This window comes from Macaca nemestrina, chromosome 4 (assembly GCF_043159975.1).
Source record: "Macaca nemestrina isolate mMacNem1 chromosome 4, mMacNem.hap1, whole genome shotgun sequence".
NCBI lineage: Eukaryota > Metazoa > Chordata > Mammalia > Primates > Cercopithecidae > Macaca > Macaca nemestrina.
The window spans coordinates 142,262,437-142,387,106 of record NC_092128.1 but is presented as its reverse complement, the minus strand read 5'-3'; the positions used below and the strand labels follow the sequence as shown (position 1 = coordinate 142,387,106).

General features: G+C 44.7%; 1 protein-coding gene, 3 non-coding genes and 2 pseudogenes across 4 annotated transcripts; all 6 read right to left on the bottom strand.

Annotated features, from left to right (window-relative positions):
* Positions 1-4,942: 4,942 nt before the first annotated feature.
* Positions 4,943-12,186, bottom strand: LOC139362939 (putative uncharacterized protein FLJ92257; annotated as a pseudogene).
* A 105-nt stretch (positions 12,187-12,291) lies between these two features.
* Positions 12,292-79,575, bottom strand: LOC105466310 (general transcription factor II-I-like; annotated as a pseudogene).
* On the bottom strand, positions 38,288-38,392 carry LOC112423966 (U6 spliceosomal RNA). The gene has a single exon (XR_003014577.2). It is a non-coding gene; the product is annotated as a U6 spliceosomal RNA (small nuclear RNA).
* A 16,062-nt stretch (positions 79,576-95,637) lies between the features above and the next one.
* On the bottom strand, positions 95,638-109,923 carry LOC105466308 (uncharacterized). The gene is made up of 9 exons (XM_071094153.1): positions 109,910-109,923; positions 109,060-109,473; positions 103,468-108,199; positions 101,624-101,748; positions 101,443-101,525; positions 99,832-100,586; positions 97,696-98,208; positions 96,854-96,927; positions 95,638-96,593 (listed from the first exon to the last, which is right to left on the bottom strand). Exons 1-3 carry the CDS (start codon positions 109,921-109,923, stop codon positions 108,124-108,126), a joined length of 504 nt encoding a protein of 167 aa, XP_070950254.1. The 3' UTR covers positions 95,638-96,593; positions 96,854-96,927; positions 97,696-98,208; positions 99,832-100,586; positions 101,443-101,525; positions 101,624-101,748; positions 103,468-108,123.
* LOC112423968 (small nucleolar RNA SNORA15) lies at positions 99,644-99,778 on the bottom strand. Its single transcript, XR_003014578.2, has one exon. It is a non-coding gene; the product is annotated as a small nucleolar RNA SNORA15 (small nucleolar RNA).
* Positions 104,358-104,491, bottom strand: LOC112423969 (small nucleolar RNA SNORA22). Its single transcript, XR_003014579.1, has one exon. It is a non-coding gene; the product is annotated as a small nucleolar RNA SNORA22 (small nucleolar RNA).
* Positions 109,924-124,670: the final 14,747 nt, after the last annotated feature.

Sequence of the window (124,670 nt, the reverse complement as noted above, 5' to 3'; positions counted from 1 at the left end):
TATCCTTAACCACCTCTGTCGTCGCAGCGGGGTTAGCAGGAGGGGCCCTACAACACTCCATGATAGAAAACGACAAGCTGTTACAACAATTCTCTGTTGCTATGGAAGACTCCGCCTATTCCCTAGCCTCCCTTCAGCGGCAGCTCACCTCCCTAGCACAGGTCACCCTTCAAAACCGCAGAGCCTTAGACTTACTCACGGCTGAGAAAGGAGGTACCTGTATGTTCCTCAAAGAAGAATGCTGTTTCTATATAAATAAGTCAGGGTTAGTTGAGGAAAGAGTCCAACGCCTACACGAACTAAGCTTAGAAATGAAAAAGCAACAATTCACTACAGCCGCTAACAATTGGTGGAGCTCTTCAATGTTTTCCCTTCTGGCACCCCTTTTAGGCCCCCTAATGTCTTTACTACTTCTATTCACTATAGGCCCCTGTGTGGTAAATAAAATTTTACAATTTGTCAGAGAAAGGTTTGATACCATCCAACTAATGGTCCTCCGTAGCCATCACCAGCCTCTCCTGCACCCAGAAAGTGAGGCTATATTATAAGACTCTGGAAATCCAAGATTGGACATCCAGTTACTTATAAGAAGGGGGAAATGAAAGGACACAAAGATAGACGTGTACCCGCCCCCCACCCGCTACACCCTTGTTCTGCTCTCTAATCTTTGCACATACCAGAGATTTCGTAAGTTCTGTGAGTACCTGGTTTTCTGCACGTACCAGAGATTTTGTTTTGCACATACCAGAGATTTTGTAAGTTCTGAGGGAAGGTCACAAGACGTGTTTAAGTAAGATAAACTCTTGCTGCCATAAACCTGCTCTCCCGCCTCAAAGTTTGAACCAAAATATCAGAAATGGCAGGAACCAATCATAGTTAGCGAAATCGCCTTGTTCAAACACTAGCCAATCATATATCTGATTTGTATAATAACTCTATGCCCACTTTTCTTAGACTATATAACATTGTTCAGAGCTGAGTGGGGGAGCTCTCCTGCCCGTCTCGTTTCACGAGCGAGGGAGAGTTCCAGGTTCGAACCTGTAATAAAGATCCTTGCTGCTTAGCTTTGACTCTGGACTCTGGTGGTCTTCGGGGAATAAACGGTCTGGGCATAACAATGCTAGGATTGGTTTGTTTAAGAGACATGGTCTTGCTCTGTCACCCAGGCTGGAGTGCAGTGGGACAATCATAGCCCACTGCAGGCTCAACCTCCCAGGTTCAATGGATCCTGTCATCTCAGCCTCCCAAGTAGCTGGGACTATAGGCACGAGCCCCACCATGCCTGGCTAATTTTTTTATTGTCATTAGAGATGACAGTCTTGCTATGTTGCCTAGGTGGGTCTCAAACTCCTGGACTCAAGTGATCCTCCCATCCTGGCCTAAAAAAGCACTGGAATTACAGGTGTGGGCCACCACATCTGGCCAAGATTGTGGGTTTAAAAAATGCTTTACTTTTAATTTTTGTGAGTGCATAGTACGTGTATATATGCATGCGGTGCACGAGATGTTTTGACACAGGCACATAATGTGTAATCATCACATCAGGGTGAATGGGATGCCCATCACCTCAAGCATTTGTCCTTTCTTTGTTTTACAAACAATCCAATTATGGTTTTTTTTTTTCTTTTCTTTCCTTTTTTTTTTTTTTTTTGAGACAAAGTTCAGCTCTGTCACCCGGGCTGGAGTGCAATCTTGGCTCACTGCAACCTCTGCCCGCTGGGTTCAAGCAATTCCCTTGCCTCAGCCTCTCGAGTAGCTGGGACTACAGGCGTGCGCCACCACGGCCTGCTAGTTTTTGTATTTTTAGTAGAGATGGGGTTTCTCCATGTTGGTCAGGATGGTCTTGAACTCCTGACCTCAGGTGATCAGCCCCCCTCGGCCTCCCAAAGTGCTGGGATTACAGGCCACCACGCCTGGCCTCTTTTAGCTATTTTTAAATATACAATAAATTATTGTTTACTATAGTCGTGCTGTTGTACTACCAACTACTACATCTTATTCATTCTAACTGTAGTTTTGTACCCATTAATCATTGCTGTGCACCCCCTCCAGCCCACTACCCTTCCCAGCCTCTGGTAACCATCATTCTACTCTCTATCTTCATGAGTTCAATTGTTTTAATTCTTAGCACCCACAAATGACTGAGAATATGCAAAATTTGTCTTTCTGTGTCTGGTTTAGTTAACATAATGATCTCCAGTTATACCTATGTTGTTGCAAATAACAGGATTCTATTCTTTCTCATGGCTGAATAATATTCCACTGTGTATATATACCACATTTTTTCTATCCATTCACCTGTTGATGGACACTTAAATAGATTCCAAATCTTGGCTATTGTGAATAGTGTTGCAATAAATAAAGAAATGCAGATATTTCTTCAATATACTGATTTTCTTTCTTTTGGGTATATATCCAGCAGTAAGATTACTGGATCATAAAGTAGCTCTATTTTTAGTTTTTTGAGGACCCTCCAAACTGTTCTCCATAGTGGTTGTACTAATTTACATTCCCATCAAGAGGGTACCAGGGCTCCCTTTTCCCTACGTCGTCAATAGCATTTGGTATTGCCTGTCTTTTGGATATAAGCCATTTTAACTGGGGTAGGATGATAGCTCTTTGTAGTTTTGATTTGCGTTTCTCTGATGATCAATGATGTTGAGCACCTTTTTATATAGCCATTTGCCATTTGTATGTCTTCTTTTGAGGAATATCTATTCTGATCTTTTGCCCATTTTAACATCAGATTATTATATTTTTTCCCATTTTTTTTTTCCACCTGAGCTCCTTTTGTACTCTAGTTATTAATCCCCTGTCAGATGGATTCAGGATTGGGTTTTGACTTTTACACTCAATTCTAAATCATTAAATGCCGTCAAGTGGAGAAGTGACATAATATTCATATTGGAAGATCACTTTGTGTATCGGCTATCTATTGCTGTGTAAGAAACCACCTCAAGCTTAATGGTATAAAGTTGCAATGATGCTTATTTGTCTTCTCACAATATTGGAGGCTGACTAGACTCACCTAGGCAGTTCTGCCTCTGTATGTCTTACGTGGTTGCCTTCAAACAGTATGCAGTTGGAATAGTCTCAAAGGTTTCCTTGCTCAAATATCTCCTGGTTAATTTGGGCTCTTAGCTAGGGCCTCAGCTGGGGCTATCCGGTGGAACACCCACACAATCACCTCTGTACATGGCCTGGGCTTTCTCACAAAATGGTGAAAGGGTTCTAAGTGCACCCATCCCAGGAAGGAGAGCCAAGTGGAAACAGTGTCATCTTTTATGACCTAACTTTGGCAGATCATGAGCACCACTTCCACTGTATTCTGCTTATAGAAGCAGGGGACTAAATTCACATTCAAGGGAAGATAAACTAGATTTTTGTTTTTTTTGAGACAGAGTCTTGCTGTGTCACCTAGGCTGGAGTGCAGTGGCCCAATCTCAGCTCACTGCAACCTCCACCACCCGGGTTCAAGTGATTCTGCTGCCTCAGCCTCCTGAGTAGCTGGGACTACAGGCACAAGCCACCACGGCCAGCTAACTTTTGTATGTTTAGTAGAGACGGGATTTCACCATGTTGGCCAGGATGGTCTCAATCTCCTGACCTCGTGATCCACCCACCTCAGCCTCCCAAAGTGCTGGGATTACAGGCATGAGCCACTGCACCCGGCCCGAAACCAGATTCTATCTCTTGACAAGTATAAAAACAATTTGCAGACAACTATTCATAACAGTGAAGAGATGGAATCAATGTATGTTTCCTTCCATCACTGGAAAAAAGAATAAAGAAAATGTGGCGGCTGGGCACAGCGGCTCACGCCTATAATCTGTAATCCCAGCACCTTGGTAGGCTGTGGTGGGCGAATCACCTGAAGTCAGGAGTTTGAGACCAGCCTGGCAAATGTGGTTAAACCCCAGTCTCTACTAAAAATACAAAAATTTGCCAGGCATGGTGGTATTCACCTGTAATCCCAGTTACTTCAGGAGGCTGAGGCAGGAGAATCACTTGAACTTGGGAGGCAGAGGTTGCAGTGAGCTGAGATTACACCACTGCATTCCAGCCTGGGTGACAGAGTGAGACTCTGTCTCAAAAAAAAAAAAAAAAAAAAAGTTCAACACATAGAAAATGCTTGATATAATCATCAAAGTGAATCAGAGGATAAAAGAACTACAATAAAGCAACTGAAGAAAATAATTATGGAAATTAGAGACAGTAGTCTAACACTGGGTTGTTGATGGGTGACCCTGAGTTAGACAACCTAAAAAAATGAAACAGGGCTGGGCACAGTGGCTCATGCCTATAATCCCAGTGCTTTCAGAGGCTGAGGTGGGAGGACAGCTTGAGGCCAGGAGTTTGAGACAATCCTAGGCAACATAGTAAGACCTCATCTTTACAAATGTAACAAAAATTAGCCAGGTGTGGTGGTGCACGCCTGTAGTCCCAGCTACTCGGGAGGCTGAGGCAGGAAGATCCTTTGAGCCCAGGAGTTTGAGGCTGCAGTGAGGTATGATAATACCACTGTGTTCTAGAGCCTGGGTGATAGAGCAAGGCCCTGTCTTGAAAGAAAGAAGAAACACAGGAATGGAGGAAGGAGGAAGGGAGGGTGGGGGGAGTGAGGGAAGGAAGGAAGAAAGGAAGGAAGGAAGGAAAGAAGGAAGGAAGGAAGGAAGGAAGGGAGGGATGGAGAGGGGGAGGGGTTGCAGTGAGCTGAGATCGCACCACTGCACTCCAGCCTGGGCAACAGAGCAAGACTCTGTCAAAAAAAGAAAAAAAAAAAAAACAGTCATCCAAGTATAAACATATTAAACAGAAACTATCAAACATGCACCAAATCCAAAAATACAGCAGTTGTGGGTAAAAACACAAACTGCAGATTGAAAAGACTCATAATACTTTTATTATTTTTAAAATAATTTTAATGAATGTTGAATAAAAATATATCACTTTTACATAGGCATTTATCTGAAGTTCAGAAATTCTCCCACCTTACTTTAGGTTCTTCAGCTTCTGTTGTAGCAAGCAAAATAAAAGTTTTATATATATATATAACTTTAGTTTATATATATATATAAACTAAAACACAATATAAAATGCGTAAATTTATTTTTTTTGAGAAGGAGTCTCACTCTGTCGCCAGGGTGGAGTTTTTGTATTTTTGTATTTTTAGTAGAGACAGCGTTTCACCATGTTGGCCAAAATTGTCTCGATCTCTGGACCTTGTGATCTGCCTGCCTCAGCCTCCCAAAATGCTGAGGATTACAGGTGTGAGTTATTTTCAGTCCATTAATCTATCTACTTATCTAGCTACCTATTTGCACAAAAAGAGGTATGCGTTAATTATCACCTTTGCTTTTGTTTTTGTTTTGAGACAGAGTCTCTCTTTGTTGCCCAGGCTAGAGTGGAATGGTGCCATCTTGGGTCACTCACTGCAACCTCTGCCTCCCAGGCTCAAGCGATTCTCATGCCTCATCTCTTAGGTAGTTAAGATTACAGGCATCAACACACTCGGCTAATTTTTGTATTTTTAGTAGAGATGGGTTTCACCATGTTGGCCAGGTTGATCTTGAACTCCCGAATTCAAGTGCTCTGCCTGCCTCGGCTTCCCAAAGTGCTAAAATTACAGGCATGAGCTATTTTGCACCTGGCCATATCACCTAACGTTAAGAGTTATTTCTTGGTGGTTGAAAATTTCATGATTTGTTACTTGCTTCTTTGTACTTTTCTCTCTCTTCTCTCTCTCTGTCTCTCTCCCTCCCTCTTTCTGACAGGTTCTCACTCTGTTGCCCAGCCTGCAGTCTCAAACTCCTGGGTTCTAGCGATCTAGCTATCTCAGCCTCCCGAGTTGCTGGGACTACAGGTGCACATTACCATAACTGGTTTTTAATTTTTTATAGAGATGGGATCTTGCTATGTTGTTCATGCAGGTCTCATACTCCTGGCCTTGAGCAATCCTCCTGCCCTGCCTTCACAAAGTGCTGGGATTACAGGTGTGAGCTATAGCACCTGGCCTGTTTTGTACTTTTCTATAGGACTTAGATTTTATATAGTAATTACAAATAATTTTAACAAAAGCAGTAGTCATTCTAAACTTTTAAAAATTAAGCAGTGATTAAGAGCTACAGAAAGTAGTATTAATTCAGTGCCTATTATATACTAGATATCTTGCATTTAGTGAATCACCTGACCCACATATCAAGGCAGGAATTATAACCTTTATTTTCCAGGAGAGAAAACTGAGGCTTACAAGCATTTGTTAATTCTAGAGTTACACTGCTGCAGTTACACTGCCCCACCCAGCAGCCTGCCCACTGCTGGCTTTATCAAATTCAACCCCCCACTTCCACCCCTACATCTGTGCGTAAGAATGTTCACACACACACACACATTTCTGCAATATTCCATCTGACTAGGTCAGGAATTTGTCATGACAAACCAACTGCAATACCTATTTCCTGACCAAAGCTGTTATTCAGTATCTCTACGATTTGAGAAATAGTTTGATTTCATGTTGACTAGGGTCACACTGAGGTCTTAAGAGAAGTAGTAATTACAAAGCATCCTAATCTAAGTGAAAGGATGTGATGTTCAGATATATCCAGCCCTTTGAGATGCTCTGCTGGAAGGTGGTTGAGGTGCAAAGTACTATTGTATTGACTCATGGTCATCTTGGTTCATGGTCATTAATAATGATACTTTGTACTTCTTTCGTGTTTGTGCTAAGGGTGGTTTCAAAACCTGGAAGAAGCTTATCAATTTCTAGGTATTCAAATATCTTTCACAATATATATGTGTGTGTGTGTGTGTATGTGTATTCTATGAAAATATACACGTATATTCACATATGAATATATACACGCATATTCACATATGTATACACATATATTCACATATGAATATATATACACACATATAAATATTTACAGTATACAGTAAATATATACAATATATAATCAAAAAGTAAATTCTTTTTTTTTTTTTTGAGACAAAGTCTTGCTCAGTCGCCCAGGCTGGAGTGCAGTGGCGTGATCTCGGCTCACTGCAAGCTCCGCCTCCTGGGTTCACACCATTCTCCTGCCTCAGCCTCCCAAGTAGCTGGGACTACAGGCGCCCACCACCACACCCAGCTAATTTTTTGCATTTTTAGTAGAGACGGGGTTCCACTGTGTTAGCCAGGATGGTCTCGATTTCCTGACCTTGTGATCCACCTGCCTCAGCCTCCCAAAGTGCTGGGATTACAGGCGTGAGCCACCGCACCCAGTCAATTCTTTTTTTTTTTTTTTTGAGATGGAGTCTCCCTGTGTCGCCCAGGCTGGAGTGCAGTGGCTCGATCTCAGCTCACCTCCATCTCAGCCCCCCTGGGTTCAAGCAATTCTCCTGCCTCAGTCTCCTGAGTAGCTGGGATTACAGGCGCCTGACACCACACCTGGTTAATTTTTCTATTTTTAGTAGTGACGGGATTTCACCATTTTGGCCAGGCTGGTCTTGAACTCCTGACCTCATGATAGACCCATGTCATCCTCCCAAAGTGCTGGGATTACAGGCATGAGCCACCGTGCCTGGCATAAAGTGAATTCTTAATGATCATTGAAAAGAAAATGGCAGGCCAGATGTGATGGCTCCCACCTGTAATCCCAGCACTGTGGGAGGCTGAGGTGGAAGGATTGCTTGAGCCCAGGAGTTTGAAACCAGTCTGGGAAATATCGTGAGAACCCCCTCTCTATAACAAATATAAAAATTACCTGGGCATGGTGGCTCATACCTGGGGTCCCAGCTACTCAGGAGGCTGATGTGACAGGATCACTTAAGCCAAGAAAGCAGAGTTTGCAGTGAGCTGAGATCACACCACTGCACTCCATCCTAAATGACAAAGCAGTAACTTGCCTCAAAAAAAAAAAAAAAAAAAATTGGTATCCAAGAAAAATGTAAAATCTCTCTCTACAAATGTATATAGTCATAGTATATTAATCAAAAAGTAAATTCTTAATAGTTCATGACAAGCAAATGGCAGGCCAGGCATGATGGCTCATGCTTATAATCTCAGCACTTTGGGAGGCCCAGGCAAAAGGACTGCTTGTGTTCAAAAGTTTCGGACCAGCCTGGGCAACACAGTGAGAACCAACCTCTCAGAAAAAATAAGAAATTAACCAGGCATATTGGAATGAACCTGTAGTCTCAGCTACTCAAAATGCTGAGCTGGGAGGATCACTTGAGGCCAAGAGGCCAAGTCTGCAGTGAGCCATAATCACATGACTACACTCCAGCCTGGGTGACAGAGCAAGACCCTAAGGAAAAAAAAAAACTGTAAAAAATATAAAAAAAGAAGACATGAAGTGAGAAGCTACCATGTCCAGGGCAAAGACAAAGGGCCCAAGCAGAGGCCCATTGCCTCCTCATCCCCAGTAGACAAGAAAAACCATGGGACACTAAATAAAACAGAAATCATTGTGAAACCACACAGGCAGAATTTACTATCGATTTGTCAGAAATCCACTCTCAAGGTTAAAAGAAGAGATGGCTTTTGCTAAGGCACTCTGCTGTGAAGTGAACAAATGAGAGTCCAGGGAAGCTTTAGGCTCCTTGATGCTGTTGACCATCAAAGACTTAAAGCTGGATCTGCAAGAGCCAACTGTGAGGCAAGAGCAAAACCAGAAGAGGCCACCATGAGGCAGAAGATGGGCCTTGAGTGGTCACTGTGAGGCAGAAGATGGGCCAGACGAGGCCATTGTGAGGCAGGAGCTGGTGTAAGAGAGACTACCATGAGACAAGACCTGGGTCTTGGGAGGTAGATTTGAGGCAGGAGATGGGCCTGGTGAGGCCACCGTGAGAAAGGAGCTGGGCCTAGAGACGCCAGTGCAAGGCAGAAGCTGGGCCAGTTGAGGCTGCCGGAAGTCAGATAGGAACATGGCCGGGGAAGGCCACCATGAGGCAAGAGCTAGGCCTGGAAAGCCCACTGTGAGGCAGGAGTAAAGCCTGGAGAGGCCATTGTCAGGCAGGAGCTGGGCCTGTTCAGGCAGCCACGAGGTTGACAATAGGTCTGGAGAGCTTGATTTGAGAAAGTTTTGGGCCTATAAAGGCCACCAGGAGCTGGGCAGTAGCTGAGTCCAAAGACGTTGTTGTGAGGCAGGAGTTGGGCCTATAGAAAGAGCCGTGAGGAAGAGCTGGGCCTGGAGAGGATGGCAGGAGGCAGCAACTGGGCCTAAAGAGGAAGTTCTGGGCCTGGAGAGGCTGCCAAAAGGGAAAAACTGGGCCTGGAAAGGCCATTGTAAGGAATGAGCTGGGCCCAAAGAGGCCATTGAAAGGCAGAAGCTGGGCTTGTCAAAGTTGCCAAAAGGCAGGAGTTTTGGACTAGTGAGGCTACAGTGAGGCAAGAGCTGGGCGTGGAGAGTCCACTGTGAGGCAGAGGTTGGGCCTGTACAGGCCTTCAGAAGGCAGGAGCTGGGCCTGGAGAGGCCGACTTCAGGTCAAGTTCTGGGCCTGAAGAGGCCACCAAAAGTCAAAAGCAGGGCCTGGGAAGGCCACCGAGAGGCATGAGCTGGGCCTGGACAGGCTGACAGGAGAAAGTTTTGCACCTGGAGAGGCCACCAAAAGGCAGGAGCTGGGCCTGGAAAAACCAACTGGAGGATGATTTGAGTCTTCAGAGGCCGCCAGGAGGCAGGAGCTGGGCCAGAAGAGGCCAACTTGAGGACGATTTGGACCTGCAGAGGTTGCTGGGAGGAAGAGCTAGGCCTGGAGAGGCTGACTGGGGGAAGTTCTGGGCCTGGAGTGGATGCCAAAAAGCAAAAGCTAGGCCTGGAAAGGCCACTGTGAGGCATGAGCGTGGCCTACAAAGGCCATTGGGAGGCAGCAGTTAGGCCTGTAGAGGCTGCGAAAAGGCAGGAATCTGGCTGCAGGAGGCCACGGTGAGGCAAGAGGTGGGCCTGGAAGGTGCACTGTGAGGCAGAGGCCAACAACAGGCAAAAGCTGGGCCTGGAGAGATGACGAGAGGAATGAGCTGAGCCTAAACAGGCCAGTATGAGAAAGGACCTTGGCCTAGAGAGGCCAGTATGAGGCAGGAGCTGGGCCTGGATAGGTTGCCAGAGGCATCGACTGGGCATAAACAAGCCTCTGTGAGGGAGGAGCTAGGCCTGTTGAGGCTGCTGGGAGGCAGGTGGAAACTTGGCCCACGGAAGCCACTATGAGGCAAGAGTTGGGCCTGGAGAGGGTGCTAGGAGGCAAGAGCGGGGCCTGCAGAGGCTGTTCTCAAGCCAGAGTTGGGTCTGTACAGGCCACTGCGAGGCAGAAGGTGGGCCTAAAGAGCTTGACTTGAGGAAGTTTTGGGCCTACAAAGGCTGGCAGGAGCTGGGCAGGAGCTGAGCCATAAAAGGTTGTTGTGAAGCAGGAGTTGGGCTTGTAGATACAGCCAGGAGGAAGAGCTAGGCCTGGAGAGGACGCCAGGAGGCAGCAACTGGGCCTGGAGAGGCCGACTTGAGGAAGTTTTGGACCTGTAGATGATGTCCCGGGACAGGAGCTGGGCCTGGAGAGGCCACTGTGAGGCATGAGCTGGGCGTAGAGAGGCCAGTGTGTGGCAGGACCTGGGCCTGTCCAGGCTGCCAGGAAATAGGTGGAAACCTGGCCAGGGAAGGTTGCCATGAGACAAAAGTTGGGCCTGGAAAAACCCTCGTGAGGTATTAGCTTGGCCTGAAGAGCCACTGGGTGGCTGGAGCTGGGTGTGTAGAGGCTGCTGAAAGGCAGGGGCTTGGCTTGGTGGGGCCACGGTGAGGCAGATGCTGGGCCTGGAGAATCTGCTGTGAGGCAGATATTGGGCCTGTAGAGGCTGACAGGAGGCAGGAGCTGGGCCTGGAGAGGCTGCCAGGACACAGAAGTTGGGCCTGAAGAGGCTGCCAAGAGGCATGAGCTGGGCCTAAAGGGGCCAGTGTGAGACAAGAGATCAGCCTGGAGAGGCCACTGTGAGGCATGAACTGGGCTTAATGATGCCACTGTGAGGTAGGAGCTGGGCCTGTTGAGGCTGCTGGGAGGCAGGCAGGAACTTGGCCGGGGACGACCTCCGTGAAGCAAGAGCTGGGCCTGGAGAGGCCATTGTCACACAGGAGCTGGGCCTATCCAGGCCACCAGGAGGCAGAATTTTGTGCGGGTGAGCTTGATGTGAGGAAGTTTTGGGCCTACAGAGACCTCCAGGAGCCGGGCAGGAGCTGAGCTGAAAGAAGTTGTGAGGCAGGAGGTGGGCCTGGAGATCCAGCTGGGAGGAAGAGCTGGGCCTCAAGAGGCTCACTTGTGGAAGTTCTGGGCCTAGAGAGGCTGCCAAAAGGCAAAAGCTGGGCCAGAATGGCCACCGTGAGGCATGAGCTTGGCCTAGAGAGGCCACTGGGAGGCAGGAGCTACGCCTGTAGAAGCTGCCGAAAGGCAGGAGCTTGGCCTGGGGGGCTGTGGTGAGGCAGATGCTGGGCCTGGAGAGTCTGCTGTGAGGCAGAGGTTGGACCTGTAGAGGCCGATGGGAGGCAGGAGTTTGGGCTGGAATGGCAGACTTGAGAAAATTCTTGGTCTGGAGAAGCCACTGGGATGCAGGTGCTGGGCCTGGCGAGGCCACCGAGAAGCAAGAGCTGTGCCTAAAGAGGTCAGTGTTAGGCAGGAGCTATGCCTGAAGAGGGGACTTGAGGAAGTTTTGGGCCTGGACAGCCTGTTGGGCGCAGGAGCTGGGCCTAAGGATGCTGCCATGAGGCATGAGCTGGGCATAATGAGGTTAGTGTGAGGCAGGACCTGGGCCTGTAGAGGCTGCCAGGAGGCAGGTAGAAACTTGTTCGGGGAAGACCTCTGTGAGGCAAAAGCTGGGCCTGGAGAGTCCACTGGGAGGCAAGAGCTGGGCCTGGAGAGGCCATTGTCACACAGGAGCTGGGCCTGTCCAGGCCATTGGGAGGCAGAAGTGGGTCTGGAGAACTTGACTTGAGGCAGTTTTGGGCCTACAAAGGCCACCAGGAGCTGGGCAGGAGCTGAGCCAAAAGAGGTTGTTGTGAGGCAGGAGTTGGGCCTCCAGACACAGCCAGGAGAAAGAGTTTGGCCTGTAGAGGCCACCTAGAGGCAGCAGCTGGGCCTGGAGAGGCTGACGGAAGGCAGGAGCTGGGCCTTGAGGGGCCGACTTGTGAACATTTTGGGCCTGTATAGGCCGCCCAGAGGCAGGAGCTGGGGGGACTAAAGAGGCTGTTGTACAGCAGGAGCTAGGCCCGTACAGGCCGCCAGGAGACAGAAGGTGGGTCTCAAAAGGCCACTGTAAAACAGGAGCTGAGTTTTGGAAGGTGGCTGTGAAGCAAAAGCTGGCCCTTGGGAGGCTGATGAGAGGCAGTAGCTGGGCCTGGTGAGGTCGACTTGAGAAAGTTCTGGGCCTGGAGAGAAGGCTGGGAGGCAGGAGCTGGGCCTCAAGAGGCCGTTGTAATGATGGAGCTGGGCCTGTGGAGGCTGTCATGAGGTAGGGTATGGGCCTAAATAGGCCATTGTGAGCCATGAGCTTGACCCGTAGAGGCCGACTGGAGAAAGTTCTGGACCTGGAGAGGCTGCCAGGAGGCAGGAGCTGAGCCAAAAGATTCAAGCACATTACATTTATTAGGCACTTTTTTCCATTATTACATTGTAATATATAATGAAATAATTATAGAACTCACCATAATATAGAATCAGTGGGCATGTTAAGCTTGTTTTCCTGCAACAAGATGGTCCCATCTGAGCTTGACGGGAGAAAGTGACAGATCATCAGGTATTAGATTCTCACAGGGACAGTGCAACCCAGATCTCTCGCATGCATGGTTCACATAGGATGCATGCTCCTATGAGAATCTAATGCTGCTGCTGATCTGAGAGAAGGCGGAGCTCAGGTGGGAATATGAGCGATGGGGAGTGGCTGTAAATACAGATGCAGCTTCCCTTACTCGACACCACTCACCTCCTGCTGTGTGGCTCCTTATAGCTCCATGGCTCAGGGGTTGGGGACCCCTGCTGATGTACATCCAAAAGGACCGTTCCCACAACAGTCTTCATAGCGGTCAAGTGCAGTAACCACTTAGCTCCCAAGGCATGTGCCTCAGCTGGCATTTCATCACAATCAACAGTAAGTGGTAGCTTGAGTCACTGTGAGGTCACTTTCTGGAAATCACCAGCATCCCATTTTCCACTGGCAAGGAGCTCAGTATAGTCCCTTGGATAACCAAACTCATGTCCAAATCCCATCTATGTGAGTCTATCTCCAGGGACCCTTCTTAGCATATCAGTGTCTAATCAGGAGATGTAAACCACTCAAAAATTTAAAGTGTGTAAAATTTAATACAGAGAATTATTCATTATAACAGGGGAACAACATAATGAGAGACTGGCTAGCACAAAGTAAAGAGAACTCTAGAGAATGTAGGACTAGCCCTGGTCAGGCATGGTGGCTCATGCCTGAAATTCCAGCAATTTAAGAAGCCAACACAGGAGGACTGCTTGAGGCCAGAAGCTAGAGGCTGGCCTGGACAACACAGTGAGACCCTGTCTCTATTCAAAAAAAGAATAAAATTAGCTGGGAGTGGTGGTGCACACTTGTAGTCCCAGCTCCTCAGGAAGCTGAAGCAAAAGGATAGTTTGATCCTGGGAGGTCAAGGCTGCAGTAAGTCATGATTATGACACTAGAGTCAAGCCTGGGGGACAGAGCAAGACCCTGCCTCAAACAAAACCACCACCATAACAACCATTTACAGACAGAAAAGAAATAGAGCTAATAAGCTAAGGAAAGATGTTGAAATGTGACAAAGTAATATGAGGTCTTTTATCTATTTAAAATAATCAAACAAAAAATAACTTACTAAATTATAATACCCTGTGCTGGCAAAGGTGCAGTGAAATGGACTCCTTCTTATACTATGAGGGGTGTTTAAATTGTACCTAAGCCTTCCAGGGTAAAGCTTGGCAATTTTTTAAAATAATAGAGACAGGGTCTTACTTTACTGCCTCCTCCAACTCTTGGCCTCAAGCAATCCTCCTGCCTTAGCCTCCCAAAATGCTGGGATTATAGCCAGGAGGCACCCAAAACCTTGTCAATTTATTTTTTTTTAATTAATTAATTAATTTATTTATTTATTTTTGAGACAGAGTCTCGCTCTGTCACCCAGGCTGGAGTGCAGTGGCCGGATCTCAGCTCACTGCAAGCTCCGCCTCCCGGGTTCACGCCATTCTCCTGCCTCAGCCTCCCGAGTAGCTGGGACTACAGGCGCCTGCCACCTCGCCCGGCTAAGTTTTTGTATTTTTAGTAGAGACGGGGTTTCACTGTGTTACCCAGGATGGTCTCGATCTCCTGACCTCGTGATCCGCCCGTCTCGGCCTCCCAAAGTGCTGGGATTACAGGCTTGAGCCACCGCGCCCGGCCTAACCTTGTCAATTTATATCAAGGGCAATGAGAATGTCCATTCACCATGACTCACAGTAGTCTCACTTCTGGAAATACCTTGGGAGACAATTCAATCTAAACAAAAGGTCATCTGCATAAACACGGTGAAATTCTGGGAGTAATGGAAGACAGAGTGGTTAAGTGAAATAAGAAACAGTTATAAGAAATTATATTATGGTATTTATAGGCACCTAGTAAAAGGTCAGTTCATGTTAGCTGCTACTTTTTTGTTGTTTTGAGACAGGGTCTCACTCTGTCACCCAGGCAGGAGTGCAGAGGCCTGATCATGACTCACTACAGTCTCAACCTCCCTGGGCTCAAGTGATCCTCCCACAGCTGCTTCCCAAGTAGCTGAGACTACAGGAACATGCCACCACACTAGGCTAATTCATGTATTTTTCTGTAGGGATGGTGATTCCTTTGGTTTCCAAATCCTGTCTGAAACTCTTGGCCTCAAGCCACCCTCCTACCTCAGCCTCCCAAAGTGTTGTGATTACCGGTGTGAGCCACCACACCTGTCCAGCTGCTACTTTTATTATTATTATTCCACTCAATTAAAAATAATTTTCATTAAAATTATCATTTTCAAGGTTATGGAACAATATGTGCCCTACAGCATAATTGTAAAAATATATACAGTCATCCCTCAGTATACAGAGAGGATTAGTTCCAGCTCCCCATCTCTGCATATACCAAAATCCATGCATACTCACGTTTCACTTTCAGCCCTCTGGAACCCACATATAGGAAAAGTCCAAGTATTAGTTGGGCATAGTAGCAAGCATCTATAGTCTCAGCCACTTGGGAGGCTGAGGTGCGAGGATCGCTTGAGCCTGCGAGGTTGAGGTTACGGTCAGCTGTGATGGCACCACTACACTCCAGCCTGGACAATGGAGCAAGACCCTGTCTCAGAAACAAAACAAAACAAAACAAAAAACAAAAAATGGGTTAGAAATTGTAGTGAGGTCTATTGGGCAAAATTCCATATAAGCAAAGTATAAATTAATGAAGCAAATGGTGATAAATTAGTATGACTGACTTTCTGGAGTTTCTGACAATAAAGGTAAGAAAAATGCAAAACACAGAGACAGAGGGTAAAAAAAGAAATTAGGGAAGCATTCTACATGTTTAATAAAATGACACTGGCCATGTTCATGCAGCAGCAGTATGTCATGATATGACATACCTTGGAGAGAAGTTAACAGATGAGGAAGTTGATAAAAATGATGAGAGAGAGGCCGGGCGCGGTGGCTCAAGCCTGTAATCCCAGCACTTTGGGAGGCCGAGACGGGTGGATCACGAGGTCAGGAGATCGAGACCATCCTGGCTAACACGGTGAAACTCCGTCTCTATTAAAAAATACAAAAAACTAGCCAGGTGAGGTGGCGGGCGCCTGTAGTCCCAGCTACTCAGGAGGCTGAGGCAGGAGAATGGCGTGAACCTGGGAGGCGGAGCTTGCAGTGAGCTGAGATCCGGCCACTGCACTCCAGCCTGGGCAACAGAGCGAGACTCCACCTTAAAAAAAAAAAAAAAAAAAAAAAGATCAGAGAAGCAAATTACTGATAGTGATAGTTAAGTAAACCATGAAGAATTTCCACAACTGATGTCAGCAAAGTGGAAATATTGTACAGTGTGTGTTGAAGTTCCTGTACAACATTGTTTATTTGCCTTTTGTTTGTAAGAAATGAAGAAATGTATCTACTAAAAGTTCTTCTTGCTGTCAAAAGAATATGTGTGAATAAGTCATTTGAACTTATTCTTCTGTTTTTCTACTTTGATCTTTCTGCCATCATCCCACAGCCTTACTATAGAAATTTCTTATTTTTTTAGAAATTTGAACAAGTGCTTGTTGTGGTGGCTCATACCTCTAGGATGGGAGGCAGGGGTGGAAGGGTCACTCGAGGCCAGGAGTTTGACACCAGCCTGGCCAACAAAGTGAGACCCCATGTCTACAAAACAATTCAAAAATTAGCCAGGTATCATCATGTATACCTACAGTCCCAGCTACTCAGGAGGCTGAGGCAGGAGGAGGAGCCTTAGCCCAGGAGTTCAAGGCTGCAGTGAGCTGTGATTGCACCACTGTACTCCAGCCTGGGTGACAGACTGAGACCCCATCTCCCAAAACAAAAAAGAAAGAAAGAAAATAGATCAAGTAGCAAGTTGTATGTGGCTTACTCTGAATATTTCTTTTTTTTTTTTTTTTTTTTTTTGAGACAGAGTCTCGCTCTGTCGCCCAGGCTGGAGTGCAGTGGCCAGATCTCAGCTCACTGCAAGCTCTGCCTCCTGGGTTTACGCCATTCTCCTGCCTCAGCCTCCGGAGTAGCTGGGACTACAGGCGCCCGCCACCTCGCCTGGCTAGTTTTTTTGTATTTTTTTAGTAGAGACGGGGTTTCACCATGTTAGCCAGGATGGTCTTGATCTCCTGACCTCGTGATCCGCCCGTCTCGGCCTCCCAAAGTGCTGGGATTACAGGCTTGAGCCACCGCGCCCGGCCTACTCTGAATATTTCCAACTAGAAGTTCTTAATCTTTCTGGGTCTAGCATCCCTCTACATTTTTTAACTTTGTTGAAGATCTCTAAGACTTTTTCTTTATATAAATAATTATATTAAAATTAGAAAATAAGAGAAAAATTTAAAAATATTATTCATTACATATTAATAATAGAACCATTACCTGTTGATAGAAGTAATACAAGACAAAATTTTAAAAATATTTGGCGGGGCGCAGTGGCTCACTCCTGTAACCCTAGCACTTTAGGAGGCTGAGGTGGGCGGATCACAAAGTCAAGAGATCAAGATCATCCTGGCCAACATGGTGAAACCCCACCTCTACTAAAAATACAAAAATGAGCTGGGCATGGTGGCACACACCTGTAATCCCAGCTACTCGGGAGGCTGAGGCAAGAGAATCGCTTCAACTCAGGAGGCGGAGGTTGTGGTGAGCTGAGATTGCACCACTGCACTCCAGCCTTCTGACAGAGCGAGACTCCGTCTCAAAAAAAAATAATAAATTTATTATTTATTACATATTAATAATAAAACCATTACATGTTGATATAATTTTTGTTTGTTTTTTGAGACGGAGTCTCATTCTTTCGTCCAGGCTGGAGTGAAGTAGCGTGATCTCAGCTCACCGTAACCTCCATTCCCCAGGTTCAAGCAATTCTCCTGCCTCAGCCTCCCGAGTAGCTGGGATTACAGGTGCCCACCACGCCTGGCTAAGTTTTGTATTTTTTTTAGTAGAGACAGGGTTTCATCATGTTGGCCAGGCTGGTCTCGAACTCCTGACCTCAGGTGATCCACTCACCTGGCTCTCCCAAAGTGCTGGGATTACAGGCATGAGCCACCATGTCCAACCCGATTAATATATTTTTTAAAACACTGATTAGTCTGGCAACGACACTGGGCAGGGGTCTCCTCATTCCCAGTGACACAAGCCCCACTGTACGGCTCCAGGGTTGCAAGGGCTGGAGAGCCAAAAGGCTCTGACTTGAGATTTTATTATTTTATCTGTATTTCTATTTGTGTTGTGAGACAGCTCCTGCTCTGTAACCCAGACTGGAATGCAGTTGTGCACTTATAGCTCACTGCAGCCTCGACCTCCTGGGCTCAAGCCATCTTCCTGCCTCAGCTCCCCAGTAGCTGGTACTACAGTTGAGTGCCACCATACCTGGCTATTTTTAAAATTTTTTGTAGAGTGAAGGGTCTTGCTATGTTGCCCAAGCTGGTCTCAAACTCCTGACACCTCAAGAGATCTGCCCACCTCAGCCTCCTGAGTAGCTGGGACTATAAGTACACATCACCATACCTAGCTACATTTATTTTATTTTATTAAATATTGAAAAATATTTTTGGCCAGGCGCGGTGGCTCACGCCTGTAATCCTAGCACCTTGGGAGGCCGAGGTGGGCAGATCACCCGAGGTGGGCAGATCACCTGAGGTCGGCAGTTCGAGACCAGCCTGACCAACATGGAGAAACCCCATCTCTACTAAAAATACCAAATTAGCCGGGCATGGTGGTGCATGCCTGTAATCCCAGCTACCCAGGAAGGCTGAGGCAGCAGGAGAATCGCTTGAACCCAGGAGGCAGAGGTTGCGGTGAGCTGAGACGGTGCCACCGCACTACCGCACTCCAGCCTGGGCAACAAGAGTGAAACTCCGTCTCAAAAAAAAAAAAAAAAAAAAAAAAATTTTTGTAGAGAGGAGGTCTTGCTATGTTGCCCAGGCTGGTCTTGAATTCCTTTTAAGATACTCCCATCTCTGCTTCCCAAACAACTGTGACTACAGGCATGAGCCACTGTACTGAGCCTGAAGATATTTCTTTAATCTAGCATCCAATACTTGATAGGATTGAGAAAGGCAGTAGTGTTTTTAAAAATTACTTAATAATTCAGTAAGAATCTATCTCAACCTTGACCTCTGCCTTCTCTCACACTCCACATCCAGTCTGTCAGGAAATCCTGTTGTGTCTTCAACATGTATTGAAGATCTCCACCCAGCAACCCCCTGGCCTCCTCCCCTGCTTCTCTCCTCTGACCATCTCGTACCACCACTATGACCCTGGTCAGGACCACTATCATCTCCCGCCTGGATGTTGCCGCAGCTTGGCCCCCATGCTTCTACCCAAATCTTCCCACAGTCTTTCTCAACTCAGCAGCCAGAGAATGCTTTTAAATCGGGAGAGAGATCATGTCGCCTCTCTGCTCATAACCCTCCCACAGTTCCCATCTCAGTCAGAGTAAAAGCCAAAGCCCCAGCAATAACCTCCCAGGGCTTACACGATCTGTGCTGATCCCAGCCCAGCAACTCCCTGGCCTCCTGCCCTAATTCTCTCCCTCTCTCCTTCTGCTCCACTGACCTCCTTCCAGAGCCTCAGACACACCTCAGACACTTTATTCCGTTGTTTCTGCCTACAATCCTCTTCCCTCAGCACCTCGGCCAGCTCCTTCCCCTCCTTCAAATCTTGGCTTAATTTTCACTTAGGAGGCCACCCCTGACCATTTTATTTAACATTGCCATCTGTCCTCATGCCCACCATGCTAATTTCTTCCTTCCTTCTTTCTTTCCTTCCCTTCCCTCCCCTCACCTCCCTCCCTCCCCCCACCTCTCTTCCTTCTTTTTTTTTTTTTTTTGAGATGGAGTCTCGCTCTGTCACCCAGGCTGGAGTGCAGTGGCCGGATCTCAGCTCACTGCAAGCTCCGCCTCCCGGGTTCATGCCATTCTCCTGCCTCAGCCTCCCAAGTAGCTGGGACTACAGGCGTCCGCCACATCACCCGGCTAGTTTTTTGTATTTTTTAGTAGAGACGGGGTTTCACCATGTTAGCCAGGATGGTCTCGATCTCCTGACCTCGTGATCCACCCGTCTCGGCCTCCCAAAGTGCTGGGATTACAGGCTTGAGCCACCGCGCCCGGCCTCTTTTTTTTTTTTTGTGTCAAGATCTCACTCTGTCACCAAGGCTGGAGTGCAGTAGCACAGTCACAGCTCACTGCCACCTCAAATTCCCAGGCTCAAGCGATCCTCCCATCTCAGCCTCCCTAGTAGCTGGGACTACAGACAGTGCATGCCATCATGCCTAATTAATTTTTTTAGAATTTTATTTTATTTTGAGACGAAGTTTCACTCTTCTTGCCCAGGCTGAAGTGCAATGGTGCAATCCCGGCTCACTGCAACCTTCACCTCCCAGATTCAAGTAATCCTCCTGCCTCAACCTCCCAAGTAGCTGGGATTACAGGCACGTGCCACCACGCCCGGCTAAGTTTTGTATTTTTAGTAGAGATGGCGTTTCACAATGTTGGCCAGGCTGGTTTCAAACGCCTGACCTCAGGTGATCCAGCCTTCCAAAGTGCTGGGATTATAGGCATAAGCCACCATGCCTGGCCATTTTTTTTATTTTTTGTAGACACAAGGTCTCACTATGTTGCACAGGCTGGTCTTGAATTCCTGGTCTCAAGTGATCTTCCTGCCTAAAATTCCTAAAGTGCTGCGATTGCCAGCATGAGCCACCATGCCTGGTTTCATGTTCATTTCTTCTTGCTGTTGCAACAGAGTTTGCAGTTTCCTAAATTTAGTGGCTTAAAACACTACAAATCTACCATCTTACAATTCTGGGGGCCAGAAGCCCAAACTAGGTTTATTAAGGCTAAAGTCAAGGTGTCAGCAGGGCTACATTCCTTTTGAAGGCTCTAAAGTGTACCCTTGGCTTTTCCAGCTTCTAGAAGCCATCCCCATTCCTTGGATCATGGCCCCTGACTCCATCTTCAAAGTCAGAAGTGAAGCATCTTCAAATCTCCCTCTCTGACCTCTGCTTCCATCAACCACATCTCCTGCTCCAGTTCTGACTCTCCTACCCTCATTTTTTTTTTTTTTTTTTTTGAGACAGAGTCTTGCTCTATCTCCCAGGCTGGAGTGCAGTGGCCGGATCTCAGCTCACTGCAAGCTCTGCCTCCCGGATTTATGCCATTCTCCTGCCTCAGCCTACCGAGTAGCTGGGAAGACGCCCACCACCTCGCCCGGCTAGTTTTTGTATTTTTCAGTAGAGATGGGGTTTCACCGTGTTAGCCAGGATGGTCTTGATCTCCTGACCTCGTGATCCGCCCGTCTTGGCCTCCCAAAGTGCTGGGATTACAGGCTTGAGCCACTGCGCCCAGCCCCTCTTTCTTTTATAAAGACCCTTGTGATTGCTGGGCATGGTGGCTCTCACCCATAATACTAACACTCTGGGAGGTCAAGGCAGGGGGAACACCTGAGGCCCAAAGTTTGAAACTAGCCTGAACAACATAGTGGGACCCCACCTCTAGAAAAAAATGAAAACAAATGTTAGCTGGATGTGGTGTGTGCCTGTAGTCCCAGCTACTTAAGAAGCTGAGGTGAGACGATCACTTTAGCCCAGGAGTTTCAGATCAGCCTGGGCGACATAACTAAATTTCATCTCTACAAAAATGAGCTGGGCATGGGTGACATGCATGTGTAGTCCCAGCTACTTGGGAAGCTGAAGTGGGAGGATCCCTTGAGCTCAGGAGGTCAAAGCTATAGTGAGCTATGATCACATCACTGCACTCCAGCCTGGATGACACGGGGAGATTCTGTCTCAAAAAAAGAAAAGAAAAGAAAAATATATTTGGTCTCTGTCCCTGGTTCCTGGTACAGAGCTTCTAAAGCTTTTATAAAGACCTCAGTGATAGAGGTGATAGGAGCATCTTTTGTTTTAATATGTGGTCTTGGTCCCAGGTTTCTAACACAAGAGCCTCTAAGAACTCTGGGATCTCCAGCATGATAAGAATGCATTTGGGGATGTTGTTGAGATGAATGGGTGGCTGCAAGCTCCTAGATCTCTTCAGGAGGAGGGCTGACTGCCAGAGGAAGCAACCAGATGATTAGAGGCTTGGAACTTTCAGCCTCACCCGCTTAACTCCAGGAGGCAAATGGGGCTGGGGATCGACTTAATCACCAATGGCCAAGGATTTTATCAATCATGCTTACATAATAAAGCCTCCATAAACACCCTGAACAACAGGATTTGCAGAGCTTCCAGGGTTGCTGAACACAGGAGATGCTGGGAGGGTAGCATGTTCAACAGAGTGCATGGGAGCTCTGTGCCCCTCCAAACTTACCTTGCCCTGGACATCTTTCTTTTCTTTTTTTTGAGAGGGTCTGGCTCTTTTGTCCAGGCTAGAGTGCAGTGGCACAATCTCAGCTCACTACAACCTAAGCCTCCCCAGTCCCCAGCTCAAGGCATCCTCTCACCTCAGCTTCCCTGTAGCTGGAACTATAGGTGCACAACACCACACCTGGCTATTTTTTTTTTTTTTTTTTTTTTGTAGAGACAGGTTTTCATCATATTGCCCAGGGTGGTCTCAAACTCCTGAGGTTAAGTGATCTTCCCACCTCAGCCTCCCAAAGTGCTGGGATTACAGGCATAAGCCACCACATCCAGCATGTACATCTCTTTCACTGGCTGTTTCTGAGATGTATCCTTTACAATGAACCAGTAATAGGAAATGAACTGGCCCAATGTGGTGGCTCACATCTGTAATCCCAGCACTTTAAGAGGCTGAGGTGGGAGGATCGCTTGAGCCCAGGAATTTGTGGCCAGACTGGGCAACATAACAAGACCACACTTCTACGAAAAATAAAAGAAATTAATTAGCCAGATGTAGTGGTGCAGACGTGTAGTCTCAGCTAATAGGGAGGCTGAGGTGGGAGGACCACTTGAGCCCAGGCAGTCGAGGCTGCAGTGAGCTATGACTGCACCACTGCACACCAGCCTGGGTGATAAAATGAGACCCTGTCTCTCAGAAAAAAATAAACTGTTTTTCTGAGTTCTGTAAACTGTTCTAGCAAATTATTAAACCCAAGAAGGCGGTCATGGGAACCCCTGATTTATAACAGATTGGTCAAAAGTACAGGTGACAACCTAGGACTTGCCACTGGCATCTGAAACGAGGGTGGTCTCGTGGGACTGAGCCCCTCATCTGGGGGGTCTGTGCCAACTCCAGGTAGTGTCAGAATAAAATTGTGGGATACCCAGTTAATATCCAGAGCATTGGAGAATTTGGTGTAGAAACTCCACACACACATTCAGTCAGAAGTGTGTGAGGAGAGACAAACACAGGCTTTTCTTTCACCTGTCTACCTGCTTAACTGCATAGGAGAGGCAACACGTGGTGCTCATGAACAAAGCAAGCATTAAAGTCAGACCAGACCCGACATTTGACTCAGTCTTAATATCCAGGCGAGCTTGGGCAAATCACTCATTATCCCTAAGTCTTCATCACTTCATTCATAAAATGGGGATAACTGTGGCACCTGCCTGTGATTTTATGAGAACTAATGAAATACTATGCTTGGTGTTAGTGTGATCATTATACCTATTCCAAACTATCTGACAAGGACAGTGATGCATGATAACATCAACAAATTAGAAATTGTAATGAGGGCTGGGCGCGGTGGCTCACGCCTGTAATCCCAGCACTTTGGGAGGCCGAGGTGGGCGGATCACAAGGTCAGGAGATCGAGACCACAGTGAAACCCCGTCTCTACTAAATATACAAAAATTAGCTGGGCGCGGTGGCGGGCACCTGTAGTCCCAGCTACTCAGGAGGCTGAGGCAGGAAAATGGCGTGAACCCGGGAGGTGGAGCTTGCAGTGCAGCCGAGATCGTGCCACTGCGCTCCAGCCTGGGCGACAGAGCGAGACTCTGTCCCCCCCCCAAAAAAAAGAAAGAAATTGTAATGAGTTCTCTCAGGCAAAATTCCATACAAGCAAATTACTGTCTCTCCAAAGCATTCCCATCATACTTAATTCACCATTCCCTGAACAAAATGTGCCATCTTCATTGTCCAGGTCTTTACAGTGTTGGTTTCCCTGCCTGGGCAGCTCCCTCCATCCCATCCCAGCCCATTCCCCATCCCTCCACCTCCCCCTTCCCTCTCCACTCTCATACAACTCTTCCTCATCTTTCAGGACCCGGCTTCAATGTCACCTTAATTGGAAGCTTCTGTCACCCTCCAGAAGAGCTTCCCATTGCACTTGATGCATGCACTGTTATTTGATCATTTCTGAGTCATAGTCCAAGTCTTTTTGTACCTGAATAACATGTTGCCCAGTCAGTCTCTCTTCCTGGATTCTGAAGTCTTTCATGGTAGATCCGGCTAGAAGTGACAAAAAGACATTCTTTTGAAAAAGAGGGATGACACAGACAGACACAAGTTCTTAAATGTTTTAAATGGTACGTGAAATTTTAACAAAATTCAAAGGCTTGTGGGGAACACTTAGGAGGAAAAGTTACTAGGAATGTTATAAAGGGTTAATTTATATTTGATTGTACTTTATTTTATTTTATTTTTTGAGACAGTCTCATTCTGTCACCTAGGCTGGAGTGCAGTGGTACAATCAGGGCTCACTGCAGTCTCAACCTCCTGGTCTCAAGTAATCTCACTTAATCTTTATTTGGTTTAAGAAACTCAGTCTTGGTTGAGCATGGTGGCTTATGCCTATAATCTCAGCATTTTGGGAGGCTGAGAGGGGTATATTACTTGAGTCAAGCAGTTTGAGATCAGCCTGGGCAACATATTAAGACCCTGTCTCTACCAAAAAAACAGAGTGAATTTATGGAAGACAATTTTTCCACAGACTGGGGGTGGAGGGAATTATTTCAGGATGATTCAAGTGTATTACATATATTGTGCACGTTATTTCTATTATTATTACATTGTAATATATAATGAAATAATTATACAACTCACTATAACATAGAATCAGTGGCATCTCTGAGCTTGTTTTCCTGCATCAAGACTGTCCATGTGTGGTGACGGGAGACAGTGACAGATCATCAGCCATTAGATTCTCATAAAGAGTGTGCAACCTAGATCCCTCACATGCAAAGTTCACAACAGGGTTCGTGCTTCTATGAGAATCTAATGCTCCTACTGATCTGACAGGACATGGAGCTCAGGTGGTCATGTGAGTGATGGGAGGGGCTATAAATACAGATGTAGTTTCCCCTCACTCACTTGCTGCTCACCTCTGGCTCTGTAGCCCTGTGGTTGGAGACCCCTGCTTGAGTGCATTCAAAGGGATCCATCCCATGCCATTCTTCAGAGTCATCTTTACTGCCATCATGGTCAAATGTAGCACCCCTAAGCTCACACGGCATATGCCTCAGGTGGCATTTCATCACAATCAACAGTAAGTGGTAGCTTGAGTCATTGTGAGGTCAGTTCCTGGAAATCACCAGCATCCCATGTCCTACTGGCAAGGAGCTCAGCACTGCTCCGTGGATAACCAAACCCATGCCCAAATCCCATCTGTGTGGGTCTATCTCCTGGTATCCTTCCTAGCATCAATTCTGTATTTGTAGGAGTCCAATCAGGAGACATAAACCACTCAAAAGTTTAAACTAGAATGGGCACGGTGGCTCAAACCTGTAATCCTAGCACTTTGGGAGGCCAAGGTGGGTGGATCGCTTTGAGCTTAGGAGTTTGAGACCAAACTGGGAAACAGGACGAAACTCTGTCTCTACAAAAAACACAAAAATTAGGCGGGTGTGGTGGTACATACCTGTAATCCCAGCTACTTGGGAGGCTGAGGCAGAAGAATTGCTTTAGCCTGGCAAGTGAAGGTTGAAGTGAGCAGAGATTGTGCCACTGCACTCCAGCCTGGGCGACAGAGTAAAATCCGGTATGAAAAAATAAAAGAAAAAATATGTATGTAAATTTAATATAAAAAGTATTAAATTTTGGCTGGGCGCAGTGGCTCACGCCTATAATCCCACGACTTTGGGAGGCCGAGGCAGGCAGATCACCTGAGGTCAGGAGTTAGAGACTTGACCAACATGGAGAAACCCCGTCTCTACGAAAAATACAAAATTAGCTGGGTGTGGTGGAGCATGCCTGTGATTCCAGCTACTTGGGAGGCTGAGGCAGGAGAATTGCTTGAACCTCGGAGGCGGAGGTTGCGGTGAGCCGAGATTGTGCCACTGCACTCCAGCCTGGGCAACAAGAGCAAAACTGCATCTCAAAAAAAAAAAAAAAAAAAAAAGGTATTAATTTTAACAGAGGATCAGCATAATGAGGGACACTCTAGCACAAAGTAAACACAAAGTAAATATAGAACTAGCAGAGGCCAGGCATAGTGGCTCAAGCCTGTAATCCCAGCAATTTGGGAAGCCTAGGCAAGAGGATCACTTGAGGCCAGGAGTTGGAGACCAGCCTGTGCAACATAGTGAGACCCTGTGTCTACCAAAAAAAGAAAAAAATTAGCCAGGTGTGGTCGTGGTGCACACCTGTAGTTCCAGCTACTTGGAGTCTGGGGTGGGAGGACCCCTTGAGCCTGGGAAGTCTAGGCTACAGTGAGCCAAGATCATGCCATTGCACTTCTGGGCAATAGTGAGACCCTGCCTTAGAAAGAAAAAAAAAAGAAAAGAAAGTGCTAATCCCCCTACGGGAATCTCCTCTTCTCCTGCCTTCTCTGGAACCTCACTTGTCAGTTCTTCCTCCCACTTCCCCGTATCATTAACCTATCCCCCGCTTTTAGCTCCTTCCCACCATCATTTAAACTAATCAAACTTCTTATATTTTAAAAAACTTTCCCTAAACTCACTGTTTCCCCTGCTTCAGGTCTCCAGTACACCCACTGAGCCATCTGCTTTCCCTGATGCCTTCTCTACACAGCAGCCTGGACCACATCTCTAATCCATGAATCTCATTATGTTACTCTTCCCCCATTTACATCACTCCTCCTTGCCTCAGGGATTAAGTCCAAACTCCTTAACAGCCCCTGCTCTGCCCTGCATTCCAAGGCAGACTCACTGCTCTTGCCCCTCTCCATTTTACCTGCTGTGGAGTCCAACTGAGCCTCATCTGCCCCCTGAATGCCCACTCTCACTCCTCTGGGAGGCTCTGAAGTGGGTGATGCCCTTTGCTTAGAATACGCTTCCCCTTAAACCTCTACTCTCTTCCTGGGTAGCTTCGGCTCCTCTGTCACTTCTCTGCTTTGGCATCATCTCCTCCTAGAAGCCTTCCTTGACTCCCCAGATTCTCAGGAGTATGGGAGGTGAGGTGCTCCTCCCATATATGAATGGAGATTAGGGAGTATGTGTTATTCATGTTTAATTCACCAGTGCTTAGCTCAGTACCTGGCACAAAATAGTCACTGTGGTGGCCAAGGTAACGACAGCCCTCCCACCCCCCAGCAATAGCTCATGTCCTATGTTACACTGCACAAATACATAGGAAGGGGAATTAAGAGTGCAGATGGAATTAATGTTGCTAATCAGCTGACCTTAAAACAAGATTATCTGGCAGTATCTGGGTGAGCCCATGTAATTACAAGTGTTCCTTAAATGTGGAAAAGGGAGGCAGAAGGTTAAGAACCAGAGATAGTGGGCACAATGGCTCATGCCTGTATTACCAATACTTTGGGAGGCCAAGACAGGAAAATCCCTTGAGTCCAGGAGTTCAAGGCCAGCCCTGACAACATAGTGAGGCCTCATCTCTACAAAAAACCCCAAAATTCCCCAAGTGTCATGGTGCTTACCTGTAGTCCCAGCTACTGGGAAGGATGAAGTGGGAGGGTCACTTGAGACTGGGAGTTTGAGGCTACAATGAGCCATGATAGGACAACTGAACTCCATCCTGAGTGACAGAGCAAGGTCCTGCTTCTAAAGAAAAAAAGGACATTGGAATTAGGGTCCCCTCCATCCTAAGGTGCCTACAAGGCATCTCTCTCTGCAAACGAGTAAACGTCATCCTCCAACTCCTCACAGAGTGGAGCAGCAGGAAAACTCCCTCACCTCATTTCTGTGTGGCTTGGGAGGCCTGACAGCCCAATAACCAGCTCCTTGCTGATGAAGCAATTGGGAAATGGCTCGAGTTGAGTTAAGGAGAATTTGGATCCTTCTTTTGGTTTTCAATAGGCAGGGTAGGGGCCAGGCATGGTGGCTCATACGTGTAATCCTTGCACTTTGGGAGGCCACGGTGAGAGGATCGCTTGAGGCCAGGAGCTCAAGACCAGCCTGGACAACACAGCAAGACCCGGGTGGCATGCACCTGTAGTCCCCACTACTTGGTAGAATGAGGTAGGAGGGTTGATCACTTGATCCCAGGAGTTTCAGGCTTCAGTGAGCCATAATGGCTTACCACTGCACTCCATAATGCACTGTTTCATAATGGGCACCACTGCACTCCAGCCTGGGTGACAGAGCCAGACGATGTCTCAAAAAGTGACAAAAAAAAAAAAAAAAAAAAAAAAGAGAGAGAGAGAGACTATAGGCAGCCACTGCCACATCTGGCTAATTTTTAAATATTCTGTAGAGACGAGGTCTTGCTAGGTTGCCCAGGCTGGTCTAAAACTCCTGGCATCAGGCCAGGCGCAGTGGCTCATGCCTGCAATCCCAGCACTTTGGGAGGCCAAGGCAGGCAAATCACCTGAGGTCAGGAGTTCAAGATCAGCCTGGCCAACACGGCGAAACCCCGTCTCTACTAAAAATACAAAAATTGGCCAGGCAGTAGTGGCATGTGCCTGTAATCCCAGGTACTCAGGAGGCTGAGGCAGGAGAATCACTTGAACCCAGGAGGCAGAGGTTGCAGTGAGCCAAGATCGTGCCACTGCATGCACTCTACCCTGAGTGCCAAAGCGAGACTCTGTCTCAAAACAAACAAATACAAACAAACAAACAAACAAAAAACCTCCTGGCATCAAGAGATCTTCCTGTCTCAGCCTCCCAATGCCCTGGGTTTATATATTTTTTTCAGTATAATTGAAGACACTTGTTCTTATATGGCTTTAAGAGATAAAGAAAAAAAAAAAAACAGATAATAACAAATGTTGGTGAAGGCCGGGCATGGTAGCTCAGCCTGTAATTCCAGAACTTTGGGAGGCTGAGGTGGGCAGATCACTTGAGGCCAGGAGTAAGAGACCAGCCTGAGCAACATGGTAAAACTCCATCACTACAAAAACATATAAAAATTAGCCAAGCATGGTGGCATGCACCTGTAATTTTCAGCTACTCAGAAGGCTGAGATGAGAAAATCACTTGTGCCTGGGAGATCAAGGTTGCAGTGAACTGTGATGGCATCACTGTGCTGCAGCCGGAGAGACAGAACAAGCCCCTGTCTAGAAAAAAACAAAAATGTCAGTGAAGATGTGGAGGAACTGGAACTCACATACATTACTGGTGGGAACATAAAATCATGTAACCACTTTGGGTATTTCTTTTCGTGTCATTTTAATTGGATTTTTTAAAAAAATCAAGATAAGGTCTCACTATCTTGCCCAGGCTGATCTTGAACTTGTGGGCTCAAGTAATCCTCCCAGCTGAGCCTCCTGAGTAGCTGGGACTACGGGTGTGAGCCATTGCACCCAACTGGTGTAGCCACTTTAGAAAACAAACTGTCAGTTCCTCAAAAGGCTAAATATACAGTCATCATATAATACCACAATTTCACTCCTAGGCATATATCCCAGAGAAATAAAAATATATGTCCACACAAAAACTTGTACAGCAATCTTCACAGCACCATTATTCATAATGGCTAATACACGGAAACAACCCAAATGTCCACCAACTGATGAACAGATAAACAAAATGCAGTGTGTCTCTACCACGGAGTATTATTCAGTCATAGAAGGAATGAAATATTGATACACACTATGACATAAAGGAACTTTGAAAACACTGCTAAGAGGGAAAAAAGCCACAAAAGATCACACATTGTACAATTCTATTTGTCCAGATTAGGAAATTCTACAGCGACAAAAAATGAATCAATGGTTGCCTAAGGCTGGGGGCCAAGGCAGGTGGGGGGAGTAGGAGGTACTGGCTAAGGGGTACAGATTTCTCTATAGGGTAATGAAAGGTTCTAAAAGTGACTGTGGTGATCGATGCACAGCTCTGGGAATACTCTAAAACCTACTGAATTGCAGATTTCAATAAATAAATAAATGGAAGAGTATGTGAATCATATTTTAATAAAGCTATTATTTAAAAAATAAGTGGCTGGGCACAGGTGGTCATACCTGCCTGTAATCCCAGCACTTTGGGAGGCTGAGGCAGGAGTTTGAGTCTAGTCTGAGAAACCTAGCAAGATCCCATCTCTATGATAAAAAATAAAAAAATTAGCTGGGCATGGTGGCACACGTCTGTAGTCCCAGCTACTTGGGAGACTGAGGATTGCTTAAGCCCAGGAGTTTGAGGCTACAGTGAACCATGATCATGTCACTGTACTGCAGCCTGGGCGACAAAGCAAGACCCTGTCTCTAAAAAGGAAAGAAAAGAAATACAAGTTTTTTTGTTTTGTTTTGTTTTGTTTTGTTTTTTGAGATGGAGTCTCGCTCTGTCGCCCAGGCTGGAGTGCAGTGGACAATTTCGACTCACTGCAAGATCCACCTCCTGGGTTCATGCCATTCTCCTGCCTCAGCCTCCCAAGCAGCTGGGACTACAAGTGCCGGCCACCATGCTCGACTAATTTTTTGTATTTTTAGTAGAGACGGGGTTTCACCGTGTTAGCCAGGATGGTCTCGATCTCCTGACCTTGTGATCCACCCGCCTTGGCCTCCCAAAGTGCTGGGATTACAGGTGTGAGCCACCGCGCCCAGCAGAAATACAAGGTTTTATCACTTTGTGAGTATAGTCAAGTTTGAGGAGAAATAGACAAGAATAAAAGAGCACTGAATAATGAGAGTAAGTGGCTGGTTAGGCCCAGTTGCTAGCTAAGTTGCTTCTGAAAAATTCATTAGTAAAGTTACAGCTCTAGGGACAGTCATGCAGTCAAAGAATGAATGCTAAATTCATTACAAATGCCGATGGTCTTTCTTTACATGCCTTCTAATGAAAAACTCCTAAGTGCCTAAATAGCAAGTCTGCAATGATAGCAGCTGTTTATTAAAGACTACAAAAAAGAAATGGAGGCTGGGCATGGTGGCTCATGCCTGTAATCCCTGCACTTTGGGAGGCTGAGGCAGGCAGATCACCTGAGGTCAGGAGTTCAAGACCAGCCTGGCCAACATGGTGAAACCCCATCTCTACTAAAAATACAAAAATTAGATGGGTGTGGTGGCGGGCGCCTTAATCTCAGCTACTCAGGAGGCTGAGGCCTGAGAATTGCTTGAACCCAGAAGGCGGAGGTTGCAGTGAGGCAAAATCGCGCCATTGCACTCCAGCCTGGGCGACAAAAGCAAGACACTGTCTTTTTATTTTTTAAAGCATCTTTTTCAAGAATGACATAGTGTTTCATGATAAAGAAGCCTTAATTTTGCATTTGTTCAAGTATTGATTCGATTTAGCAAATATGACAACAGACTTGGATAAAGTGCAAACAACACAATTTCATTTTCTCCTTAATCAAAACTGATTAGGTAGTCTAATATCAATTCTGATCTTATTAAAAACTGATAAGATAAAAAAATTAGGGAATGATGGAGCCAATAAGATGTTACAACCTGTTCCAAGGAGAATTCCAAAACCCACACATATCTGAGACCATTAAGTATGATGAAATATATTTGATTACTATATTTAAAAATAAACTGATTATATAGCCAATAACAATTGGGCAGGGGTCTCCTCATCCACAGCCACACAATGCGGCTCTGCGGTTGCAAGGCCTGCATAGCCTAGAAGGGACTGCTCTGACTTAAAATTTCACTTCATTCATATTTGTATTTTGAGACAGGGTCCTGCTCTGTCACCCAGGCTGGAGTGCAGTGGTATAATCATAGATCACTACAGCTTTGACCAACTAGGCTCAAGAGATCATCCTGCCTCAGCTGCACCAGTACCTGGGAATACAGGCAAGTATCACCATATCAGGCTTTTAAAAAAAAATTTTTATAGAGAGAGAAGTCTTGCTATGAGCTGGCCTCAAACTCCTAGCCTCAAGAGATCTGCCCACCTCAGCCTCCTGAGTAACTGGGGCCATAGGTACACACTACCATGCCCAGCTATATTTATTTTATTTTATTAAATTTCTTTTTTCATTTTTGTAGAGAGGAGGTCTTGCTATGTTGCAAGGCTGTTCTCGAACTCATGGCCTTGAAACATACGCCCATCTCTGCCTCTCAAACTGTTGGAACTGTAAGTGTGAGCCACTGCACCTGGCCTGACTTGAGATTTCTTTAATCTAGCATCCTTTACTTGGTAGGATTGGGAAAGGCAGCAGTGTTTTTTAAAATTACTTAATAATTCAATTAGAACCAAACTCAACCTTGACTCCTGCCTTCTCTCACAGCTCACATCCAGTCTGTCAGGAAATCCTATTGACTGACTTCATCTTCCACCTGAATATTGCCACACTTTAGACCCCCTGCTTCTACCCAAATCTTCCCACAGTCTTTCTCAACTCAGCAGCCAGGGAGGTGCTTTTAAATCAGGAAAAAGATCACGTTGCTTCTCTGCTGAGAACCGCCCCACCCCACCCCCGACCCCCACGGTTCCCATTTCGGTCAGAGTAAAAGCCAAAGCCCCAGCAATAGCCTCGAGTGCTTACACGATCTGTACTGATCCCAGCCCAGCAACTCCCTGGCTCCTCCCCTACTTCTCTCTCTGTATCTCTTTGCCCCTCTGGCCTCCTTCCAGAGCCTCAGACACACCAGGGAGTTTCCTCCTAATGCCTTTATCCTGTTGACTCAGCCTACAGTGCTCTTCTCTCAGCACCTTGGCCAGCTCCATCGCCTGCTTCAAACTTTTGCTCAATTTTCACTTATGAGGCCAACCCTGACCATTCTACTTAACATTGCCATCTGTCCCCATTCCCACCATGCTCCTTTCTTTCTTTTTCTTTTTCTTTCTCTTTCTCCTTCCTTTCCTTTCCTTTCCTTCTTTCTTTCTTTTCTGACAGGGTCTTGCTCTATTGCCCAGGTTGAAGTACAGTGGTGCAATCCCAGCTCACAGCAACCTCAACCCCTTAGGCTTAAACAATCCTCCAGGCTCAGTTACCCTAGGAGCTGAGACTACAGGTGCATGGCACAACACCTGGCAAATTTTTTTTTTTTTTTTTTTTTTTGAGACAGTCTTACTCTATCGCCTAGGCTAGAGTGCAATGGCGTGATCTTGGCTCACTGCAACCTCTGCCTCCTGGATTCAAGTGATTCTCTGCCTCAGCCTCCCGAGTAGCTGGGATTACAGGTGCCCACTACCACACCCGGCTTATTTTTGTATTTTTAGTAGAGACGCGGTTTCACCATCTTTGCTAGGCTGGTCTTGAACTCCTGACCTCGTGATCCACCCCACCTTGGCCTCCCAAAGTGCTGGCATTACAGGCGTGAACCACCGCACCTGGCCTTTTCTTTAAAATTTTTGTAGACATGAGGTCTCACTATGTTGCCCAGGCTGGTCTTAAGCTCCTGGGCTTGAGCAGTCTTCCCACCTCAGCCTCCCAAAGTTCTGGGATTACAGGTATGAGCAACCGCCCCTGGCTTCATGTTCATTTCTTCTTGCGCTGCAACAAACTACCCTATGTTTAGTGGCTTAAAACCCCACAAATCTACCATCTTACAGTTCTGGGGGCCAGAAGCCCAACTAGGTCTATTAAAGCTAAAGACAAGGTGTCAGAGGGGCTGCCTTTTCCAGTTTCTAGAAGCCACCCCCATTCTTTGACTCACCTTAAAGATGGCCCCTGACTCCATCTATAAAGCCAGAAGTGCGGCATCTTCAAATCTCCCTCTCTGACCTCTTTTTCCATCACCACATCTTCTTCTCTAATTCTGACTCTCCTACCTCCTTTCTCTTATAAAGATCCTTGTGATTGGTGGGCATGCTGGCTCCCACCTGTAATCCCAACACTTTGGGAGACCAAAGATGAAGGAATGCTTGAGACCAAGAGTTCAAGATCAGCCTGGGCAACACAGCAAGACCTTGTCTTTACAAAATTAAAATTAAAATCAGCTGGGCATGGTGATGCATGCCTGTAGTCCCAGCTACTGGAGAGGCTAAGGTGGGAGGATTGCTTTAGCCTAGGAGGTCAAGGCTGCAGTGAGCTATGATCACAGCACTGCACTCCAGCCTGGGTGGGAGAGTGAGACTCTGTCTCAAATATAAGAAAAGAAATATATATTTGGTTTTTGCCCCGGTTCCTGGCACAAAGTTTCTAAAGCTCTTATAAAGTCCTTAGTGATATAGGTAATAGGAGCATCTTCTGTTTTAATTTTTGGTCTTAGTCCCAGGTTCCTGACACAAGGGCCTCTAAGTTCTTTCAGATCGCAGCATGGTAAGAAAGTATGTGGGATGCTGTTGAAATGCCTGGGTGGCTGGAAGCTCCTAGACTGCTTCAGAAGGGCTGGTTGCCAGAGGAATCAACCACATTTTTTTTTTTAAACGGAGTTTGGCTCTCGTAGCCCAGGCTGGAGTGTAATGGGACAATCTCGGTTCACTACAACCTCCACCTCTGGGCTTCAAGTGATTCTCCTGCCTCAGCCTCCTGAGTAGCTGGGATTACAGGCATGTGCCACCATGCCTAGCTAATTTTTGTATTTTTAGTAGAGACGGGATTTCTTCATGTTGGTCAGGCTGGTCTTAAACTCCTGACTTCAGGTGATCTGCCCACCTTGGCCTCCCAAAGTGCTGGGATTACAGGCATGAGCCACCGTGCCTGACCCCAACCACATTTTTTGAGGCTTGGAAATTTCAGTCTCACCCACTGAGCTCCAGGAGGCAAAAGGGGCTGGAGATTGACTTAACCACTAACGGCCAATGATTTTATCAATCATGCCTCCATAAAAACCCTAAACAACAGGATTTGGAGAGCTTCCGTGTTGTTGCACATGAGGAGGTGCTGGCAGGGTAGTGTGCCCAAGAGAGGGCATGGAAGCTCTGTGACCCTCCCCACTTGCCTTGCCCTGTGCATCTCTTTCATTGGCTGTTTCTGAGATGTAGCCTTTACATTGAACCAGTAATAGAAAATAAACTGGCCAGATGTGGTGTCTCATGCCTGTAATCCCAGCACTTTTGGAGGCAGAGGTGGGGGAATCACTTGAGCCCAGGAATTTGAGAACAGCCTGGGCAATGTAACAAGACTCTATCTATACAAAAAAATAAAATAAATTAGCCAGATGTGGTGGGAAACTTGTAATTCCAGCTACTTGAGAGGCTGAAGCAGGAGAATCACTTGAGCCCTGGAGGTTGAGGTATCAATGAGCTATGATTGCACCACTGCACTCGAGCCTGGGCAATAGAGCGAGACCCTGTCTCTTAAAAAAAAAGAAAAGAAAAGAAAAGAAAAACTGTTTTTCTAAGCTCTGTGAGTTGTTCTAGCAAATAATTCAACCTAAGAAGAAGGTCATGGGAACCCCTGATTTCTAACTGGTTGGTCAAAATACAGGTGACAACCTAGGACTTGCAACTGGCATCTGAAGTGAGGGTGGTCTCGTGGGACTGAGCTCCTAATCTGTGGGGTCTGCACTAACTCCAGGTAGTGTCAGAATGGAATTGTGGGATACGCAGTTGGTATCCAGAGAGTTGGAGAATTGGTGTAGAAGCTCTGCACACACATTTGGTCAGAAGTGTGTGAGTAGAAACATGGATTTTTCTCTCACCTGTCTACCTGCTTAACTGCATAGGAGAGACAATGCACGGTGCTCATGGAAAAAGCAAGCATTAAAGTCAAACAAGACCCAATATTTGACTCAGTCTTAATATCCAGGTGAGCTTGGGCAAATCACTTATTATCCCCAAGTCTTCATCATTTTGTGTGTAAAATGGGGATAACTGTGGCACCTACCTGTGATTTTGCGAGAACTAATGAAATACTATGCTTGATGTTATTGTGATTATTATACCTACTCCAAACTATCTGACAAGGACAGTGATGCATGATAACATCAACAGATTAGAAATTGTAATGAGTTCTCTCAGGCAAAATTCCATACAAGCAAATTACTGTCTCTCCAAAGCATTCCCACCATACTTAATTCACCATTCCCTGAACAAAAATGTGCCATCTTCATTGTCCAGGTCTTTACAGTGCTGGTTTCCCTGCCTGGGCAGCTCCCTCCATCCCATCCCAGCCCATTCCCCATCCCTCCACCTCCCCCTTCCCTCTCCACTCTCATACAACTCTTCCTCATCTTTCAGGACCTGGCTTCAATGTCACCTTAACTGGAAGCTTCTCTCACCCTCCGGAAGAGCTTCCCATTGCATTTGATGCATGTACTGTTATTTGACCATTTTTGAGTAATAGTCCAAGTCTTTTTGTACCTGAATAAGATGTTGCCCAATCAGTCTCTCTTCCTGGATTCTGAAGTCTTTCATGGTAGATTCAGCTGGAAGTGACAAAAAGACATTCTTTTTTTTTTTTTTTTTAAAGAGGGATGACACAGACAGACATCAGTACTTAAAAGTTTTAAATCGTATGTGAAAAGCAAACAAAATTCAAGGGCTTCTAGGAAAAACGTAGGAGGGATGGTGTCACTGGGAATATGATAAAGGGTTAATTTTTAGTTTATTTTGTTTTTTGAGAAAGGGTCTTGCTCTGTCGCCTCGGCTGTACTGCAGTGGTGCAATCACAGCTCACTGCAGCCTTAACCTCCTGGGCTTGAGCAGTCTTCCCATCTAATTTTTATTTTATTTAAGAAACGCAGTCTTACTCTGTTACCAAAGCTGGAGTGCAGTGGTGTGATCATAGCTTACAAATACAGCCTCAACCTCCTAGGGTCAAGAGATCTTCTAGTCTCAGCCTCCCCTGTAGCTGGGACTACAGGTGTGCACTACAATGTCAAGCTCATTTTTTTTTTTTTTAATTTTTAGTAGAGACAAAGTGTCGTTATGTTGACCAGGATGGTGGTAATCTCCTACCCTCAAGCAGTTCTCCCACCTCAGCCTTCCAGAGTGCTGCGATTACAGGTGTGAGCTGCCACACCTGGCTGAGGGGGGGTTAATTTTTAATTATATAAAGAGCTCAAAGCAAATATTAGAAGGAGCCTAAATGCCTATAGCAGTTGACTTATAAATTGTGATACATCCATATAATAAAATACTATGCAACCATGAAAAGGATTTAAAGCAATAGCTATTGGCATAGATATTCACAAAATATGAAAATGTGAAGTGACGTCCAATTAGCCTATATGTATCTTGAAGAATATGGCCCATTTTCACAATAGCAATTATTTCCTGAGATAAAATTGTGGGTCTAAAGAGTAAAGGAAATTTTTCACTTCTTTATTTAAAAGTATTTACTATTTTTATAATTTAATGAGATTAAACAAATAGATCATCAAATTAGCAAAATACACATTAACTCTATAAATAAATGGAAAAGACACAGACAGCCCAGGCATGGTGGCTCACACTTACAATACCAAGCACTTTGGGAGAGGGTGGTGGGAGGATTGTTTGAGGCCAGGAGTTCCAGACCAGCCTGGGAAACATAGCAAGACGTTGTCTCCACTAAAAATAAAAAATAAAAATAGCCAGACATGGTGGCATGTGCCTATAGTCCCAGCTACTGAGGTGGAAGGATCACTTGAGTCCAGGAGGTCAAGGCTGTGGTGAGTTGAGACTCTGCCTGGGCCACTACACTCAAGCCTGGAAGACACAGTGAGACTTAGTCTCAAAAAAAAAAAAAAAAAAAGACAATAAAGAAATAAAGCTAATAAGCTAACAAAAGAAAAGATATTAAAATGTGACAAACAGGACGGGCATGGTGGCTCATGCCTGTAATCCCAGCACTTTGGGAGGCTGAGGTGGGTGGATCATGAGTTCAGGAGTTCAAGACCAGCCTGATGAGTATGGTGAAACCCCGTCTCTACTAAAAATGCAAAAATTAGTCAGGCATGGTGGCAGGCACCTGTAATCCCAGCTATTCAGGAGGCTGAGGCAGGAGAATTGCTTGAACCTGGGAGGCGGAGGTTGCAGTGAGCCAAGATCATGCCACTGCACTCCAGCCTGGTGACAGACCAAGACTCTGTCTCAAAAAAAATAAAAAGTGACAAATGAAAATAGTATGAGGTCTTTTATTTATTAAAAATAATTAAACAGAAAATAACTTGTTAAATTATAATACCCTGTGCTGGCAAAGGTGCAGTGAAATGCGCACTTTCTTATCCTATTGGTGATGTTTAAATTGTATATAAGCCTTCCAGGGTAAAGCTTAGCAATTTTTTAAAAATAATACAGACAGTGACTCACTATACTGCCTCCTCCAACTCCTGGCCTCAAGCAATCCTCCCACCTCAACCTCCCAAAGTGCTGGGATTATAGGCCGACAGCCACCATGACTGAAAGCTCAGCAATTTGCATCAAGTGTAATAAGAATGCTCATGCCCTGTGACTCACAGTAATCTCACTTCTGGAAATACCATCTTTGGATATAATTCAACCTAAACAAAAGCTCATACGCACAAACACAGTGAAAATCTCGGAGTATTTTTTTTTTCTCTTTTTAAAAAAATTGCGGAATGCTTCACAAATTTGCAATGTCATTCTTGCACAGAGGCCATGCCAATCTCTCTATTGTTCCAACTTTAGTATATGTGCTACCGAAGCAAGCATGAGTAATTTAAGATAGGGTGGTTACATGGAATAAGGAAGAGTTATGGGGAATTTAAAAAACTATGGTATTTATAGGCACCTAGTAACAGCTCAGTAAATATTAGCTGCTACTTTTATTATTATTATTATTTTTTACTTTTATTATTTTTATGGTAATTTCACTCAATTAAAAATTGTCACTAAAAATTACCATTGTGATGGAACATAATGTATCCTACAGTATAATTGTAAAAAACAGATATAATCTGTCCCTTGGTATATGGGGGAGATTGGTTCCAGCTCCTCCATTTCTGTGTATACCAAATTCCACATATACTCAAGTTTTCGAGTCAGTCCTGAGGTATCGATATATATATATATATATATATATATATATATATATATATATATAAAATATATATGTGTGTGTGTGTGTAAATGTGTGTATATATATATATGAGAAAATTAGCGAGGTGTGGTGACAAGCACTTGTAGTCCCAGCTACTTGTGAGGCTGAGTCAGGAGGATTGCTTGAGCCCAGGAGATTGAGGCTGCAGTGAGCCATAATTGCACCACTGCACTCCATTCTGGGCAACAGAGTGAGACAGAAGGTTGACTGTTTAATAGAATTTTTCTGTTGACTTGAAGATATAGTCAGGACTGTGGCATATGAAAATTCTTCATAAGATAATTATCTAATCCAATTAATCCTGGAATTGGGAACAGAAAATGTTTTAGTGACTATTTATTCCTTCACTTGCTGTTATATAAACTATTGCCAGTGGGTACTTAATAACCAAAAGTGTCATCTCTGAGCTACTCACAATGAAAGGTGATGTCTGGGGCCCAGGTGTATTGAGGTCCCCATGTCTGGGTTATGGGTGCTGTGTGGGACTTACTTGTCCATCCATTTTCTGTATTCTGGCACTGGGAAACTTGGGTTTATCCATCTTGATAAAAGGTCACTTAAATTCCACTTGGCAAGAACCACAAATGGAAGAAAGGCCATGAAATCACAGGCTAGCCCTTGTTCTCAAGGTAATATTCAGCTTAGCTGGTTCTGTAAAAGAGGAATCACATTGTTGAAAAATCACTGCAGGTCAGCTGAGGTGGTCCATACCTATAATCCCAGCCCATCAGAAGACTAAGGCAGGAGGATCCTGTGAGGCCAGGAGTTCAAGACCAGCCTGGGCAACACAGTGAAATCTCTACAAAAAATTAGAAAATGAGCTGGGTGCGGTGGCACTTTCCTATAGTCCCAGCTACTCTGGAGGCCGAAGTGGGAGGATGAAAGTGGAAGCTGCAGAAGTGGAAGCTGCAGTGAGCTCTGATCTCACCGTTGCACTACAGCCTGGGTGACAGAGTGAGACCCTGTCTCAACATATACATACATACACACACACACACACACACGCATGCACACAGCCACATGCAGACACACACACACACACCCTCATCTCAGTCTGTCCAGACTTTAGACTAAAGAAAAGGGTCTTCTGGTTACAGAAGAGGTATGCTCTTTTGTGGGACAGGGAGGGACCAGCAACTTTGTTCACGGTCTTTTCCTCATCCTCTGCTTAGTTTTCCAAGAACCCGCACAGTGGAAACAGAGTGTCTGGGAAAGGACCAAAATCTTTAGACTACCAGGGGAGAAATACACCTCCTTTGTCAATTAATAAATAGAACACCTGCCTTAAAAGCCAGGGAGTTCTGCTAGAATGAATCACTCCCTACGACCCTGACCTATGCAGGGAACATGAAAAACTGGAGTTTGGCTGGGCACAGTGGCTCACACCTGTAATTCTAGCACTTTGGGAGGCCGAGGCAGCGGACCACCTGAGGTCAGGAGTTCGAGACAAGCCTGGCCAACATGGTGAAACCCTGTCTCTACTAAAAATACAAAAATTAGCCGGGTGTGGTAGTGGATGTGTGTAATCCCAGCTACTTAGGAGGCAGAGGCAGGAAAATCACTTGAACCCAGGAGGCAGAGGTTGCAGTGAGCCGAGATCGCACCACTGCACTCCAGCATAGGTGACAGAGCAAGACTCTGTCTTAAAACAAAAACCAAAAAAACAAAAAGCGACTGGAGTTTGGAGTCCTGTAATATTTTAAGCCACATTCCAGATTGTAGAGACCTTACCAAAGTACGGCCTTTCCACAAAGCACTGCCGAACACCAGCTGGCTGTCTCCATGGGGCACCGCCATATCTCTGGCTCTTGTTTCCCCAGGAGATGCTCTATTCTAGCCTTCTCTTACATTTTGTATTCCACACATTTCCTAGCGTAAGGCCTCAAAACATAGCAGGCTGCAGAGTCACTGCTGATCTACTGCATATCCGACTTCAGATTCCAGCAGGGCACTTTGTGTTTGAGAAATTAAAGAGGACAGAATGGACCCAGACTGACACTGGTCAGCTTAGCGGTCCAAAGATATAAGCTGCTCAAATGGACTACAGTGCCTCTGATTTTCTGAGTCTGCCCTGCTCCTACGGCTCTTTGGATGCAATTAATTTATCCTTGTTGAAGAAATGGTTTGCTAGAATATAAAAAAATTGGCCAGGCACGGTGGCTCACGCTTCTAATCCCAGCACTTTGGGGGGCCGAGGCAGGTTGGGTAACGAGGTCAGGAGTTCAAGACCAGCCTGGCCAACATGGAGAAACCCCGTCTCTACTAAAAATACAAAAATGAGCCTGGTGTGGAGGCACGGGCCCGTAGTCCCGGCTACTCAGGAGGCTGAGGCAGGAGAATTGCTTGAACCTGGGAGGTGGAGGTTGCAGTGAGCCGAGACGGCGCCACTGTACTCCAGCCTGGGTGACAGAGCAAAACTCCATCTCAAAAAAAAGAAAAAGAAAAGAGAATATAAAAAAGAAGAAAAAACGTTAAAATAAAATTTTCTCCTAAAGAGCACTCAGAAGCACACTCCCACCAACGCTGGATCTATTTAGCTCTCTCTTGCTTTATTTTTCTGAGATAGGGTCTCACTCTATCACCCAGGCTGGAATGCAGTGGCAAGATCACGGCTCACTGCAGCTTTCAATTCCTGGACTCAAGCTATCCTCCCACTTCAGCCTCCTGAACAGCTGGGATTATAGGTGCCTGCCACCATGCCTGGCTAATTTTTAAATTTTTTTAGAGAGGAGGTTCTCACTATGTGGCCCAGGCTGGTCTTGAACTCCTGGGTTAAACTAATCCTCCCACCTTGGCCTCCCAAAATGCTGGGATTATAGGTTTTAGCCACTGTGCCCAGTCTATTTATCTTTCTATGACTCATATATTAAATCTTCCTCCTTAAATTGCCTCCTACCCACCCATCTGCAGGGATAGCAAACACAGGTCTCAGTGAGTAAGGCAACCTACAAGAGGGAAGGAGGCCCGAGTAACGTGGGAGACCGGGGGAAACTGTAGCAAACTGCAAGGTACTCAATTCAACAGTTCTTCAACACTGTGATGGTCAAACCAAACACAGAAACAGGAAGTCCAGTTCAGTCACCAGCAGGCAATGTGGGATATTTCATCTACATGCTATAGGGCAAACTGCTTAGGATGAATGACCTGGTCTCCACCAACCTGCTCTTCAAGTCCAGCTGCTCCTGCCCAAGTCCCTATACTCTACTGACAGGACCCACATTCACAGGTCTCCTGACACCTTTTCTTGTTCACTTTTTTTTCCCCCAACAAATAATGCTGCTTTTTTTATTTTTATTTTTATTTTTTACTTCTTTTGAGACAGAGTCCCCCTCTGTCACACAGGCTGAAGTACAGTGGGGTGATTATGGCTCACTGCAGCTTCCATCTTCTGGGCTCAAGTGATCTTCCCACCTCAGCCTCCCAAGCAGTTGGGATTACAGGCATGTACCACCACACCCGGCTAAGTATATTATTTTTTCTTCTTTTTTCTTTCTTCTCTTTCTTTTTTTTTTTTTTTTTTTTGTTGAGATGAAGTCTCACCTTGTCACCCAGGCTGGAGTGCAGTGGGGTGATCTGGCTTACTGCAACCTTCAAACTCCCAGGTTCAAGCAATTCTCCTGCCTCAGCCTCCCAGGTAACTGGGATTACAGGTGTGTGCCACCATGCCTGGCTAATTTTTGTATTTTTAGTAGAGACGGGGTTTCACCATGTTGGCCAGGCTGGTCTTGAGCTCCTGACCTCAGGTAATCTGCCCACTTCAGTCTCCCAAAGTGCTGGGATTACAGGCATGAGCCACTGCGCCCAACCAGTGTATTATTTTTTTCTAGGGACAGGGTCTCACTATGTTGCCCAGGTTGGTCTTCAACTCCTGGGTACAAGCAATCCCCTGGCCCCCTCCTCCCAAAGTGCTGGAATTATAGGCTTGGGCCAACACATCAGGCTCTAACAAATATTTCTTGAGCACCTACTGCATACCAGGCACTATAATAGGTGCCCAGGAAACAGCAGTGAACAAGGTATAAGAGTTTCTGCTCTCTACAGAGCTTATAGGGTAGCAGGAAATTGATAGAGTATGAATGTTTGTCTCCTCCAAATCTCATATTGAAAATAAATCCCTAATGTTGGAGGTGGTGCCTGGTGGGAGGTGTGTGGGTCATGGGGGCAGATCCCTCATGAATGGCTTGGTGCCCTCCCCATGGTAATGAGTGAGTTCTCTCTCTACTAGTTCATGTGACAGCCGATTGTTTAAAGAGCCTGGCACCTCCTCCCCTCTCCCTTGCTCCATCTTCTCACCAAGTGATGTGCCAGCTCTTCCTTCACCTTCTACCAGGAGTGGAAGACTCCTGAGGTCCTCACCAGCAGATGCTGGAACTATGCTTTTTTTTTCTGAGACAGGATCTCACTCTGACACTCAGGCTAGAGAGCAGCGGTGTAATTACGGCTCACTGCAACCCTGACCTCCTGGGCTAAAGAGATCTTTTCACCTTGGCCTCCCAAGTAGCTGGGACCACAGGCATGCATCAGTGCACCATCATACCTGGATGATTTGCTTTTTATTTTTAGTAGAGACAACGTCTCACCATGTTTCCCAGGCTGGTTTCAAACTTCTGGGCTCAAGCAATCCTCCTGCCTCAGTGTCCCAAAGTGCTGGGATTACAGGTGCGGGCCACTGTGCCCAGCCTGGCACCATGCTACTTGTATAGTCTGCAGAACTGTGAGCCAAATAAACTGTTTCTCTTTATAAACTACCCAGCCTCAGGTGTTTCCTTATAGCAATGCAAAATGGACTAATATAGGAATCATATGCCAGCACTTACCAGACTGTGATGAGCACATGACAGAAGTACAGAGTGGGACTGAAACGTTCCCCAGGGGCTTCTTGTTGCATCATAGAGGATGGGGTGAGACATCTCGGTTGAGGCTAAAGATGAGTAAAGATGAGAGTGAAAGAGTGATAACGGGGGTAGGGAGAGGGTTTCCTGAAGAAGGACCAGTAAAGTCCCCCAAGGAAACTGTGAGGTCACTTCCTGGAAATCACCAGTATACCATATCCCATTGGCAGGGAGCTTAGCACGGTCTCTTGGATAACCAAACCTATGCCCAAATACCATCTATGTGAGTCTATCTCCCAGGACCCTTCTTAGCATATTAGAGTTCAATCAGGAGACATAAACCACTCAAAAGTTTAAAGTGGTAAAATTTAATACAGAGAATTATCATTATAATAGGGCAAAGCATAATAAGAGATTGGCTACCAAAAAGTAAAAAGAACTCTAGAGAATATAGGACTATCAGAGGCCAGGCATGGTGGCTCATGCTTATAATTCCAGCAATATGAAAAGCCAAGGCAGGAGGATGCTTCAGGCCAGGAGTTTGAGACTAGCCTGGGAAACACAGCGAGACCCTGTCTCTACCAAAGAAAAAAAAAATAGCCAGGTGTGGTGGTGCACACCTGTAGTCCTAGCTACTTGGGAGGCTGCAGTGGGAGGATTGCTTGAGCCAGGGAGGTCATGGCTGCAGTGAGCCCTGAAGTCATGGCTGCAGTGAGCCCTGAAGTCATGTCTGCAGTGAGCCATGATTTTGTCACTGCACTTTAGCCTGGGCAACAGAGGGAGAACCTGTCTCAAAAAAAAAAAAAAAAAAAAGTATAGGACCAGCTGATACAATGAGCAGTAACTGCCCCTACTGTCCCTACACTGAGATAGAGTGACCAAGGAGATAGACTCCTCACTAGGGCTGAGATCCAGCCACCCTTGGAGAGGGCACAGTCATGGGTAATTCAATGGCAGAATTGCTGCATTACCACATGGTGGAAGATGCTAGCAATCTGCCCTCTGGAATTTGCTGAAAATCCGCCCTCTATGATGCTAGATTAAGATATTAATGAACAGTTGTCTCACTACAAAACCACCCAGGCAGGTGCAGAGAAACTGCTGGTCACTGGGTGCTGCTGAGCACCATGCAGGGCAGGAGCCCAGTGCTGCAGACGCTCAGTGCCTGTGGAGATTGATACACCACAATCAGAAAGAACAGCCTCTTACAAAGTCCCTCTAGCACAACGTACTGACAACATTTAATAATGCACCAGCTGACAGAGGAAGCATATAAGGAACCCATGTCTACGTTTGCAGAGCAGGCAGTGAAGGGTGAATTTGGAACTGGTGGGCAGTCATTGGATGGATAGTTGGTACATGACACATTTCAATCTACCAAAGAAAAAAGGAAGAGAGAAAAGAGATACAGGACCAGGCATGGTGGCTCACTCCTATAATCCCAGCAGTTTGGGAGGCCAAGGCAAGTGGATCACTTGGGTCCAGAAGTTCGAAACCAGCCTGGGTGACATAGTGAAACCTTGTCTCTACTAAAAATAAAAAAGTTAGCTGAGTGTGGTGGCTTGTGACTGTAGTCTCAACTGCTCAAGAGGCTGAGGCAAAAGGATTGCAAGTGTCTGAGAGTTCGAGGCTGCAGTGAGCTGTGATCACACCACTGCATTCCTGCCTGGGTGGCACAGCAAGATCCTGTCTCAAAAAAAGAAATGTTGGTGAAAATGTGAAGAAATTGGAACCCACATACATTATTGGTGGGAACATAAAATGGTTTAACCACTTTGTTTGGGTATTTCTTTCTTGTCATTTTAATTTGATTTTTAAAAAATCAAGATAGGATCCCACTATCTTGCCCAGGCTGGTCTCTTTTAACTTGTAGGCTCAAGTGATCCTCCCACCTCAACCTCTCATGTAGCTGGGATTACAGGTGTGAGTCACTGCACCTGACTGGTGTAACCACTTCGGAAAACAGTTTCTCAAAAGGCTAAATGTACAGTATCATAGAATGCAACAATTTCTCTCCTAGGTATATATCCCAGAGAAATAAAAATATATGTCCACACAAAAACTTGTACATGAATCTTCATAGCAGCATTATTCATAGTGGCCAATACATGGAAACAACCCAAATGTTCATCAGCTGATGAATAAACAAAATGTGGTGTGTCTCTACCATGGAATATTATTCAACCATAGAAGGAATGAAATATTGACACATGCTATGACAGGAAGGAACTCTGAAAACATTGTGCTAAGAGGGAAAAAAAAGCCAGCCACAAACGATCACATATTGCACAATCCTATTTATATAGAAGGTCCAAGTCGGGTGTGGTGGCTCACGCCTCTAATCCCAACACTTTGGGAGGCTGAGGAAGGCAGATCATGAGGTCAGGAGTTTGAGACCAGCCTGACCAACATGGTGAAAGCCCATTTCTACTAAAACTACAATAATTAGCCAGACATGGTGGTGGGCGCCCATAATCCCAGCTACTCAGGAGACTGAGGCAGAAGAATTGCTTGAACCCAGGAGGCAGAGATTGCAGTGAGTTGAGATCGCACCACTGCACTCCAGCCTAGGTGACAGAGCAAGACTCTGTCTCAAAAAAAAAGAAAAAAAAATTCCAGATTAGGCAAATCTATAATGACAGAAAATAGATCAGTGGTTGCCTATGGGAACACAGGGGCATGGGGGGAGGAGAATATAGTGGCTAAGAAGTGTGGATTTCTCTACAGGGTAATGAAAGCTTCTAAAATGGATTGTGATGATAGATGCACAGCTTCGTGAATATTCTAAAAACCACTGAATTGCATACTTTGATAAATGAATTACATGGTATGTGAACTACATTTCAATAAAGTTGTTATTTAAAAAAAGGAAATAGGGGGCTGAGCACAGGTGGCTCATGCCTGCCTATAATCCCAGGAATTTGGGAGGCTGAGACAGGAGGATCACTTGAGGCTAAGAGTTTGAGACCATCCTGGGAAAGATAGCACTATCCCATCTCTACAACAAAAAATAAAAAATTTAGCTTTGCATGGTGGTGTACGTCTATAGTCCTAGCTACTTGGGAGGCGGAGGCGGGAGTATTGCTTGAGTCCAGGAGTCTGAAGCTACAGTAAGCCATGATCACACTACTGCATTGTAGGCTGAGTGACAGAGCAAGACCCTGTCTCTAAAAAGGAAAGAAAAGAAATGCAAGTTTTTATCACTTTGTGAGAGTAACCAAGTTTGAGGGGAAACAGGTAAGAACAAAAGAGCACTGAATGGTGAGAGTGGGAGGCTGGTTAGGCTCATTGCTAGCTAAGGGACTTCTGAAAAATTCATTAGTAAAATCACAGCTCTGGGGGTCAGTCAGGCAGTCAAATGATGAATGTTAAATCCATTACAAATGCCCATCGTCTTTCTTTACACTCCTTCTAGTGAAAAATTCCTAAATGCCTAAATAGCAAGTGTTCTGAAATGACATCTCAAATTTTAAAAGAAATAACATCTCAAATTTTAAAAATCATGAGTCAAATATGATTTTCCTCCTCCCATTTTACAGGTGTGCAACCTGAAAACAGAGAATTTAAGTAACTTTCCTAAGTGGCAGAGCACAGATTTAAATCCTATCACTTTGGCCTCAGAGTTTGTGCTTTATTTTCTTTTATTATTTTAAAATTCATCATTTTTAAAACCAAGAGGCTTATGCAAAATTCTGCTAGGATTCAAAAAAAGCCTCTTGCTTTTCCTGACCATGGGTGCAGGCAGGGCTCATGCTGCATTTTCTTTACTTATAATTGGATAGAGACATGACGGATGGAGACATGATGACAGGATCTCTCCTGGTCATCGTGCACCAGAAAGGAGAGTGGAGAGAAGCACAGGGAAGCCAGTCTTACCATGTTTGAGCAACTGAACCAATGTCAGCCTCAGCCTACCTGCACAATTACTTTTATGTGAGAAAAACAGGCATCTCCCTATTTGGAAAATCACAGCTGGCTGCAGTAGCAAACAATCCTCAAGTTATTCCTGGTAACGTTATTTCTACAGTCCCAATCATTTTAACTCATTACATTAGCTCTTCATTTCTCTATTGTTCCTAACATCTAGTTCATAACCAAGAGTTTATGTTATTAAATAAGCTTTGGGTTAACAGGATCAATGAAGGAAGAGTTTAAAGATACCAAAAAAAGCTCATAGAAGTACCTGCCAAATGTGCCAACTGACTACTATGAACTAATTTACTTTTGAGAAACATGCTATTTCTTATATGCTACTGACAGTGCCTGTAAAAATGGTGCACATTAACTGGCTGTTTTATTTTCTCCCCAATCTTAATATCTAATATCCACAGACCAAGATCAGAGCACCAGCATATACAATGCCACTTTATACTAGAGTTAGGAGGGGGGGCCAAGAGTAGAAATCAGAGTCACTTTGCTAGCTGCTGTCCTCTGTCCAGAATATTTTAAAGGAGACTGTATTCCCCCAGAGCTCACTGACCTGGCACTCTCTCCTTGCGGAGGCTCACACCACTGTCTTGTGCAGCCCTCACTGCTTTTGCAGAATGTGTCACCACGCTATAAAACACCTTCTCCTCCACCTTTCAACCTAAGCATGTGTTACTGGGTTTCGGGACAGCTTGTCTTCTCACCGTCCCACCTTTCCTTCTGACCGTCTTGGTCTTTGTGGTGGCCTCTCATCTCACCATCCTGGTGAAGCTTTGGGGTCATTACTTCTTCAGTTGCTTCCCTCACCAATATATCAAATGAAGACAGTATGGACTAATTGCTTTAGAGTACAACTACTGTGGCCCTAGAACCAGCTGGTCCCAGGACTTCTTCTGACTCTAAAGTTTTTGAGATACCAGATATAGTTGGAATAAGATATACGACCATGCTCCCTAGAAGGTGAGATTATCATCATTTCCTGGACCTTTTAATCTGCACCTTTGTTCATGCTATTCCTTCTAACAGGAGTAGCTTTGTCTCTGCCTAATGACATTCTTCTCTTCCATCAAGGCCTAACTTAAATGTAATTTTCTTCATAAAGTTCCTGTCACCTTGGAATTAACCCCCCTTTTACATAGTGTCATTGTTCACCTTATTCAAATCTTCATAAATTGAGGCTCAGGTCTGTGTGGTCACGGAGTGTGTCTTTTTACCAAAAGGAACACCTCGGCCAGGCACAGTGGCTCATGCCTGTAATCCCAGCACTTTGGGAGGCCAAGGCAGGCAGATCACCTGAGGTCAGGAATTCGAGACCAGCCTGACCAACATGGAGAAATCCTGTCTCTACCAAAAATACAAAATTAGCTGGGTGTGGTGGCAGGCACCTGTAATCCTAGCTACTTGGGAGGCTGAGGCAAAAGAATCGCTTGAACCCAGGAGGCAGAGGTTGCTGTGAGCCAAGATAGTGCCACTGCACTCCACTCTGGACAAGAGTGAAACTCTGTCTCAAATAAATAAATAAATAAATAAAACACCTCAGGCACTTTACAAGGAACTCCTTCAGGAAAGGATGACACCTCGTGTAGAGGAGAGATCTCTGATACTCTGATCTTTTCCAAAAGGAGGAAAGTAAAGGTTTGAATATATTTTTAGTTCTTTGCATTTCTGAACAGAAATAGTCTATTACTAAGTTGCTCAAAGATGCCTATAAGCTTTCATAGGAGAAACATCTAATTCACAACCAAGACTTTATGTTATTAAGTAAGCTTTCCTTTAACAGGATCAATGAATGAAGAGTTTAAATACTCGCTGTAGTCCCCATTTAGTCATCTGGTATACTCTGTGTGAGGTATACTCTCAGTCATCTGGTATCCACTCTCTGAGTATGCTAGATGATTAAATGGAAATTACTGCACCACTAAACACCAGTACTGCAACTCTTACTTAAAAATTCAACACTTAGGACATAAAGAATGATCCTAGGCCAGGCTCGGTGACTCAAGCCTGTAATCCTAGCACTTTGGGAGGCTGAGGTGGGCAGATTGCCTGAGCTCAGGAGTTTGAGACCAGCTTGGGCAACATGGTGAAACTCATCTCTACCAAAATACAAAAAATTAGCTGGGCATGGTGGCGTGCACCTGTAGTCCCATCCACTTGGGAGGCTGAGGCAGGAGAATTGCTTGAACCTGGGAGGCGGAGGTTGCAGTAAGCCGAGATCGCACTACTGCACTCCAGCCTGGGTGACAGAGTGAAGCTCTGTCTCAAAAAAAAAAAAAAAAAAAAAAAAAGATCCTAATGCAGTTACTTCCTTTTAAATTTATGAGGAGATGGAAGAAATACCCATATTTGATGGTTGGTTGGGAACTGTCTTTGGTATTGTATGAAGTATTTTAATACTGTGAACATGAAAATATGAGAACCCTGCAGACCCCGTGGGCACAGACAGAAGGAAGTACATTGGAGGGTGTTGCAGGAAATACTTTCATTCCAAGCACTGCTGTTTAAAAACAAAGAGGACAAAAGATGAAGAAACATTCCACGTGACCCTCTGCACCCTTATTTGTTGCAATAAAGGAAAAGCATTTTAGGAATTTTTTTGAGTCCAGTTTACGATGTGATCCATGTTAGTTATTTTCTGTTAATGATTTTCAAAATCTCAGTTAAAAACATTCAGAAGTTTAGCTTTATCACAGGCAGCTGTTCACATGTAAAACTAGTTTGGTTACCTTCATCTGTATAAACATGTAGCTAGTGAACTGACATAACTATTAAACTGGAGAATCAACAGAAACATGCCAAGGACTGACCCTTACCTTCCACAGTGACCTCAATATCAGGAAGCTTTTCATTACTCTCAGGGCTTCATGGTCTTTTCAGAAACTGCGAAGCTGTAAAATAAGCACAGAATTACTTTAGTATATTGTAGGAAAAAATACAGAAGGAGATGCTTTATAAGAGCAGAGTATTAAAATTTATTCAGTTTGGCTCTTTTCAAAGGAAACTACAGAATTAAACTTGTAGTGTAATCCTCCACAGGGAGCTCAACAAAGCCATGGAAACATGAATGAAGTGGGATTGCAAATGTGACACTTCCAATAAATTTTTTTTTAAAAAAAGAAAGAAAAAGAAGTCCATTAAATAAAATACCTTAAAAAGCCAAGAAACTAACTGCAAGTCCCCCAAAGAGAGTGGTCAATGATTCCGTGTGATTTAAGGAATGCTGAGAAAGAATGTCTTAATGCAGTGAAATATAATACGCAATACAGGTAATCTCTTACCTTTAGTGTTTATTAGCCATTCCAGGAGGCAAGTAGGAAATAACTAGTTCAGGTCTAGAAAGAAAACCAAGAAATGTCATGGTAGCCAGTACAATGGTGGCCTCACAGCTAGTAAAACAGTCATGATATGACCAGTGTTTTTCCCTAAAGGCGTTCGCAGAGTCATCCTGTAATGTAACAATAATTCCTATCATTGTGGACAAAAACCCTGACTTTTCCTTCCCATGACTGGCAAGTAATTATATGAAGAATAAATTACTTCTTTCATGAAAAAGAAAATTAACACTAGTGTACTTCTTCAGCCACTAAAATTCTACAGAAATGTAGATATAATAAGAAACTCAATCATCACATCAGGCCAGGTGTGGTGTCTCACAGCTGTAATCCCAGCACTTTGGGAGGCTGAGGCGGGTGGGTCATCCGAGGTCAGGAGTTCGAGACCAGCCTGACCACTTGGTGAAACCTTGTCTCTACTAAAAACAGAAAAATTACCCGTCTCTACTAAAACACAAAAATTAACCAGGCATGGTGGTGCATGCCTGTAATCCCAGCTACTTGGGAGGCTAAGGCAAGATAATCGCTTGAACCCAGGAGGCAAAGTTTGCAGTGAGTTGAGATCACGCCATTGCACACCAGCCTGGGCAACAAGAATGAAACTCTGTCTCAAAAAAACAAAAAAGAAAAGAAAAGAAACTCAATCATCAATATTTAGTTGCTCACAAGATTGACCCAGGAATAACAGAGCAGATAAAACCCAGCAAATTAAACTTCATTCAAGTACGTAGGCATACTGTGGACCACTGCAGTGCCTCTGAACACCATGAAGGCAGTGGTCACTAATCTTGCACTGATGAAGACAGCTGAGTACAGGATGGGGGACTGCAGGGGCAATGGACAGTGCCAGCACTGCAGCTCAGAGCCAGGCTTTTCCATCAAGGACTTACAGCCACGCCTGTCACCTCTAGCTAGAAAAACATTTTAGTAGAAATGTCAGTTGATTATTTTAATTCCAGAAATGACTACAGTGGCAAATAGAACCTACTTTTTTATTATTGTTGCTGTTGAGGCAGAGTCTCACTCCAGACTTAAGAGTCTGGAGTACAGTGCTGTGATCTCAGCTCACCGCAGCCTCTGCCTCCCAGCTTCAAGCGATTCTCCTGCTTCAGCCTCCCAAGTAGCTGCGATTACAGGCACCAGCCACCATGCCTGGCTTATTTTTTGCATTTTTAGTAGAGATGTTGGCCAGGCTGGTCTCAAACTCCTGACCTCAGGTGATTTGCCTGGCTTGGCCTCCCAAAGTGCTGGGATTACAGGCGTGAGCCACCATACCCGGCCTGGAACTTACTTTTTTAACAACAAACTTGATTTTATTACCTCCATGGACAATCCTTTCAAGTCATGGAATTCCAAACCAAGAGGGCTTTGAAAGGAAATCCTGTCTGGCAAGGCTTCTACATACAGGAACTCGGGGTTTGATTCAAACACAGGATATGGTACTTTTACTGCCTCAGTGAGTCCAAGAGCTTCAACTGAAAGTGCAAGAGAAAATAATTTGTAGAAGATAAAATTTGACACAGACATTCTTTTATTTGTATCTGTATTCTCAAATACATTATGAACAAGTTCCCTACAATCGAGCAATATTCACTTCATATTGAAGGCATTTTGTTTAGGATATTGGGCAAATCTGAAGAACAAGCCTAAAAGTACTTTTAGGAGGAACATTTTAACACTTTCTTTTTTTTTCTTTTTTCTTTTCTTTGAGATGGAATCTTGCTGTCTTGCCCAGGCTAGAGTGCAGTGGTGCAATCTCAGCTCACTGCAATCTCCATCTCCCCGGTTCAAGCGATTCTCCTGCCTCAGCCTCCCAAGTAGCTGGGACTACAGTCACAGGTCACTACACCCAGTATTTTTAGTAGAGATGGGGTTTCACCATGTTAGCCAGGATGGTCTCGATCTCCTGACCTCAAGTGATCCACCCACCTCAGCCTTCCAAAGTGCTGGGATTACAGGCATGAGCCATCATTCCCAGCCCATTTTAATACTTTCAATCAAAACGAGAGTTATGTTATTAGTCAAAGTGACCTCTGTGTTCTAAGCAGAAATGACCAAAGTCCATACCATACAGCTGTGGCCCCTGGCAGCCTTTGCATTCTCAAGAGGCAGGGTAGCTGTTCAAAGACAGGTGGTGTCTATGATGCAACTAAGTAGTACTCACTAAGTTCAAGTGATCAGACGCAGAATAGTCAGTATTCCTGATAAGGGACAGGAAACGTCAGCACCAGGTATTGAGACAATGGACAGGAATGCCCCGGGAATGCTGTGCGTGCTCCCCACTCCTTACTTCCTTCTCCATGACAGACACACCCAACCAACTGAAACACACTTTCTTGCTGAGTCTGTTCAGAATCGTTCAAGACAGCACTCCAGGAAACCGCTGTCAACAAATCTAAGAATTTTTCACACGTGTGTTAGCCAGATTAGAAGTACAGACAGTGGAATGACACTTATCCCAGCGCCTCCCTTCCTCTCCCATTCTGACACATGAGAAAGCTGAATCCAAGAGAAATGAAGTTGTCTGCTTGATTTCAATAGCAAGTGTAGTAGCAGAAATAAACCAAAGTCCAGTTGCTGGGACCTTCCTTTTTTAGGTACTAAACTTCTATAATTCATTCAGACACAACCCTTCATTGATATGTTAAGTTAAAGACCGACAGTAGGGGAAGGACTATGGGTCCCTTCATGTTCATATGAAAGGGCGAGACTCTTATCTCCAAAAAATAAAAAATACAAAAATATTTCAATTAAAAAAAAAGTGTGACGGTTTTTGGCAATGTTTAAATAGAAAATAAGAGTATCCCTTTCAAATAAGCTGACACTTTCTGAACGTGTAATAACCAGGGTCACAGAATCACAGAGGCCAGTGAGAAGATTAAAAAGTACCCCTGTGAGCCCCAGTGACACAAACACCGCCAGGAACATTTCCTGTTCCTGTCCCTCCAACTCATCCACAGCAACATAATGTCGGCAAGTGGCACGATCTGCCTCCCCTACCTCCAGGCAGCCACAGGGAAAGTAGAGAGCAAAGGGACCATTCCCTGTGTCACTGATTAGTGAGGCTCAATGGGAAACACAAAGCATGAGGGGCACCCAAAGGTAGGTGACAAGTTCAGTGTCTCCCCTTTGTCTTCCTGCTTCATGTATTATCTGCATCTTCTGCTCTTTTCATGATAAGGAAGGAAGCAGCAATAGCGTGTCTACTGTGGAAATGTGGGACTACTCATCGGGCATCATGGAACTTAATGTAGAAGTTTATACAGCCCTGGGAAGCTTTCAGAACCTGGTCTCCTAAGGCTCCTGGTTTTCTAAGGCTCTTGACCAGGCTGTAGATGGTGAACCCCCAGGAATTCACACAGGTTTTCTTTTTTTTTTTTTTTTTTTTTTTTTGAGACAGAGTCTCGCTCTGTCGCCCAGGCTGGAGTGCAGTGGCTGGATCTCAGCTCACTGCAAGCTGCGCCTCCCGGGTTTATGCCATTCTCCTGCCTCAGCCTCCCAAGTAGCTGGGACTACAGGCGCCCGCCACCTCGCCCGGCTAGTTTTTTTTTTTATATTTTTTAGTAGAGACAGGGTTTCACCGTGTTAGCCAGGATGGTCTCGATCTCCTGACCTCGTGATCCGCCCGTCTCGGCCTCCCAAAGTGCTGGGATTACAGGCTTGAGCCACCGCGCCCGGCCTTCACACAGGTTTTCTAGGGTCTTCACACTGCTAAGCGCAGTAATGGCAACTCCTTCATTTCCTTTTTAAACAATTGTTTTCCCAATTATCCCTTTAAAATTGGGCAGTTCAGGCTGGGCATGGTGGCTCACACCTATAATCCCAGCACCTTGGGAGGCTGAGGCGGGCAGATCACTTGAGGTCAGGAGTTTGAGACCAGCCTGGATGACAATGTAAAACCTACTAAAAAATACAAAAATTAGTGGGGTGGTGGATACCTGTAATCCCAGCTGCTCAGGAGGTTGAGGCATGAGAATCTCTTGAACCCAGGAGGCAGAGGTTGCAGTGAGCAGAGATTGTACCACTGTACTCCAGCCTGGGCGATAGAGCAAAACTCCATCTAAAAAAAAAAAAAAAAAGGGCAGTTTAGAGCCTCTGATGTAGCAAGTGTGCACAATTATTTGTGGTAATGAGCTACTGAACATCATTAACGAGGCTATGGTGGTTTTTAAAAATTGTGATTGGCCAGGTGAGGTGGCCCACACCTGTAATCCCAGCACTTTGGGAGACTGAGGCAGATGGATCACCTGAGGTCGAGAGTTCGAGACCAGTCTGACCAACATGGAGAAACCCTGTCTCTAGTAAAAATACAAAATTAGCTGGGTGTGGTGGCGCATGCCTCTAATCCCAGCTACTTAGGAGGCTAAGGCAGGAGAATCACTTGAACCCAGAAGGCAGAGGTTGTGGTGAGCCAAGATCGCACCACTGCACTCCAGCCTAAGCAACAAGAGCGAAACTCCATCTCAAAAAAAAAAAAAAAAAAGAAAAGAAAAGAAAAGAAAAATCAATACCCAGCAGACTGTCAAGCATGCATAATGTGATCAGGTGCCAAGGAATGTCCATAAGGATAGAACTGCAGTCAAGTCTCCTGAATTTCCTTCCTTGGGCCCCTTCCCTGGGCCCACCCCCTACCCATATAACCACATCCTCACTCTTCTTCCCTAAACACAAATTGAGGGACACTCAAAGCAAGCATAGTACTCACTTCTTAACTGATCCATCCCCTCCTCCATCTCCAACACATGGGGGTACTTATGTTAGCCTTGTAAATAAGAAACACTTAACATCCTAGTTATTTTTCTAGTCTGCCTTTTTTTAACCACTCACCTGGCAGAAACTTATTCTCCTGGTCAGTAGCTATTTGTAAAACTGGTGTGCCTCCCTATTTTCACACCAAAGATACTAATTCTTTAGTAGAAAGGGGAGTATTCTAAATCAGACAATTAGCAAATCACCTAGAATTCCCATCCTTTCCACAGAGGCACACAAACAAGAGAATTAACCCTATTTGTCTATAATAAACAGGATGTTCTACCCACCACTGAGCCCCAGAGCTTGTTACTAGATGACTAATCCCCACCAGTAATGGCTACAATGGCCCAGTTCCCTATTTTATTACTGTGTGCAGAAATTTGAAAGGCACCCCTCTCCCACCCCCATCTTCCTTTACATACTTTTGCATATCAATCCATTAAGAATCTGAGTGTAATTTATCTTATTCGCTCTTATCCTGTTAAATTGCTCTACAGCTGCCATGGAAGTAATTGCAGTGATCAGTGATTCAGACTTCTTGAGCAAAGGGCCTTAAGTAGGTTTCATTATTAAACCTTCCAAAGGTTTTATTATTGAAATAAACCCGAGATAGAGCAGTATGCCTCCATAGGGCAGTCATACTAATGATTCTTTTTTTGTTGTTGTTGTTGAGACAGAGTCTTGCTTTGTCGCCCAGAATGGAGTGCAGTGGCCAGATCTCAGCTCAGTGCAAGCTCCGCCTCCTGGGTTCACGCCATTCTCCTGCCTCAGCCTCCCGAGTAGCTGGGACTACAGACGCCTGCCACCTCGCCCGGCTAGGTTTTTGTATTTTTTTTTAGTAGAGACGGGGTTTCACCGTGTTAGCCAGGATGGTCTCGATCTCCTGACCTTGTGATCCGCTGATCCACCCGTCTCGGCCTCCCAAAGTGCTGGGATTACAGGCTTGAGCCACCATGCCCGGCCTATGATTCTTAAGTTACGAGGGATGTCAGACTCATCATCAATGTTGTGCTTGTGAGTACAAGTAACTGGGAATTTATCAACCAATAAAACCAACTGGCATTCTAAGAATGAAGAATAATTATCTCATTTTAAGTAGCATATGCAGTGCTGTGCAACCCTTTAAAAAGCTGCCTTTGGCCAGGTGTGGTGGCTCACACCTGTAATCCCAGCACTTTGGGAGCCCAAGGCAGGCGGATCACCTGAGGTCAGGAGATGGAGACCATTCTGATTAACATGGTGAAACTCCGTTTCTACTAAAAATACAAAAAAATTAGCCAGGTGTGATGGCACATGACTGTAATCCCAGCTACTCGGGAGGCCGAGGCAGGAGAATCACTTGAACCCAGGATGCGGAGGTTGCGGTGAGACGAGATCGCATCATTGCACTCCCGCCTGGGCAACAAAAGCGGAACTCCGTCTAAAAACAAAAACAAAAACAAAAACAAAAAAACCTGCCTTTGGCCAGGTACAGTGGCTCAGGCCTGTAATCCCAGCATTTTGGGAGGCCGAGGTAGGTGGATCATATTTACCTTCTAAATATCTCTCAAAACCTCACTTTCCCTTCATATTCACTGGCACCTCCTATTCAGCATCTCATCACTCATTCAACAATATTTAATGAGTACGAAGCATAGCTAGGTGTTTTTAAATAGAGTAAAAACAGTGTGATCTTTGTTTTCTGGTGGCTCAACATCTAGTTATTTCTTTTTTCTTTTTTTTTCCCAAGACAGAGTCTTGTTCTGTCGCCCAGGCTGGAGTACAGTGGCACGATCTCAGCTCACTGTAACTTCCACCTCTTGGATTCAAGCAATTATCCTGCCTCAGTCTCCCAAGGAGCTGGGAATACAGGTGTGCACCACCACGCCCAGCTATTTTTTCTATTTTTAGTAAAGACGAGATTTCATCATGTTGGCCAGGCTGGTCTCCAACTCCTGACCTCGTGATCCACCCACCTCGGCCTCCCGAAAGGCTAGGATTACAGGCATGAGCCACCGCGCTCAGCCAACAGCAAGTTATTTCTTATCTGAACTATTAGGTATACTCTTGTCTCTTACCATTCATTCTCAGAGTAGTACCCAGTCTGGGAATGGTAAGAGACAAGAGTATACCTGCGTACACCATGCCAATAGTACCCAGAGTTTCTCCTCTTCAAAACATAGATCATTTTGTTCAGGGGTCAGTAAACTTTTTCTATAAAAACCAGACAGTAAATATTTTAGGTTTCTGGGTCATATGTCCTCTGTTGAAACTACTCAACTCTGCTCTTGTAACATTAAAAACAGCCATGGACAATATGTAAACCCATGGGTGACACTGTATTCCAATATGGTTTATTCACAAAAGGCGGCACCGGGCCAGATTTGACCCATGGGCCGTAGAGTTTGCAGACCCCTGATTTAATCACAGTGCTTCTTACTCCATTGGAATTATCCAGATTCCTTTCCATAGTCTAGAAGGTGTTCCATCCTCATCTGAATATTACTTCCTCCTTCAGGCTCCACTATGCTCCAGCCACCCTGACCATCTTTGTGGTGCTTAAACACCATGCCAAGTCCGTTCACATCTCAGGTCCCTGCACTCGATGTCCTACCCATCAGGACCACTCTTGCCCAGATCTTCTTTGAGCTGCCTCAGCTCAAATGTCACCTCCTCAGAGAGGTCTTCACTGCCCACCCCAATAGGTCAGTTCCCATCCCAATGCCCAAATATTCTAACTCCCACAGCTCCATTTATTTTCTTCAAATTACTTATCACCATCTGAAAACATATCACTTGTTGCATACATATAGTCTTCTTTCCCACCACCACACCACCACTAGAATGGAAGCTCCCTGAGAACAGAGACTGTCTTACTCATTCTCCCCTAAGTTCCCAGCACCTAGATCTGTGCCTGGCACCTGGCAGGGGCTCAGAAAATATCTGTTATCGGCCGGGCACAGTGGCTCATGCCTATAATCCCAGCACTTTGGGAAGCTGAGGTGGGTAGATCACCTGAGGTCAGGAGTTCAAGACAAGCCTGGCCAACATGGTGAAACCCCATCTCTACTTAAAAAATACAAAAATTAGCCAGGTGTGGTGGTACACACCTGTAATCCCAGCAACTCAGGAGGCTGAGGAAGGAGAATCGCTTGAATCCAGGAGGCAGAGGTTGTGGTGAGCCGAGATCACACCATTGCACTCCAGCCTGGGCAACAAGTGTAAAACTCCATCTCAAAAAAAAAAAAAAAAAGAAAGAAAAAGAAAAGAATATGAACAGTTGGCGAGATCAAAACTTCTGGCCCAAAGGGCCTGCAGCTGGTCTGACCATTCATCAAACAATCTGAGTTTAAATGGAGACACATTGGACTGCCACATGCAATAAAGGAACTGAAGCAGCAAATGGTCTTGATTTGGGTTTCCTTTCTACCCTACATGGCTCCAGCAAATGGAGGAGTGAGTGTGCCTGCAGTGTTCCTGACACATCTAGGGTAGTTCATATTCACAGTGGTCAACCTTTGGGATTCCCCACACATCACAGGGTCATCGTCCATCTAGGCTAACCTAGAATGTCCAGATAAAAGCTCCTGTTTAGAGACTGGAGAGAAAATTGTCAAACCTGAAAGCCCATGAACTGTCTCAGGCAGGGGAGAACACATGTAGAAAAGACTACAGAGTCTGATGTCAGAAGCCTAATTTCAGATTGACCTGTACAGCTTTATGATTGTGAGTAATTAACTTACTTTCTCTAGGCTCTGTTATTCTCACATCAATAATGAGAAAAGCAGACCAAATAGTTTCCCAGATCTCTTCCAATTTTAACACCTTCTGACTTTATGATTAAAGAGTGATACTAATAAGGCTAAAACTGTGTCTTAACCCCAATAGGAGCCTGCTGGGATTATGCTAAGCAAAACTATTCCACACAGACAGAGCCATTCTGACCACATCCCTCCCTACACCAGCTAACATACAGATAGGCACCACTGGTATGAGAAGTCCCTCCTACAGAGGACATTGACTGATTCAGTAATAGGTTGATTTAGTCATTCAACCAACAAATATTTACTGAGCACTTTCTAGGTATTTAGGGATACAACAGAACAAAACAGACAAAATCCCTTCCCTTATGGAGCTTACGTTTTAGTGAAGAAGAGTGGGGGAGTCAGACATCAAATAGGAAATGAGTTGAGGATATATTTCACGCAGAGCACCCTGGAGCCGCTTTTGATAAGGTGATTTTTGAGCCTCAATCCAAAGCAGTGAGACAATGAGCCATGCAGACGCCAGAGGAAGAATGTTCCAGGCAGAGGGAACAGCAAGGCCCAGAGATAGCACAGGGTCAAGCATGCCTGGCATGTTAAAGGAAACACCATAAGCTCAGTGTTTATACAGAGAAGTAAGAGCAGAAGAGTAGCAGGAAGCACAGAGAGACAGGTAGTAGGGGGGCAGATCATGTAGAAAACAGAAAGCCACACAGAGTTTGAACAGAGGGGTAAACAAGATCTGAATTCCACTGTAAAAGGACTGTTCTAGCTGTTGTATTGAGAGTACAGGTGTGGCTCACACCTGTAATCCCAATGCTTTGGGAGGCCAAAGTAGGCAGATCACTCAAGGCCAGGAGTTCAAGACCAGCCTGGCCAACACGGCGAAACCCTGTCTCTACTAAAAATACAAAAAAATTAGCCAGGCATAGCGGTTCACGCCTGTAATCCCAGCTACTAGGGAGGCTGAGGTAGAAGAATCACTTGAACCTGGGAGATGGAGGTTACAGTAAGCAGAGATCACAGCATTGCATTCCAGCCTTGGCGAGAGAGTAAGACTCCGTCTCAAAAAACAAACAAACAAACAAACAAACAAACAAACAGAATAGACTGAAGGAGGCAAGCATGGAAACAAGGAAACCAGTTAGGAGATTACTGAGATAATCCAGGTGAGAGATGATGGCAGAGGGCCCAGGGTGGCAGCAGTGAGGAATGATGAGGGACAGACTCTGGGATATATTCTGAAGTTGAATCAACAGGACACTGGAGGACAGGATGATCTTGGAAAATCTTGGGGACTACTGCAGAATCGAATGAAGCTACATGGCATTAAATTTCAACATCCACTGTGAAATCCTGGGATCAGGGATTTGTTCATCTCTGACACCTAGTGTCCCACCCAGTACTTGGCACATAATGAAGATATAAAAAGTCTTCAACTCTTGAATAAATGTGGAATGAATATATTACAAAGCCAAAAACCCTGCAGTTTGATAGGTCATTAGGAGACCAAAAACATCTGGTACTAGATATATTTTACTAACAGAGTCTCGCTCTGTTGCCCCGGCTGGCAATGGTGTGATGTCAGCTCACTGCAACCTCTGCCTCTCAGGCTCAAGCAATTCTCATGCCTCAGCCTCCCCAGTAGCTGGGACTACAGGAACCCACCACCATGCCCGGCTTTTTTTTTTTTGTATAGTAGAGATGGGTTTTCACCATGTTGCCAAGGGTGGTCTCAAACTCCTGAACTCAGGCAATCCACCCATACCCATCTTGGCCTCCCAAAGTGCTAGGATTACAGGTCTGAACCACCGCACTCAGCCTAAATCTATTTCTTTTTATAAAAAATTCCCTTTAATATGGCCGGACACGGTGGCTCATGCCTGTAATCCTAGCACTTTGGGAAGCCCAGGAGGGCAGATCATGAGGTCAGGAGATCGAGACCATCCCGGCTAATACGGTGAAACTCCGTCTCTACTTAAAATAAAAAAATAAATAAAAATAAAAAATTTCCCTTTATAACTCATTTCATAGTAGTAACGAAGCAACTTCACATTATACAGGTAAGAATCTGAACAACTTGGCCATTTCCCTGAGAGGCCAGATGTAGTCACCAAACCTCAGCAACTCCCATCTAAAATACAGGGATAAGTGTTACACAAGTAAATAGTAAATCACGGGCCAGGCACAGTGGCTCATGCCTGTAATCCCAGCACTTTGGGAGGCTGAGGCGGGTGGATCACGAGGTCAGGAGATCAAGACCAGCCTGGCCAACATGGTGAAACCCCGCCTCTATTAAAAATACAAAAATCAGCTAGGTGTGGTGGCAGGTGCCTATAATCCTCCAGCTACTCTGGAGGCTGAGGCAGAGAAATGCTTGAACCTGGGAGGTGGAGGTTCCAGTAAGCCGAGACTGTGCCACTGCACTCCAGCCAGGGCAACAGAGGGAGACTCCATCTCAAAATTAAAATAAAACAAAACAAAATAAAATAAAATATAAAAATAAAGACATAAAAGATGTCACTTACATGAACAGGTGTTCAGGGCTCGTGTGGAGAAGCTGTGGATAAGGACGAAAGTCGACTTGGAAACAATGGAGTCCAACTGGAGTTACTGGATGAGGAAAGGAGAGAAAGAGAGAGAAAAGGAAAAGGGTAAGGGGAGTGGAAGATTCGCCTTAGTGTGAAGGTCATCTATGATTGCTGACAAAGGCAGTGGAAAATGTTGGAGGAGATCTGAAAATATTGCTAAAGGTTGGTGGTTTCAGAAAATCTTGTAACATTTCCTTTACTTTAAAACTTAGCATCTCAAGGGTTTTTAGTATGAGTTTTTTTTTTTCGCCCCCCCGCCCCCCAATGGATTTCAGAGTAGTTGAAGCATTCAGCCACAGAAAATAACTCTGGTATGAACCACATTTGAATATTACCAATAAAGACATGGGACTCTCCTCCTCTGAGGTCGAGCGCGTCTATCCACTTGCTGCTCAGCCTCCTCTTCTGCCCATCCTCACCTCCTTTTCTGGCATTTGCTCCTCCCCAGGAGGAGATTCACACCCTCTTCACAGAGCCAGCTGCCACCTCCCACTCTTCGAGGCTCCATCACATGCCTGGCTCCACCACCTTCTCATGTGTGACATCTACCTTTCCCCAAGCTGAGAACACAGTGCACCCATGGTGTGTTTAAGGAGACAGTTCTGATGGCCACAAAATTATTTTGTTATGTGGTCTGTGATTTGAATTGCCCTGTCCTGTCCAAAGACTAATGCATGCTTCATGGTCAGGCCAAGTAAGGTTATGTTGGAATGAGAAACTACCAAGCACCTTTAATTCCTTCCAAGATCTTTTATGAGTGGGACAAAGTCAAGAGCTGTTAGTGATGGCGAGAGTGGAGATTCTCCTTCTGGTGACAGCTGCTGCACTCTGTGATGATGGCAGGTCCAGCACTGCTCCAGCACCCAATCCTTGCAGTGTCTTCTATGGCGCTTGCACATTCTTTATATAATACAGGCTTTGCTGTCTCAGTTTCTGCAATCACTGTCACAACTGCCCCTAACAAAAGCAGTGACTGCATTCCTCACAACCTTGAATTTGAGCTTTGTCTTGAGAAATGAAGGTTTCTACAGGTTTCATCATGTTCACACTAATCCAAACTGAAGATTTAGCTCCAGGAATATTTATCTTTCTCTATTACTTCCCTTAGCAAAAAATGTGTTAACTTCCAATCTTCAATTCTTCACCAATGCTTTGATGCTTTGGCTAAATCAAAAGCATGCTGAGGGCAGGGCACAGTGGTTCACACCTGTAATCTCAGCACTTTGGGAGGCTGAGGCAGGCTGATCACAAGGTCAGGAGTTCAAGACCAGCCTGGCCAACATGGTGAAACCCCATCTCTTCTAAAAATACAAAAATTAGACAGCACAGTGGCATGCACCTATAATCCCAGGTACTCCGGAGGCTGAGGAAGGAGAACTGCTTGAGCCTGGCTGCAGTGAGCCAAGATTGCACCACTGCACTCCAGCCTGGGTGACAGAGTGAGACTCTGTATCAAAAAAAGGAAGAAAGAAAAAAAGCTTCAGGGTGGTTCCAAGATGGCCGAATAGGAACAGCTCCAGTAAACAGCTCCCAGTGTGAGTGACACAGAAGACGTGTGATTTCTGCATTTCCAAATGAGGTACCAGGTTCATCTCATTGGGGCTTGTTGGACAGTGGGTGCAGGACAGTGGGTGCAGCCCACTGAGCGTGAGCCAAAACAGGGTAAGGCATCACCTCAACTGGAAAGTACAAGGGGTCAGGGAATCCCCTTTCCTAGCCAAGGGAAGCTGTGACAGATGGCACCTGGAAAATCGGGTCACTCCCACCCTAATACTGTGCTTTTCCAATGGTCTCAGCAAATGGCACACCAGGAGATTATATCCCGCACCTGGCTCGGAGAGTCCCACACCACAGAGCCTCGCTCATTGCTGGCACAGCAGTCCGAGATCAAACTGCAAGGTGGCAGCAAGGCTGGGGGAGGGGCACCCGCCATTGCTGAGGCTTAAGTAGGTAAACAAAGTGGCCAGGAAGCTCAAATGGGGTGGAGCCCACTGTGGCTCAAGGAGGCCTGCCTGCCTCTGTAGACTCCATCTCTGGGGGCAAGGCATAGCCGAACAAAAGGCAGCAGAAACCTCTGCAGAGTTAAATGTCCCTGTCTGACAGCTTTGAAGAGCGTAGTGGTTCTCCCAGCATGAAGTTTGAGATCTGAGAATGGACAGACTGCCTCCTCAAGTGGGTCCCTGATCCCCGAGTTGCCTAACTGGGAGGCACCCCCTAGCAGGGGCAGACTGACACCTCACACAGCAGGCTACCTCTCTGAGACGAAGCTTCCAGAAGAACGATCAGGCAGCAACATTTGCTGTTCAGCAATATTCGCTGTTCTGCAGCCTCCGCTGCTGATACCCAGGCAAACAGGGTCTGGAATGGACCTCCAGCAAACTCCAACAGACCTGCAGCTGAGGGTCCTGACTGTTACAAGGAAAACTAACAAACAGAAAGGACATCCACACCAAAATCCCATCTGTACATCACCATCATCAAAGACCAAAGGTAGATAAAACGACAAAGATGGGGAAAAAACACAGCAGAAAAGCTGAAAATTCTAAAAATCAGAGCACCTCTCTCCCTCCAAAGGAATGTAGCTCCTCGCCAGCAATGGAACAAAGCTGGATAGAGAATGACTTTGACTAGTTGAGAGAAGGCTTCAGACAATCAAACTTCTCTGAGCTAAAGAAGGAAGTTCGAATCCATCACAAAGAAGCTAAAAACCTCGAGAAAAGATTAGACGAATGGCTAACTAGAATAAGCAGTGTAGAGAAGTCCTTAAATGACCTGATGGAGCTGAAAACCATGGCACGAGAACTACGTGACGAATGCACAAGCTTCAGTAGCCAATTCAATCAACTGGAAGAAAGGGTATCAGTGATTGAAGATCAAATGAATGAAATGAAGCGAGAAGAGAAGTTGAGAGAAAAAAGAGTAAAAAGAAACGAACAAAGCCTCAAAGAAATATGGGACTACGTGAAAAGACCAAATCTACGTCTGATAGTGTACCCGAAAGTGACGGGGAGAATGGAACCAAGTTGGAAAACACTCTGCAGGATATTATCCAGGAGAACTTCCCCAACCTAGTAAGGCAGGCCAACATTCAAATTCAGGAAATACAGAGACCACCACAAAGATAATCCTCGAGAAGAGCAACTCCAAGGCACATAATTGTCAGATTCACCAAAGTTGAAATAAAGGAAAAAATCTGAAGGGCAGCCAGAGAGAAAGGTCGGGTTACCCACAAAGGGAAGCCCATCAGAATAACAGCAGATCTCTTGGCATAAACTCTACAAGCCAAGCCAAAAGAGAGTGGGGGCCAATATTCAACATTCTTAAAGAAAAGAATTTTCAACCCGGAATTTCATATCCAGCCAAACTAAGCTTCATGAGTGAAGGAGAAATAAAATCCTTTATAGACAAGCAAATGTTGAGAGATTTTGTCACCACGAGGCTTGCCCTACAAGAGCTCCTGAAGGAAGCACTAAACATGGAAAGGAACAACCGGTACCAGCCATTGCAAAAACATGCCAAATTGTAAAGACCATCAATGCTAGGAAGAAACTGCATCAACTAACGAGCAAAATAACCATCTAACATCATAATGACAGGATCAAATTCACACATAACAATATTAACCTTAAATGTAAATGGGCTAAATGCTCCAATTAAAAGACACAGACTGGCAAATTGGATAAAGAGTCAAGACCCATCAATGTGCTGTATTCAGGAGATTCATCTCACGTGCAGAGACACACATAGGCTCAAAATAAAGGGATGGAGGAAGATCTACCAAGCAAATGGAAAACAAAAAAAGGCAGGGGTTGCACTCCTAGTCCCTGATAAAACAGACTTTAAAACAACAAAGATCAAAAGAGACAAAGAAGACCATTACATAATGATAATTCAACAAGAAGAACTAATTATCCTAAATATATATGCGCCCAACACAGGAGCACCCAGATTCATAAAGCAAGTCCTTAGAGACCTACAAAGAGACTTAGACTCCCACACAATAATAATGGGAGACTTTAACACCCCACCGTCAACATTAGACAGATCAATGAGATAGAAAGTTAACAAGGATATCCAGGAATTAAACTCAGCTGTGCACCAAGTGGACCTAATAGGCATCTACAGAACTCTCCACCCCAAATCAACAGAATATACATTCTTCTCAGCACCACATTGCACTTATTCCAAAATTGACCACATAGTTGGAAGTAAAGCACTCCTCAGCAAACGTACAAGAACAGAAATTATAACAAACTGTTTCTTAGACCACACTGCAATCAAACTAGGACTCAGGATTAAGAAACTCCCTCAAAACCACTCAACTACATGGAAACTGAACAACCTGCTCCTGAATGACTACTGGGTACATAATGAAATGAAGGCAGAAATAAAGATGTTCTTTGAAACCAATGAGAACAAAGACACAACATACCAGAATCTCTGGGACACATTTAAAGCAGTGTGTAGAGGGAAATTTATAGCACTAAATGCCCACAAGAGAAAGCAGGAAAGATCTAAAATTGACACCCTAACATCACAATTAAAAGAACTACAGAAGCAAGAGCGAACACATTCAAAAGCTGGCAGAAGGCAAGGAATAACTAAGATCAGAGCAGAACTGAAGGAGATAGACACACAAAAAATCCTTCAAAAAAATCAATGAATCCAGGAACTGGCTTTTTTGAAAAGATCAACAACACTGATAGACTGCTAGGAAGACTAATAAAGAAAAGAGAGAAGAATCGAATACACGCAATAAAAAATGATAAAGGGGATATCACCACCGATCCCACAGAAATACAAACTATCATCAGAGAATACTACAAACACCTCTACGCAAATAAACTGGAAAATCTAGAAGAAATGGATAAATTCCTAGATATATACACTCTCCTAAGACTAAACCAGGAAGAAGTTGAATCCCTGAATAGACCAATAACAGGCTCTGAAATTGAGGCAATAATTAATAGCCTACCAACCAAAAAAAGTCCAGGACCAGACAGATTCATAGTGGAATTCTACCAGAGGTACAAGGAGGAGCTGGTACCATTCCTTCTGAAACTATTCCAATCAATAGAAAAAGAGGGAATCCTCCCTAACTCATTTTATGAGGCCAGCATCATCCTGATAGCAAAGCCTGGCAGAGACACGACAAAAAAAGAGAGTTTCAGACCAATACCCCTCATGAACATCGATGCAAAAATCCTCAATAAAATACTGGCAAACCAAATCCAGCAGCACATCAAAAAGCTTATCCACCATGATCAAGTGGGCTTCATCTCTGGGATGCAAGGCTGGTTCAACATACGCAAATCAATAAACGTAATCCAGCATATAAACAGAACCAAAGACAAAAACAAAATCCACATGATTATCTCAATAGATGCAAAAATGGCCTTTGACAAAATTCAACAGCCCTTCATGCTAAAAACTCTCAATAAATTAGTATTGATGGGACGAATCTCAAAATAATAAGAGCTACTTATGACAAACCCACAGCCAATATCATACTGAATGGGCAAAAACTGGAAGCTTTCCCTTTGAAAACTGGCACAAGACAGGGATGCCCTCTCACATCATCCTATTCAACACGGTGTTGGAAGTTCTGGCCAGGGCAATCAGGCAGGAGAAAGAAATAAAGGGTAGTCAATTAGGAAAAGAAGAAGTCAAATTGTCCCTGTTTGCAGATGACATGACTGTATATTTAGAAAACTCCATTGTCTCAGCCCAAAATCTCCTTAAGCTGATAAGCAACTTCAGCAAAGTCTCAGGATACAAAATCAAAGTGCAAAAATTACAAGCATTCTTATACACCAATAACAGACAAACAGAGAGCCAAATCATGAGTGAACTCCCATTCACAACTGCTTCAAAGAGAATAAAATATCTAGGAACCCAACTTACAAGGGATGTGAAGGATCTCTTCAAGGAGAACTACAAACCACTGCTCAATGAAATAAAAGAGGACACAAACAAATGGAAGAACATTCCATGCTCATGGATAAGAAGAATCAATATCATGAAAATGGCCATACTGCCCAAGGTAATTTATAGATTCAATGCCATCCCCATCAAGCTACCAATGACTTTCTTCACACTATTGGAAAAAACTACTTTAAAGTTCATATGGAACCAAAAAAGAGCCTGCATTACCAAGACAATCCTAAGCCAAAAGAACAAAACTGGAGGCATCACGCTACCTGACTTCAAACTATACTACAAGGCTACAGTAACCAAAACAGCATGGTACTGGTACCAAAACAGAGATATAGACCAATGGAACAGAACGGAGCCCTCAGAAATAATACTACACTTCTACAACCATCTGATCTTTGACAAACCTGATAAAAACAATAAATGGGGAAAGGATTCCCTATTTAATAAATGGTGCTGGGAAAACTGGCTAGCCATATGTAGAAAGCTGAAACTGGATCCCTTCCTCACACCTTATACAAAAATCAATTCAAGATGGATTAAAGACTTAAATGTTAGACCTAAAACCATAAAAACCCTAGAAGACAACCTAGGCAATACCATTCAGGACATAGGCATGGGCAAGGACTTCATGTCTAAAACACGAAAAGCAATGGCAACAAAAGCCAAAATTGACAGATGGGATCTAATTAAACTAAAGAGCTTCTGCACAGCAAAAGAAACTACCATCGGAGTGAACAGGCCACCTACAGAATCTACAAAGAACTCAAACAAATTTACAAGAAAGAAACAACCCCATCAAAAAGTGGGAAAAGGATATGAACAGACACTTCTCAGAAGAAGACATTTATGCAGCCAACGGACACAGGAAAAAATGCTCATCATCACTGGCCATCAGAGAAATGCAAATCAAAACACAATGAGATACCATCTCTCACCAGTTAGAATGACAATGATTAAAAAGTCAGGAAACTACAGGTGCTGAAGAGGAGGTAGAGATACAGGAACACTTTTACACTGTTGGTGGGATTGTAAACTAGTCAAACCATTGTGGAAGACAGTGTGGTGATTCCTCAAGGATCTAGAACTAGAAATAGTGACCCAGCCATCCCATTACTAGGTATATACTCAAAGGATTATAAATCATGCTGCTATAAAGACACATGCACACGTATGTTTATTGTGGCACTATTCACAATAGCAAAGACTTGGAACCAACCTAAATGTCCATCAATGATAGACTGGATTAAGAAAATGTGGCACATATACACCATGGAATACTATGCAGCCATAAAAAGGGATGAGTTCATGTCCTTTGTAGGGACATGGATGAAGCTGAAAACCATCATTCTCAGCAAACTATCGCAAGGACAAAAAACCAAGCACCACATGTTCTCACTCATAGGTGGGAATTGAACAATGAGAACATTTGGACATAGGAAGGGAAACATCACACACCAGGGCCTGTCATGGGGTGGGAGGAGGGAGGAGGGATAGCATTAGGAGATATATCTAATGTAAATGATGAGTTAATGGGTGCAGCACACCAACATGGCACATGTATACATGTATACATATGTAACAAACCTGCACGCTGTGTACATGTACCCTAGAACTTAAAGTATAATAAAAAGAAAAAAGAAAAAAAAGCTTCAGTTTTCCCTACACTGCATATGTTCATATTGGCAAATCAAGGAGTGCCTGTATTGAGTTTCTGCAAAATATTTTTGGGGGAGGTGAAAGAAGGAGCAGTTCCATCATTTTAAAAGGTTAATTTTTTAAAGCTTAAAGATTAATCTGTGCTTTTAAAAAGGATTTCACAACTATTTTACCTGTTGTATTTGTTCTTGGCTGAATAACTACATTTGTATTGTGAGTAAGAAGTTTTGGACTGTAAATACATAGTTGATATTGATATTATAATAAAGCATTTAGAAGAAATTTACAGGCCTTTCTCACACAGCTGTGCACTTTTAATTATTATTATTATTATTGGAGACAGAGTCTTGTTCTCTTGTCCAGGCTGGAGTACAGTGGTGCGATCTCAACTTACTGCAACTTCTGCCTCCCAGGTTCAAGCAATTCTCCTGCCTCAGCCTCCCGAGTAGCTGCAACCACAAGTGCGTGCCACCACACCTGGCTAATTTTTGTATTTTTAGTAGATACGGGGTTTTGCAATGTTGGCAAGGCTGGTCTCGAACTCCTGACCTCAGGTGATCCACCTGCCTCAGCCTCCCAAAGGGCTGGGATTACAAGCATTAAGCCACTGTGCCTGGCCAATTTTTAAACATAGTCCATTCTGCCTTCATTTTTTTTTTTTTTTTTTTTTTTTGAGACGGAGTCTCACGCTGTTGCCTGGGCTGGAGTGCAGTGGCGCGATCTCGGCTCACTGCAAGCTCCGCCTCCTGGGTTCACGCCATTCTCCTGCCTCAGCCTCCTGAGTAGCTAGGACTACAGGCGCCCGCCACCGTGCCCGGCTAATTTTTTTTTTGTATTTTTAGTAGAGACGGGGTTTCACTGTGGTCTCGATCTCCTGACCTTGTGATCCGCCTGCCTCGGCCTCCCAAAGTGCTGGGATTACAGGCTTGAGCCACCGTGCCCGGCCCATTCTGCCTTCATTTTATAGTGAAAACAATCATTTTGGTGACTTGAATTTTAAAAATAGCAATTTTCAGACATTCCGGTGAGACCACCTGGATGTCTCCAAAGTCATTGTTTATTTGTAAGATAAATATGCCAAAGTCACTTTTCCACTAAACCAGCTCAATTCTGCTTCTGAATCTTAGATGAACTGTCCCACAGCATAGCCAGAAACAGCTTGCTGTATCATCTTAAACCTTTCCTCTCCATATATAACTCAGTCCCAACGAATATACACAAATGCACAACCTTAATCAGTAAGCAAGACTCAACCCACTTCAACATTCCTTTCATGAGTAGAGACAGGCCTTCTGTTCCAACCCCCCACACTCAAACTACCCATGTATTACCCTTCCAAATCAAGCCAGCTTAACCTTTCTAAAGGGCAGATCCAAATTATTTTAAGAGGGAATTGCTATGAGACCATTTAATGACTGCCACTGCTTTTGTAGGATCCAAGGCCTCCCTCCACTTGGCCACCCAAGTCGGTGCAATCCCATCATGCCCACATGGCACTCCTCACTCCACAGAGAATGGGTGAGGTATGTGAATATGAGGGCATTTTTGACACCCCTCTGCCTTTTCTCATATTTGGAACATGTTCCCTCCCTTCTGGATGCACAAGTGACTGATCTGGGTGTGCCATCCTTGCCTTCTTCCCCAAAAATGCTCAATAACTCTTCATTGCATTCTTCATAATATTAAGCCTCCCAAGGACAGGGTTCTTGCTAGACCTAATTTTGCACATCTGATACTTATGCTAAATAAATGTTTGTACAGTAAGTGAATCTAAATGTTAATTGTAAATATAAGGAAGTCATGATGGGAGGGGAACAAAAAGCCCTTCTTCATCAAATTAATCTCTCCTTAGGGAAGACACTGAATTTGTTTCTGCGGATTATCATCTTACTTTTTAATAAGAAATTTAATTTGATTGCCCACTTGAATGATGTTTTCCAGCCTCGGGATTCCATACCACGAGGGCTTCTGAAAGGAATGTTTTCTGGTAGTCCTTCTACATACAGATCATTTGCATAGGCTTCAAATTTTTGGTACAGTAGGGCCTTGGCTTCAGTGCTCCCCAAGGCTTCAACTGAACAAAACCAAAGCAATTCAGGAGACTACGCTTATGTTGAAATCAGATTTTAGTACAATCCAAAGCAAGGTGCAGGTCAATTTTTTTAAATTGGAAAAACTCTGGAAACATATTTACTAACTATTGAAGCAGGCTTAAAGCAAAGGCAAGCATAAATGACTCATTATTAGACAGATCAATGAGACAGAAAATTAACAAGGATATTAAGGACTTGAACTCAGTTCTGGACCAAGCGGACTTAATAGACATCTACAGAACTCTTCACTCAAATCCACAGAATATACATTCTTCTCGGCACCACATCACACTTATTCTAAAATTGACCACATAATTAGAAGTAAAACACTCCTCAGCAAATGCAAAAGAATGGAGATAATAACAAACAGGCTCTCACTGTACAGTGCAATTAGAAGTCAAAATTAAGAAACTCGGCCGGGCGCGGTGGCTCAAGCCTGTAATTCCAGCACTTTGGGAGGCCGAGACGGGCGGATCACGAGGTCAGGAGATCGAGACTAGCCTGGCTAACACGGTGAAACCCCGTCTCTACTAAAAAAATACAAAAAACTAGCCAGGGGAGGTGGCGGGTGCCTGTAGTCCCAGCTACTGGGGAGGCTGAGGCAGGAGAATGGCGTAGACCCGGGAGGCGGAGCTTGCAGTGAGCTGAGATCTGGCCACTGAACTCCAGCCTGGACGACAGAGCGAGACTCCGTCTCAAAAAAAAAAAAAAAAAAAAAAAAAATTAAGAAACTCACTCAAAACCGCACAACTACCTGGAAACTGAATAACCTGCTCCTGAGTACATAACGAAATTAAGGCAGAAATAAAGATGTCCTTTGAAACCAATGAGAACAAAGACACAAAGTATCAGAATCTCTGGGACACATTTAAAGCAGTGTTTAGAGGGAAGTTTGTAGCACTAAATTACTAATGCACTGAATGTCCACAAGAGAAAGCAGGAATAATCTAAAATATAATATTTATGCAGCTAACAAACATGAAAAATGTTCATCATCACTAGTCATTAGAGAAATGCAAATCAAAACCACAATGAGATACCATCTCACGCCAGTTAAAATGGCAAACAATAAAAAGTCAGGAAACAACAGATGCTGGAGAGGATGTGGAGAAATAGGAATGCTTTTACACTGTTGGTGGGAGTGTAAATTAGTTCAACTATTGTGGAAGACAGTGTAATGATTCCTCAAGGATCTAGAACCAGAAATAACATTTGACCCAGCAATTCCATTACTGGGTATATACCCAAAGGATTATAAATCATTATACTATAAAGACAAATGCACACGTATGTTTATTGCAGCACTATTCACAATAGCAAAAACTTGGAACCAACCTAAATGCTCATGAATGATAGACTGGATAAAGAAAATATGGCACATATATACCATGGAATACTATGCAGACATAAAAAAGGATGAATTCATGTCCTTTGCAGGAACATGGATGAAGCTGGAAACCATCATTCTCAGCAAACTAACACAAGAACTGAAAACCAAAAACTGCATGTTCTCACTCATAAGTGGGAGTTGAACAATGAGAACACATGGACACAGGGAGGGGAGCATCACACACCAGGGCCTGTCAGGGGGTGGGGGGTTAGGGGAGGGATAGCATTAGGAGAAATACCTAATGTAGATGATGGGTTGATGGGTGCAGCAAACCACCATGGCATGTGTATACTTATGTAACAAACCTGCATGTTCTGCACATGTACCCCAGAACTTAAAGTATAATAAAAAATAATAACAAAATTCTGCCCCCAATCCAAGGCCACCAATAATTTAATTAAAGCCTATAAAATAGGACACACACACAAGTCACTCTGTTTCCTTGACTCCACAACTTGTATATGTGGCTTACAATGCATTTACTTTATTATCAGTCTCAATAAACTCTGGGGGAGAAAGCCAGGGGTAACCCACCTAATTCTTTCATGAAATGTCTAACATGGCCTCGAGTGTGTAGGATCTTTTCTCAAGCCCCTATGCCTGAGTGCTACTTGCTGATGGCCCTTCCCCATGATTGAGGAAGCTGAGTCGCTCACTAGCTGAACACTAAGTACAAGACAGCATGAGAATCATGCTTGCAGCTGCAGTTAGCTGGGGGGCTGGTAGAAGGCACTGCTCCATGATTGCATATTCTGAGTTCTGCCATCTTAACAATATGTGTATATGTTTTCTATCTTTGAAGATACTTGCATTTTTACATATCAGAATCCCAAGGCTGAGAAATAAAAATTTTAAAAATTAAAAATAATAATAATGATAAAAATAAATGACCCATCATTAACAACCAGATTTTGGCAGATTTAAGTGTCCTGGCCCTAAGACAATCTTAATAACTCTAAGATCTTAAAAGTTTAAACTTTGTTTTTCAATATTCTTAGGAAGAAGAGAGAGAAGGAAAATCATTATAGACAATAAAGAACACAACCTAAATACTATTTTTTTTTTTTTTTGCTTTTTTTTTTTTTTTTTTTTTGAGACAGAGTCTTGCTCTGTCACCCAGGCTGGAGTGCAGTGACATGATCTTGGTTCATTGCAAGCTCCGCCTCCTGGGTTTAAGTGATTCTCCTGCCTCAGCCTCCTGATCAGCTAATATTACAGGTGCCCGCCACCAAACCTGGCTAATTTTTGTACTTTTCAGTAGAGACAGATTTTTACTATGTTGGCCAGGCTGGTCTCAAACTCCTGACCTCAAGTGATCTGCCCACCTCGACCTCCCAAAGTACTGGGATTACAGGTGTGAGCCACCGCAGCTGGCCTGCAAATACTATTTGGAAGCAGCCTTTTGCTACTATCTGCTTGTGAAATTAATAACCCTCCTCCATTGGCTGCTGCAAACAGGCACATTTCAGGCTAAATTTTCATCCACACTGCAACCATGAGATCAATGTTCTTTACCCCTTCAACCTCATGAGCACGCTATTTTAAAAGAAATAACTTTCCATGAAGAATTCATGGAATGGGAAATAAAAATAGTAAGCAGAGGCCAGTTTAGATTAAAAGAGGCATAACAACCAAAGTTAGCACATGAAGATTGTTTGGACCCAGATTTAAAGCAAAATTTTTCAGATAATGAGGAAATGATACTGTTCAGGTAAGAGTATGGAAACTTGGCCAGTTATGGTGGCTCATGCCTGTAATCGCAGAAGTTTGGGAGGATGAGGTGGGCAGATCACCTGAGGTCAGGAGTTCGAGACCAGCCTGGCCAACATGGCGAAACCCTGTCTCTACTAAAAATACAAAAATTAGCCGGGCATGGTGGCGTGCGCCTGTAAGCTCAGCTACCCAGGAGGCTGAGGCAGGAGAATCGCTGGAGCCTGGGGGGCAGAGGCTGCTGTGAGCTGAGATCGCGCCATTGCACTGCAGCCTAGGGCGACACAGCAAGATTCTGTTTAAAAAAAAAAAAAAAAAGAAAGAAAGAAAAAGAAAAGAAAAAAGAGTGAGGAAAGTCAACTAAGGGCTACAGATGAGCTGACAACAAAAAATCACTGTAATTTTGTCACATGTGATGAGACAGTAGCTGTGTAAGAAAACATTAATGCTGTTTGGGGATGCATACTGAACAGATAAAATGACGTGATGACTGATTTGCTTTACAATATCCCTGCAAAGGGAGGCAAAGGAATAGAAGAACAAAATGTGGGACAATCTTAATGATCACAGAAATTGAGGAATGGGTATTTTAGTGTTCATTGTACTATTTTCTCTACTTTTGAATAGGTATAAAAACTGCAATTTAAAAATGTAAAAAAAGAGCCAGGCGCGATGGCTCATGCCTGTAATCCCAGCACTTTGGAAGGCTGAGGCAGGTGGATCACTTGGGTCAGGAGTTCAAAACCAGCCTGGCCAACATGGTGAAAGCCTGTCTCTACCAAAAAAAAAAAAAAAAAAAAAAATCAGCCAGGTGTTGTGGCAGGCACCTGTAGTCCCAGCTACTCAGAAGGCTGAGGTAAGAGAATTGCTTGAACCTGGGAGGCAGAGGCTGCAGTGAGCCAAGATCATGACACTGAACTCCAGCCTGGGCGACAGAGTGAGAATTCACCTCAAAAAAAAAAAAAAAAAAAAGTAAAAAAGAATTGACTAATCCCTGCTCTGAAGCCACATCCAAACAAAACTCTAAAAAGAAAGATTCAAGCAATTTATATTGTGCTATTTATATACAGATCTCCCTTGCACCTCTGTATGTAACATTCAAATATTTTGCAACCTGATGGTTGGGGGTGGCTCAAAGCTCGGCATGGTGGCAGGTGCCTGTAGCCGTAGCTACTTAGGAGACTGAGGCAGGAGGATAACTTGAGCCCAGGAGTTCCAGTCCATTCCAGACAACATAACAAGACCCTGTTTCTTTCTTTCTTTCTTTTTTTTTTTTTTGAGATGGAGTTTCACTCTTGTGGTCCAGGCTGGAGTGCAATGGGGCAATCTCAGCTCACTGCAACCTCTGCCTCCTGGGTTCAAGTGATTCTCCTGCCTCAGCCTCCCAAGTAGCTGGGATTACAGGCACACGCCACCATGCCCAGCTAATTGAGTATTTTTAGTAGAGATGGGATTTCTCCATGTTGGTTAGGCTGGTCTCGAACCCCCTACTTGAGGTGATCCACCCGCCTCAGCCTCCCAAAATGCTGGGATTACAGGTGTGAGCCACCGCACCCAGCAGACCCTGTTTCTTTAAAAAGAAAAGTTGGGGAGCCGTCAGGGAGCTCATTGATGAATTATTTTGGTGATAACAACTGCCATCAAAACACAACTATAAAATCCAAAATTATATCTATTGCCAGATCTTTCTCCTTACTTCCGGACTTATTTATTCAACTGTCTCCTTCACCTCCACACCTCAACTTAAATGTCAACTTGAAAGAAATTAATTATTAATTAATTAATAATTTAATTATTTATTAGTAATTAATGTTTTTGTTCTTAGATTGGCTTTCCTCTAACATCTCAATGTTTGTCTTAAATTCTTACTTCATGACATTAGCACCAAATCTGAAGGGCTCTAGTATAGGAACTCTTTGAGATAAGAAACATGTGTTTTTGAGAAACCACACAAAATGAAATAATTATCACAGTTGTAAAAACAAATATGCCCATGAACAAACAACAGTAAAAGATTAGAGGCTTTTGGTCACACTAGAGAGGATGTTAAATAAAATTATTTTGTTAATTCAACAAGGAAATATATAAACCTAATTCTAACGAACTTTTTATAAAATAAAAAAGAACCAGTTGGAGTTGAGAGTGAAAAGTGGAAGTTTAGAAAGAGGCGAAGCCAACTACAGAACGTGCTCATCACATATCATCAAGGCTGATCCAATCACACCCCCTGCCTCCCCATCCCCCTTATTCCACTTAATTATTTCCCAGACCTTATACCTTCTTACAAAGTAAATATCTCTTACTTACTACACGTTTCCCCACCAGACTGAATGCTCCAGAATGCACGGGGCAGGGCACTGTCTTCTGCACTGCCCAGTTCCCGGCACCTGACTCACAGGTGCCAAATGACTTCAGGATTATGAGGTTGGAAGTAGCAAATATTTCCTGAATACTTGCAGTGGTTCACAGCAATGAAAAAGCTAAGATTTCTTCTCTCCCTTTCAGGAACCTTAGAGAAAGCAGCAATACTGTCAGAGGTTGAATGACAGCAACTCAATCTTAAATAGGAGCTGGGTAAAATGAGGCTGAGACCTACTGAGCTGCATTCCCAGATGGTTAAGGCACTCTAAGTCACAGGGTGAGGGAGGAGGTCAGCACAAGATACAGGTCATAAACACCTTGCTGATAAAATGGATCGCAGTAAAGAATCCAGCCAAACCCACCGAAACCAAGATGGCGATGACAGTGACCTCTGGTCATCCTCACTGCTACACTCCCACCAATGCCATGACAGTTTACAAATGCCATGGCAACATCAGGAAGTTACCCTATATCGTCTAAAAAGGGGAACCATAAAATAATCCACTCCTGGCCAGGTGCAGTGGCTCATACCTGTAATCTCAGCATTCTGGGATCACCTTAGGTCAGGAGTTTGAGACCAGCCTGGCAATGTGGTAAAACCCCATCTCTACTAAAAATACAAAAACAAATTAGTTGGGTGTGGTGGTACGCACCTGTGATCCCAGCTACTCGGGAGGCTGAGGCAGGAGAATTGCTTGAACCCAGGAGGTGGAGGTTGCAATGAGCCGAGATCACACCACTGCACTCCAGCCTGGACTCCATCTCAAAAAAAAAAAAAAAAAAAAAGTAAGAGAGGCTGGGCATGGTGGCTCACAACTGTAATCCCAGCACGTTGGGAGGCTGAGGTGGGTGGATCACCTGAGGTCAAGAATTTGAGACCAGCCTGGCCAACAAGGTGAAACTACATCTCTATTAAAAATACAAAAATTAGCTGGGCATGGTGGCAGGTGCCAGTAATCCCAGCTACTTGGGAGGCTGAGGCAGGACAATGGCTTGAATCTGGGAGGTGGAGGTTGCAGTGATCCAAGACCACACCACTGCACTCCAGCCTGGGTAACGTGAGCGAAACTCCATCTCAAAAACAAAACAGTAAGAGAAAACTGGAGCTGAGTCCTGCTCATTATATTTACTTTCCTAAAATAAAACAACATTATAAAAAACATTACTCAGTAATATACTTTAGTTGAAAGGGGAAAAAACAGACTTACCAAAATTTTTTGCAGAAAAGCTGATCCACCATCTTTCTTAATTTAGTGATTCTGGCATACCATTCTTCCTTTACTGTCGAAATCACAGGAATACAAGTTTTCTCAATTTAGTGGGTTTAATAGCTTGGGTTATTAAATATTATTATTATAAAATAGGCAATATTATTTTTTCTTTTCCTGTGACTAAAGTTATTTCTAAGATCCAGAATGTATTTATTACTGAAACAATGCTGACACACACTGCACAAAAAAGGAAGAACCAGACATTCATTAAAGCTAGGAAAAAGCAGAATTCAGTGTGCTCAAGAACCACTAGCGGGCCAGGCGCGGTGGCTCACGCCTGTAATCTTAGCACTTTGGAAGGCTGAGGTGGGCAGATCACCTGAGGTTGGGAGTTCGAGACCAGCCTGGCCAACATGGTGACACCGCAGCTCTAATACAAATATAAAAATTAGGCGGGTGTGATGGCAGGTGCCTGTAATCCCAGCTACTTGGGAGCCTGAGGCAGGAAGAATTGCTTGAACCTGGGAGGTGGAGGGTGCAATGAGTTGAGATCACACCACTGCACTCCAGCGTGGGCGACAGAGCAAAACTCCATCTCAAAAAAAAAAAAAAAAAAAAAAAAAAGAACAGCTAGCAGGTGCCATTTGGTATGGGGAGACTATGCATATAATCTTGCAGCAATCCTTCCATTTTAGTAAATCTAAACAGTGTGATTCCATTCTGTTTTGTCCCCACTCTACTCCAGAGCCAAAACAAGTAAGAAAATCAGTTATATTTCTGTTTCTTTCAAAACACATCTAACAATTAAGAGACGATATGCATGGCTCCATATTCTAAAAGGAAACCTCTTATATCCTGGGTATCATGGACATTTGATGAATATTTGCTCAGTTGTTTGGTGCAAGCTTCAATAATAACCTGTTCAATGCATTATGCCAGATAAATCTTGCATCTCAAAAGTAGGAAAAATATTGTTCTTTTAGTTCTGTCTACCCATAAATGCAACATTTACATGTATTTATAATGGGTTAATAAAAATAAAGTGAATTTACTGTTCTAGAGAGTATTAGAATTTTGACAACATGAATTCTCCTGTCCTGGCATGTAATTAAAAGTTAGAGGAATATTATTTCATGTGGAAGATACCATTAAAAAAAATCAATGTTAAGCATTAAATAATTATTTTACATAATCTTCTAATCTGACTTAAGACTGAAGACCTACCTCCTGAAGCTGGTTTATCAAGTTGTAAATCTTCATGTTTCGAACTCACAAGTTCATGTCTGCAAGGTGAGAATAAATACTTAATATTCACTAGGCAATATTCAGCAAAGTAATATCCATTAGTACATATTTAACATTTAATCACCAAGGGTGGCTTTGGAAAGAAAAGACAGGCTGGGCACAGTGGCTCACACATGTAATCCCAACACTGACTGAGGCAGGCAGATCACAAGGTCAGGAGTTCGAGACCAGTCTGGCCAACATGGTGAAACCCCATCTCTACTAAAAATACAAAAATTAGCCAGGCATTGTGGCAGATGCTTATAATCCCAGGTACTCAGGAGGCTGAGCTAGGAGAATCACTTGAACTTGGGAGGCAGAGGTTACAGTGAGCTGAGATCACACCATTGCACTCCACTATGGGTGACAAGAGCAAAACTCCAGCTGAAAAAAAAAAAAAGAAAAAGAAAAAGAAAAAGAGAAATATACCATTACTTTAAGGCAATGTAGATACAGCCAGAATTTCTACAGAAATCTGAACCACATTACAAAACTAAAAAAAAAATACCAGCTAATATCATTTAAAACATATAGCACTAAACGGAATAGGTAATATTTTCTTTCTTTCTTTTTTTTTTTTTTGAGACAGAGTCTTGGAGTGCAATGGCACGATCTCGGCTCACTGCAACCTCTGCCTCCTGGGTTCAAGCACTTCTCCTGTTTCAGCCTCCGGAGTAGCTGGGACTACAGGCATCCACCACCATGCCCAACTAGTTTTTTTATTTTTAGTAGAGATGGTGTTTTCACCATATTGGTCAGGCTGGCCTTGAACTCCTGACCTCAAGTGATCCACCCACCTCAGCTTCCCAAAGTGCTGGGATTACAGGTGTGAGCTAACGCACCTGGCTGGAAAAGGTAAAATTTTCCAAACATAAACATTAGTGTAACTTTATTGGACTTAAAAAAAAATTTTTTTTTTTAGTAAAAGAAGCAGAAGATTCTCCTGAACTGCATCATTTCAACTAGCATTTATTTACTCATGATTAAAATAATACAACAGCTATAAAAAGTCAAGAGGTGGCAAGGTGCAGTGACTCATGCTTGTAACCCCAACACTTTGGGAGGCCAAGGCGGGTGAGCACCTGAGGTCAGGAGTTTGAGACCAGCCAGGCCAACATGGTGAAACCCTGTCTCTACTAAAAATACAAAAATTAGCTGGGCATGGTGGCTCTCACCTGTAGTCCTAGCTACTAGGGAGGCTGAGGCGGGAGGATCGCTTGAACCTGAGAGGTGGAGGTTGCAGTGAGCTGTGATCACGCCACTGCACTCCAGCCTGGGTGACAGAGCAAGACTCTGTCTCAAAGGAAAAAAACAAAAAGTCAAGAGCATAGGGAGTATTAAAATCAGACAGAACCAATGGTCTCTCATCTGAACAGCTCCATTTTTTTGCTATCATTATGTGTTAAGGTCTACTTGCTACTAAACATTAATATTTGTACTAAAGTTTCAAGTGTACCACATAACACATTAGTGCTGACTTAGGTTTAATGTCCTTTGCTGTACACTATACTTGAATATTATACTTACATACCACAACAAAAGTATCTTTCTCTAAGGCAATTAATATTAATACTGCTTTAAAATTATAAAATGTGGGCCGGGTGCGGTGACTCATGCCTGTAATCCCAGCACTTTGGGAGGCCAAGGCAGGTAGATCACAAGGTCAAGAGATCAAGACCATCCTGGTCAACATGGTGAAACCCTGTCTTTACTAAAAGTACAAAAACTACCTGCGTGCGGTGGCACATACCTGTAGTCCCAGCTACTCGGGAGGTCGAGGCAGGAGAATTGCTTGAACCTGGGAGGCGGAGGTTGTGGTGAGCCGAGATTGTGCCATTGCACTCCAGCCAGAACAACAAAAGCAAAACTCCGTCTCAAAAAAAAAAAATTATAAAATGTGAAGATTTGTTTTATAATTTCACAACACCTGAATATAATTGTCTTTAAACTAAATAATAAATCACCACCACAACAAAAGCCCCACAACATAATCTGTTTCACTTTATAAAAAGCACTGACATTTAAAAAATTGTCATGGTCAATTTATAAAACTGTCATAGCAAATTATTTTTACTCAGAATAGTACTAAATTAACAATATAACAAAAATATAGACCAGGAGTGGCGGCTCATGCCTGTAATCCCGGAACTTTGTGAGGCCGAGGCAGGTGGACCACTTGAAGTCAGGAGTTCGAGACCAGCCTGGCCAACATGGTGAAACCCTGTCTCCACAAAAATACAAAAATTAGCTGGGCGTGTTGATGCACGCCTGTAATCCCAGCTACTTGAGAGGATGAGGCAGCAGAATTGCCTGTAATCCCAACTATTCGGGAGACTGAGGCAGGAGAATCGCTTGAACCTGGGAGGCGGAGGTTTCAGTGAGCTGAGATCGCGCCATTACACTGCAGTCTGGGCATCAGTGTGAGACTCTGTCTCAAAAAAAAAAAAAAAAAAAAAAAGATAAAAGTAGAGACAATAGGGGCATCTTGGTGAATACCAAATTTAACAAAGCAGATTAAAAGAAAAAATTAGTTTTAAAAAATAATATTCAATTAAATTCCTAAGATCCAGGGCTTTGCAATAAATATGTAAATAAATCCCCAATATCCATGCTGAAAGTTTAAAAGAAATGCTAACAATAATTAAACAAATACAACTTTTCCTCAGCTTTGCAGTAATATAGAAACAAAGAATGTTTCTAATATTTAGACAGAAACTACAAAGCAACTTACAAGGAGAGACGTGTAAGGATGGTAGGATTCACCAGCAGCCCTGGGCTTGTCCACAGTACCCCCATGATAAACAATAACTCCATTGTGTATATGAACAAAGTATTACACGACTTTTCCAATTTAAACATACTGTATTTTCTTTCAGACAATTCTTCAACTTATTTACATAGATCAGTGATATGATTATTCCATTTCTCTGAAAACTGAGCAAAAGCTGATTCTCAATAATATGTCCCTAGGTCAGAGCAGCACTAACATATGACTTATTTCCTACATTTTACATACTAACAGTCTATATCATTTTACTGCTTTTGGAAACATTTTTCCCTTTTTTGGTGGTTCTTAGAATTAGTTTAATGGGAGACTATAAGAGAAGTTTTAAAGTTTAGTACCTCTTTTTAACCTTTTAATTTCTGAAAAGCAGGAAGGCAGAAAAGATCAATCAAATTAAACACGACAACAGGGAGGCCACAATGAGGAGGTCTCCAGGGGTCTTTTAGCAAACTTCCTAAAACATGTCTCAGCTGTGTGGAAATAAGATTTTACAGCGGCTGGGTTCAGTGGTGCAGGCCTGTAATCCTAGCACTTTGGGAGCAGAGGTGGGCGGATCACTTTGAGCTCTGGGCAACAAAGCAAAAACCCCCCTCCCCTCCCCAACCCCTTGCCTCCGCCCCCATCTCTATCAAAAATACAAAACTTAGCCGGACATGGTGTCAGGTGCCTGTAGTCCCAGGTACTCAGGAGGCTGAGGCAGGAGAATCACTTGAACCCAGGATGCAGATGTTGCAGTGAGCCAAGGCCGCGCCACTGCCAGCCTGGGTGACAGAGCAAGACTCTGTCTCAAAAAAGAAAAAAAGAAAGAAAAAAAAAAAAGATTAAGTAAGAGGGACCCCAGACCTTAAAAATACAAGTTTAAGAGGGACCCTGACTGAGCGCGGTGGCTCATGCTGGGACATTGGGAGGGCGAGGCAGGCGGATCATGAAGTCAAGAGATCTAGGCCATACTGGCCAACATGGTGAAATCCCACCTCTACTGAAAATACAAAAAGTTAGCTGAGGGTGGTAGGTGCGCACCTGTAGTCCCAGTTACTAAGGAAGCTGAGGCAGGAGATTTATGTGAACCTGGCAGGTGGAGGTTGCAGTGAGCCGAGGTAACGCCACTGCACTCTAGCTTGGGCAACAGAGCAAGCCTCCATTGAAGCAAGGTTTCTCACTCTCAGGTCCGAGGGGTTCAATAACCGGGCCCTTAGGGAGGTGTGAGCCCCCTGAAACGATGCAAGGTTTTGTGTGGAGAGCATGCACATGTGTTTCTGGGAAAATGGTCCACAGCTCTCATTCTCAGCAGGCTCCACACAAAAACGGTTAGAACTCTTGCTACAGAGCCGTGGGAGCAGCTAGGTGAGGGGCCTGCCAAGGACACTCTGGGGACTACCTGGGCAGTCTTGAGCCCACCTGGGCAGTCCTGAGCCCACTGTCGCCTAGGTAGGCTGCGCTGCTTGGCATTTGCAGAGCTGAGGGGATGGGGCATGCAGGGACTGTGAAATCGCCCTGAGATGACCCACAGTCCTCAGCTGGGAAGTGAGGGGTGTGTATCCTGCGGCATCCTCCATCCCTAGGGCCATGGGGCCAGGAGAACTGGCCCTTGCAGCAAGTGAAAAGCCTATTATTGACTCCCTCCCTGGCCATGTAGACAGTAAACCAAAGGCACTCATATCAAGTAAATGCCTTGGTCTCTGTGACCGAGGTGCCCAGTAGGCATTCCCAGGTGCAGGGAAGGTCCTGACACCAACATATGCACCTGGTCACCTGAGGAAAGAGAAAGGACTATCCAAGGGGATGGGGCTGAGCTGGGTGTGGAGTGGTCCTTATGGGTCTTGGTGAGCAGGATGGGGAGGAGCATGAGCCAGGCCTCAGGGCAGGACAACCAGGAGACGGCCTGGAAAAAGTGCTGGACCCACGAGGCTTCAAGGCTGGCCAGAGAGGGAGGCAGGATAGGCTGGGAAGTCCCGAGGTCTGAAGATTGGCCCTGGCAGGCAGAAACCAGGTAAGATGGGCAATTACCTGCATCCTGGGGGGCCAGATGCATCCTTAGCCCAGAGCAGGCGCCAAGATTTCTGGCTCTGGGTGTGACTTCAGTCTTGGGAAAAGCCCCAACCCCCACCAGGACCACCTGCCCCCCAGAGTACTTCAGATGCTAAGCCCAAGCAGGGGCAGGAAGCTGGACTGATGCCTGGGGTATCCCAACAAAGTCCCTGCTACCCCCAAGCTATGGGGCTAAAGGGGTATTACAGCCCAAACCCCACATGCTGGCTCTCAAACTAACACTGAGCACTCAGTGCCCAAAGGGAGATTCAATCAGCACACTTTCCAGATGGGAAAATGACCTCAGAGAAGTGGAAGAGCCTTGCCCAATGCCCCAGACCAGGGCTCTAGCCCAGAGTGTTCTTTTGTCACTGTGTCCAGAGGGCAGCAGCTACTCTGATGTACCCACCTAAGCCTGGCAACTTTCTCCAACTTTGGAAGCCCAGGAGCATGGCCTGTGTCCACAGATGCACCTGGCATGAGGCGTACCCAGAGAGACAGAGGCAGATGAGTTTCGCTTTCTCCACTGGATTGTGACGGCCTCCAAGGAGACAAAGATCTACTTGTGAAGGCAGCGGACAGTGAGCAACTGGGGGTGGTTTAACTCTAGATGGATCTGCAGTGCCTGGATGGGACCTGTCTCAGACAGAGCTCAGTTCTGCAGGTCACTTCAGGCACGGAAAGGTCACAGCTACCAAGTGTAGGAGTCTGGATTCAAAGCCAACAGCATGACTCCAAAGTCCCTGCCCTAGCCCCTGGACCACCCACCTCTCGGAGTCACCCTTGCAAGCTCATCAGATGCTCAGGCCAGCAGCACAGCTGGCCAGGGCAAGGGAAACTTGGGGAACCTCAGAGGACCCCTAGGTATTCCAACCTAATCCTGGCACCACTGCCCCTCACCATCCTTCTTCCTGCGTTAACCTTACCCCCTACACAGAGCCTGGGCCACTTAACTTGGCATCAAACAGATGCCTCAATAAATCAGAGTCTGATCTTCTTGAAAAAAAAAAAAAAAAAAGACTTAACAGATACACAGTTGCAAGTTAGAATACTAAAGAACATAAACATACAACAACTTAATGAACATATAAATTCAATATATAGCCAATCATTGTAACTATGACATAATAGAATATTAAAATACTATTTTCAACATGTATACAAGCTTAATGATCTATTTATATCCAAAATATGAATCATCAACATAATTTGCCACTAATATCTCATTCAGTCCCTTCACAGGACACATGATCCACTAGGAGTTAACAGATTAGCAGCTGACAGGCAGTGACACACAGCAAAAACGAAAATGAAGAGATGAAATAGCTTTGAAATAAAGAAGGTTTTAAAGCTAAGAGAAACCATTGAATTATTAAGTCATTAGCACTAATTTTGAGTCAACTAACTAATTAATGTGAGATGAAACAATGTCCTATGCTTTGGTAAATTCGAACGATGTTTAAACAATGTCTATAATGTGACTTTCAAAAAGCTCCTGGCTTTACAAAGGTGAGATTATAATGTAGTAATAATGCTAAAGCATGTCCCCCTGCAGATGAGCATGTTGTAACTTTCATCAGTCACACTGAGAGTCCAGAAGATGAAGGAAAAGGTCGTGGATTTCACTGAGAACTTACCAGAGTTGAACTCCCTCACTTTCTGTTGCCCAACATTGGCAGGTTCTGGAACTGGTGGCTGTGGTGGCTCGTTGGTCTTTGGTCTCTTAGAAGATGGAGAATCATCATCATCTTGAAAAAGAAAATGGTCATTACTGAAGGAATCATCTTAGGTTACAGCCACCTCCTAGTCAATTCCCAACATTCAAAAGGTAAGTGGCTTTAAAACTATTTTGAGTATTAATAATTATTCCTGTATTATGATCATTAGCATACCTTTTTCTAGTTGCATCTGAAATTTTATTTTTTTGGGATGTGCTCGAGTGAATACTGTTTTATCCTCTGTCTTGCTTCATTATTTTTTAGTTTGCTTCATTTGAATCATCATTACAAATCTCCCCTTGCCCTCAAATAACTCTGAAATTGCTGCCAAGAACTATATTCTATTTTAAGGCTTTTCAGAAAAAACTTTCAACAAAGACAGCCACCTAAAGTTATACAAATACAGAAGAAAGGGGATATAATAAAGCTTAGACTGGAAGAAATATTTAAGCTTATACAAAATTCAAGCATACATAAACAAGGGAAGCTGGATAATTGTATGTTCAAATACTTTTAATAAGTGCAAAACGTATATGCTTAAAGAAATAGGGCTGGCCGGGCGTGTTGGCTCATGCCTGTAATTCCAACACTTTGGGAGGCCAAGGCAGGCAGATCACTTGAGGTCAGGAATTCAAGACCATCCTGGCCAACATGGTGAATGAAACCCCATCTCTACTAAAAATACAAAAATTAGGCTGGGCGTGGTGGCTCACACCTGTAATTCCAGCACTTTGGGAAGCTGAGGTGGGCGGATCACCTGAGGTCGGGAGTTCAAGATCAGCCTGACTAACATGGAGAAACCCTCTCTCTATTAAAAATACAAAATTAGCCAGGTATGGTGGCACATGCATGTAATCCCAGATACTCAGGAGACTGAGGCAGAAGAATCACTTGAACCCAGGAGACGGAGGTTGCAGTAAGCCGAGATGATGACATTGTACTCTAGCCGGGGCAACAAGAGCAAACTCTGTCTCAAAAACAAAAACAAAAACAAAAACAAAAACATATTAGCCAGATGTGGTGGCGCCTGTAATCCCAGCTATCTGGGCAGCTGAGGCAGGAGAATCGCTTGAACCCAGGGATGGTAGTTATGGTAAGCTGAGATCATGCCACTTTACTCCAGCCCGGGTAACAGAACGAGACCCTGTCTCAAAAAAAATAGGGCTATATTATTTATGAAACAGATACTGTTGACTCAGTCACCAGAAAGCCAAGGTCGCCAACATTAGACAAATTCGCTGGAGGACCTATGTATGTGCTTTGAAAGACAAAACTGCTTTTGTAAAGAATACTGTATTTTAGAAAAACATAATCACATTAACAACTAATAACACTGTAAAATTAACTATCTAGAGACATAATCTCATTCTATTGCTCAGGATGGAGAGCAGTGGGATGATCAAAGCTCACTGTAGCCTTCAGCTCCTGGCCTCAAGTGATCCTCCTGCCTCAGCCTCTTAAGTAGTTTGGGCCACAGGTGGACACAGGTGCACCTGACTCTTTTTTGCTTGTTTTGTAGAAGCAGGGTTTCACTACATTGCCCAGGCTGGTCTCAAGCTCTGGAGTCTCGCTCTGTCGCCCAGACTGGGGTGCAGTGGTGCGATCTCGGCTCACTGCAACCTCCGCCTCCTGGGTTCAAGAGATTCTCCTGTCTTAGCCTCCCGAGTAGCTGGGACTACAGGCATGCGCCATCATGCCTGGCTAATTTTGTATTTTTAGTAGAGATAGGGTTTCTCCATGTTGGTCAGGCTGGTCTTGCACTAACCTCAGGTGATCCGCCCACCTCAGCTCCCCAAAATGCTTTGATTACAAGTGTGAGCCACCACACCAGGCCTAATTTTTGTATTTTTTGTAGAGACTGGGTTTCACCAAGTTGGCAAGGATGGTCTCGAACTCCTGACCTCAGGTGATCCACCCGCCTCAGCCTCCCAAAGTGTTGGGATTACAGGCGTGAGCCACCGCACTTTCTTATGTTATTAAATAGCCCAGGAGGGTGCGGGGGCTCAGGCCTGTAATCCCAACAACTTTAAAGGCCAAGGTGAAAACATGCTTGAACCCAGGAGTTAGAGACCGGCCTGGGCAACATAGCAAGACCCCCATCTCTACAAAACACACAAAAATTAGGCCAGGTGAGCACGGCGTCCGGCTAATTTTTGTATCTTTTGTAGAGATGGGGTTGCGTCATGCTGCCCAGGCCCGTCTTGAACTTCTAAGCCCAAGCTATTCTCCTGCCTTGGCCTCCCAAAGTGCTGGAATAACAGGGCCCAGGCAGCCTCATGTTTTCTTTAAGCAGTCCCTCCCGGTTGTACACTTGGATAGTTTTCTTTTTCTTTTTTTTTTTAAATACAGGGTTTACCTCATTCTCGCAGGCAGGAGTTCTGTGGTGGGATCATAGCTCACTGGAGCCTTGAACCTTGGTGTTCAAGTAGCTGGGAGGCTGAGGTTGGACTACAGAGATGGGGTTGCGCCATATTGCTAGGCTGCTCTTGGCCTGAAGGGATCCTCCCACCCCGGCCGCGCCCGGACATTCTTTTCTATTTTTGACCGACATAAATACTGCGCTGGGTGGGAGTTTATCAGCTACCCCTTTCCAGCCCGCAACACACAAGAACTGGCCGAGAGGTCGCCGTTACCAGGCTCCACTCTGAGAAGACTGCCCAGCTCCAGGCACTGCCCGTGACGTGGCAGAAGACCCGCCCCTGTGACGTCACCGAAGGCACCCCCCCCCCCCACCAAGAAGGCGCAAAGGCCCGCCCCTCACGCGGAGCCAATCGGAACTCGAGGTGGGAGAGCTGGGTCTTCCAGGAGCGCGCTTGCGCGCGAGGGTGACTACCGGCGGCCGGCTGGTATGTCATGTCCGCAGGCTTCAACCCAGCGGCCGCCACCCATAAGCTACCAGGAGGAGCTTTACCACCACCTGGACTACTATACCTGCCTGACTTCCCGGCCTGCGGGGTCCGCGCAGCAAAGACCTGACGCTACTGGAGCAGGCGCTGTGCACCTACCGGCTGGCGCCTGGTGGGTACCAGCGCAAGGTCGCCCAGAAGCTCCTCAATGGCCGGCGCAAGCGCCAGCCAGCACCAGCTGCAGCCCGGGCGGCGAACTCGCCTCAGCTGAGCCTGGGTACGTGCACCCCCCAACACTTCCCCCAGCCAGGTTTCGGGAACCTCGGGAGCGTCTCCCACTGCCCGGTGCCACTGGTGCTGGGCAGGGAGGGTTGGCCCCATCTGAGGCTGTCCTGCATTAGGGAGCTGCACCAGCTTGACCTCTGACTGCCGTTGCAATAGCATTAAAACCTTTGGAACTTTGTAGGTGGGTAGAAGGGGCTAGGAAACAAAGAAAACATCTTTTTAAAAATTTATATAAGAGATTGGCCGGGCGCAGTGGCTCACACCTATAATGCCAGCACTTTGTGAGGCCGAGGTGGGTGGATCACGAGGTCAGGAGTTGAAGACCAGCCTGCCCAGCGTGGTGAAACCCCGCCTCTACTAAAAATACAGAAATTAGCTGGGCCTGGTGGCGGGCGCCTGTAATCCCAGCTACTCGGGAGGCTGAGGCAGAGAATTGCTTGAACCCGGGAGGCGGAGGTTGTAGTGAGCCGAGATTGCGCCTTTGCACTCCAGCCTGGGCAACAAGAGCAAAACTCCGTCTCTAACTAAGTAAGTAAGTAAGTGAGAGAGAGAGAGAGAGAGAACGAAAAGAAAAGAAAAGAAAAGAAAAGAAAAGAAAAAAGGAAGGGAAGGGAAGGGAAGGGAAGGGAAGGGAAGGGAAGGGAAAAGGGAAGGGAAGGGAAAAGGGAAGGGAAGGGAAAAGGGAAGGGAAGGGAAAAGGGAAGGGAAGGGAAAAGGGAAGGGAAGGGAAAAGGGAAGGGAAGGGAAAAGGGAAGGGAAGGGAAAAGGGAAGGGAAGGGAAAAGGGAAGGGAAGGGAAAAGGGAAGGGAAGGGAAAAGGGAAGGGAAGGGAAAAGGGAAGGGAAGGGAAAAGGGAAGGGAAGGGAAAAGGGAAGGGAAGGGAAAAGGGAAGGGAAGGGAAAAGGGAAGGGAAGGGAAAAGGGAAGGGAAGGGAAAAGGGAAGGGAAGGGAAGGGAAGGGAAGGGAAAAAAAAAAAAAAAAAAAAAAAAAAAAAAAAAGCAAGTAAGTAAATAAATAAGATTTTCAAGGCCGGGCATGGTGGGTCACACCTAAATAAGCAAATAAATTGGACTTTCAAGGCCAGGCATAGGGGGTCATACCTATAATCCCAGCACTTTGGGAGGCCCAGGCAGAAGGATTGCTTGAGCCCAGGAGTTCGAGACTAGTCTGGGCAACAGGGCAAAATCCTGTCTCTACCAAAAGCACAAAATAAGCTGGGCATTGTAGTGCGCACCTGTATTCTGAGCTACTCAGGAGGCTGAGATGGGAGGATGGTTTGAGCCTGGGAGGCAGAGGCTGCAGTGACCTGAGATCGTACCACTGAACTTCAGCCTGGGTGACGAGCCAGACCCTGTCTCAAAATAATAATAATAATAAAAATAATAAATTCATACAGTTTAGTATGGTTTAGTAAGTTTCAGCAGGCAGATTGTCAGGGTAAGATGGATTGTTATATATATACTTACATATATAACAATATGTATATTTATATACTTATTTATTTTAGCAGAGATAGGGTCTCCCTATGTTGCCAGGCTGGTCTCAGACTCCTGAGCTCAAGCAATCCTCCTGCCTTGGCTTCCTAAAGTGCTCACATTGCAGGTGTGAGCGACCACACCTGGCCTATAAGGGGAATTTAAGGGACTCTCTACTATGATGTCCCTTCTCCCAGTCCCTTTCCCCATGTAGAAGAGGGTTCTGCTGAGTGACTGGCATTTGCTTATATTTCTCAGTGCTATGCACAGTGTAATGGAAAATGCACAGACTGGCTCAAGAGCCCAGGGATTTCAGTTCCAGGCCAAGCTCATCCACTGACTGAGTCAGTCAAACCTCTTTGGATTTCAAATTCTTCATCTGATTAACATAGATAACACTTATCCCATAGTACACTGCAAAGACGACATATGATGGTGAACAAGTTAGTTTCCCTTTAAATATTAAGAATTAGGCCAGGTGCAGTGGCTCACACCTGTAACCCCAACACTTTGGGAGGCTGAGGCGAGTGGATCACAAGGTCAGGAGTTCGAGACCAGCCTGGCCAGTATGGTGAAACCCCGTCTCTACTAAAAATACAAAAATTAGCTGGGTGTGGTGGTGGGCACCTGTAATCCCAGCTACTTGGGAGGCTGAGGCAAGAGAGTCACTTGAACCCTGGGAGGCGGAGGTTGCAGTGAGCATAATCACACCACTGCACTCTAGCGCCTGGGTGACAGAGTGAGACTTGGTTTCAAAAAAAAAAAGAAAAAAAGAAAAAAGGATGAGATTGGAGAGGGCCTTCATTCCTCCTAGAAATATGGATTTCACTGTCGCCTACCGCACAGGGCCTTCACCATCTCTGCCGTCTGGAGAATTTATTCCCACCTGGCAGTTGGACCATGCTAGTAGCCTGTCCATTTCCTGCAGAGAAAAGAGAGAGTTATTGGTAATACATGCATATATATAAAACAAGTGATAATATTTGGATCGTATACAATACTCATGATGGTATAACAAAACAAACGAGGCTTAAAAATCTGGCATTAAATTCCTTTTGTGTTTTGTTTGGCTTCACATTCTTGTTCTGTCACTTAATTTGATGGGACACCTTAGACAAATTACTTAATCTGAGAATCAATTCCTTTTCTTTTTTCTTTTTTTTGTGACAGGATATCACTCGGTTACCCAGGCTGTAGTGCAGTGGCGCAGTCTTGGCTCAGTGCAACCTCTGCCCCTGTGGGCTCAAGCAATCCTCCCACCTCAGCCTCCTAAGTAGCTGGGACCACAAGTGTGCACCACCATGCCTGGCTAATTTTTGTATTTTTTGTAGAGATGGGGTTTTGTCATGTTACCCAGGCTGGTCTCAAACTCCTGGGATCAAGTGATCCTTCCACCTCAGCCTCCCAAAGTGCTGGGATTACAGGTATGAGCCAACACGCCTGGCTGAGATTCAATTTCTTCATCTGAAAAATGGGGATATCTATGGACAACTGTAGCTTGTTCATAAAAGAAAAAAAAATAAGTAACACGGAACCAGGTGCAATGGCTCAGGGACAGGGTGCAGAGGCTAAGGCAGGAGGATTGCTTGAGCCCAGGAGTTCAAGGTTGCAATGAGCTATGATCATGTCACTGCACTCCAGCCTGGGTGACAGAGTAAGACCCTGTCTCAAAAAATAAAAAATAAAAAGATAGAAATAAAATAGCATGGGTGAAATGTTGAGCACACGATAGATTTGCACTTACCTCTTTCTTCCTCTACACAAACCCTTGCCCCAGCTAGGCAAATTTAGACACTCTACCCTAAAATACATTTAGCACTTTCTACCCATCCTTCTGCTCTTGCTGTTTCTCTGCCTCTTCCTCTCCACTTACTGAACTCTTATCAGTTCTTAATGATTCTCACCATTATATGCTCCAGAAGGGAAGTATATAATACATATATTTTTGACAGTATATCCCTGGCCCCTGCCATAAATGTGCAATGATTATCACCAAATAGTTAAATGAGCACCTTTAGACTTGTTTGAATGCCTAAGAAAAATGATAGAATTAAAAAGGACTGGCCAGGCATGGTGGCTCACGTCTTGGAATCCCAGCACTTTGGGAGGCCGAGGCGGGCAGATCACCTGAGTGCAAGAGTTAGAGACCAGCTTGGCCAACATGGCGAAAACCTGTCTCTACTAAAAATACAATAATTAGCCAGGCGTGGTGTCGGGTGCCTGTAATCCCAGGTACTCAGGAGGCTGAGGCAGGAGAATTGCTTGAATCTGGGAGGCGGAGGTTGCAGTGAGCCAAGATCATGCCACTGCATTCCAGCCTGGGTGACAAGAGCAAGACTCCGTCTCAAAAAAAAAAAAGAAAAAAAAATTAGGCATGATGGTGCACACCAGTAATCCCAGCTACTGGGGAGGCTGAGGCAGGAGAATCACTTGAATCTGGGAGGTTGTAGTGAGCCAAGATTGTGCCGCTGCACTCCAGCTTGGGGGACAGAGTAAGACTCTGTCTCAAATAAAAAAATAAAAAAGGGTCTTTGCTTTAGCCCCCTTATTCCACAGGAGGAATCCAAGACCCAAAAAAGAAATATGACTTAAAATGCTGGTTAGCAGGAGACAGGACTAGATTCGGGTCTCTTTACCATGTTGTTTCCAACAGGCCACACTAACTCAGCTTGATGCACCACTTCACAGTGTCTTTCCAAGAAAGGATGTCTAAGCACTGTAACTTCTTTCAAGGCAGAGTCCTGGTCTTTTGATGTTCCTCAAGATCCTATCTTTGGCTCTCTTATCCTGATACATTCACACTTATTTCATCCTTTTTTTTTTTTTTTTTTCTTTGAGGCAGAGCCTCACTCTGTTGCCCAAGCTGGAGTGCAGTGGCAAGATCTCGGCTCACTGCAACCTCTGCCTCCCAGGTTGAAGCAACTCTCCTGTCTCAGCCTCCTTAGTAGCTAAGATTACAGGTACGTGCCACCACGCCCCGCTAATTATTTGTGTTTTTAGTAGAGATGGGGTTTCACCATATTGGCCAGGCTGGTCTTGAACTCCTGACCTCGTAATCCGCTCACCTTGGCCTCTCAAAATGCTGGGATTACAGGCGTGAGCACTGCGCCCGGCCTATTTTCAGTTTCTTCAACAAATATATCTCAAGGGGAAAAAAACGGATCATCCTGGCATGGTGTCTCAGGCCTGTAATCCCAGCACTTTGGGAAGCTGAGGCAGGGATTGCTTGAGGCCGCAGTGAGCTATGATGGTACCACTGCACTCCAGCCTGGGCAATACGGTGAGACCTTGCCCCCTGCCCCACCAAAAAAACAAATAAATGAGTAAGTAGGGAAATAATCAGATTGAATCAGAATTAAGAACATACAATTGCGGCCGGGCACGGTGGCTCAAGCCTGTAATCCCAGCGCTTTGGGAGGCCGAGACGGGCAGATCATGAGGTCAGGAGATCGAGACCATCCTGGCTACATGGTGAAACCCCGTCTCTACTAAAAAAAATACAAAAAAATAGCCGGGCGAGGTGGCGGGCACCTGTAGTCCCAGCTACTCCGGAGGCTGAGGCAGGAGAATGGCATAAACCCGGGAGGTGGAGCTTGCAGTGGGCTGAGATCCAGCCACTGCACTCCAGCCTGGGCGACAGAGCTAGACTCTGTCTCAAAAAAAAAAAAAAAAAAAAAAAAAAGAACATACAATTGCAATGTATGAGATTTTTGTCCCTAATTCAGCCAGCAAACGTTAAAACCCTTTATGAGATGATAGATGAATTTGAACAGACTGGATATATTATTAAGCAGCACTGTCAGTTTTTTAGGTGAGAAACGGTAATTATTTTTTCATCTAGCTGAAGGTTTAGAATAAAATGGGATACGTCTGGACCCACTTCAAAATGGCTCTAGGAGACGGGGAGATGGGGAGAGTACGATTCCGCAGGAGCAGGACTGGCCACAAACTGGCAGCTCTTTAAGCTGGCCGACAAGTACATGGGGGCGGGGGTCATTCCTTGTTACATTCTCCTCTTTCCTTTTTTTTTTTTGCGATGAAGTCTCGCTCTGTCTCCCAGGCTGGAGTGCAGTAGCACAATCTCGGCTCACTGCAACCTCCACCCGCTGGCTTCAAGTGATTCTCCTGTCTCAGCCTCCTGAGTAGCTGGAATTACAGGCCTGTGGCACCATGCCCGGCTAATTTTTTGTATTTTTGTGGAGATGGGGTTTCACCATGTTGGCCAGGCTGGTCTTCAACTCCTGACCTCAAGTGACCCACCCGCCTTGGCCTCCCGAAGTGCTGGAATTATAGGCGAAAGCCACTGCGCCTGGCCTCTCATTCCTTTTTATAGGTTTGAAAGATTCCAGAGCAAGTTGAAAGCACAAGGCAGTGAGGCACCACGCGCACCGAAAGCGACCTCCCCAGCCGGCCGCTGCAGGTGCATCCCGGAAGTGGGCAGAGGGGCCTCAGGCTCAATCCCGCCAGGGCGGAGGGCCCCATCCCCTTTCCCAGCGCCCCCGGGTGACCAGCGGTTCAATGACTTAGCTTGAGCCAGGCACCAACCAGGAGCGACAGCAAGGACAGCAGCGGTGATGAACAACCCATGCTGGCATCAGGACTGGCGCACCACGCCACGCACACCCATGGCCCTGCTGCTCATCCGCCCTCAGGCACCAGGGTGGCAGTCGCCCCCTGCACACATGCGCATGCTGCTCCACCACCTGCCCTTCACCCAACAATTCAGCAGGGGGTAACTGACGGAGGCAAGGGGTAGGACCCCACCTGCAGGGCCGCCCAGGGAATTAAGGAAAAGCACGTTGAGGGTCCCTAGAGGCCCCTTCACTACTTTTTAAACCTTTGGACAGTTTACACTACCTTTAAAATTGCATTTGTGCATCATACCATTGCAAGACCACAAAGGAAGTTTCAACTTGACATTTATTGCACACTCACTTCAGGCCACTGCTGAGCCCCCAAAACACACAGCCTAGTAACATCAACGTCACCTTCAAGGACTGCAGAGACAGATCAACAACTATATAAATAATATTGTGGAAACGCAGTTATTTGGGTGAGAAAAATATGACACTAGAGGCTTTGGGATGAGTATCTTGCATAAGCAAAAGTTCAGAAACTTGAAAATATAGTTAGCCTACAAATCTCAAATTTAACCCCATAACTGTAGCCCTTAGTCACCACACCTTCCAGCTCTCTCAACTCCCTTGCCTCTAGTTTACTCCTCTTCCCATTTCCTACAACTTAACTTTGTAGGGGGAGCATTTTAGCAAGGCTATTTCAAAAGCATGAAAAGTCCAACTGATCCAATGAATTTACTCAGAAATTTACACTAACAGGGATGCTCTCAAAATTTTAAATTACTTAAGCTTTATATTAGCATAAAAAATTTAAAACCAAATGCTTAACAATAGGGTACTGTTGAATAATTTAACATACGTCTACATAAAATTAAACTATTAAAATCTGCTTTTCAAGAAATATTTAGTAATGTAGGTAATATATGCTTATCTAACGTGGAATTTTATGTTACTGCTGCTAAAGCAAAACATCCTGTTCACTGGGTGAAAGACCTGCTTTATATATGTACACTTCAGTGCAATTTTTAAAAAAATACTGTAATTATAATCTCAGAACTTCCGAGTTTCAACAGATGCCAGTGTTCTCTTCTTTTCTCATATGGGAAAATTCCTTTGAAACTCATTTGAAGCTTGGACAGAAACTCCACAGCTGTATTCCTCAGGATCACTTTGCAGAATCTTCAAGACTCAGAGAGGAAGCTTCAATTCAACCTTTCAGAGAAGGCATTCCAGGCTCACATGATCTTATCAACCAAGAGAATGTTGGTGGCAATCACAGTGCTGAAAGGGGGACAAAAATTAGATGGCTCAGATGATTAAAAGCCCTGATTCGACTCAACTTCCCACTTCCAACTAAGCTGCACACATTACATCCAATTAAATTTCCCCCTTCCCCTCTACACATCAGAGGGTTAGTTCGGTTTCCATACTTTCAGCTGATTACATTGTTCATGGGGGAAAGGAGCAACTAAACAGGACACACCAAATGAAAAGAGTATGATGATTCTCTAACAGTTTAGTTTTCAGTTTCCCAAACTTACCAAGAGTGATGAAGCTGTTTCTTGACACAATCGTTATCCCGTAACGCCTACTTCTGCTGCTACCACTGGCTCACCTAGAAGGCAACCAAACCTTAAATAAGGTCAGTCAATAAGAACCAACAATATTGTGTGATTGTGTGTGGCTTTGCTTATCACTGATGACTCATTTCCGCCAGTATTAACTATGAGAATTCAAAGCTTCCCTGTTAGCCCAGTTTTCTACTCTGAACCATGAACCCTGTCCACAATATTTGAGGAGTGTCTGACTTCTACTTAGAAGACCTGAACATCCCTCTCTTCCGGATACATTTCTGTTTACCCACAGTAAAGTATAGTACTGCGACTATAATCTGGCTAAAATGGACTGATCATTTCCCTCATTCCAGAAACCTTTTTTATTAAATAATAATGTTGACAACAATAGGTCTTGCACATACTGCACGGATGTACCTGTTATCTGTCTTCTACTTTGTACTTAATTTGTGTTGTTTTGTTACAGGGGTCTAAGATCAGGGCTGTCACCATTTCATTAGATTTCTAGATCCCCTTTTCTGGCACTATTTGCTATCTTTAGCTGTTTTTCACCCATGAATATAATCACCCAATCTATTTTCTTATCATAGTACTTGATTAAAAACTGAGTAAGGTGGCCAGGCGCGGTGGCTCACACCTGTAATCCCAGCACTTTGGGAGGCAGATCATGAGGTCAGGAGATCGAGACCATCCTGGCTAACACGGTGAAACCCCATCTCAACTAAAAATACAAAAAATTAGCCAGGTGTGGTGGCGGGGGCCTGTAGTCCCAGCTACTCAGGAGGCTAAGGCAGGAGAATGGCATGAACCTGGAAGGTGGCACTTGCAAGTGAGCCGAGATCGCGCCACTGCACTCCAGCCTGGGGGATACAGCAAGACTCCATCTCAAAAAGAAAAAAACAAAAAACAAACAAACAAAAACCCACTGAGTAAGGCAAATGCAATATGAAAATCCTTCAACAGTAATCTGAACCATCTACCACCACTCAACATCTCCAACAAAATTATCCCAAAATTACTCAGTCTACTCTCTTATTATATCTAATCATTCCATTTTTTATTAATATCCTATTTTATCCCATTTTTAGAACCTAGAGTTCCCTAATAGTACTGGTGTCAAATTGCAAAGCAAAAGATTTTTTTCTGGTCCCCATTTTTAATCTTTCCCGGCTTCAACTCTCATCTAGTTTTCCCTCTACAAAAAGTTGCATTCTCTTACCTGTGTTCAAGTTCACACCCACGAGCTGAACTGATTCTGAATGTTCTGCTTAAATTTTAACTAATGTTTCCTGAAGGTCAGAACCAGAATTCTGAGCAAGAACCTAAAGTAAACAAATTTAATTCTTGAGAAAACAGGAAGTAAGAATTGATAGTTTAAAAAAAAAAAAAAAAAAAAAGGCATGGCTGGGCATGGTGGCTCACGCCCATAATCCCAGCACTTTGGGAGGCCCAGGCAGGTGGCTCGTAAGGTCAAGAGATTGAGACTATGCTGGCCAACATGGTGAAACCCTGTCTCTACTAAAAATACAAAAATTAGCTGGGCATTGTGGCACGTACCTGTAGTCCCAGCTAGTCGGGAGGCTGAGGCAGGAGAATTGCTTGAACCTGGGAGGTAGAGGTTGCCATGAGCCGAGATCACGCCACTGCACTCCAGCCTGGGCGACAGAGTCAGACTCTGTCTCAAAAAAAAAAAAAAAAAAAAAAAAAAAGCGCAAAAGAAATCTCAGCTGGATGCAGTGGCTCACGCCTGTAATCCCAGCACTTTGGGAGGCCAAGGCAGGTGGATCACCTGAGGCCAGGAGTTTGAGACCATTCTGGCCAACATGGTGAAACCCCATCTCTACTAAAAATACAAAAAAATACCTAGCCAGGTGTGGTGGCAGGTGTCTGTAATTACAGCTACTGGGGAGGCTGAGGTTGCAGTGGGCCGAGATCACACCACTGCGCTCCAGCCTAGACAACAAAAGCAAAACTCGCAAAGTTCTCAAAAAACAACAAAAAAACCACAAAAATCTATTGCATGAAGACAGAACATTTATGTTCCCTTCAGAGAATAACCAGACACAAGTTACTGATAACTCTCTCATCTACCCCAAAGCAAGCAGCAATACACCAGTCATAAACTATACTTCAAAATTAGTATATAATAGAAAACAATGATATCAGTTTAACTAAAACCAAAACAAAAAGCAAGTTTGTACTCAGCAAATATTAAACTACAGGTTCTCTCTTGCCATCTGAAACGTCAGCTATTTAGGCCTCCCAGAGAAACCAAATACATCTGGATGATGAGCGATACCTGTTCTAGAGTCAGGAAGAAAACTGATCAAACTTGCTTATCCAAAATCCACATTATCAATAAAGCCTACATTATCAAAAAGGTTTGATGAGCTGAATCTTCTGGAAGATTGACTGTTTAAGGCATGTACACCTTGGGAATAACGAGCAACGCATCAGCAAATGCTTGGACTCCAAGCTGTGCCCTGCCCTTAACACTGAGCTTATATTTAATCACACAGCCTGTTGAATGGGGAAAAAAAAAATACTAAGAAAACTGTAGGACTAATTTTATGAATAACAAAATACACATATGAAAGCCATTACTTCCTTACAAATTCACTATGACCACATCAATTTAAGTGCTGCATTTGAAAGCCACAATACAAGCGACTAACATATCAAATAGGAGAATGGCTCAACCAGAATGGCTTCACTAGCCACTGGCAGCTCTTTCAACAGATCAGTATTAGTTCATTTATTTGTATTCACCTTTAATAATGATACGCTATGAAAAACCTTAGCATACCATCAGTCATTCTAAAGGGAAGACTGCTTTTGCATGGTGTCTGGCTGTGTAAACTACTGATAAAACAACACAGTATTCAGCCATGCTTTTCAGACCAGCAAAACAATATAATAGAACTGAAATATGGTAAGGACCTTACCATCATCAATAGCAATTTTGACAGCCCTCAAGCCATCCCTTACTGCATCTTTGATCTAAGTGTGGGCTTATTTGGTCCTTTGATCAATAATGTGACAGAACGAGAGTTGTTAACACTTCTCAGTAAAGGTGAACTCCCTATGTGTAGAAGAAACATGATTGGGCAAAGAGTGAAGAGAGAAGAGGAACTTACAGAGAATGACAAGCAGCATATTAATAAGGAACAAACTTGATCACATTAAACCAAATTATCTCTTTTTGAAAAATCACATATAAATGTGATTTCCCCCATCAATGGCTTCCCATTACTACACATAAACCTGGCTCATGCCTGTAATCTCAGCACGTTGGGAGGCTGAGGGTGAAGGACGGCCTGAGCCCAGGAGTTTAAGACCTGCCTGGGCAACACAATACGACCCTGTTTTCTACAAAAATTACACAAAAAAATTAGCCATGCATGGTAGCACATGTCTGTGGTCCCATTTGCTCAGAGGCCTGAAGCAGGAGGATCACTTGAGCCCAGAAGATGAGGCTGCAGTGAGCTGTGATCTGATCACACTCCAGCCTGGGCAGGAGTAAGACCCTATCTCAAACAAACAAAATAAAAATAATTCATGAGCTAAAAAGTTCTATTGCCTTCAAGAAGAAAATACACTTACCAATGTATACTCACATAAAAGTCCTGCATGTCCCAAGCAGTCAGGACTAAGGTCGTCAAAAGAATTCAGGGCCACCCCACCCCAAGCAAGAGTCAGCCTGAAATAGCATTTTAAGGGAGGTGGACAAGCAATGTTACCACTGAAGTTCAAAGAGAAGACAAGTAATTTTTTGGAAGGAATTTTTCAGAATTACACACAAAAATTACATTTTAAAATGTACTTTAACCTAAGCCTTTTAATTTGCCATCAACCAGCTGAAAACTAGTCTTTTAACCCTCCATTTAAACCACTCTCCCCAAGTCAGCAAATGAAATCTAAAAGTAGACAAGAGCTCTTTGTTGGCCAGGCATGGTGGCTCACACCTGTAATCCTGGCACTTTGGGAGGCTGAGGTGGGCGGATCACTTGAGGCCAGGAGTTTGAGACCAGTGTAGCCAACATGGCAAAACCCCATCTCTACTAAAAAAGCAAAACAAAACAATTCAGCGGGCATGGGGGCAGACACCCGTAATCCCAGCTACTTGGGAGGCTGAGGCACGAGAATCCTAGAACTCAGGAAGCGGAAGTTGCAGTGAACCAAGATCATACCACTGCACAACAGAGCAAGACTGTCTCAAAAAAAAATAATATTTTTTAAAAAACCTTTATTGTGGTGAGCTCTTTGGGAGGAGGTATACTGAATTCAGAGACAAAAAGTAAAATAATGTTTACAAGGGGCAAGAGGGAGGGAGAAATGGGGAGTAACTATTTAACGGGTATACAGTTTTAGTTTGTGATGATGAAAAAAATTCTAGAGATGTACAGTGCTGACGGGTGCAAAAAAATGTGAATATAGTTAATGCCAATTAATTATACAGTTGAAAAACCCAAAAATAAAGTATAAGGAGAAAGAATCCCAATTAATTTGCAAAATAAGTGAAAGTCAAATTACTTGGATAAATCTGCTACTCATACCTCTCCATATTTCTCCTTTTAGCTCTGCGCAGAGCGACTACGCCTTCTCTTGAAAGAGCATCTGAGGAAAAGGGGTCAATTCCCTATAACAAAAATAAAAATTAGTTTCAACATCTTCCACCTTAAAAGTAAAAAGGATGATACATACTATTTAGTTTATACAATTAATTTTCATTCTCACCTTTTGATTAATAACAAATCCTTTATCTGATTCACCACAGACTCTCCTTTTCAGTTCTATTATTTAACTCTATCTTCAATGAATTTTCTTTCAGCTTTTATGAGTTTTTCTCTCTCTTCTGCACTCTTGTAAAAAAAAAAAAAAAAAAAAAGCCAGAATTCACTTCTCTATTAAGAAGGAAAAAAAAGTTACAGAAAGTAGGGAAACATTTATTTTTTGAGAAGAAAATAGCTTCTGAAACTGGATTAGTCCTAAGATTTAACAAACAGTTCACTGAGCTCCAATCCTGCCCCTTGCACATCTTCAGAGGCTGTTTCCTGTAACTCTCCCAAACCAATTTGAGGATTATTGTCCTTACAGTGGGAAATGAAGTTTCACAAAAAAGTATCTCGCCTAAAATACGAAGCTTCTCCATTTCACTGTTAAGGGGCTATAAACTTAAGTTTTTTCATATTCTAATGACATGTTACAAGTGAGGATGTATGCATCCTCCACCCTTTTTTTCTATCAGGATGCTATGCTCCGTGATCCAAAACAAGCCCTCTGATTAAGCTGTTCAAACACACAAAAAATTATGGTTATTGATCTCCAGATGGATGTGTGTTAAACACTGAACTGAGAAGGTATTGATAATTTTCATGCAGTCAGCTTTGTTTCTTGAATTACTTGAAGATCCCATGCTGTACAGAAAAGTCTGCAGAGATAGTCTCCCTGGTAGGCTGTCCAACTGTGATGACATCCTTTAAAAATATGTTTTCTAGCCGGGCGCGGTGGCTCAAGCCTGTAATCCCAGCACTTTGGGAGGCCGAGACGGGCGGATCACGAGGTCACAAGATCAAGACCATCCTGGCTAATACGGTGAAACCCCGTCTCTACAAAAAAATGCAAAAAACTAGCCGGGTGAGGTGGCGGGCGCCTGTAATCCCAGCTACTCGGGAGGCTGAGGCAGGAGAATGGCGTGAACCCGGGAGGCGGAGCTTGCAGTAAACTGATATCCGGCCACTGCAGTCCAGCCTGGGGGACAGAGCGAGACTCCGTCTCAAAAAAAAAAAGAAAAAAAGTTTTCTGCCAAGCGCCTGTAATGCCAGCACTTGGGGAGGCAGAGGTGAGAGGACACCTTAATCCCAGGAATTCAAAACCAGCCTAGGCAGCATAGGGAGACTCCATTCTCCACTAAAAGAAGGGAAAAACGAACACAAACATGTTTTCTAACTAAGTGTTTGAAAAAAATTTTTTTAAATTCCTCTGCTGCTTCTCATTATGCTTTGTACCTAGCAATTCAATAAATGCCAAATGACTGATGATGTTCACTTTTCAGAACAATTCTAACCATAAATACAACATAACATTCACCGTATTTCAGGAGAAAATATTACTAAAAGTAAAAACAATATTCACCAAGCAATTTATCCAACTTATATCTGCAGGTAAATATATTTTATATATCCAAATATATTAAAAATTTTGCCAACAGTATATATTGTACAAAGCACCCTAAATTTCAAAACACATTTTATTCATTTTTTTTTTATGAGATAGAGTTTTGCTCGTCACCCAGGCTGGAGTGCAATGGTATGGTCTTGGCTCACTGCAACCACCGCCTCCCAGGTTCAAGCAATTCTCCTGCCTCAGCCTTCCAAGTAGCTGTGATTACATGCGTCTGCCACCATGCCTGGCTAATTTTTGTAATTTTAGTAGAGACGGGTTTCCCCATGGTGGCCAGGCTGGTCTCGAACTCCTGACCTCAGGTGATCCACCCACCTCGGCTTCCCAAAGTGCTGGGATTACATACAGGCGTTAGCCACCACGCCTGACCATTAGTATTTCAGTCTTCTACCACCTACCTTGTATCAGTTTCAGATTTATGTTTCATCTCCATGATCACAAAACCATGAAGAGATCAGTAAGTTCATCTTTTCTTTTAATGGCCAAAATGGAGTCCACTACAGCCTGCAATAGAAGGATAACCATTAAGTAAATTCAATTTGCGGCAGCAGAAATATGTTGCTTTTCAGAAGGCTAAAGTAGACAGTTTCTTCATTTTACAATCTCTACACTGATTTGTCTTCTTCTATAAGCAGATAGAATACATTATATATAAACAGCTGTTACCTTTCTGAAATCTCAATCTGTAATTCACAAACATTAACATTCCTCCTGGTGTTTCATTAAAAATACTGGTAACTGGAAGCTTTCTAATAACAAAATCTCTACTTTATAATCCTTTTAATGAAAGCTCCAATTTTATAACCTGGTTAGGTATACTATTACTTGAATTTCCTCATTTTACTTTTTAGAGACACAGATTAGGTATCACTGTCACAAAAATGAACCTACATAGCACCTTGTAATTGAAATTGGTAATTATATTCATGTTTCTACTATCAGAGATTTTCTATATAGGTGTACAATAACAGACACACACAAAATTTAATATATATCTGTTAAGACATCTGCAAATTCAGCATGAACTTTGGTACAAAGAGATGCTCTGGCCACATCTTTAAGTGTTTCCTTGTCCATCTCTCTGCTTACTTTGACTTCTTCCAAAAACTGAAGGGCCTTCTCCTTCACAACTTCAAATCCTTCAGTGATTATTCTGGGATGAAGGTCCTACAATAAACACACAATAACACTCCCATCTTCAATTAGGTGCAACTATAGTTCATGATAAAGTTCAGATAATTCTTGGAGGGATATTCTGAATCATCATACCTTTGAACACGCAGTAACATAATGTGCTGGCTTTCTGAATACATTTAAAAGGATAAATATTCCTTTCAATGCAGAGGAGAAGAACAGGCAATGCTCTAGCACAGGGTCAAAGCCAAGGGAACTATAAAGCACACTTGGGTGTTCACTGTGCAGACCACCCCGAATCATGCCAAAACCGACACTGTGTCCCAACAGCTTGCAGATGGTAGTGTTATTCTATTTTTTCTATAGGTAATCTCAAACTAATTCACATAATTTACTAATAAAAATAAAGACTGCTCTCTTCTGCCAGGAAATTCTGACAATAGATTCATAGTTCTTGAGGTTTGTTTTAAACCTTGGAACTAGTCAGGGCTAAAAAAGTGGAATTTATCCGAATGTAAGCTTTTAGTTGGCTTTTTCCTAACAAATAAATATGCCTAGTCCTAAACATCCCATTTTAAAATCTCAATTATTAATTTACACTAAAGACAGATACAAATCACATAGGCAATTCAACTTGATTATAAAATTATTTTCAGGCTAAAGAAGGTTCCATAACCTGTCCAAGATCACAATTAATTTATTTTAGACCAGGACGAAGACCCAGATTTAAGCCCCCTAATTCTACTCTATGGTCTCAGCTAGTATTAACAACACATCAATTTGTATAAATAAATATCTGACATATCCTATATACAATGAAATATTACAGAAACAAGCTGTGCGCCGGGTGCGGTGGCTCATGCCTATAATCCCAGCACTTTGGGAGGCCAAGATGGGTGGATCACCTGAGGTCAAGAGTTTTGAGCCAGCCTGACCAACGCGGAGAAACCCCATCTCTTACCAAAAATACAAAATTAGCTGGGCGTGGTGGCGCATGCCTGTAATCCCAGCTACTCGGGAGGCTGAGGCTGGGAACTGCTTGAACCCAGGAGGCGGTGGTTGCGGTGAGCCGAGATCACGCCATTGCACTCCAGCCTGGGCAACAAGAGTGAAACCCCATCTCGAAAAACGAAACAAAACAAAAAACAGTTGTGCATACTTCAGAAATGTAGAGATCCACCTGTTTCAGTAGCTCTCCAATGATTAGGACATTGGAAGTCATACCATCCCCAGTTATATAATCCTGGGCTGCTGATACCTTTGCTATTAAGGAAGCTGTTGGGTGTTGAATTTGCTGAAAGTAGAAAAAGAACGAATCACTTAAAACAATATGAAGCAGTCTAAATATACCACAAATAAAATGCATGAAGGGCCTCTTTAAGTGCTATCTACTTGAAAAATCTACCCAAGAGTTTGGCTACAAATTGCTAAGATTAAAAAGTCACAATTAGCTATCATGCACATGCAATTATAATGATCAAAACATTTTCATGTGTAATTTATTTCCCAGGTTATCTCTACTTTACAGATGAGGAAGCTTGAGGCTCAGTAAAAGCTGACTCAAGATGACACAGCTAACAGTTAACAGTAACACATAATTTTACATCCTTGCCTCTTTACGGCAAGTATAGGGCTCTAGTGAGAATAAGCCAGGTATCTCCTAAAATGAAAGCTCAGCAGCCTCCACTGTTACTCTGCAATGATCAAATAATTTAAAAGGAAAGGTCAGGTGCGGTAGCTCATGCCTGAAATCCCAGCACTTTGGGAGGCCACTGCAGGTGGATCCCTTGAACTCAGGAATTTGAAACCGGCCTGCGCTACGTGGCAAAATCCTGTCTCTTAAAAAAACAAAACAAAACAAAACAAAAAAAACGGAAAACATTGTATTTTAGAGGTAAAATGGCATGTCTCCAGTTTAACTTCAAATTATTCAGGGGAAAATAGAAAAGAAATGGAGCAACATGTAAACAATTGGTGAATCTAGGTAAAGGGTACACACATTATAATCACTATCTTTGTAGGTTTATAATTTTTTCAAAGAAAACTGAAATACAAACTTCTGGAGACTGGAAAGAGGTTCCAGTGGGAGGGGACTTCTAAGGTGGTAGCAACAATTTATTTCCCTTTTTTTTTTTTTTTTTTTGAGACGAAGTCTTGCTCTGTGGCCCAGGCTGGAGTGCAGAGACCAGATCTCAGCTCACTGCAAGCTCCGCCTCCCGGGATTACGCCATTCTCCTGCCTCAGCCTCCTGAGTAACTGGGACTACAGGCGCCCGCCACCTTGCCCGGCTAGTTTTTTGTATTTTTTAGTAGAGACGGGGTTTCACCATGTTAGCCAGGATGGTCTCGATCTCCTGACCTCGTGATCTGCCCGTCTCAGTCCCCCAAAGTGCTGGGATTATAGGCTTGAGCCACCGCACCCAGCAACAATTTATTTCTTAACTACAGTGGTGGTTGTTTGTGTCCACTTTATACTTATTTCCTAAATTGTAAATGTTCAATGTGCTTCTCTCATGCTGTATTTCTCACACACTAAAACCCAAACAATTTTTTTTTTTCATGTCAGTCTCACTCTGTTGCCTAGGCTGGAGAGTGCAGTGGCACAATCTTGGCTCACTGAAACCTCAGCCTCCTAGGTTCAAGCGATCAATTCTCCTGCCTCAGCCTCTGGAGGAGCTGAGACTACAGGCGTGCAGAACCATGCCCGACTAATTTTTGTATTTTTAGTAGAGACAGAGTTTCACCATGTTGGCCAGGGCTGATCGTGAACTCCTGGCCTCAAGTGATCCACCTACCTCGGCCTTCCAAAGTGCTGAGATTACAAGCATGAGCCACAGCACCCAGCCCCCAAACAATTCTGATGTCAAGTTTAACTATGGTTCCACTTTTTTGCTAATGCAGGCCACCATTGAACCCACTAAAAGAAAAAAAAAACTATACCTCCTAGGTTAGCGAGTCTTTGCTAAACGTATTTCATCTGGATGTTGATGGCATGGTATACTACTAGCAAAACACTAATTATTATTCTGTACTCAAACCAACAAGAAATCATTTCCTTTTCTGGTATTTGAACTGCGAAGTTTTGGGAATTTAGGGATGAGTAAAACACATACTCCCATCAATAATCTCATATTCTCCATCTCTAAGACTTTAAAAATGTTAAAGCAAAGAGATTTCTCTCCCCTCCAGTTGGAGATGGAGATAAGACATTAACAGAGAAATTGTTGTTTTAAAAAGAAAAACCGGCCCGATGCGGTGGCTCACGCCTGGTAATCCCAGCACTTTGGGAGGTTGATTCAGGCGGATCACCTGAAGTCATGAGTTCAAGACCGGCCTGGTCAACATGGTGAAATCCCATCTCTATAAAGAATACAAAAATTAGCTGGGTGTGGTGGAGGGAGCCTGTAATCCCAGCTACTTGGGAAGCTGAGACAGGAGAATCGCTTGAACCCAGGAGGTGGAGGTTGCAGTGAGCCACTGGACTCCAGGTTGGGCGACAGTGAGACTCTGTCTTTAAAAAAAAAAAAAAAAAAAAAAAAAAAAAAAAAGCCATAAAGAGAAAAACCATCCTCATGCATTTTGACCATGTGATTGTGTCAACCACCCTTAATTTTTCAAATTTTATTATAATTAATGTACAATTACAATCCTTTAGCCCAGACTGTGAATGGCAAAAAAGCAGGGATTCAAAGACAGGGCTGTCAGACTCCAGGCACTGTCAGTACTATTACTGATTACATGTCACTTCTGAATGTTCTCCTTCCTTGAAAATGAACATGGTAAATCTTTCTACAAAGCAAAAGTTCTATGGAAAATCAAGACATTTCAGACCTAGCAGAGCACCTCTCACCATTTCGTGAAGCAGCACACTGTGCAGGAACATGCCTGACTAATTTTTGTATTTTTAGTAGAGACCGAGTTTCACCGTGTTGGCCAGGGCTGGTCGTCAACTCCTGTGTCTTTAGTAAGCCTGATGTCTCCAACGCGAGAAACAAGCCTGTTTAAGGGGCAGAAATGAATCAGATTGTGACAAAAACGAAACTAATTAAAACGAAAACTAAATTAAAAAGTCCCATTAGAAAACGGGCTTTTTCGTCCGGCCGGGTGCGGTGGCTCACGCCTGTAAATCCCGGCACTTTGGGAGACCGAGGCGGGTGGATCACGAGGTCAGGATATCGAGACCATCCTGGCTAACACGGTGAAACCCCGTCTCTACTAAAAATACAAAAAAAAAAAAAAAAAAAAAAAAAAAATTAGCTGGGCGTGGTGGCGGGCGCCTGTAGTCCCAGTTACTGGCGAGGCTGAAAGAATGAGGTAAACCCGGGAGGCGGAGCTTGCAGTGAGCCGAGATCGTGCCATTGCACTCCACCCTGCCTGACAGAGCGAGACTCCGTGTCAAAAAACAAAACCAAAAAAACAAAAAGCGGGCTTTTCCCAGATCTCAGGGAGCCGGGGATATGGAGCTAGTTATCAACGAAAACTAAATTAAAAAGTCCCATTAGAAAACGGGCTTTTCCCAGATCTTAGGAAGCCGAGGATATGGAACTAGTTATCTACCGCAGGCTGGAGGGCAGGTGTAGTGCCCACCCCGTCCCCGCAGAGATTGTGCAGAGTCCTCAGTGTGCCTGGAAGTCCCAGAAAGCGGGAAACGCCGCGTACTAGAGCCGCTTTTTTCTCCATGGAGACGGCATCGACGCAGAAAAAAATGGCCGCGTGGTGGGGCTTAGCAGGGAAGAGGACCGGCCCGGGAGGACGCGGGGAAAGGAGGCTGCGGAGCCCCGAGGCGGCGGGCTCGCGTCCGCGGCCCAGGGCCCAGCGCGCGGTGCCCGCCCAGCCCTCCTGCCAGCCCCGCCTTACATCTTGATGGTGCCTTTGAGCCCCAGGTTGGTCCTCAGCACGTCCTGCAGACCCCGCGCCGCGCTGACGTTGACCGCCAGCGCTGCCTGCGCTCGGGCCACCTCTGTCTTGGGGTTCACGGTCTTCGCCGCCGCCACAGCTGCTGCAGAGGAGAAAAAGAAAGCCATGCGGCGAGCGGAGAGCTCAGAGCCGGCGCGCCGTGCACCGGAGGCACTATGCGGTTCTTCCGGAAAAGTTGGCTCGCCCGGCCCGCCCCTAGCGTGCCCGCGCGCCGCCGCCATTGGGCCACGGCCCGTGCGGCGCACGCTCATTGGTTCGCGGCTGCATGGTGCCTGCGGTCCCACCCCTCGCGCCGCCGCCGTGACCGCGGCGTTATTGCGCAAGGCAGCAACCTGTTCCCAGCAGTCAGTGCTACTAGGTTCCGGCGTTGTGGCTCAGTGGGCCGCAGCTTTGCGGACCCAGGAGTTCAGGATGCAGGCGGGGCTTGTGCTCCGCGCGGGGCTGGGCGTATGGTGGGCCTCCTCCCGCCCCTACTCGCGCGTTTTGCTCCTCAGTCTCCTTCTCTTGCTGCTTTCATGGCTTTCATTGGAGCTTTCTGGACCTTGTGCTTGACGGTGCTGCAGGTGCCGTGGGGACACACAAGCTAGTCTGATAAGCACCCTCCCCCAGGATCATGCGGTGCTGTAAGGACTAGCGAAGATGAAGATAGAATGCAAGGTAGAAAGTGCTGGATGCCTTTAGAAAGCTGCAGGACTGGTGCGATGGGAGTTGAGTCGTAAGAACCTGTCTGTCCGTAGGACTCAGGATGCTGCTGAGGCCCTGGGCTTCCATGGTAGATTTGAAAACTCACCCTTGTAGAGTCATGGTGTCCAGCCTTTGAGAGGACTCCCTTTTAAGGTAAATTTCCAAAGAGCTACACAATTGTTTCCAGTATCCAGTGCCCGCCAAATACCAGGGATTCAGTAACACGTGATATTTTACTTTATTATTTTTTTTCTTTTTGCAGACATAGGCCTCACTCTGTTGCCCAGGGTGGTCTCAAATTCCTGAGCTCAAGCGATACTCCTGCGCTTAAGTGATCCTCCCGCCTCGGCCTCCCAAAGTGCTGGGGTTACAGGCGTGAGCCACCGTGCCCGGCTGGTGTTTTATTTTTAATAGATAAGGGAAATTGTTCTGAATTCAAAAGGCATAAAAGGGCATGTGGAAATTAAATCATCCTCCCGCCTCTAGTTCAACACTAGAGACAAGCACGGTTACCCCTGGATACTCGATGAATTTTCGGAATGCTTTCTGAATTTATAAACTTATATATGAATATAATCATTTCCCCACACAAATCGCAATTCCTAATACACACTGTGGGGTGTGTTATACTTTAAGTGTCTTGGAGAGTGTGCAATATCAAGATGAACGGGAAGTCCTTGTTAACAGCTGCGGGATGTTCTTTGTAAGAATTACACAACTAGAGGCCGGGGCATGGTGGCTCACAACTAATCCCGACAATTTGGGAGGCCAAGGGGGGCGGATCACTTGTGCCTGGGAGTTCAAGACCAGCCTGGGCAACACAGTGAGACCCCATCTATACAAAAAGTACAAAAATTAGCTGGGCGTGGTGGTGCACGCCCATGGTCCCAGCTACTCGAGAGGCTGAGGTGGGAGGATTGCCGGAATCTAGGAGGTGGAGGTTGCAGTCTGCTATGCTATTGCCACTGCACTCCAGCCTGGGCGACGAGAGCCGACCCTGTCTCAAAAAGAATGGCACAATTAACCGGTCACCTACTGACTGATGTTTAAGTTGTTCCCAATCTGCTATTCAGGCTGCAGTGAATATCGGTATATGATGCTTTTAGGAGGGTTTGTGTATTTGAGAATCACAAAAACGTATATATATATGTGACTAGAATCACTGCACAATAGAATACTAGTTATTAGTTCCATAGGTATTACATGGTGTGCATGCAGATTTATTATAACTGCTGTTAAAAATGTTATGAGGAGGCCGGGCGCGGTGGCTCAAGCCTGTAATCCCAGCACTTTGGGAGGCCGAGACGGGCGGATCACGAGGTCAGGAGTTCGAGACCATCCTGGCTAACACGGTGAAACCCCGTCTCTACTAAAAAATACAAAAAAAAAACTAGCCGGGCGAGGTGGCGGGCGCCTGTAGTCCCGGCTACTCGGGAGGCTGAGGCAGGAGAATGGCGTAAAAACCCGGGAGGCAGAGCTTGCAGTGAGCTGAGATCCGGCCACTGCACTCCAGCCTGGGCGACACAGCGAGACTCCGTCTCAAAAAAAAAAAAAAAAAATGTTATGAGGAGACCAGGCGTGGTGGCCCCCGCTTGTAATCCCGGCACTTTGGGAAGCTGAGGCGGGCAGATCACTTGAAGTCAGGAGGTCAAGACCATCCTGGCCAACATGGTGAAACCCTGTCTCTGTAAAAATACAAACATTAGCCCGACCAACATGGTGAAACACCGTCTCTGTAAAAATACAAAAATTAGCCTGGCATGGTGGTGTGCATCTGTGATCCAAGCTACTCAGAGGCTGAGGCATGAGAATTGCATGAACTTGGGAAGGAGAGGTTGTAGTGAGCCAAGATGATGCCACTGCACTCCAGCCTAGGTGACAGAGCCAGACTCTGTCTCAAAGAAACAAAAACAAAAAAAAAGGCCGAGCGCGGTGGCTCACGCCTGTAATCCCAGCACTTTGGGAGACCAAGGCGGGTGGATCACGAGATCAGGAGATCAAGACCATCCTGGCTAATGCAGTGAAACCCCGTCTCTACTAAAAAATACAAAAAAAAAAAAAATAAAATAAAAAAATTAGCTGGGCGTAATGGTGGGCGCCTGTAGTCCCAGCTACTCGGGAGCCTGAGGCAGGAGAATGGTGTGAACCCGGGAGGTGGAGCTTGCAGTGAGCAGGGAAAAAAAAAAAAAAAAAGGGCCGGGCACGGTGGCTCGCACCTGCAATCCCAACACTTTGTGAGGCTGAGGCAGGCAGATGATTTGAGGTCAGGAGTTCAAGACCAGCCTGGCCAACATGGTGAAACCCCATCTCTACCAAAAATACAAAAAGCCAGGTGTGGTGGTGCACACCTGTAGTCCCAGCTACTTGGGAGGCTGAGACAGGAGAATCGCTTAAATTCTGTAGAGAGAGGTTGCAGTGAGCCAAGATCATGTTACTGCACTCCAGCCTGGGCGAGAGAGCGAGACTCCAAAAAAAAAAAAGGCCGGGCATGGTGGTTCACACTTGTAATCCCAGTACTTTAGGAGGCTGAGGTGGGTGGATCACCTGAGGTCAGGAGTTCCAGACCAGCCTGGCCAATGTGGTGAAACCTGTCTCTACTAAAAATACAAAAGTTAGCCTGGCATGGTGGCGGCCACCTGTAATCCCAGCTACTCAGGAGGCTGAGGCAGGAGAATCGTTTGAACCCAGGAGTTGGAGGTTACAGTGAGCCGAGATCACACCATTGCACTCCAGCCTGGGTGACAAGAGTGAGACTTGTCACCCAGGTGACACGATGGAAGTATATTAAATACATAAATAGGTGCTCTTGATGGGGGAAAAAACATTTTAAATAACATGCATAAGAAGTTCTCACTTTTGAAACATTTCCCATGGGTCTATACAGGGAGGGCAACATCACTCACTGGGGCCTGTCGGGGTGGGGGACAAGGGGAGGGAGAGCATTAGGACAAATACCTAATGCAAGCGGGGTTTAAAAGCTAGAGGATGGGTTGATGGGTGCAGCAAATCACTATGGCATGTGTATACCTATGTAACAAACCTGCACATTCTGCACATATATCCCCAAACTTAAAGCAAAAAAAAAAAAAAAAGCCTGGTGTGGTGGCGCATGCCTGTAATCCCAGCTACTTAGGTGGCTGAGGCAGAATTGCTTGAACCCGGTAGGCAGAGGTTGCAGTGAGCCAAAATCGCAGCACTGCATTCCCAGCCTGGGCAACAGGGTGAGACCCTGTCTCAAAAATAAAAACAAAAATAATTTGTAAAAAACAGTAAGAAGAATTCCCATACTCTACACACAGATCCTCCAAATGTAAACATCATATTTAATCCTATAATAAGAAATTAACATTGATGCATGATCCAATCTATAGATTTCATTCAAATTTTGCTAATTATATCATGATTGTTCTATCTCTGGCCCTGGATTCTATTTATCCAGAATTATGCTTCGCATTTAGTTGTCATTTCTGCATGTTTTTAATGATGTTGGCATTGCTTTTAGTACTGGCCAGTTATTTTACAGAATGTCCCTTACTTTAGGGTTATTTGATGTTTCCTTATGATTTTTTTTTTTTTTAATTTTTTTGAGACAGAGTCTCGCCCCTTTGCCGAGGCTGGAGTGCAGTGGCACAATCTCTGCTCACTGCAGCATCTACCTCCTGGGTTCAAGTGATTCTCCTGCCTCAGCCTCCAGAGTACCTGGGATTACAGGTGCCCACCACCACTCCTGGCTAATTTTTGTATTTTTAGTAGAGATGGGGTTTCACCATTTTGGCCAGGCTGGTCTCTAACTCCTGACCTCAGGTGATCTGCCCGCCTTGGCCTCCCAAAGTTCTGGGATTACAGGCATGAGCCACTGTGCCTGGCCTGACGTTTCCTTATGTTTAAATGCAGGTTGTGGCTGGTTGCAGTGGCTCACGCCTATAATCCCAGGACCTGCTGAGATGGGTGGATCACATGGTCAAGAGATTGAGACCATCCTGGCCAACATGGTAAAACCCTGTCTCTACTAAAAATATAAAAAATTAGCTGGGTATGGTGGCACGTGCCTATAATCCCAGCTACTCAGGAGGCTGAGACAGGAGAATCACTTGAACCTGGGAGGCAGATGTTGCAGTGAGCCAAGATCGCACAACTGCACTCCAGCCTGGGCAACAGAGCGAGATTTCATCTCAAAAAAAAAAGCAGATTATTCATATTTGGCAAGAACACCAGAGAAATTATGTGGCCTTTTCAAGGCATCAGAAGAAGAGTCACATGATGTCAGTTTTTCCCATTCTGCTATTTTTATTAGAGACAGGGTTTTGCCATGTTGTCCCAGCTGGCCTCCAACTTCTGGCCTCCCAAAGTGCTGGGATTACAGGCGTGAGCCACTGTGCCCAGCGCACTCACATGCTTCTGATGTCTTTCCATGTCCAAATTTTCTCTTCTTACAAGGACACTGATCAGATTAGATTAGGGCTCACTCTAAAGACCTCATTTTAACATAATCACCTCTTTAAAGACCTTGTCTCCAGGACGGGTGAGGTGGCTAGTACCTGTAATCTCAGCGCTTTGGGACACTGAGGCAGGCAGATCACGAGGTCAAGAGATCAAGACCATTCTGGCCAACATGGTGAAACTCCATCTATACTAAAAATACAAAAATTAGCTGGGCATGGTGGTGGGCACCTGTAGTCCCAGCTACTCAGGAGGCTGAGGCAGGAGAATCGCTTGAACCCAGGAGGTGGAGGTTGCAGTGAGCTGAGATCGCACCACTGCACTCCAGCCTGGCAGCAGAGCAAGACTCGGTCTCAAACAAACGAACATACAAATGAAAACCTTGTCGCCAAATATAGTCACATTCTGAGGTACTGGGGGTTAAGACTTCAAGATGTGGACTTTGGGGGAGCACAGTTCAGCCCATAACAAAGGTGTCCCTTTCTTTTTTCTTTCTTTAATCCATTATAGAATGAGCTGTATTTTCCTGGACTGATCATTTGCAAGGGTCTTCTCTGAAGGAAAGGGACCAGGGTAGTTTTCCAAGCTTCTCAATGCAAATGAAGATTTTCAGCTGCCACAGTCAGACTGTGTCATTCAATGTGGCTCTTGGTGGTTTTTGTGTACTCTGCCTCCTTTGCTGTGTACTATTTTTTGTTTTGTTTTGTTTATTTTTATTTTTGTTGTTTCTTTGCACTGTTCTAAACTGGCCCTGTAGGGCTTCTCCTCCCAGTCCAGTACTCCCTAGCATCACCACCAATCACTGCACATAGGGCACACAGCCCCTGCATTTCCTGTGAGCTCTTCATCTACTTTCTTCCTTTTTTTTTCTGGAGTGCAGTGGTGCAATCTCAGCTCATTGCAACCTCCACCTCCTGGATTCAAGGGATTCTTGTGCCTCAGCCTCCCGAGTAGCTGGGATTACAGTTGTGAGCCACCGTGCCTGGCTTTTTTGGTATTTTTTTTGTAGAGATGGGGTTTTGCTATGTCACCCGGGCTGGTCTCAAATTCTTGGACTCGAGCAATCCGCCTGCCTTGGCCTTCCAAAATGCTGGGATTACAGGTGCGAGCAGCTCCTGCTCTCACTGTCTCTCTGTCCTTTTAAGTGATAGAGTCTTAGGGCCAGGTGCAGTGGCTCACGTCTGTAATACTAGCACTTTTGGAGGTCAAGGCGGGCGGATGACGAGGCCAGGAGTTCAAGACCAGCCTGACCAGCATGGTGAAACCCCGTCTCTACTAAAAATACAAAAATTAACTGGGCATGGTGGCACGCACATGTAATCCCAGCTACTTGGGAGACTGAGGCAGGAGAATCACTTGAACCCGGGAGGCAGAGGTTGCAGTAAGTTGAGATCGCGCCACTGCAGTCCAGTCTGGGCCACAGAGCAAGCCTCCATCTCAAACAAACAAACAAACAAACAAACAAACAAAAAACAAAAAAAGAGATAGAGTATTGCTATGATGACCAGATTCATCTCAAATTCTTAGGCTCAAGCAATCCTCTTGCCTTAGCTTCCTAAAGTGTTTGGATTATAGGCATGAGCTACTGTGCTGGCTAAAATAGAATGTTAGTGACACACCCTACACTGAATTTACCTGGAAGGCTGATTCTTTTCCCACGCCCTCTCTAGGAGAGCGAGCTGGGTTTTAGGACCTTAACTCTGCCCGTAAGATGCTTAGGCCAGGAGAGATGCCCTTCGCCCCTTGGGTTACAAGGGTTTCAACTCCCTTTCTGCTTGATTGAGACTTGCCCTCAGTTCTTTTTATCCCTGCTCTGCTGTGCTTATTTCAGACAACACATGTTTGTACTGTGGCATGAACAGCTCATCTTCAGAGAGTCTGTTTTAGCAGGTGTTTTTTGGGATCTGCATCTGCCTCTTCCCGTGTAACTTTGGTAGCGCTTGTGCAGGTCTTGGAGTCTCCAGTGACTTTTTGTCTTCTGGTTTTGCTGAATATGGGATTTCTGCCTCATTCACCCCTCAACCACATCTCCCTATCACTTTGCATAATTTCTAGGAGGAGGAAGGGGAAGATTCGGTCAAATATTGCTGCAGTTCTTATACTGTAATCATACCACTTTGTAATATAAATTTTCCCCACTTTTTCCATGATAAAGATAGCTGTAGGCAAGGTGTGGTGGCTCACAACTATAATCCCAGTGCTTGAACCTGGAAGGTGGAGATTTCAGTGAGTTGAGATTGTACCACTGCACTCCAGCCTGGACAGTGACAGAGCCACACACTGTCTCAAAAAAATAAAAATTAAATAAATAAATAAACAGTGTTTCCTCTTTTATATAGCTATATAGACATAGATATATAACTATATACCATACCTGGATATAGACACACATAGAGATTTCTTTGTTCAAAACTGGGGGCTCAAACTATGTGTATGTTCTGCAACTTCCTTTATTCATGTGACCTGTCATGAGCATATTTCCATGGCGTCACTTGTTTTGAATCCCAATGTTTATATTAAATCACATTTTAAACTGTGTTTACTATATTCTTCTAAGACATTTATGCTATTTTAATGTACTGGTATTTATTTATTTATTTATTTATTTATTTATTTATTTATTTAGCGATAGAGTCTTTCTCTGTCACCAGGCTGGAGTGCAGTGGCATGATCTCGGCTCACTGCAACCTCCGCCTCCTGGGTTCAAGTGATTCCCCTGCCTCAGCCTCCCTAGTAGCTGGGACTACAGGTACATGCCACCATGCCTGGCTGATTTTTTGTATTTTAGTAGAGATGGGGTTTTGCCATGTTGGCCAGGAGTGGTCTCGATCTCCTGACATCGTGATCCACCTGCCCCAGCCTCCCAAAGTGCTGGGATTACAGGCATGAGCTACTGCAACCTGCCAGAAATGTATTGGTATTTAACATATTGATATGAAATATTACATTTGTTAGCAAATATTTTATACACACAGATACAAAAAGCGTCTGTACACCTACTGTCCTACTTAAAGGAACATCGTTATTATAATGCCGTTGATTAACTCTACATACCTTTTCTGAATCTCATTTCCTTCCTTTCAGAAGTAACTACTGAACTGAATTTTATGTTGGAAGTTATCATTTATGACATTAAATGATATTCTCTTTTTAAAGTTTCCAGTGGCGATTGGAGTACCACAGTAACTGAGAATGTTCACAGTATTGCTGTGAAAATTCTTATATATATGGCTCCTTGAATCATACACGTTTCTTCTCTTTTTTTTTTGAGATGGAGTTTTGCTCTTGTTGCCCAGGTTGGAGTACAGTGGTGTGATCCCAGGTCACTGCAACCTTAGCCTCCTGGGTTCAAGTGATTCTCCTGCCTCAGCTTCCCAAGTAGCTGGGATTACAGGCCTACGCCGGTACACCTCGCTAATTTTATGTTTTTAGTAGAGACGGGGTTTCTCCATGTTGGTCAGGCTGGTCTCGAACTCCCGGCCTCAGGTGATCTGACCGCCTCAACCTCCCAAAGTGCTGGGATTACAGGCGTGAGCCACTGTTCCCAGCCTCTTTTTTTTTTTCTTTTTGAGACAGAGCCTCGCTCTGTCACCCCGGCTGGAGTGCAGTGGTGTGATCTTAGCACAGCCTCAACCTCCCAAGCTCAAGCCATCCTCCCAACTCAGCCTCCCAAGTAGCTGGGACTTGAGGCATGTGCCACCATGTCCAGCTAATTTTGTTTATTTTTTGTAGAGAATAGGCCTCACTATGTTGCCCAGGGTGATCTTGAACTCCTGGGGTCAAGCGATCCTCCCACCTAGGCCTCCCAAAGTACTGGGAATAGAAGCATGATCCACCCCACCCAACCTACTCATGCAAGTTTCTCCTGAGTGTCTTCCTCAGGTGGAATTGCTGGGTCATAGAAATTGCATGTGTTCAATGTTACTGAATAAACCATATTGTTTTCCAGAGGGCTTGTTCCAATTTACTATACTTTAGAAGGCTATCAGCACTGAATAACTTTTTTAAAAAGAGTACATGATTCTAACATAATTAGCCATTAGAAAATTTGTGGCTGGGCATGGTGGCTCACTCCTGTAATCCCAGCACTTTGGGAGGCTGAGATGGGCAGATCACTTGAAGTCAGGAGTTTGAGACCAGTCCGGCCAACATGGTGAAACCCCATCTCTACTAAAAATACAAAACTTAGCCAGGCATGGTGGTGCACAACTGTAATCCCAGCTACTTGGGAGGCTGAGGCAGGAGAATCGCTTGAACCTGGGAGGCAGAGGTTGCAAGATTGCTCCACTGCACTCCAGCCTGTGTGACAGAGAGCAAGAGCAAAATATATACAAGTTCTTGACTAGATTGTTATTATTTCAGACCCTGATTAGGCACCCACCCCCCCCCGTGAATTGTATAATTTTTTTATCTCGTTATTTCAAAATGTCAGAATTCATCCTCTGAATCCTTTATCAGAACCACGTCCCACAGACTTGGTGTTATGGTAAACTGAGGAACGGAGAGACTGATATGGGAAAAGAGAAGGATATTCATTTTAAGGTATGCACTGGCTCAGTGGATTCACATCTAAAAAGCTGAGCACTGAACAAAGACAGCGGGGTTTTTATAAGTGGGCTTACAAAAGCAAAACAAAGGCAGTTAATCATATAGTGCATAACTTGTGGCCTTGCATACCTGGTGACCTTGTAGCTGCGTCGAAAGAAAAACAAGAACTGGCTAAATACATTTGTAAAACATAGTCATGCTTAAGAAGCTAGGGGAAAAAATGGCTGGGCGCGGTGGCTCATGCGTGTAATCCCAGCACTTTGGGAGGCCAAGGAGGGTGGATCACATGCGGTCAGGAGTTCAAGACCAGCCTGGCCAACATGGTGAAACCCTGTTTCTACTAAAAAAGTAGAAAAAAATTAGCCAGGCATGGTGGCACACGCCTTTAATCCCAGCTACTCGGGAGGCTGAGGCAGGAGAATCGCTTGGACCCAGGAGGGAGAGGTTGCAGTGAGCCAAGATCACGCCATTGCCCTCCAGCCTGGGCGACAGAGTAAGACTGTCTCAAAAAAAAAAAAAAAAAAAAAGAGCCGGGCGCGGTGGCTCAAGCCTGTAATCCCAGCACTTTGGGAGGCCAAGACGGGCGGATCACGAGGTCAGGAGATCGAGACCATCCTGGCTAACACGGTGAAACCCCGTCTCTACTAAAAATACAAAAAACTAGCTGGGCGAGGTGGCGGGCGCCTGTAGTCCCAGCTACTCGAGAGGCTGAGGCAGGAGAATGGCGTAAACCCAGGAGGTGAAGCTTGCAGTGAGCCGAGATCCGGCCACTGCACTCCAGCCTGGGCGACAGAGCCAGACTCCATCTCAAAAAAAAAAAAAAGAAGCTAGGGAAAGGAGTAGCAGTAAAGGAATTTCTCTCTCTCTCTCTCTCTCTCTCTCTCTCTCTCTCTCTCTCTTTCTCTTTCAACATTGCTCTGGAAGCGGGAGAGGTGTCTGGAGCCTATTCCTTTGGCCTTGGCTTTTCGGACAGTATTATTTTATAACTGTCCTTTAAGTGAGAGGAAAGCTTGTTTCTTTTCTTTTTAACCTTTGTCTTGCCTGTTACTTTTCTTGGAGTGAATGAATGCATATTTATTTTTAAATTTTCTGCCTCACTGGCAGATATTAAACTAGATGTCCCCAAAAACCTGCAACCATTTTCTTACTAATAAAATCTGGAAATATTATTTATTTAGTTAGTTTTATAATAAAGACAGGGCCTTGCTTTGTTGCCCAGGATGGTCTTGAATTCCTAGGCTTAAGCGATCCTCCTGCCTTGGTCTCCCAAAGTGCTGGGATTACAGGCGGGAACACCGAGCCTAGCCTCAAAATCTGAAAGTATTGAATTTAGGACACATCCAATCCAAGAGCATCAGGCCTCTTGTTACTGGATAGAATTGTGTTTTGGTGGCCAGGCATGTTGGCTCATGCCTATAATCCCAGCAGTTTGGGAGGCCAAGGTGGCTAGATCACTTGAGGTCAGGAGTTCGAGACCAGCCTGGCCAATATGGTGAAATGCTGTCTCTACTAAAAATACAAAAATTAGCTGGCTGTGGTGGCGTGCACTTGTAATCCCAGCTACTGGGGAGGCTGAGACAGGAGAATCACTTGAACCCGGGAGGCGAAGGTTGCAGTGAGCTGAGATTGCACCATTGCACTCCAGCCTGGGTGACAGAGGGAGACTCGGTCTCAAAAAAAAAAAAAAAAATTGTGCTTTGGTGGGGAGGGTTCTGTAGCTAAGGGCAGGAACGCTGTGACCAAGTGTCCTGCCCCACGGATTGCATCCTCTGCGTGGGTGAGGAACTTAGAGTGAGCCTGGAGTGCAGACTGTCAGCCTCTGAGGTTTCAGGTTGTGTTTTAGACTGGACCTCAATGCCCAGCTCCACCCAGCTAACTCCAGTGGTAAATATTTGGCGGAAACACCTCTTATTTGTTGCAGTTAACATAGTTAACATACAAGGAGCTGGGCAAGTGACACAGGGGAATAAATTTTTTTTTTTTTTTTTTGAGACAGAGTCTCACTCTATGCCAGAAAACATTGTAGTGCAGTGGCATGATCTCGGTTCACTGCGACCTCCTCCTCCCAGGTTCAATCAATTCTCCTGCCTCAGCCTCCCAAGTAGCTGGGACTACAGGCATGCGCCACCATGCCCGGCTAATTTTTGTATTTTTGCTAGAGACGGAGTTTTGCCATGTTGTCCAGGCTGCTCACAAACTCCTGATCTCAGGTGATCCGCCTGCCTCGGCCTCCCAAAGTGCTGGGATTACAGGTTTGAGCCACCATGCTCGGCCGGAAAATTTTTTAAAAGAAAGAAATAGGCTGGTCGCGGTAGCTCACATCTGAAATCCCAACACTTTGGGAGGCCGAGGAGGGAGGATCACTTGAGCCCAGGAGTTCAACACAGCCTGGGAAACACAGTGAGACCCCCTCAACTCTATTTAAAAACATAAATAAAAAATAAATAAAATTAAAAATAAAAACATGGTGCAAAGACTCATTTTGTTACTCATGGTTGCATTTTAATTAAGAATATAAGCAGTCTTTGAAGTTCTTTTGGGACCTACACTGCTACAAGCGCATAATGTCAAACGTAGATTTCAAAAGAGGCCCCCCACGGGGGGTTCATTAATTGCAAAATCAGAGCAGAGGTCCCTTGCTTCCCTCACCTACCCTTATCCTAAGTGGTGGTGGCAGCAGCGCGGAGCAGCTTCTGAAAGTCCGGGAGCTCTTTTATTCCTCCTCTGCAAAGCAAAGGTGTCACAGGGCGCGGCTTCGCCAGAAAGCGCACTCCAAACCGTGCACTTCTCAGTCTGCAGGCGCTGAGCCCCCGGAGGAGGAGGGGCGGGGCCAAGGCCTCCTCCCAGCCCGGCTTTGCAGAGCAGAGATCTGATGTCTGGAGTCTACAGAAGCACTTGCAGAACTGATCAGAAGCCACCCCGCTTATCGGCAGATCTTAGGAGAGTGTTCGGTGGAGGCCCTGCAGGTCTGCGCAGCTCACCTCCCTGGGAACTGCTCGCCTGAGCGTCGGAGCCGGCGCTGGCACCCTGCAGTCAGAAAGTTGCAGCCGCGGGAGCCCCGGATGCCTAGGACGCAAGGTAAGTCGCGGCCTTTTGCCTTCCCTGCGCCAACTTTCTGATTTCGCCGACTTTACTTTTCCTCTTCCAGGCTTGCTCTCTGAGTCTACATTTATTCTTCTTAATTGCGTAGGCAAATCATTTCCTAGAATCTCCAGGCTTTCTTTCTATTGATTTATTTTTTGGGTAGCTTCACTGTCTAATCTCACAGCCGCTGCCTGTTTCCAAACAGCACGAATGAATGATACAGTCCTGCACAGGAGCACCCTCAGTGCAAGATTGGTGCAATCCCAAACTCAGAGTTGAAGTGTCCGACTTTGTCGTCGTCTCCTTTCCCATTAGAATTAGAATTTTAAAATAAGTACCTACCAGGTACATTGTTATAACGATACAACTTCAAGTTGAGAATTAAATAAATCATGCTTTCGTTCATTAAATGTATTTACTATCTTTTCTTTTCTTTCTTTTTTGAGGCAGAGTCTCACCCTGTCGCCCAGGCTGGAGTGCAGTGGCGCGATCTTGGCTCACTGCAACCTCCGTCTACTGCGTTCAAGGGATTCTCCTGTCTCAGCCTCCTGAGTAGCTGGGCACATGCCACCATGCCCAGATAATTTTTATATTTGTAGTACAGACAGGATTTCACCATGTTAGCCAGGCTTGTCTCAAACTCCTGGGCTCAAGCAATCCACCCGCCTCAGCCTCCCAAAGTGCTGGGATTACAGGCATGAGCCACCTGGCTGCTATATTTTCTTTATGTATGTTTGCATATTATTACTTTTTAAATATTTGATGACTGATAATTGGAATGAAAATCAGGGAGGAAAATAATAAAATCCAATATTCCTGTATTACAGTGCCAGGTAGGTTTTCAATATCATGACCATAGTCCTGTCACTTTCATGTTGGTGAAACAAAGTAGTCAGGACTTTAAAAATTTTCAAATGATTTAATATATGCCTGATGCCTACCTTCCTTTCCTTCCTTCTTTTCTTTGTTATTTTAAGAGACAGGGTCTCACTTGGTCACCCAGGCTGGAGTGCAGCGGTGCAATCATAGCTTATTGCAATCTCAAACTCCTGAGCTCAAGTGATCCTCCTGCCTCAGTCTCCCAAGTAGCTGGGACTACAAGTATGCAACCACCATGCCTGGCTCATTTATTTTATTTTTTGTAGAGATGGCGTCTCACTATGTTGCCCAGGCTGGTCTTAAACACCTGGGCTCAAGCAATCCTCCCACCTCAGCCTCCCAAAGTACTGGGATTAGAGGGGTGAGCCCCCATGCCTGGCCTTTTTTTATTTTATTTTTTAGAAAATACTTGGACTAGCTGGGCATGGTGGCTCGCGCCTGTAATCCCAGCACTTTGGGAGGCTGAGGTGGGCGGAACACCTGAGGTCAGGAGTTCGAGATCAGCCTGGCCAGTATTGTGAAACCCTGTCTCTACTAAAAATACAAAGTTAGCCAGGCATGGTGGTGCATGCCTGTAATCCCAACTCTCGGGAGGCTGAGGCAGGAGAATTGCTTGAACCTGGGAGGTGGAAACTGCAGTGAGCTGAGATTGCGTCATTGCACTCCAGCCTGGGCGACAAGAGTGAGACTCCATCTCAAAAAAAAAAAAAAAAAGAAAATATTTGGACTAGAATTAGGGTGAAAGGGATCCTCAAGTTTGCCTAGACCAGCCTGTTATCAGAGACTTTTTTAAAGCCAGTGTTTTATTGCTATATAACTAAATACAATAAAATGCACTTTTCAAGTGCACATTTTGATGAGTTTTGACAAATTTTTTCATACTTGTAATCATCACCACAATAACATTTCCATCACCCAGAAGTTTCCTAGGGCCTCTTTCCAGTCAGCCCCCTGTTGCAACTCCTATCCCTACTGATCTGATCGTTGTCATTACAGCGTTTGTATTTTCTAGTGTTTCATATAACTCAAACAGTATGTGCTCTTGTGTCTGGCTCCTTTCCATCAGTATAATTTTTTTTTTTTTTTTGAGATGGAGTTTCGCTCTTGTTGCCCAGGCTGGAGTGCAGTCTCAGCTCACTGCTGCTACCTCCGCCTTACAGGTTCAAGTGATTCTCCTGGCTCAGCCTCCTGAATAGCTGGGATTATAGGCAAGGGCCACCACACCGGCTAATTTTGTATTTTTAGTAGAGACGGGGTTTCACCATGTTGGTCAGGCTGGTCACTACTGACCTTAGCTGATCTGCCCACCTTGGCCTCCCAAAGTACTGGGATTACAGGTGTGAGCCACTGTGCCTGGCCTTCCATTGGTATAATTGTTTTTTTTTATTTTTAGACTGAGTCTCTCTGTGTCCCCCAGGCTGGAGTGCAGTGGCGCAATCTTGGCTCACTGCAACCTCTGCCTCCTGGGTTCAAGCGATTCTCCTGCCTCAGCCTCCCAAGTAGCTGGGACTACAGGCGTGTGCCACCATGCCCGGCTAATTTTTTGTATTTTTAGTATAGACGGGGTTTCACTGTGTTAGCTAGGATGGTCTCAATCTCCTGATCTCGTGATCCACCCACCTCAGCCTCCCAAAGTGCTGGGATTATAGGCATGAGTCACCAGACCCAGCCCTATTGGTATAATTTTAAAAATATTTATCCATGTTGTAGCATGTATCAGTAATTCATTTTTTAAAATTACTGAGTAGTGTTCCATTGTAGGGATATACCACAATGTGTTTAGCTATTTATCTGTTGATGAACATTTGGATTTTTTTCTAGTGTCGGGCAGTCACAAATAAAGCTGCTATGGATATGTTTTCATTTCTTTCGAATAAAACTCCAAGATTGGGATTGCTGGGGTTTTTAAAAATTTT

Bases quoted from the DNA above. Each gene is read 5' to 3' on its own strand.
- LOC105466308 (XM_071094153.1), bottom strand. The intron at 108,200-109,059 runs GTAAGGCGGGGC...CCCCTTAAACAG, and splicing joins CTCAAAGGCACCATCAAGAT to GCTTGTTTCTCGCGTTGGAG.